Below are 144179 nucleotides of genomic sequence, written 5' to 3'. Positions count from 1 at the left end.
GGCCATTGGGATGTTTCATGCTCCGGACTGCCAGAGATAAAGGAAGTGCTTTCTGTTGTTTATTTGTGCATCTGTGAGATTTTGTGTGGTTATGTCATCAGTCTGCATGACGGATTAGATAACTAGATCTCTAAACAACAAAATAAAACAAACACAAATCACATTCAATGCCAAACAAACTTGCATTTCTTCTAACCAAATGCTGCTTTAATTATCATTTCAGAGTTCTTTGGGAAGAACATACTCCATGTTAATCTAACTTTTGGAGAACATTGGTACATCTGGATATGAAATGTGTAATTTTCAACATTCCAGTGAACAGATCTGATGGTGTGTATCAAAGCAGCGACCCAAAAGGTTTTCCAAACACCCAGTCAAGATCTCTGTGTTCTTTCTGCCTTCAGGACAAGAACACAGAGAAACCGAACTCACGAACTGAGCAACATCACCTCTCCATTCCTCCTGCTTTATAATCCGTTCACACTGCATAGAATACGGTTGTCAGTCCTGTTTTTGAGAGCTGCGCTTGCATTCACACACAGTTTGACATGTGAGTGATGTTTGCCCGTGCAAAATCCACCACTACAATGTTAGGGGCGATTGCAAGGGTGCTGTTATGTGTCTAAAGTCCGAAAAGAAATGTACATAGTCGGCTTGCCATTGTGACATGTTTGCGATCCTTTACCTCAATAATGTTGGAGTCTGTGAAACCCGGAATTCTCTCGTCCTTACAGACGACCCCTGCATCCTCCTGATGGGTGCAGTCACTGTTCCCCCAGCCGCGAGATACACATTTCTCTATACTGTTTTCAGTTCCTCCACACATGACATTATCCAGCCAGATTTTGCCTGCAGAAACACAACACTTTACCGGCTAGGTCAGCTTACAACAGGACTTTCACATAAAGAAAGCTGACTTTCAGGTATGGGAAAACAAATCTTTGAATAAACAGCACAAACTCATTAATATATGTGTTTCATTGCTGGACAGAACAATGAATTTACATTTACTTATAACCCTCATGTTCTGTTTGACCCAAAGGCCCTTATACTAGCTCAAAAAGCATGCTTGAGTTTGATACTTCATGATATTTCCTAATCTTATGAGAAGTGATAATGAACCAAATATCAGCTTCATCACATGCTTTGAAAAATGTTACAAAGGTCTCAGAGAACCCATAGAAAACCCAAATAAATGCAATGAATGTTCAGATTTTCTGATTTCTTAAAATCCTTCATAAAATAGTTCTAAGCCATGAAACCAAACCAACCAGGTGCAACGTGAATCACAACTTGGCAAACTTTAATTTTAAGCAAAGAATTATTTAAAAACTGGACAAAAAGAAAAAGGTACAAGCACTGATGTCTTAGTTAGTCAAAAAAGCAATTCGCTACAAATTACTAATTACTAATTACTCTACCATTGCTATCAGATTACTGACTTAAGTGAAAAATAATAAAATCACACTTTATTTTTAATTTGCTTTCTAAACCACTTTTCACAGAAAAATCAATATAATGTCTATATTTCCCTCTTGTTCATTGACTCATTTGGGGGCAAACACCCTTCAACTATCACAAAACACAAACAAATGTATACATGATTAAGGTAATTCATGTTTTAAATGTATTCTAAATATAATATTATTTTAGAAATATGTAAAACACAAGTAAAGAAATAAAAAGTCATTAATAGATTATCTGAATTTTAAATGTAAAGGACTACTTAAATGTAATGCACTGTAATGTAATGCTTTATTGCTAAAAATGTAATTCAATTACAATAATTAATGACTTTTAATGAGATGACACCCACCACTGGGTACAAAACTGTGAACTTAAAGGGATAGTTCACCCAAAATTGAAAATTCATTTATTTGCCCTCATGCCATTCCAGATGTGTATGACTTTCTTTTTTTTAGAGGAATATTTCAGCTCTGTTGGTCCATACAATCCACATGAGGACAACAATACTCCAGAGGAGGTAGTTTAATCCATGTCTTCTGAAGAGATATAATAGGTGTGGGTGAGAAACAGATCAACATTTAAGTCCTTTTTCCATCACTTTCACTTTCTCCTTCTTCTGTTTTTGGTGATTCACATTATTTGTACATATCGCCCCCTACTGGGCAGGGAGAAGGATTTATGATAAAAAAAAAAAAGGACTTACTGTAAATATTGATCTGTTTCTCACCCATACCAATCGAATATTTCTAGAGACGTGAATGAATCCTCTGGAGTCGTATGGATTACTTTTATCCTCCCTTTATGTGGATTTTGGTAGCTTCAAAGTTCTGATTCACATTCACTTGCATTGTATGGACCTACAGAGCTGAAATATTCTCCTAAAAATCTTCATTTGTGATCTGCAGAAGAAAGAAAGTCAAACATGCTAGGGATGCTAGGAGGGTGAGTAACTCATGAGAGAATTTTCATTTTTGGGGTGAACTATCCCTTTAACGTATTGTTGAACTACAATCCTATGAGGCATTGTGAACGGTGTAATATTATTACAATATATGGAAATATATTAAACTATTGATTAAATGTTGCTGATTCTAAGTATAATAACAATATATTTTAAGTTAATTGCAAAAAATAAATAATATTAACAAAAATATATGTAGTTTGAGAGTGTAGGGAGACCAACTTGATTGTGTCATGGAAGTGGCCGGTCGATGCAGAGCTTTTTGCCACATTTGTTTGCTGCAATTCACAGAATTTTCTTTGCTCATCGAATTCAAAGTAATGTCTATATTTTCTCTTTGTTCGTTGACTTGTTAGGGGGCGCACACCTTTCTACTGTCACAAAACGCAAACAGATGTATACTGTACATTAACATAACCCATGTTAGTTATAGGTTTATTACAAATATTTTGATATTTACATACAACATACATCAATACTTTGAGAGTGTAGGAAGGCCGATTGATTTACGTCATTCACAGTGCATCATAGGGGTCGATAGTCACTACAGATCTCTTTTGGCATGCTTTGTTTGCCGCAGTTCTCTGATTGGTGGATCGTTACCATTTGGAATGCATTGGTTGTGCACTTCTTTACCATGAGTTTAGCTATTAAACACAATTTATAAAATGAAGCTGGAATAACGTAACAAAATACCAGGCTGTAACAAAATCTTATACCATCGATAAACAACCTCAGGGCTCACGATGGGTCTGGTATCGTTAAAAATGTATTTGCCTATGGAAAAAATGTATGGCATTTTTACTTCCAGAAACCGACTGTTGCACTCTATTCTGTATTTGGATTTGTTTTACTGTATGTTTCGGCAAGGTGTTTTAGTTGGGACCCCACATAGAAACAACCTCACTATATTCAACAACAGTCTCATTTCTGAAAAGTATGTTACTTTGTGTTGGTCCTACAACAGACATCTCCATAATACAATCTCCAAAAATATCTGCATTCAAGTCAGAAGAACATATTAAAAGAATGCAGAGGGGAAATAAAGATTTAATTTAATAATTACCATTATAATTTTGACTTTTATGTACATCATTGGGTCTGAGGCACCAAACATAAAGGACGTCTCAGAACAGAACATGAGGGTTGAGAATCAAGTGCTGATTCTATCAGTCTGAGTTGTTTTTAACTCACCTGTGCCCGCTCCGTATTTGGCACTGTGCGACCAGCTGGTTGCCTCCACGAACCCTAGATGGTGGCATAGAACATGAGCATTGGCCAACGTAAAGTCGTCATCACAGATAGTGCCCCACTCTCCATTGTAAAACACTTCTACTCTCCCTTCGTTGTGCTTGCGGGGATATCCGGCCAGACGAATCTTGATTTTTCCATCTTGAGAGGGTGAGGTGGTCTGGCCTAGACAGGAGGGAAGCCAGACACCCCATAACACCATGGCAACCACCATATCCCGCAATCTGTCTCTCAGCATGGCTTTAGAGCAAGAGAGCGGGAAAAAGCTAAAAAGAAAGAGAATCCTTTAATAAACAAGATTTGAAAATGAGCATGGGGCATGACAATAAAATTAAAAAAATTAATTAATCTTAAATCAAAATATAATTTAGATGTTTAAAATATCTCTGGTTGAGGAATCACTGTCAAAAGAAAGTTTTGAAGCACCCATATGCAAAATTGACTGTCCCAGCAACACAGCACACATAGCACAATCCCAAAATAGTACTGATACTAATTTGTTTTGATAGATATATTGGCATAATTTATATATATAGTAAAACTTGTGAAGTCAAAAGCTGCAGTAGTTAACTGTGCAATTCCACAAGACATTTGAAGAGCTTTGTTTAGCTGTTATCTAAACTTTGTGGGATTTAAACAAATATGTCTGGCCAAACCAACTTGGATCCTACACATCTGGTCTGAACTAAAGCAAAACATTCCTCAACATCTTTAAATAACTTGAATAACTGAAATGACAGAATTATAGAGCTGTGTTGGTAACACTTTACATTAATGTTCCCTTTGTTAAAGGTTCATAAAAGGGTTCATTCATGACTGACCTTGCTGCTGTACTTGCCAAATATTGAGCATTTTAACTTAACCATGTTATAAATGCTTATTAAATATGCCTATTCGTACATATTAATGAAAATCATAATATATGACTATTATAGTGTCAGGTTAAAAGGAGTCATTTTTACATTTGTAACTATAAAGTCTTGACTCACTTGTGTTTTCACTTTCTTTGTCACGTTGACGTCATAACAATGGTGCTACTCCGAGTGTTGTCCCAACTTACCAAGTCCAAGTTAAAGTCCTAAAGTTCTATGTAAAAACACTTTTCAGATATTCATACTCATTCACAGCATATATTATATAATAAAGCCTGATGACCATTAAACCATGCTGAACTTTGTGTACATAGGTCTATAATGTTGGGAATTTCTTGATAAACACTTTGTGCGTGTCCACTTGTTAGCTAGTATTGCATGAAAGTGACCCTTTATGTGCATGCTGTTATAAATGCATATCAATGATTTATAATGCATTTGCAAATGAATTATTAATCATAAATGAGCCTCTTTATATAAACCCTTAACAATGGGAACATTAATGCGAAGTGTTACCACATTTTGTTTTTACATAAAAACAAATTATAATCCACAATAAAGTTTGAGTAAGTTTACTCTCAGTCTTTTAAGAACATTGTATGAGCTAATTACTATAATGTATATATATATATATATATATATATATATATATATATATATATATATATATACAATGTGTGACATTTTATATAACATTTAATACATTTATATCTTTATACATCTTCCAAAAATATTTTAGTTCACAGATTTCAAATAAAAATGATCAAATAAATACATTTGAATCAATGAATTAAAATGATCTTATTAGTGTGCATTACAGCCCTAACTGCAGGGTGTCCCCATCTTACCTGAATCCGAGCGGCAGAAAACTGCAGAGAGATTCAGATGAGAGAAGTGGTCTTGGGCTTTCAGTTCAGATCTCACAGTTTGATCGGTCAGTGGAAGTTCAGCGCATCAGGAGAAATGAAGGGAGAGAGAGAGAGAGAGAGAGAGAGAGAGAGAGAGAGAGAGAGAGAGAGAGAGAGAGAGAGAGCTGGCGGGATGCAGGGGTTGCTCTGGGACTGCGGTGTGTTTGACTGTCTGTCTGATTACTAGAGACAGACGCGGGGCTATTTTGAAGTCAGTGAATGGAAATATCATGGTCATATCCTCACGGATTCTGGCAGCTGTTAGTGTTTTTGCATAATATCTGGATTAGACTAGACTGAGGATGCACGTGCGCAGGGAGAGGGAGAGGGATGGATTTATTCCTCTCATATAATAATTTTATAACATCCTTTCTATTTTACATACATTTTATATACTATATTTTCACAAAAATATAATGCCGTTTAAATCCTGTTCTTAAAGGTGATCTAAATAACATCTGCCTGCCAGACATATCACCTGTGTAGTGGTTTGCAGTGGGTCACCGCCAACAATTCAACTGTCACATAGGAAACAACGCCATCTCTTGGTTATTAGCACATGGTACATAGAAGATGCTCGTTGGAACATTGAAATAATATTGCTGTAATACTGTATATATACACTGAAGGGAAATTGGTACTTTAATTCTCCAAAGTGGCATTCAACCGATAACAAAGTATAGTCAGGACATTACTGATGTAACAAAAAAAAGTTATTTTTTATCAAATATAGACATACTCCATTTGCAGCAGCCATCACTCCAACACCTTATCCTTGAGTAATCATGCTAAATTGATCATTTGGTACAAGAACATCACTTGCCATTATATCAAACACAGCTGAAAGCAATTTAGTTTGTTAAATGAAGCTTAACATTGTCTTCGTGTTTGTTTTTGAGTTGTCACATTATACAATAGACTGGCATGTCTGTCAATATTAAGTCAAACATGGCAAAAAAGAAACAGCTTTCTCTAGAAACTCGTCAGTCAATCATTGTTTTGAGGAATGAAGGCTATGCAATGCTTGAAATTGCCAAAAGCTGAAGATTTAATACAAAGATGTAACTACAGTCTTCAAAGACAAAGCACAACTGACTCTTACAAGGACAGAAAGAGATGTGGAAGACCAGATGTACAACTAAACAAGAGGATAAGTACATCAGAGTCTCTATTTTGAGAAATAGACGCCTCACATGTCCTCAGCTGACAGCTTCATTGAATTCTACCCGCTCAACACCAGTTTCATGTACAACAGTAAAGAGAAGACTCAGGGGTGCAGGTCTTATGGGAAGAATTGCAAAGAAAAAGACACTTTTGAAACAGAAAAACGAAAAGAAAAGGTTAGAGTGTGCAAAGAAACACAGACATTGGACAACAGATAATTGGAAAAGAGGGTTATGGATCTTTTGTGGGATCAGCTAGACTGTAAGGTGCGTGAGAAGTGCCCGACAAGACAGACACATCTATGGTAAGTGCTACAGGAAGTGTGGGGTAAAATGTCACCTGAGTATCTGGACAAACTGACAGATAGAATGACAAGAATCTGCAAAGATGACATTGCTGCACGTGGAGGATTTTTTGATGAGTTTTGAAATTATTTTTCAAATTGTAATAGTAATTGTTCAGGTTATTAATGTTCTGACTATACATTGTGGTCAGTGGAATGCCACTTTGGTGAATAAAAGTACCAATTTCTTTCCATAACAGCAAAATATGTACATTATTCCAAACTTTTGGCTGCCAGTGTGTGTGTGTGTGTGTGTATATATATTTTTATTTTTTTATTTTATTTTATTATTATTTTGTATGTTTCAGGAGGTATTTTACATTTGATTCAATGCTTTAAACTTATGTAAATCCCAAGACAAGCTTTAAAGACATTAAGGTATATTACAATATATAATAGCTATTAATCTCTTCAAGATTTATGTAGTTTATGTAACATCATTATAAGTAGCAGCAACTATGAGAAAATCTCTAAATTTGGTGACGAATTCCCCAAATTGGCAACACTGCTGTGAACGCTCCAAGTAGGTATCTCTAAACGGGGGCGGGAACTCCAAAAGAGGGTGGAGTAACTCCAAATGGGGGAGGAATTATTTCAAAAGGGGGTTGGGTCAACTCCAAAAGTGGGTGACAATTCCACACATGGGTAACCGTACATTTCCACTGGCGCAGAAACATATGGTTAGGGTTAGGTTGGGTGTGTTGTAGGGGGGCAAATATTTTATAGCTTAAATGTCCTCTGTACATGTATAAAACAACATTTTCTGTTTTAATAATTATTGGCATAAGTCTTCTTTTTTAACATAGCCGAAAATGTACCAAATTTGAGTAAAGATTATTCAAATATATGACAAAAATGTAAATTAGACAATACACACTAGCATTCTGGTTTTACCTACAAATTTAAGCCATGTTACCATGCTGTTCTTTAGAATGACTAACAATGCGGTAAAATTATTATGTAAAATGTATGACCAATCAAGATTTTAGGTTAGAATATAAGCATTATTATTGTTCTGTAAATGCCTTGTAAATGGTCACCATTTCTTTAAAGACTGTTGCCATTTAAGCCATTTTTTTATTTCTCTAGTTCATTTTAAATGTCCCAACAGTGTGACAAGTTATTTTTTAAATGTATTAATTTGAATTACTTTGAAATTAAAAAAGCTTCATACATAGTAATTATACAAAATTAGAAAATGCTGTTTTAAAAAGAATTAGATGGAGAATGGCATGTCATACCACAGGGAATGCCAACTTCCCAAAAGTATTTTGTGTCAGCTACGTTAGTCTGTTTACTGTAAGTTGTTTCAGAAATTAAAACCTGACAAACGTACACATACACAAAAATGTCCTCTACTTGAAAACAATGACTGCTTGCCAAATAAGATCAATCTTTAACAAGTTGGACAAGTTGGTGCATTCAATAGGGCAGAATATCAGAAGATACAGACTGGGTTTTGTGATAATAAAGTGGGACACTAAACTTAAATTAAACTTTTTTTTATTTTGATAAACAATAAAAACCAGCATGTATAATGCACATTGTCCAGAACCAAATCAGGAGCTGTCGCTAAACTAATGCTGAAACACTTTTGTGTATTAATGCTTTGGCAATATTTTATGTAAACACAATCATGCCAATAAAGTTCTTTAAATCACATGGCCATAAACTAACGCAAGCGGTGTCCAAGCATTCACACATTCAATTAAAGAGTAAGTCATACATAAAAAATGACAACCTTTACAATGTGTAAATGTTTTAAATAACAGTGCTTAAGATAGAACATGCAAGTCAGTTTTAAAACGGTCTCTTATGTGAATATAAGCGAATATTCAATGAAAATGTTACTTGAATTCAACGTTACTCTACTAAAATTCTTATGCATTTATTATGCATTGATGTTTTGTCAAAATATAATTCGTTTGGAATATTTACTGTGATGTGGGGTCACTGAACTCTCAGTGGGATGGAAAATGAGAATACCACTCTAACTGTTCTACCACTCCAAGTTTAGGAGGGGCCATGAATGGGGCTAGTCCTACTGACACGGGGGCACTGGCCATGCTTCCACCCATAATGTCAGCAAAAGCAAACTGTTGTGAACTTTGGTGAAGTCTGTGAAAATTGTATTTAAAGCCACAGTGTGCGAAACAGCACATTATTTTTGGTGTGAGATGTTGGAATTTACAGTGAAGGGATTGAGTCTGTCCATGTGACTGTACCTCATCACTCCCATCACCTTCCTGCCAGCTAAATTCAGTGCCGTCCCATTTTGCTCTCCATTCCTTCCTTTAATTCAGTCAATCAGCCCATCACACACTCCACTGAGACTCCACTCCTGATTACACTAAAACAGACAGCGGGCAGACCAAATCACTGAGCTATTCACCAGCCACTCGAGAAAGCAACGTGCCACTGATTTTACAGCAGACTGGAAGAAGTAACATTAACCTTCCCTTCTGAATGAATCACTCATGAGGTAAACATCTCTTAAGAATGCAGTGCAATATGTGTGGATTACTGAATGTTCTTTAAATTGTGTAGAGCTTTATCACTTTGATAGCCACAGGAAAAACAATTATAATATATATATAGACTGGGCTGGACTGGGAAGAGAAATCTGCCTGGGATTTTACATGGCAACTGGACCAAAACTTGTTGGGGGGTGTTCACTGTCCTTTTCTGCATATCACAACAACGTTTTGTGGTTCATTCTGCATAACGTGGCGGCTAATTTTTGCTTATCGCGGCCCATTCGGCACGTTTCACGGCCCGTGAAAGTTTTCCCACCAGCCCGCTCAGTTCTCCCGCTGGCCAGACCGGCGGCAAAGTGCATCGGCCGACCGGGAAAGTCAGGTGGTTTTTATTGTCGTTTCAAACATATACAGTTAGTACAGTGCACAGCGAAACGAGACAACGTTCCTCCAGGACCATGGTGCTACATAAAACAATGTAGGACAAACCCAGAACCACATGAGACTACACAGACTAAATACAGGACAGTACATTAAATTACGAACAGTACAATAGGCACAGTAAGGGACAGTGCAGCGCCGACCAGTACACAGTAGTGCAAAAAGATGACAGTTTCTAAAAATGCCAAATGTAAACATAACATACTATGAGATAGTGTTCTATGCACATAGCAGTTATTGAGGTAGCAGACAGTTATAAAGTGGCAGTAATTAAAGTGCAACTCAGGACACGTGTGTGTCAAACCAGTCTCTGAGTATTGAGGAGTCTGATGGCTTGGGGGAAGAAGCTGTTACACAGTCTGGCCGTGAGGGCCCGAATGCTTCGGTACCTCTTGCCAGACGACAGGAGGGTGAAGAGTTGTGTGGGGTCGCCCACAATGCTGATTGCTTTGCGGATGCAGTGTTTTTTGTAAATGTCTTTGATGGAGGGAAGAGAGACCCAGATAATCTTCTCAGCTGTCCTCACTATCCTCTGCAGGGCTTTGTGGTCCGAAACGGTGCAAGTCCCAAACCAGGCTGTGATACAGCTGCTCTCAATAGTCCCTCTATAGAATGTAGTGAGGATTGGGGGTGGGAGATGTGCTTTCCTCAGCCTTTGAAGAAAGTAGTGATGCTACTGGGCTTTCTTGGTAATAGAGCTGGTGTTAAGGGACCAGGTGAGGTTCTCTGCCAGGTGAACACCAAGGAATTTGGTGCTCTTGATGATCTCCACAGAGGAGCCGTCAATGTTCAGCAGAGAGTGGTCACTCTGTGCTCTCCTAAAGTCAACAACCATCTCTTTTGTTTTGTCGACAGTCAGAGACAGGTTGTTGACTCTACACCAGTCTGTTAGCCGCTGCACCTCCTCTCTGTATGCTGACTCTTTGTTCTTGCTGATGAGACCCACCACGGTCGTGTCATCGGCGAACTTGATGATGTGATTGGAGCTGTGCATTGCTGCACAGTCATGAGTCAACAGAGTGAAAAACAGTGGACTGAGCACACAGCCCTGGGGGGCCCCAGTGCTCAGTGTGGTGGTGGTGGAGATGCTGTTCCCGATCCGCACTGACTGAGGACTCCCAGTCAGGAAGTCCAGGATCCAGTTGCAGAGGGAGGCCCAGCAGGTTCAGCTTTCCAATCAGGTGCTGGGGAATGATTGTGTTGAATGCTGAGCTGAAGTCTATGAACAGCATTCGAATGTAAGAGTCCTTTTTATCTAGGTGGGTGAGGGCCAGATAGAGGGTGGTGGCAATGGCATCATCTGTTGAACGGTTTGGACGATTCGCAAACTGCAGTGGGTCTAGTGAGGGGGGCAGCTGGGTCTTAATGTGCCTCATGACGAGCCTCTCGAAGCACTTCATGATGATGGGTGTGAGTGCGATGGGATGGTAGTCGTTGAGGCAGGACACTGAAGAATTCTTTGGCATGGGGACGATGGTGGTGGCCTTGAAGCACGTTGGAACGATGGCAATGCTCAGAGAGATGTTGAAGATGTCGGTAAGAACATCTGCCAGCTGGTCTGCACATCCTCTGAGCACTCTGCCAGGAATGTTGTCTGGTCCAGCAGACTTCCGTGGGTTGACTCTACATAGAGTTTTCCTCACATCAGCCGTGGTAAGACAGAGAACCTGGTTGTTGGGAGGAGGGGTGGTCTTCCTTGCCACCACGTCGTTCTGCATCTTTGTCACAGGCAACTGATGTTGTCCTGTAGTTGGTGATGGCCTGGATGCCCTGCCACATGCGCCACGTGTCACCGCTGTCCTGGAAGTGACCAAAGCGCGCTTTGCCTCTCTGATTACCTGGGATAGTTTGGCCCTCGCTGTTCTTAGGGCTGCCTTGTCACCTGCTCTGAAGGTGGAGTCTCGGGTCCTCAGCAGCACGCGCACCTCCGCAGTCATCCACGGCTTCTGGTTGGAGCATGTGGTGATGGTCTTGGAGAAAGTGACATCATCAATGCACTTGCTGATGTAGCTGGTCACTGATGTTGTGTATTCCTCCAAGTTGGTAGAGTCGCCATATGTTGCAGCCTCCCTGAACATTTGCATTTCATTGTCTTGAAGAGCAGAGATGGCTCCTGCTGGCCAGGTTTTCACCTGCTTCTGAAGCGGTTTTGTGCGTCTGACAAGTGGTCTGTATGCTGGAATAAGCATAACAGAGATGTGGTCTGAGTAGCCGAGGTGGGGGCGGGGCTTCACCCGGTACGCGCCTGGGATGTTTGTGTTAACAAGATCAAGCACGTTCGCCCCTCTCGTTGCAAAGTCCACATACTGATGGAATTTAGGGAGCACTGTCTTGAGATTCGCATGGTTGAAATCTCCGGCAACAATAAACAGTCCGTCAGGGTGAGCATTCTGAAGTTCGCTCATAGCCCCATACATTCACAGAGCGCTTCCTTAGCGTTAGCACTGGGGGGAATGTAATCTCCAGTTATGATAACAGTGGTGAATTCCCGTGGTAAATAAAACAGTCATCTAACAGTCACAAGCTCCACCAGCGTTGAGCAGTAACTAGAGACTAGTATAGAGTTCTTGCACCATTCCATGTTGATGTAAACACACAAGCCACCACCGCAAGTCTTACCGCACAGAGCTGCATTTCTGTCGGCACGAAACGAGGCGAGCCCATCTAGCTGAATCCAGAACTCTGTCTCTGAGCTACGTCTCCATGAAAACAAAGACGCAGCAGTCTCTAAACTCACGTTGCGTAGCCTGCTGTAGTCAGATATAGTCCAGTTTATTGTCCAGGGAGCAAACATTTGAGAGCAGGATAGATGGGAGAGCTGGCCGGCTAGGGTTTGTTTTTAGCCTAGCATGGACCAATGCTCTCTTGCCGTGCTTCCGCTTCCTCGCACACCGCTTACGATGTCCTCTCCCCCAGCCACCGGCATCAGGCAACGCCGAGGACTGGAGGCCTGGACTCTGCAGCAAGCCGAGTTCACGTAGCGCCTCCTGCAGGTCATCATGCAGCTTGGTTGTTGCATGAATCCTATATTTGAGCAGTGTCTGTTCGATGGTAAACACAAACACTGGTTGCTCCGATGTCCATGTGCTGCAAAAGTCGGGTTATTTTACAAAAATAGCATTATTTTGGATCCAGAGTGGCCGCTGCGTGCTACCGCACCGCCATCTTGGATCTAAGGTTACCAGTCCAGCCCCTGTATATAGAATGTAGAAAATACACTTAGATGTCTGTTTGATTGATTATGGTTTCCTGAGCTTTACTGTTTTAAAATGTGTTGTTTTTTCTGTACTAACAGTTAAGTATAAGTGTGCTTCTTCAACTTCAGGAACTTCTAGCACTGTAGATTTAAAGAAAGTAAAGATTTAAAATTTAAATTTTTCTTTGGATCTAATATAAATAGTGTTATATGCTATATACATCCAATTAGAGGCAGATACCGTTAATACTAATATACAGAAAAGGGGCAACACTGCAGCAAGTTTATTGTGTTTATTTAGAGTCCCACAAACACCCTACCCCAACCCCTAAACCTAACCTTAACCTTCTCTGCTTGTTGAATTACAGTATGCATTCTACATGTATTTTATACTTATAAGCCACACATTAACATAGAGTACTGAGTACCTATGTATTTTGCATCATACTAGCTATTAATATATTTTGCTTTTAGCTAAGAAAATCATTGTAATTATAAAAGCAAATATAAAGGGGCTATAAAGGATGAATAAGATATCAGCCAACAAAAGGCTAAATAAATACTTTATAATGCCAAACAAGTCCATAACAAGTCTCTTACAAGTGTAATTATTAGTCATGAATTACTGTCTAAAGCCTGATCCATAAACTAAAGAGTTACCTTTTTAATTTATTATTGTAAGTAGTATTAAAGGAAAAAGAGTTGAGACAGGAAACAGTATAGGAAAAAGTGTGACAACAGATCGGAAACAAACCCAGGTAGTCTGCACAAGAAATGCACATCCACTCAATCAAACCCTTGGACATGAAATGGCCTGAAGTTGAAGAAACACTCAGAATCTTCTGAATTGCCACTTGATTTGATACTGACTAGCAATACGTACAAGCAGTAGCGGTTTTAACCACCACACAAACCATGCAATTGTGTGGGGCCCCAGACGTCGGGGGGCCCTGCCCCGGTAGCAAAACTCAGCAACTGAACTGAAACTAAAAACTGCTGCGTAGCGGTATACAACAGTTAATTCCGGTCCTCAAATCTGATTGGACGAGAGATGTTCCATGAGCACTGATGATCTGACAGCATCAGCACTCCGACGCTTCACAGTGTGTGTATCACTCCGCTTGTGTTCATGCTGTTCTAAACTAAAGTTTAAGCATAGTGCATATGTGTTAGGAGTTACAGTCTTTATTTTTGAAATTACATATGTTAGCCAGCAGGTGGTGGTAAAAGATCATTTTTGTGTGTAATATGAGCAGTTGGTGAAGTAAAGTGAAGTTATTCTTTACATAGAACAGCACTCCGCGATCGATCGTATTACCACTACATTACTTAAGCTAGGACATTGTTTTAAACGGCTTAAAATGAACAATTTCAGGATTAAGGCTCATTGCAGCTGAGAGACAATAGACTGTTTGATTACAGAACTTGAGGCACTTACCGAGTTGCCACATTGGATACACACTGTTTAAAATGGCAGAGGACATAGCTGTTTCTATTGTGAATAACTCTTGCGCGGCTACTACGCAATAGGGAGAAATACTCCCGCTTGGATGCTATTTTTCCACTGAGAAAGCTGACCTTCATAACGCTGACAGCATCTCTGCTTGGGAGTGGCAACAAGTGATCGCACATGCTCCGTCTCTCTCTTTCTGTCTATTGACTTGCACACACTTCAGCTATTACAAAATGCGGACAGATGAATACATAAACTTAATTCTTGTTTTAAACGTGCTCTACATATAACATATTATTTGAGAAATATGTGTAACCCAAGTAAAGTAATTAAAAGTAATTAATTTAATTGAAAGTCAGTGACAGTAATCTGATCACAAATTTAAAATGTAATGTGCTACACTACTTTATGTACTAAAAATAATAAGATTACAGTTGGTAATTACTTTGTAATTAGATTACTCCCAACAATGATTATAACATTACTCATGTTGATCATACAATAACTTAAAAAATACATATAATAAACCACCTACTGTAGTAATACAATAGTAATCACCAAGAACACCCTAGTGATCACATGGCAACATGCTAAAAAACACTCAGTAACCACAAAGCAACACCATTAGCATCGTGACAGTGAGATTTGCCCACACAACCATCTCTAGCATTACCTCCAGAAAATATAAAAATCTAGCTATGTCTTGAGTTGTTTAGGCTACTGCTTGTCTTTTTGTCTTTGCTCCATACCACAATTACACTGCTCAAACATCAGAAGGAATAATTCACTAAACGACTCAAATGAGGTGTTACAATCATTTCCATTAAAGTGTTAATGAACACTCAACATCAGAGGTCAAAAATATCTGTAGAGGTTTGTACACAAAAAAGAAACAGTGAATGACAGCTGCCAATGACAGCTCCCTTGCTGCAGTCTTGCACTTCCCTCAGCAGTGAAGGGAATGAAGACAAGCCGATCAGAGAGGCCGCCGGCTCCCCACCGATGACTCGTTTGCACTTAAATTATGGGTTCTGGCAAGATGACTTCCTGCAGAGTGACACCGCTGTTTCTGTACAGCAGCAGTCAACACTTCATGTTGAGATGAATGAAGGGGAGAGAGACCACAGTATGGCTTGTCAAGCTGTTTTAAAAACGTTTGAGGCAGCACCAGAGGACACATTTGCAGAGGCGTAGGTACTGCAGTGTGAGATTACCTCACCTCAAGGCCTCTCAACAGATGTCAATCAAGTCAAACTGCCACAATGCATCTTTCAAGAGAAGGCAAAAATGAAAGACTGCATTCTGGTAAAGCCTAGCATAATAAAAATACAACAACAAAAATCATAGAGCCTACACTAACAAAAAAGTACCATACAGTACCATTTGAAGTACCATGCAAATACCTTAATGTATGAATTTGGCAATCATTCAGTACTATGTTACCATCGGATGGCAATTGTGTTTAGATCTCCAAAAAAGCAACGATAAATGGAGGCATGAACCGCTGCAGTGAAGCGAGACGGCTGGATATGTGCAGTATTAACAACTGAAGCACACATCTTATCTCTGGTAGGTGAAGGACATCTTTGCCAACTAATAGGAAGTTTTATAGGAAGAGTTTAGCTGGCTAGTTAAGACAGAGTATTTCTTTACATTTACATTTCATCATTATAAGAGGCTTTTATCCAGAGTGACTTACAAATTAGGATCATACCAAGCAATATGTCACACCAACAATATTTGCAGTTTTGCACTGCCAAGATTTCAAATTAGCTGGAGTAGTATGGAAGCTACCGCAGAGGAAAGACACACACAACATTTTTTAATCATAATAAAAAAGGTAAAGTACCATGTCTGCAAGTCACGTGCTTACAGTGTTAACAGCATCATTAATAATAGCAGAAGCGATTCAATATTCCCAACCTTGCCGCACCGAGGAAATAATTGTGTCCATCTCAACTACGATACACTTTCATTGCCTCTCTGCCGAAGACGCTCTGTATCAACAACATGTCACTTCAGGTAAACTTTTGATATCCTTTGAGAATATTTATTTGACTCGCTGTCCTTTTCTGCATATCGCGGTGCCGTTTTGTGGTCTGTTCTGCATAACACGGGGGCACATTTTAGCTTATCGCGGCACATTCTGTCCGTTTTGCAGCCGACCCACTGGCCCACTCGGTTCTCTCGATGGCCACTCTTCCCCTGAACGGCCCCAAAGTGCGTCAGCCCGGTGGGAAAATACCCGGTATGCCAGATTACCAGACCAGACCTGGTTACCAGACATGCTCATATTTTTTATCAAGAAAAATCACATTGGATCATAATTAATTTTTTCTAGAAATACCTTTGATATTAGATGACCTATGAAATTTTTTATTGTTTTCCTGTAAAAATATCAAAAAATCCTTAAAACCATGTCCTTGTTTTAGAACCAACACTACACAAGATATTTAGGATTTTCAGAGAATGTATTTTTAACTTGTGTATTTTGTCTTACTGTACTGGCAGAGTTTTTATAGTCAAAACAACTGAAAAAATTTACCAGTGCTGAAAAAGTAATCCAAAGTATTTAGAATATGTTACTGACCTTGAGTAATCTAACTAAATACGTTACAAATTACAATTTACAGCACGTATTCTGTAATCTGTAGTGGAATACATTTCAAAAGTAATCCTGTCAAAACCTGCTGTACTTAACTAGATGTAACAGAAGCTGTCGTTGGTCAGTGCACATTGATTGCACTGTTTCATGCCGTTTACACATTATTAAGCCATCAAAGATGTCTGGCTTGTCTCGGCTTAGAAAAGCAACCGACCAACTGGAGCGTCAGAATCCTAGGCCCTCTGTCTCCATCAGATCTGTATAGACTGAACACGCAGCACAAAGTGAGTTTGTTGATTGTCACCATTGTTGCGATTTGTCTTGATGTGTGTATCATTGACGACTAAAGAGCTATATCCCTTAGAGAAAGTATGTGCTCAATTTGTTACAACACCATTGCATTTACCCATTTTCATTACTAACAAATTATATTTCCACAGTAAATGCAAGCTTCAATTTAAACTTTGACATCTAATCCATACACTTTAAGTGATGTCTCAATGAGATACACTCTGAAAATTCTCCAGAGTCACAACTGCTCTCTTGAACAATGCTACACTGACTGGAGATAAGTATTTCATTATTAACCAAAGTGTCTAACCAAAGTAAACACTAATCACCATAATGGTGACTTCAAATGAAACACTAAACAGAGACAAACCTCTTTTAATTCGCAATAAAGAACTTTTGCACACATATCAAAAACAAAATAACGTTGTAAAGGTATTAATGGAAAGGAGGAGGCGAGAACCGGCTAGACAATATAAATAATACTTTACTAAAGAACTGAAACAAAAAGACAAACACACAAAGGTGTCAGACAGCTGCCCGTAAATTTCAATCGCACTGCAGCTTCCAGTTGGCCTTTATCCCTCTGAGGCTTGATTAGCTTGATTAGGGGCTGGGTGTGCAGGATCACGACCCAGCACCACCCTCCGCCCTGTCACAAACGTCTTGGTTACTGTTGTAACCTCCGTTCCCTGATGGAGGAAACGAAATGTGTTTAGTTGTAGTGACACTAGGGGTCGAACTTTGGAGTCACAAACACCTCTGATATTTGAGAAAATGCCAATGAGAATTGGCGAGTGGAATTTCCATGCCACTCCCCCGGACATACAAGGAGCTGGAATGCAACCACTCATTCAGGTTTCGCACTGAGAGCTGAGACAAGGTCCCGGCCATTTCAGAGGGTAGTTCAGTGTTGTGGCAAGAGGTACACAATGTCTCGTTCCCTTCATCAGGGAACCATCGTTACTCGACGTTGTGTCGATGCAGTGACACTAGGGGTCCATATGGAAAATTCCACAACTACTGAACTGTGTTACGTGGAATGGCAGTGCAAGATGGGCAGAGCTTTGTGTGCCTTGTAGCCAGTGCACCAGGCCGTCACGTAACTACCCTCAATGCACTCGTAGGCGTCAAACGGTCCCCTGCACCTCGGGGACAAGTCGACTGCTCAAAGAGGCCTCTGCCCAAGGAAGACGCTGTTTACCAATGGGGAAACCCTTTTGTGGAAAATACATCACATGGGGTTATCAACGGGATAAACAACGTATGCCCTTGAGGCGTGCAGCGAAATTATAAAAAAAAGGTAAACAAGGATTCTCCGCCAGGTCCTCCACCAAGGGAAGGAGTGGTGCTCTTACCAGCTCCTGTGCAGCTGGTCTCCAACTTCCTGGACTGCCTGTCTTGGGGGCGCTTTGAAGCCTTTCTTGGGTTCTTGGTGACCGGCCATGAGACGGGTGGCGTCTGCTTTCTGCAGGTGGCTCCACGCCGAGGCCGGTTTACTAGGGCAGACTGTGGCGGAGCAGACGGGGTGTGGGATCTTGAGTCACGCCAGGGCAGGATGTGTTGTATGGTCCCAGTCTGCTTTTTGACTGCTGAGGATTGCTGGGTGAAATCCTCTATGGTGTCGCTGAATAGGTCAAACTGGGAGACAGGGGTGTCATGGAATCGTACCTTGTCAGCCTCCCTTGACTCGACCAGGTTGAGCCAAACTCGCCCAGAGATGAGCTGGCGGTCCCATCGCAGAACTCATTGGGGCAAATGAGCGTTCTGGGGAATGGGAGGTCCGCGAGGAGTTTCCCAGCAGAGTGGCTCACATTGAAATCCCCAAATAGCTCCCAGTGCTAACCAAAGCGGCCTCGAATCTGTAGGTAGAAGGAATGCAGTGGGGAGCCACGACCGCAACGTTGCCATAATCAGGCTCTCGCAGTGAGAACATGACCCGTCAAAGAACGCTGTCCACGTGTGGGTATCGTCCAACACTTGAGGCAGTGATAGTTGCCGTGGGAATTGGAGAGGTAACGATCGCAACCAGGAAAATATTTCCATTTCCAATATTGTTTACAATATTTTGTAAACCTTTTTGTCTGGCACTTTACTTGGCATGTGAAATATTTGTACTGTAGCATAATAATAATAAAAAAAAGGTAACACTCTGCAGTGGTTCCCCTAGGATTTTTTTCAGCAGCAGTGCTGTTGTGCATGACACTTATTTATGTGCATCAGCGGAGGAATAGCTTAAAATGACCTTAGAATCATTATAGATGGTTTATTCATGCTCAACTTGTCGAGTGTGTTTACTGGATGCTTTGGGGCTCTGAAGGGCTCTTGGGGTTAAATGTTCAAAAACATCTGAAAATGTAAAACAATCTCCACAAACTCTCATGGGATTACCTTTATCAATTTTTACCTCAAGTTTTATTCCAATGGAATGATTTTTAAACTAGACTAATTATGGTCCTCCGCTTCACTTGTTTCCCAGCAAGACGAGATGCATTCATGTGATGAATTACATTTATGTTGTTGTTCTTGGCAGGTACCTTTAACAAAAACTTTAACAAGTAGTTAAAGGGCAGTTCATTCAAAACTAAATTTCTGTCATCATTACTCAACCTCATATCTGGATGAATTTATCTATTCTGTGAAGCACAAAATGAGACGAAAGGCAGAATGTTAGTTCCAGTCACCGTGTACTGTCACTGCATTTTTTTTTCTCCACACAATGAAAGTGAATGGTGACTGAAACTAAACTAACATTCTCCCTAACATCTCCTTTTGAGTTCCACGGTAGAAAGAAATCATAAACGTTTGCAAGTGATGAAACAATTACTGTAACTGAGAGAGAACATAAAGAATAAAGTGTCCACATCCAATTAGTCCTATAAGGAGTGTGTCACTGTCAGAGAAATATGCCTGACATTCAACAAGGATTCAGTTAATACGCAAAAGAACGTAAGGCCATGTTTCTGTTTTTAATGTTTCATGTTTGATGTTTTTAAATTCAATGCGTACAGCCCATTTACTATACCAACTTCTTTTGAATGTGCTTTCTTTTTTTTTTTTTGTTTTGCTGGTGCTTGACAGGGAATGATACCGTAATTTCCGGACTATAAGCCGCAACTTTTTTCCCACGCTTTGAACCTCGCAGCTTATACAATGACGCGGCTAATATATGGATTTTTCCCCCTTTCAAATTTTATATATAAAAAAAAAACATTCTGTGACGTGCTCAGTTTTTTGGCGGCGTGAAGCTTTCATTAGACCAATTGAAATTGCCGAACGGGTTAAGGTCAAATTTTTGTTTACTGTTTAGATTAAATCGAGCGCGCTCAAACTTCCCATCATTCTGATTACGGTAGTAATTTTGTCACCCTCACCATGGCAAAGACATGGAGAAACGCATATGATGCTGCTTTCAAGTTGAAGGCGATTGATCTGGCTGTTGGAAAAGGAAATAGAGCTGCTGAACGGGAGCTTGGTCTTAATGAGTCGATGATAAGACGTTGGAATCAACAGCGTAAGGAATTGACTCAGTGCAAAAAGACAACTAAATCTGAGGCTATTCAACTCCGACACCGAAGGAGATGACTTCAGTGGTTTCAGTGCACAGGACGAGGAAGATAGTGACCAATGACTTTATTGGTAGGCTACTGTTTACTGCAAATGTTTTATTACAAGCCGTGTGTGGCAGCGGGGGCGTGGTCAAGCGTCCGTCCGGGAGAGAAAAGCTGTAAGGGCGCTTACACCTGCGCTAAATTATGTCTAACACCGGTGTCTAATTTCAAGTGCCCTGCTTCACGTGTCCTTCTTGGGAAAACTGGAAAACTGTCACACGGGCACCAGTGTGACAGTTTTCAGCAGGGCACTTGACGTTCCAGGTAAGGCTTTTAATGGCCACAGCAATGTTTACAATAAATTTTATAAAGTTTCTCAATTCTTCTATGCACCAACACTAGACTGACGTGTGTCACTCTCTCAGCTCTGTGGCTGCTGCCTTTTTATGCCGCTCTCCCCATGATTACTGAAATTAGACACCGGTGTTAGACATAATTTAGCTCAGCTGTAAGCGCCCTTACCGCTTTTCTCTCCCGGACGGGCGCTTGACAACACCCCCGCTGCCACACCGTGTTTCGTTAAAGCCTATTTATTTTTGTTACAAGCCGTGTTTCGTTAAAGCCTATTTATTTTTGTTACAAGCCGTGTTTCGTTAAAGCCTGAGTAAAGTTCATTTGTTTCAATGTACCGGTAGGCACCTGCGGCTTATAGACAGGTGCGGCTTATTTATGTTCAAAATAATATTTTATTTAAAAATCAGTGGGTGCGGCTTATATTCAGGTGCGCTCAATAGTCCGGAAATTACGGTACATATTATAGGATGCAGACGACACAAAAACTGAAGAAACTCAGAACGAAATTGCACTTGATTCAGCCCATTCGCGCTTTCCGCTCACGCAACTTTGTCCAAACCCACTTGCGCCTAAGCTTGGATGTATCCTTGCATGTAAATACCAAAACTTCAAGGCCATGCTCACTGACTTTGCACTTATGATGTATTGCATAGCGCTGCGCTTAAAGGTGCACAAATTTTTCCTCATTAAAATAGTTTTACACATTAAGAAATGAATAGCATTTTTGAAACATCTGTATATAATCATGATCACACTCATGAGATGAATACTTCATTCTAGGGCTCCAGACTAACATTTGAGAGTAGTATTACAGTTGGTGGCACCCACACCTCATATAGTAGCACCGATCAGGGGGTGGGTGTCTGGGGCCTATAAAATGAAAAATGTAAAGACAAAAGCAAAACCAAAACAAAAGTGATATTGTTATAATATTACAAAGTAAGTGCAATTACCAATAATATTGCATATGTTGTCCCACTGAAATGCTCATTCAACTGGAAGGTATTGATTATGAGTTGATCTGCAGATGTACTGGTGTTCACAACAAAGGTTATAACATTTATAAAAATGAAAAGTTAACACCTAATTTATATAGGGCTAAATTATTCTGACATTGTGACTGAATTGGGACTCTATTCGTTGATTTTGTTGATTCAAGTTCATTCATCTCTTGAAATTTGAAGGCACGCAATACCAGTTGTTTTTAACAATCAGAGAGCATTAGAAGAGACCAGATTTTACACAAAAGGAAAACTAGCTTTGTCCATAATTCCCAAAGTTCCAGGCTTTAAAGTCCAACTGAAGACCCACTGAGACCTAAGTATAGAGATTTATTATAAATGTACTTGTTTACCCCTTTATTGTGTATTTGAGAAAGCTGTTGGTAGTCTTGATTTTTAGGCATATTTTGATGATTGAATTTTTGCAACTTCAGAAAACAATTGGAAGTCTTTAGCCCCATTCACACATGCAACCAGGTAAATTACAGGAAAATCATTGGGTTGTCTTCACTGGTAAATGTTCCACATGTGCTGTTCACACATACCATCAGGATGGAATTGTATAGGTAATGATACAACTCATTACAGGAAATTGCAAGAGCAAAATTTACCAGTATTTTCAGAAAGGTTGTGTGTGTGCAGTACATTTTCTGGAATAGGCTGTATATTTGCTAATGGGAAAATCTTGATTTAAAGGAATATTCCAGGTAAAGCAAGTTTAGCTCAATCAACAGCATTTGTGGCATAATGTTGATTACATAATAAGCAATGACTCGTCCCTACTTTTCTCTACAAAAAAGCAAAAATGGAGGTTCCAGTGAGGCACTGACAATAGAAGTGAATGGGGCCAATTTTTTAAGGGTTTAAAGGCAGAAATGTGAAGCTTATAATTTTAAAAAAGCACTAACAATAATTCTTCTGTTAAAACTTGTGTATTATTTGAGCTGTAAAATGGTTTAAATCGTCTTTTACAACAGTTTTAGGGTTTACAGCATAACATCGTCATGGCAGCAAAGTTGTAAAATTGGCTATAATTTAGCACAAAATTTTTTATTGAGCAATTTTCTAACACTAAAATCATGTCAACATGAATAATGTTTAATTCTTGAGGCTATGAGTATTTTAACGTTTACTGACTGGCCCCATTCACTTCCATTGTAAGAGCCTCACTATAACCGCAATGTATGCTTTTTTTATTTTTTAAGAAAAGAAGGGACAAGTTGAAATTAAATTGTGTGCCAATCAACACTATGCACAAATGCTGTCAGTTGAGCTTAACTTGTATTGAACCCTGAATATTCCCTTAAAGTATGTGTTAAATGATTCTGATTTACTGTCTTCAGTTTACTTAATTTACTATTAAATTAGTATTAAATATAAAATATTCATATTTCTCTGTGTATTATTGTACTGATTTTACAAACATTCACCCTGCATGACAAACGTTATATGGCCCCTAGATAGAGCTATAGTCTACGGATTGATTCATGTAATGCTCTCTCGCTCTCTCTCTCTCTCTCTCTCCGCTTCCACTTTCTCTGTCTTAATGGTTTTGGCAGAGATAATGTGAGAATTAAAGATAATCTGTGTTTATGCCCATGAGACAATTGCATTGTATTCCTGTTTATTATTCTCTGTGCCACAACATGCATACATTGGAGTCTAACTCAATTACACAAGATATTATTATTCTACACATACATACTGTTCAAGTTCCACACACAAAAATAACTTTCAAGATCAAAACATGATGTTGACTTCCCATTTTATTTAATGGATTTTTAAACATCAGTACCCATAATCCTTCATTATATTACATTGTGATCATATCCTTTGATGGGAATTCATGTTCGAGAAGTTGATCTTGTCCAAATGTGTGTAGTGTCTCTTTAAAAGGCAGAGCCATGTGGCTACACCTCCACTCCCTTTCTTGTTCCATAGATGATCTCACTGTGGCATCCCTTAGACAAATGATGTGAGTCTCCATGTGGCATCTCTCTCTCTCGCTCTCTCTCTCTCTCCACACCCCCCCTCCAAACCAAGTCTCTATCTCCCACTCCACAGCTCTTTTCTTCAACAGTGGTACTGCAGCTGAGGAAACTTGATAGCACTCTGTCTCCCTCTCTTCTCCTCTTTTCTTTCTCTTTCTCATCTTTTTCTGTCTATCTCTCTCATTCTCCAGCAGCGATGTAGTCCTCTCAAACTTTGGCAGATCTTTGGCGATGAAGCCTTGATAGACATCCATGACTGCTGGACCTCAATGGATTAATTCCTTGCTTCTATTTGAGGTCTTCATGTCTTTTCAGAGTCACCTCTCTCTTTGATTCTTTCATCTTGTGTTTCCTTTGTATTTGGACCATGGCCATGAAGGAGACCGTACTCCCTATCAGTGAGGTTACCAGTCCGTACCCGGAGGTCGTGGAACTCAATGTTGGCGGCCAGGTGTACGTCACCAAACGTTCCACCTTGATCAGTGTACCTGACACCACCCTCTACACCATGTTCACCCGCCACACCCCACAGGAACTTCCCCGCGACAACCGAGGACGCTTCTTCATCGACCGCGATGGTTTCTTGTTCCGATACGTGCTGGACTTCCTTAGAGACCGCCAGCTAGTGCTACCAGAACACTTTCCAGAGCGGGAACGTCTACAGCGGGAAGCCGAACACTTCCAGTTGGGGGAGCTGCTTAGAATTCTCGGCCCACGTGTCGCCAAACAAGGATCACTTAACGATGAGGGCTGCCAAAGTGATATCGAGGAAAGTTCCCAGAGTAGCGAGTTGGTGACTCGAATGGGAAACAGCGCCACCAACTACGCGATTTCCTCTTTCGCCCTAGAAAAGAGGTCAGGGTTTATTACCATTGGTTATCGGGGATCATATACGATGGTTAGGGATAACCAAACCGACACAAAGTTCCGTCGTGTGGCGCGGATCATGGTGTGTGGTCGTATCGCTCTGGCGAAAGAGGTGTTCGGGGACACGTTGAATGAAAGTCGAGATCCGGACCGTCCGCCGGAGAAATACACCTCACGCTTCTACCTAAAGTTTACCTACCTGGAGCAAGCATTTGACAGGTTGAGCGAAGCTGGGTTCCAGATGGTGGCCTGCAACTCGACTGGAACGGCCGCATTTGTTAACCAGTACAGAGATGACAAGATCTGGAGTAGCTACACAGAGTACATCTTCTTCAGTAAGTAGCTCTTGCATTTCCTTCTCTGCTTATTAATTTCCCTGTAGTTCCCAGCCTTTTCCCCAAGGGATTAGTTTCACGAACAGTGTTAAAATTCACACAGTTTTTTGTCATGATTTTTATTTTTTGAAGAAAATGTCCTTTACATTTTGTCAATATTTCATATTCATTGTTTTTAGTAACTTTTACTCTGACTAAAATTGCATATAATTTTAGTCAACAAAAATAACATTTTAGTTGACAATAATGTGCAATATGACAAAAACATGGATCAAACTGTTCAGACCAAGCTTTAACCAAATATTCAAACATTTTGAAAAATATTATAAACTACTTACAATTATGTAAATGTGGATCAAACATATTAAAAATGAATTCCTCACATTTAGACAGTTTAGGCGAGAGTTCGTCCGATAGTGGATTTTGTCAATAACGATAACTAAGGTGGTGGAAAAGGCAATAAAGATAAATCAGCTGATAGTTTTTAAAATTGTTTTATTTGATAAATGGTAAAAGCATTTCTTAGTCTTTTCTTACAGTGATGGGCACAGACGAAGGGGCTGCAAGAATACAAAATGGGTCAAATCCCAGATCTCAATCATAATATATAAAAATAATACATTTGAAACAAGCCCAAAATAAACCGGGGACTCTTATTTTTAAATGTATGTGCTTTCAGCTTACAAAAGGGAAACAAAACATGCACGCTTACAATCGTTTACACTGTATTACAATAGAATCACTATAAAGTAAGCATTGTCATTTGTCTGAGGAGTAATAATTGTAGATCATCAGCGATCACTTGTCCATAAAACAGTCCATAAACAGGGGTGGTGGCAGAGTTTTGGCTCCATTACAATGTTCTACATGTAAATATTCACCAAATTAAGCATCTTTGTAACCTATATATTTACCAGATGAAGGGATTTCACCTCAGAGGAACACAGAAAAATTAAGAAAAAATTAAATACTGGCAACTATCAGCATCAATTTTCAAAAAGCATATAGTGGCAGGATTTTTCCATAAGAACGATATATGTTGACCTCTAGTTTAGGATATCGCATTACGCGTAGCACATTTTTAAGGAAACTGCATATTCAACATACACTACGTAAAATACGCATTCTGACTAGAGCGTAACTTAGTTCAAGTTCACCTGTTCACTGGTTTCATTATCAGTGTGTAATATTACATTTCTGTTGTGGATATAGCTGATTAATATCACACATATTGGATGTGTTTGAGTAAATTAATTGATTTATTATTTAAGGTGAAATATATTACATACTTGATTATTTGATCAGTTCTTTCTAGATTTAAAAAAATCTATTTTTTTGCATAATTTTCGTCAACAGTAAGTTCAGTTACACTAGTTTGATTATCGTCATTATGCATGTTTTCCTTTTTGTCTTTGTTATCGTTGACAAAATGAAGAAACGCTTCATCAACAAAAAATTGTCAGTAATATCATTGACGAGTTAGCACTGTTCACGACACTATGTACTTCATTAGAACGTACACATTTTTAAAGCAATAAATTGTGTAATTGTTTTTCTTTCTCGTGCAAAATTGCAGAGACAACTATAAGTATGCCATTGGTGGGTTGATATTTCCCAAAAAGTGTAAAAACTTGCTCTGATGCTCTTTCAAAACATTGATCTGGTCAAGCATCCCAACCAGCCCGGAAACGTAATTTATTATTCTTTACATTTCAGTAATGAATGTAATTTTTCCCACAGCTAGGAAAGACTCCCTGTCTTGTTAGTACAGATTTGTTGATAACAGCTACAAGTCATATTCATTTTACCTAAAATTAAGTATGCTTGGCGACCCCTAAGAGTAATCTTGAGACCCCTAGATCTACCCCCTCTCTCTCTCTCTCTCTGTCTTTCAGTTTTTATTCTCTTCAGCTGTTCTTCTCTAATCCCATGTCGCTCTGGTGCTGTCATTCAATTGAAGTTCCAAGAGGTCCGGTTCTCTATATTTCCTTCCCAGCAAAGGTCCAGATAATAACTTACATGGTGTCAGTAGTAAGTATAGCAATAAAATGACATAAGAAATGCTAATTTATTAAAACATTTATTAAAAATGTCTAAGTTGGCAGCAATTATACTTTGTATAAGAAGAAAATATCATAAAGTAAAAAAAAATTAAAGGTTCAGACCAGTCTGACCATCTGGCACCAACCATCATCCATGTGATTATCTATTCAGCCAATCATGTGGCAGCAGTGCAGTGCATAAAATCATGCAGATATGGGTCAGGAGCTTCAGAATGTGGAAAAAATGTGATCTCAGTGATTTGGAGCGTGGCAAGATTGTTGGTTTCCATACAGGCTGTTTTGAGTGTTTTTGTATCTGCTGATCTCCTGGGATTTTCACACACAACAGTCTCTAGAATTTTCTCAGAATGGTGCCAAAAACAAAACAAAAAACATCCAGTGGCAGTTCTGCAGATTGAAAAGCCTTGTTGATCTACGGTAAGTCTACTGTTACTCAGATAATCTCTTTGTACAATTGTGGTGAGAAGAATAGCATCTCGGTATGCTATTCAGAGAATGGCGGTTGGCGCTATTTTGGCGGCGAGGGGAACCTAACAATATTAGACAGTTGGTTTTAATCATGTGGGTGATCGATTTATATATATATATATATATACTTAAAGAAAAAAAAAGTCATAAAGTCAAAACAGTCTCTTCAAAACTGGGTAAGGATTAGGATATTGGGGCACCAGAGACAAAGCCAATAGTGGGGTTTGGGGGATCTTCTACCAAAATATAATATTTCAATGAGTACATCAATTGAGTGCACTCTGATATGAATATTAAAAGATAAAATCAACTATTCATTTTGAAGCTGATTGACAACAGTCCAGTATTTGTGTTTGAAAATTTTTACCAAGGGGTATTGTAGGACTTACAAGGAAAGATACTCTATAGTGGTTCAGGTGTACCCTGGAGAGAACAGTTTGAAAACATAAAAGTCTGAATTTAGCTAAAGTTAAGTAGGCTTATAAATGGTCAGACTAGGACAATTGAACAAGGACAATTGCATCTATGTGAACTTCTGCAGTTAATCCAGGATGACTTCATTTACATTTATGCATTTGGCAGACACTTCTATCCAAAGCGACTTATAGTGCACTTGTTACAGGGAAAATCCCCCCAGAGCAACCTGGATTTAAGTGCCTTGCTCAAGGACACAATGGTGGTGGCTGTGGGGATCGAACCAGCAACCTTCTGATTACCAGTTATGTGCTTTAGCCCACTACGCCACCACCACTAGTGACTTCAAAGTAATTAATCACTCGTTTAAACACTGACCCATAACACTTACTTAGTTTAGTAATTTTAAACCGTGACTTTCACTATACATAAGTAATATTGGCATTATATTCATGATGTTAGTCAGAGGGGAACTGGCCCCCACAGTGAGTCTGGTTTCTCCCAAGGTTATTTTTCTCCAGTAATCTACATCTTATGGAGTTTTGTGTCCCAGCTTGCTCACTGGGTTTAAAAATACAATTATTATTGAATTACTTATTTTACAAACTACACAATGATGACTCATAGACATCATAGACATTACAGTTTTATCTTCTGTTAATGCTGATCTTCTGTAAAGCTGCTTTGAAACGATGTGTGTTGTGAAAGGTGCTATACAAATAAAAATGACTTGACTATGAGATAATGGAAATGTTCAGAGAAGTCCACTATGATACTAGTAATATCACATTTTTGGATGTTGTTTCTTGTCATCTATGCCAGAGATGATGACATCTTTGATGAATGTTAAAGAAATATATCTGTTTGTGAAAGGCTCAAAACATGCTAATTTTAGTTAAAGTTTAAAGGTGCTATGGAAGCACCTTGTCCTGTTACAAACCTGGTTTAGCTGAAAGGTCAGATTCATTTCAGACACATGAAGTTCAATTCACTTTGCTGTGTGTTTTACCGAAAGATGCTTGTATCCATATTACTGCTCAGTGTATTTCCCATTATGGTCTACTACCGATGCCATGATGTCTCACGGTCCTGATGGAACCAACACACGCACACACACACACACACAGTCCTCTTCAATATGTTCAGACTTTGATGCTGTAATTCACTGCAGTACATGTAAATGCGTGTCATAAGTGGGACAGTGTGTGCCTCAGGCCTGACATACTGAATAGTATACTACACACCAGAATGACTCACACCAGTTCTTTCCAATCATAAAGAAGCCTTGATATCAATGCTTCCTCATTAACCATCAAAAAAGATTGACTATTCATAGTTATCAGTTCAAACCTGCCCCAATGCAACTTGACACAATATATAGCTTTTTTGAATTATAACCTTAGTTTCCGCACACTGCCCAGTGCAGTGACTGCGAGTTAAGGTGTCAGCCATAATTCATTGCAGTGTGCAGTCTCTGACTGAGCTGATGTGAATGTGGTCATCCAAACTGCAAGTTTGATTTCATTGATTTGTGATTGACAGGAAGCCATGTCTTACAAACTGTTTGAAACATTTCAGCATGTTTCAGTGGGTTTGCGTGTGCCTGTGTGTTTAAGCTGAGATAAGGTATAGCTGCGTGGACCAGTAGAGAATTGTGGAAACATGCTAATAATAAAAGAAGGGCTGTCTAGGACATGGGTTCTCAACGGTTACCATTCCCTCAGGAGGCATTCAAAGGATGCAAGAGGGTGCTGAGAGCAAATTAGTAGAGAGGGGGGCGTTAGGTTACAAATGGGGGGCATTTATCAGTCATAATAATCAAATCTATCGTCAAGTTCCTCTTTGCATTAAAACGTTTATCTAGACTTGGAGTGTATCAGATGGTTCTCAATTATACGGGTTGGTAAGCATTTGTACCGCAGTTCATCTGATTTTGAAGTCTAGCGTCACATATGAAATATCTGCTTTAGCAGCATCAAATACACAGACGGAGGCACAACCTCGGCTAATGCAACTATATGGCTCTGTAGATGGATACGGCTCAATGTACAGAACTGCATGAGCGCAAAGCTCTTCAAGCTCGAGCTCTTAAACTTCAGCTCATTAAATTTGTCATAGGCTACATTAGGGGGCGGCTGGGATAAGGGAATGAAGTAGGGGGGCGTTAATCAGAAAAATGTTGAGAACCACTGGTCTAGGAGGAAAAAAATCTCACTTTGGTAGACTTAAGCAAGGTAATGGAACTTCAAGAGCTAATCCAACTGCTGCATGTCGCAGATAATGAGGCTGTGTGTGCGTGTGTGTGTGTGTGTGGGGGGGGTAGTTACATCCCTGTCTCTGCATATCAGCCCTCCCAGCTTGATATGCAGAGACAGGGATGTAACAACCATAGACTAATATTCCAAAATAGTGGTCAAGCAAGATTGTTTCATAACAAAATCTTGAATATTTGCTTTGTTTGTTTGAGCATCTCAACCAGCCTAACATAGCAACAGTGGTTTAAGCAATTTCTTGTGTGTGGGCCAGGGACTACTTTTTTTAATGACTAATGTCAGACAGAGGAAGTATTCGGGAATCCTGTTTGAAAATGGTCATTATTTTTAAATTCATTTCTGTGATGCAGAAATTGTGACACTTCACCTTTACAAGCAATATTGAGAAAACAAATGACAGAGAAAAAAAAATAAAAAATAACAAGTTACCAGTAATAAATAGTAAGAATAACTTTTTTTAAAGTGATACCAAAATGTCCTTCCTTTCAAAAATATAAATTCAGGTCATGTCATGTTTTCATTCATGTTACAAATTTAATTTATGTGCAAAATCAGTATATTGCAGTATATAGGAATAAAGAACCTTTTCCATCCCATGTGTTTAAGAGAACAAAATTGTCATATCTGGGAAAAATGGCACAAAATAGAAATGAAAATGGATGTTGAAGCCACTGTTGCTCTTATCAAATATCAAAACTACTGAAGAACTACACCAGAGGTTGTCAACTGGTTTTGCTTTGGGACCCAGATTTTACATTGGACATCAAGTGGCGAGCCAGCACAGAATAAAAGGGATTTAATGTAGCCTGGGACTCATTTTCTTTTATCTTAAATAGTTTTATTCATGGTTTTCAAGAATAATATCAAGTGCCATTATTTTTGTTGTTGATGTCAATCAGACCAATCGAGTTTTCTCTCCCCCTCTTAAAAGTTGATGCACCTTCTTATTTATATGAGCCTATTATAATCATTTTTCATTCAAACAGAACACATATTACACAGGAGGAAAACTTTGTCATAATCTGTCCAAAAGTCTTGGTGGTCCAGATTTATTGCCCTTTTTAAACTTGCCCTTACACTTACAGTGCAATGCCATATAAGCACAGGTAAGACCATAGATGGCTTCTCATTACTGTAGTTAAGTCATTCTAGGTAGTCTTTCTTAAACCTTGTGCAACCTTCAGGACACGTTTGTCTTTTTCACATTTTGTTCGATAATTTTGGCTGTGTTAATGCCAGTGGCACAAATTTTGCCAAAGGTGTGTATTTTTGGGGGAATTTTGATATTTCAACCTCAGTTCCTGTTATACATCTATAAAATACACTGTGTACACTAAATAGTTACAGGACAAAAATGTCCAAACTGAAACCCATTAAAACTGCAATATTTGATCTCAGCGCCATTAAAGCAGAAAATCCTGAATTCTATGATATTATGAATTCATTCCGGAGCCCTGGCTTCAAACTTTTAATGTTTAATATTTTCCACCAGATGGTGGTAATTTTTCTCATGTTAGTCTGTGGAGCAAATGCAAGCTGAACAAATGAAGCCAACTGAATAAATGATGCAGCTTAAATTGTGTGGGTGTGTTGGTATGGTTGTCAGAGTGTGTGTTGTATGTGTATACATATTTGTGTGTGTGTGTGTGTGTGTGTGTGTGTGTGTGTGTGTGTGTGTGTGTGTGTGTATCACTTTGTGGGGACCAAATGTCCCCATATGGATAGTAAAACCCAAAATTTGTGACCTTGTAGCGACATTTTGTCAGTCCCCATGAGGAAAACAGCTTATAAATCATACAAAATTATGTGTTTTGAAAATGTAAAAAGCAGAAAGTTTTCTGTGAGGGTTAGGTTTAGGGGTAGGATTAGGTTTAGGGGATAGAATATAAAGTTTGTACAGTAAAAAAACCATTATGTCTATGGAAAGTCCCCATAAAACATGGAAAGTCAACATGTCATTTATTGGGTTAAAACCCTGAAAATTATGGAATGATATTAATCTCATTATTATTAATGAATGCACACACAATTATTCATGTACTAGATACATTTTGTGTATGTATTTTACTAACCACAAACAAATGCCATTTGATTTGAATCTGTGGAATTCGGGATTGAATGATTGTGCAGCGATTTGTACAAATACAGACATGTTTGCAAATAAACATGGTCTGTTCTACATTAATAAATCAAAAATTGATAACGAACAAGCCAGTGCTATTCATTAACGTGAACACGATTCGTAAATGGGTGTCACTATACAATGAAACAAATGCTTTTCAACCGGTGTCTGTAGAATTAAGAATTACATAAATGTGCAGCAATTTGTACAAATAAAGTCATGTTTGTGAGTATAAATGTTCTGCTTTGTATTAAAGTGTGACAATTTCCGCGTGCAAAAAGGAATCCGTGCATTTGTGGATCAGGCGACACGCGTGCATTTATTGATTCCTTGTTCGAGTCGATCCTGTTCGGTTCATTTGGATTTTGAGACTTGTTTTCAGCACTTTCAGCATTGAGGATCCACACGCAACTGAAAGGCAAGGCAGGCAGCTACCACTAGATGGCAGTCGCAGAGAATTACCGAGTTGGCCTGCCCTGGTTTGAGAACAGATGATAATGGACATTTTGGCATTCTCCCGAAGAACCTTTAAAACATGGATAATACCATTTTAAACCAACAAGCTGGTTGGGTAAGTAACACTAATCTTTTTTTCTTTTTTTTCTTTTATTGCATACTGAAAAGAAGAAAAAAAAAAGTAACTTCCTAAAGACTAGCAAGTTAAAAACAATGTACATTTGATATATTTGACATATTAATTACATTTTATAAATATTCATTTGATGAGATATTAACAAAAACATGTTGGCATGAGCAAAAATATCATGCTGTAAAATCATTATGAACGAATTCTCCTAAAAGTGGGCTCACTTGAACAAGGCATCTGGCTGTTTTGGGGGCAAACCCCGCACATCATTCACTGACACTTGTGGATCGATTACTCACAGTCAACACATGTACTCTCTACCTTCCATGTGTAGATCCCACACACTACCTTTTGACATTTGTCACAAGTGTCCTTAGTTTTGTTTTTCTTGCAGTTTCTCCACGTACAGAAAACATCAGACGAGCCACGCCAACATTCTGTCCTCCCTGATCAGCTCGCACTCTAATCAATAATATAACATACATAATGAAGAGCCAACATGTTTTTGTTAATATCTCATCAAATGAATATTTATAAAATGTAATTAATATGTCAAATATATCAAATGTACATTGTTTTTAACTTGCTAGTCTTTAGGAAGTTACTTTTTTTTTCTTCTTTTCAGTATGCAATAAAAGAAAAAAAAGAAAAAAGATTAGTGTTACTTACCCAACCAGCTTGTTGGTTTAAAATGGTATTATCCATATAGCGGCAGCCAGTAACCGCTAAGAGGCTGAGTAGAGGGAATAAAAGTTGACGCGTTTCCACTGCAGATCCAGATGGTTTATTGTAACATTGAAACAAACATGATGGATGTTGACAGTAAAGTAAGCAAAAGGCAATGAAGTGAAATTAAGCTAAATGAAATGAAAACGGTCAACAGAAAGTGAGCGTCCCAGCAACTCACCCCCTTCCTACAAACTAACCACAAGCAAACTAACAGGTAATATGCACCTACAACAAGTGACGTAACAAACTGAAAGTAAAAATTTCAAAATAAAAGACATCAACCCAAACCTGGCACCTACACTCCAGCCCCTGATTATTACACCCCAAAACTGTAATAATCAAAACAATTACAACACAATCATGCAAATTATACATCACTGCATAATTATTTGCATACATAGAAATCGCTAAATCTTATTTCATAAATAATGTATACACAAATGTGTGTAAATGTCCAATTCTTCAATGTGCGAACAGTGTCCGTAATCAACTGAAGTAAACATGTCAATCAAACAGTCTTTAGTCAAAGTCTTCGGTAAGTCATTTGAGAGCTCTCATAAGTCAGTCAGTCAATTAGTCAGTCAATTAGTCAGTCGGTCATAGAATAGTTAGAAGTCCTCCGTTTCAAGAAGAAGGCAAACTTTAGTAATGGGTCTGGTCAAGCAGGAACTCTTGGTCTTGATTCTTACTTGACGTGTCAATCCCCTTTTATCCTGTGTGATCTGAATAATCTTGCCCATAATCCATGAGCTCCTTGGGGCAGTATCATCCACTACAAGCACAATATCTCCCACTTGAAAATTGCATTTCTTTACCAGCCACTTCTGGCGTTCTTGTAGTTGAAGTAGGTACTCCCCGATCCATCTCTTCCAAAATAGATCCGCCATATATTGGATCTGTCGCCAACGTCGTCGTGAATATAGATCATCCTTTTTAAACAGTCCAGGTGGTAAAGACGGCTGTGTTTTCAAGAGGAGAAGATGGTTAGGAGTTAGGGCTTCCAAATCATTAACATCCAGAGATGCTCTGGATATTGGACGATTATTAAGGATTGATTCAACTTCACAAAGGAGTGTGTAAAGACACTCCTCGTCTAAACTTTGTCCTCTAAGGATAGAATTTAAAATCTTCCTTACTGATCTTATAATCCGTTCCCAAATTCCGCCAAAGTGTGAACCAGCCGGGGGATTGAAGTTCCACTTAATTCCTTTTTGAAGCAGAAATGAATTGATCTGATTATGATTCCAGTTTTTTATAGCCTCCTGCAGTTCACGTTGGGCACCAACAAAGTTTGTGCCATTGTCTGAACGAATCTCGACAACTTGTCCTCGACGTGCAGTAAATCTTCTTAATGCATGGATGAAAGAGTCTGTATCAAGTGAATTTGCTATTTCAAGGTGAACAGCTCTTACAGTCAAACATGTGAATATCACTCCATAACGTTTTACAACGCTCCTTCCCCGTTTTACTTCAAAGGGACCGAAGCAGTCCACTCCAACATGCGTAAATGGTGGTTTGTCAGGTGTGACTCTATCTTGTGGCAAATCTGCCATCTGCTGATGACCCGGGATTCCATGAAGACGTCTGCAGACCACACACTTGGACAAAATTCTTCTTATAGCTGTGCTAGCACCAGGGATCCAATATCTCTGTCGCAAATTAGCCAAAATATAATTCCGTCCACAATGTCCAATGTCATGATGAATTTGCCGCAGAATTAAATCTGAAATATGTAGATCCTTGGCCAGTATTACCGGATGCTTAACTTCTTCAGGCATCATAGCCTTGTCCAGACGCCCTCCAACTCTGATGACATCGGAGTGAAGCACAGGGTTAAGTCTATATAGTTCACTATTCCGTTTTACCAATCCATCTTTCCGCAGACTAGCCAGTTCTTCAGAATATCTCTTCCTTTGGCAAAGACGGATAATCTCCAATTCAGCTCTTTCCAGCTCATCTGAAGACAACAATTTAGCAGGCACATTGGATCTGAATTTTCGTATCTCTTTCTTAACAACAGTCTCTCGTTGCAACTTGTCCATATCAGAGTAAGCAGTCATCAACCTTTTCCTTTCCTTGCTGAGATCAATTAGGATATTCCTGAATCGAAGGATCCAAGCTACACCTTTTTTCAATCGCATCCATGAAGAGTAGTAATTAAAGTATGGCATAAACTCATACTCTTGTTGAACTTGCACAGCATTCACCAGAACACTCTTTTTCACTTCTGGGTCACAAGACGACATCTCACCTAAATCAGAAGGATCCATGGGCCACAACTCTTGTGGTTGAACAAGAAATGGAGGACCAGAAATCCATATCTGGTTCTTTAAGAATGAATCAACCTGTAGACCTCTGGATGCTAGGTCAGCTGGATTGTTTGAAGAATTCACATACCTCCATTGTCTGATTTCAGAAACACTTCGAATTTCAGCAACTCGGTTGGCTACAAAGCATTTGAATCTAGAAGTCTCATTTTGGATGTACTTGAGGACAGAGGTGCTGTCGGTCCAAAATACAGAATCCTGAAATTTCATCTTCAGCTCTCTCTTCCATAACTTGTCCATGCGACCAGCAAGTGTGGCAGCAGTGAGCTCCAGACGAGGGATAGTGATAGGTTTTAAAGGTGTCACTCTTGCCTTACTCATTAAAAGAAAGGAATGGGCACGTAGTTGATCAATATGAAGTAGTAAATACGACACCATGCCATAACCCTGCTCACTGGCGTCCGAAAAGTGATGCAATTGGGCAGATATAGCTTCTCCAAAGTTTTCAGGCTTTAAACACCTACGGACCTTGAATTTCTCCAATTCATGAAGTTTCTCCAACCAACTCGTCCATCGCTGAATGTACACTGTTGGAATAGTGCTGTCCCATCCAATTTTTTCTCGACACAGATCTTGAAGTATAATTTTGGCACGTAGAATCACAGGAGACAGAAAGCCAAGCGGGTCATAGATGGAACTAATGATAGAAAGAATTCCTCTTCGAGTAAGAGGTCTATCCTTGATGGTCACCTTGAATTTGAAGACATCAGACCCAGCACACCACTGCACACCCAATGCTCTTCCCAAAGGTAGCATATCATGTTCCAAATCCAAGTTCTTAACTTTCTTATCTCTGTCTTCCTCAGGGATGGCATTTAACACAGTGCGGCTGTTACTTATCCATTTGGTTAATCGGAATCCACATTTAGTGCACATTTCTGTGAGCTTCTGATACAATAGAACAGCTTCTGAATCTGTAGGCACAGATACAAGACAGTCATCTACATAGAAGTTATTAAGGACAATGTCCACGGTCTTGGCATCATACAGATCCTTATGGTCCTCTGCACATTTTCTCAATGCATAGCTAGAGCAACTTGGAGATAACGTAGCTCCAAACAAATGCACAACCATTCTGTATTCTTCCAGATTCACATCAATGTTTCCTCCAGGCCACCAAAGAAACCTCAAGAGATCACAATCATAAGGATTTACCTTAACCTGATGAAACATCAATTCTATGTCAGCCATCATGGCAACATACTCCATTCTGAATCGCACAAGAACACTCACCAGCGGACTTGTTAAATCTGGACCTTGCAAAAGATGCTCATTCAATGATGTTCCTTGATATGATGCTCCGCAATCAAATACCACTCTTATCTTTTGCTTTTTAGGATGATACACACCATGGTGAGGTATGTACCATAAACGTCCATCAAGTCGTTCCAGTTCAGCTGTGGGAACCTTTTCAGCATGGCCTTTGGCGATGACACTCTCCATAAAGGTAGTATAGTCAGCATGAAAGGAAGCATTTCTTTGAAGTCTTCTTTGAAGATTCAGAGCACGTTGTTCCACGATTGCTCTATTCCTTGGCATAACTACCCTTTTGTTTTTAAGTGGAAGACCAATAGAATAATGCCCATTGGTCAGTCTTGCTGACTGTGAAACAAAATCCATGAATTGATGATCTTCCTTTGACAATCCTTGCAGTTCCTCTTCGACACATTCAGGAAAGTCACTCTTAAACTGTTGCTCCAATAACTCATCCAGTTTCATAACTGTGATCCTATTAACAGTCATGTGAGAATGTTCCTTAACAGCATACTCTTTCTGTCGCTTGATTGGTCCATTAACTGCCCATCCAAACATGGTCTTAATGGCGTATGGGCCACTGTCTTGACAGCGAATAATCTGCCATGGCTCCAAAGCCTCTGGCATATTAGCACCAATCAACAACTCCACATCAGCATCAATTGAAGGCAAACATAGATGACTTAAATGAGGCCAACAAGCAAGATCGCTTTTGTGTGGCGATGTTGGTTTTACTTACAGGCATGGTCTTCTGAGTGTATACCTCTGGTAAAGCACAGTAATGCTCTTGATTCAATCCTGACACTTCAAGATCCTTCAGAACATAACAGCAAATGGATTTGTCCTGACTCATGGTTCTCATTAGAATGTTAACTTTCTTTACCGAGAGATTGAGCTTGGACATCAAACTCTCTGTGCAGAAAGATGCAGAGCTTCCAGAGTCCAGAAAAGCATAGGTGGTCACAACTTTGCTTCCTTTCTTTGATTTCACACATACAGGAACGATAGACAATGCACAATTCTCTTTACCAGCCCCAGTAAGGGCACTAGACTGCAGCGAGACCAAAGCACTTCCCACTGTTGACTTGGACTCATCTTTATACTGAATGTCCTTATTCTCTGATGGAAAAATATGAAGACGACTTGGGTGTTTGAGTTGACATATCATACATATGCTTCTCTCTTTACAATCACGGCTGAAATGTCCTGTACATAAGCAACCGAAACAAATCCCCTTTTTCTTCAGAAAATTCATCTTTTCTGCATGAGATCTTTCAACAAGCCTTTTACAGAAGTCCAATGCATGTGCTCCTTCACAGAAGAGACAGGTTTTTTTCACAGCCTTCCCACTACAATCCTTTGCACCAGTTGCAGTGACTGTGGTGGCAAAACTACTTCTAGGTTTAAAATGAGGCAATTTGGTATTCAGGTTTCTACCTCCACTAGGCAGAACATCTTGAATGCTTCCAAATACCGGATCTGTGACTATTTTCACCTGTCTTTCTATGAAGTCCACAATATCAGAAAAGCAAGCTGGATGGTTACGTCTTTCCTGTAAATCATATGCTACAATCCTCCATCTTTCTTTGAGCTTATAAGGAAGTTTTGCAAGAACAATTTGCATATTAGAGGCAAGATTTAACTCATTCATGTAACAAATATTCTGCATAGCATTGCAGCAACTCCTAAGAAATAAGCTGTAGTCTTGTAGAGCCTTAGCATCCTCAGATCTTATAATTTGCCATGAGAGTGCTCTTTTCATGTAAGCTGAGGCTATCCTTACCTCATTACCGAAATGCTCCTTAAGCAAGGCCTTAGCATTTATATACCCTTGCGAAGGAATCATCAATTGACAGCTTCGAACAAGCTCCTTAGGTTGCCCTCTAGTGTACTGCTCCAAGAAATGCAAGCAATCTGCATGGCTACTTGCTTTCTTTTCAACCACCTCTTCGAATGTTCGTATAAAGTTGTGATAACGCAATGGATCTCCATCAAAGAATGGGACCTCCCTTGGTGGAAGTGAAGATAAGTTGTGTTGCTGAACTAATAGGGCAACAATTTCATTTTGCTTGTCAATAAGCTTAATGATATTTCCTCCTTCCAAACCATCCTGTAAACTCGATCTATGTGCACCCTGCAGTCCAGGACCATGTCCACCATCATGACTGATGCTGGGTAACGTAGAATGTGTCAACCTTGTGTTAGAATTTACAATCTGTTGTTGACCTGACGGAGTTGGAAAACGCATTGGATTATCTGGTGCGGCTTGAGCCCGTGTATAAGATACAGGTGGCTGTAGTGGCATTGAATGTGAACTTGAAGGTAAAAATGGTTCCACATTAGGGTTAAGAGAACTGGTTCCAGTATTTCTCACCCAAAATGCACTGGCATCAGAAGAATTCATACAATCACTTTGTTCTGATCTCACGTTGCTATACACTTTCATCTTGGCCATGGATACAGCAATTTTAGTGTCCAGTTCCAGTTGTTCTTTTCTCCTCCTCAAATCCTCCTCTTTCTTCTCCAATATATGTTTCCGTGATAACATTTTCTGATGTGCCAACAAGGCTTCCATTTCGACCTTAACCTTAAGATGAGCAGATACAATGGAAGATCGACTGGTTCGAGATCCATGAGTTGTTGTCGTAGAGACACTATCAGTTGGCTGTATTTGATTCTGCACATCCCCTTCATCCATATCATAGTTCTGATATTTACTTGGAATATTCATATTATGAGACGATGAAACTGGTTCAGCTGAAGATGGAATATTAGAATCACAACTCAGTTGAGGTTCAGCTAAATTATCCATTGCTCTTGAATCATGAATGGCAGAAAGTGATGGGCAAAGATTTGCATAACGCAGAGTAGAATTTGATTCTGTTATTTGAGCATTTTGCCTCAGATTCTTAGCTTCATTCAACCATCGTTCAACATCTTCCACAAATCCATCATTGTGCTTAGAAACTGTATCAAACCACTCGTTTTGTTTGTTTTGTTCATCAGGAGGAAGAAAGGGAAGCACTTCTTTGTGCAACACAAAAGCATCATCTTTCAAACATTTCAAAGATCCCACCATTGAAGACACTTGCAAAGCATTTTCCTCACATTCCATTAGATCTTTCATTGATAAAATCAAGCTCTTCATTTGATTCACCTTAGCCTTGCGATCCTTTTGCAATGCCTCAATTTTAAGCACCAAGGCTTTTGCTGTAAGCTTGGGCTCTCTTTTGCTACTCACAGCAGCGTGCGCAGCCTCATCTGCATCCATTTCTCACACAACGCAATCCTAGTAATCCAAACAGCACCGTATTCAACGCCCAGATCAAGCCAACAATTTCATGAATGGGCGCAGCACACTTTATTCCACAACCGCATTCCATCCAATAAGCGGCACACAAACACTGCACGGCCGGCGACAACAGCGTCTTCTCATCCAATATAAAATATGCTGCAGCCAAACATAACAAAACCGCTCACATACCTCTTCTGCCGTCAGGATACAGAAGCGCGATCTCAATTCAGTGTGCGCGTCAGCATTTCACATGCGTTGTGCGAAGAAATCCTTTCCAATCCACGATGCAAAATCCAACAGTAGCCCGTTTCTGTTGACTAAATATAGCGGCAGCCAGTAACCGCTAAGAGGCTGAGTAGAGGGAATAAAAGTTGACGCGTTTCCACTGCAGATCCAGATGGTTTATTGTAACATTGAAACAAACATGATGGATGTTGACAGTAAAGTAAGCAAAAGGCAATGAAGTGAAATTAAGCTAAATGAAATGAAAACGGTCAACAGAAAGTGAGCGTCCCAGCAACTCACCCCCTTCCTACAAACTAACCACACGCAAACTAACAGGTAATATGCACATACAACAAGTGACGTAACACACTGAAAGTAAAAATTTCAAAATAAAAGACATCAACCCAAACCTGGCACCTACAATCCATGTTTTAAAGGTTCTTCGGGAGAATGCCAAAATGTCCATTATCACCTGTTCTCAAACCAGGGCAGGCCAACTCGGTAATTCTCTGCGACTGCCATCTAGTGGTAGCTGCCTGCCTTGCCTTTCAGTTGCGTGTGGATCCTCAATGCTGAAAGTGCTGAAAACAAGTCTCAAAATCCAAATGAACCGAACAGGATCGACTCGAACAAGGAATCAATAAATGCACGCGTGTCGCCTGATCCACAAATGCACGGATTCCTTTTTGCACGCGGAAATTATCACACTTTAATACAAAGCAGAACATTTATACTCACAAACATGACTTTATTTGTACAAATTGCTGCACATTTATGTAATTCTTAATTCTACAGACACCGGTTGAAAAGCATTTGTTTCATTGTATAGTGACACCCATTTACGAATCGTGTTCACGTTAATGAATAGCACTGGCTTGTTCGTTAGTTGTGTGTGTGTATGTGTGGGTGGAATGCTGTAAACTGCGAAAAGGAAGTCTCAAAATCCAAATGAACCGAACACGATCGATTCGAACAAGATGTCAATAAATGCACGTGTGTCTTCTGATCCACAAATGCACGGATTCATTTTTGCATGAGCAATTTTTTATTTATTAATGTAGAACAGACCATGTTTATTTGCAAACATGTCTGTATTTGTACAAATCGCTGCACAATCATTCAATCCCGAATTCCACAGATTCAAATCAAATGGCATTTGTTTGTGGTTAGTAAAATACATACACAAAATGTATCTAGTACATGAATAATTGTGTGTGCATTCATTAATAATAATGAGATTAATATCATTCCATAGAAAATGAATACATATTTGGTAGTTATGATCAGGGCTGATGTTGGTTAAAAAAATAAATAATTGAAAGTGGAAAATAACATTAATATATAACATTATTGTGGCTGTTTTTTGATCCAGACATTTTTGTCCTCTAAGGACCTCTGTGTAACTTTTTTAAATTTATGCACACGGTATTTGTATTTTTTTTTTTTATCACTTTTTCTCCCCAATTTGATATGCCCAATTCCCACTTGTGGCACGGTTATGTCTCAATCCGTGTGGCAGAGGACGAGTCTCAGTTGTCTCCGCATCTTATCGCGTGGCTCGCTGTGCATGAGACCGCAGAGACTCGCAGCATGTGGAGGTTCATGCTACTCTCCGCGATCCACGCACAACTTACCACACACCACATTGAACGCAAGAACCACTAATCGTGACCACGAGGAGGTTACCCCATGTCACTCTACCCTCCTTAGCAACCTGGCCAATTTGGTTGCTTAGGAGACCTGACTGGAGTCACTCAGCACACCCTGGATTCAAACTCACAACTCTAGAGGTGGTAGTCAACATCAATAATTGCTGAGCTGCTAGCTCAGTGTTTCTTAAACTTATAATTAATTAAAATATTTGTTATGAAAATAAATCTTAGCCTAAACATTTAGTAGCTTTAACTACAACTATACACATTTGCAATAAAAAATGAAGTAAATTACATTCTACCTATTAGATTATGTAATATGAAACTTTACATTTTTTGTCAAAATATCAGTTACTGTTACTACTGTAAAATCATGATACATTTTGTAATGATGTGTAATTTGAAAACCCCTATATTTTGGCACATAGCAGTGTTGCTCATTTCCTCAGTGCTGTTTAGCATGTCAGGGCTGTATACTGTTGTCTACTGTTTTCTTCCATAGTGCTCTAAACTACAACATTGTCATTAGAATTAAAATGGGTCACATCAGTTTTGTAGTCTGTGCCACCAAATTGCCAATGCCCCTCGATACAGAGCAGAGACAGTAAATTCCATAGGAATATATTTGTTAAATGTGTTTCCATAATTGTTTTGCATGTCTTATCCAAAAAATACAAATCACAATCCACCCTAAGCGAGTGTACATTTTAAGTTTATTCTGGAGCATTTATCTGTATCTTCGTATTTCCATCCAGCGTTTTTTAATACAATATCCACAAATTTGCATTAAAATTTGTGGAAGGAAACGCTTTCCGAAGTTCTGAACTCCTAGTGGCCATAGTTGGAACTACAGTCATGCACAGAACAGCACTGCACAAGGCATGAGCAAACATTATGAATGAAACATTTGAATGGAAGTGACATGAAAGGCACAGTTAGTCTGATTTTCAGAACAGTAGTAATTACTTTAAAATATGCTTAACCCCACCCAGACCATAAACCTAACCCTTAAGGGGGTTGCGCACCGGACACTTTAGGCAGAATACACACAGCATCCTAAAACTGAAACCATTGTATGCTATGAATGTATGCCAGCTTTGACTTCGGATGTTGCTCACAATTCTGCTGTGCCATTCACAGTTTTTCATTAAATTACATTATTTACCCAATTTTGTTTCGAGGGACATAGATTACTGACTTAAAACTCAGCAAGATGATTGTGTATAGGCAAGTTTGTGGTTTGACAGCTTGAACAAATCCTATTCAAGGCTCTATATAGAGAAACTCCATAACAAACATTGCCCTTTCTAATCTTTCAGTTTGCACAGTTGCTCTGTTTTTTCCACATACACGATACACAAGATACAGCTCTACAGATGGATTAATCTCATTGTGAATTCAGAACATTAACATTCTTCACAATGTCTGACAGTTGCATATTTATTACAACTCTAATGTCGCTCATAAAACAGCCAAAAAATGGATTTATCCGACAGCCCACCAACGCAGCAATGAATATAATGATGTAACTTCAATACAAGAATCGTATTGTGCTGCAAATTACGAAATAATTTGTCTCTATAATACAAGTGGGACACATAGGTTTTTGTACATGATATTTCTTAATTGCCTCTCTATAGTGTTCTGAAGATCTGTAGTTATATAGAATATAATACATACACAATATACTTGAATTTAGCTCGACCATATTTATCGTGCTCTGCTGGTGCATTACGATTCTGAGAAAGTATAGGCTACTTCTAGCTAGGGCCGGGTATTGAGTTCGATGCATTTTAGGCACCGACTGAATTGCCTCTAAACAATCGAGTATCGAAAAATTTCTTGTCGTTCGGTAAAAATTTCGATACCTAAGGGGTTAATCTCGTCAATGTCAGTGCTAAGCATGTAGCATGCTAGATGTGCCCAAATCTAAAAGTGCCGGTGATTGGCTGTGTGTTGGTATCAAGGAAAAACACTAGTTTACGCCGGTTACTCCCAGAGACGCGGCTCACACGTGAGGCTGTAGTGTGTATGCGTCTCAACCCCCATAGATGTGAAAGATGTGGAAAAGATCAAAAGTGTGGCTACATTTCACCAGACTCAATGCCAACAGCACGCAATGCAAAACTTGCGACAAGATAATTGCTGCCAAGACCGGCAACACGACAAATCTGATGAAGCACTTGACTTCATCAGAATAAACTTAAAAGTTGCTCCGTCTTTGACTGCAAGAAGGCCGAGCTGGTGCATTCATCCTCTAAGCGTCCTGCCACAGAGCTTCCTTCAACGAGTCCTCCTCCAAAACTACTTATGAATGCAGCAGTGCTATGACTGGGATACCGACAGGTAAGGTTAACGTTTAGCAAACAAACCAACAAACAATATCGGCTAACTTGTAGTGGTACATGCTTGTGGGTATGTTAATTAACGTTTCTGTGCGTGGTGACATAGTCCTAAAAACCGAGACCTACGTAACGTAAGATGTTGTTTGGATGTATGGCTATAGATAGATAGCAATACTCACATTAAACTAGTTATCTTGTTAAACCATACTTATCCTTAGGTTTGGCTGAATTAACAGTTTAGCTTTGATGAGTCTTTGAGTCTGTAAAAAAAGTCAACAAACTGAAAAAATATATGAGGTAATGTGTAATGTTTGTAATCTTGTTAAAATGGATTTCATAAAATTGGTAACAGAAAAAGTATTGTTTAGGAACCGGTATCAAAGTCAACGTATCGGTATCGATATATAAATTTTTTGAACCATACCCAGCCTTACTTATAGCTAACAATTGTGTAGTGTATTACTGATTTGGCTCAATATTGTTTGCTCTACTGTAGCTTTTTGTGATTTTTGTTCTCACTTCAGGTTTGTGCTGATAACATGAATATATTCGACAGACCGTATATGTTTAAAGAATGAAACATGACTGCCACTACTGATAATCTCTCTTCTGCACTGCCTAATGCCATGTGATGCCACATGTTGTTGTTTTTTGGTCATGCATACTCAAAGGTGATTCAATCTCATATCTGTTTTGTGTTAGAAGTAAATCCATTTGCCATCATATTTTTGAATTTCAGCTGCTTTTCAGTGAGCAGAAAACAATCGAGTGCACAGAGTTTAAAAATAGCATTAACCAGTAGGCTATTAACTCAATAATGGTAGTCTAGTTATTTATAATGTATACTGTAGATATGTGTGAAATTGTGGTAATTTGCATCACAACATTTTTAAAATATTCTATACCCTACCTTTTAAAACCAGAGGTACGGCATCATAGCGAGTTATTACTGCATATGTTGGTAAGTTGCTGGAGAAATCTATTGTCTGGTTGCTTAACATGTGACAGCAGAGTTGTAATAAATATGCAACTGTCAAACATTTGGAAGAATGTTACTGTTCTGAATTAAATATGAGATTAATCCATTCGTAGACCTGTATTGTGTTGAACTCTTTTTCTGATGGGTTTGATTGGGCCAGGACAGATGACAGTGCAGGTTGACCAATCGCGTTTCAGACCCACCCACATGTCCGGAAAAATATTCAAGCTGTATATTCATATTATATCCATTTTTTCTTGCTTTTTTAACAAAGCGAATACAAAATAACAACCCTGTTTTTAGTTTTTTTTGTATGTTGTTGTCTATTTCTTTTGAAAGGAAAAAAATTAATTCAAAGCATAATTGATTTACATGTTTTCTTTTTTTTATTATTTCAAAACACGCAACGTACCAAACTGGAATGATGTTTGATAATTTTTCAATATGAATTTTCTGGCACTGAGGGTATGTCCCTCTCTCTCTGTCTCTCTCTCCCTCTTTTTCAATTCATGACCACACCCCTCATGTCCAGTAAGTTTGTGATACAGAAACAGGAGCAAGGGAGCTCAAACACATGGCGAGAGAAGGTGAGAAAGAGTGTGTGTACATGTTGAGGGTGAGGAGGTGAAACGGGTACCGGCGGGCCCTTCTCTTGCAGGGCTGTTGACAGGCTTGTCGTTCAAGCTTAGTGTGATGTGTTTCAGCCCCACAGGAATCTACACACCGCTGCCCCCTTATCTAATCTCTTAACACCCTGTCTACACCAGATGTGAGCGATGTTGTCACGTCACAATGCCTTGAGGCAGTCTACACAGGACGTGTCAAAGTGAACGTTCTAAACAGTTTATTTGTCTTGTTGGCAAAAGTTGCGCTAGCATCTGCAGCACAGAATACAACAGAAAATCCGTTTACTGTCAGCGCCACAAGACGCAACGTGACAGAGGCATCCAGTGTAGACCGCATCATTGATTATAATGGAAACTATTTGCTTTTTTCCTATTGTGCCGTGTTATTTGCGTATGGTTTAGACAGGGAGTAAGACTCGGAGGAAGATTCCGGACATGCCTCAGCATGCCAGAGGGTCTTACAGTTGGATAGTTGCAAGTTAGAGGACCTCCCGACTGTTATACAAGAGACTGACACTTGTCATCCAAGGAGAGTCACACGCACTTATTAGTGGCGTTTGTTAAGGCAAGCATCACTATTACTATCACACATAAATCATGCTGCTTGTTGAGGAGAGGCATTCCATTACTTTTCTTAACAATCACACTTGTGAATTTCCCCTGCCGGTTAATAAAACAGGTAAAAAAATTGAAGGACAGACCCGAGCCAAGGTTTAGAAACTGAGAACTGGGTGTAGTTCAGAACTGATTCCATTCTTTAAAAAAAAAACAGAACTATTATTTTCATGACTTTTGATTTCGTTATTTATTTTTATGTCAAGCTGCGAGCACGCATGCAACAATCCGTTTTGATGGATGAAGAAGTGCATCATCAAAGGAACTCATAGTACACTTCTTTTTGTTACATGTTCAATGTAAGCATGGTACTTGCACTCCTTACACTTCAAAATGGCGTATAGTGCAGAAGTATGCAGTTTTGGACGCACCTTCCATGTGACCAGTTTAGTCCAATTCTGGAACAAATGACTCTGAACCAATTCTTTTGAATCTAAAGTGAGAAAAATACAGCACTACCAGTGTAGTCCGAATCCCAAACAAATGACTCTTATTTGTAAAAACAACATAATAATGTATGTATTAACACATTTCTCTATTTTTCTTAAAACCATGAATCAAAAGGCATTGCTTTCAGATGCAATGAACATAAATTGAGTTACCGGTCACATGTTTTAGAGTTCATCTTTATACATTATTGCTTTGTTGATTGTCACCGTTAATGTGTGTGTGTGTGTGTGTGTGTGTGTGTGTGTGTGTGTGTGTGTGTGTGTGTGTGTGTGTGAAATGTTGAGCTCTGTGTGCATCTCATTTAAACAAATGGACATAATATATTGTACTCTTAAGATAATAATGTAGCCTGTAGTGTTTATAAGAAAGAACTCTCATCAAACATGCGGATGACGCAATAGCAAATGTGCTGAACAATCTTTAGTTGCCTTGACAAGACTGTCTGTATTAGATGAACAAAACCAATTCTTGGCTACTCATTCGTTTCAGTTGGATGTCTAAATTTTAAAGCTGGGTTTATTCATTTATTTTAGGAAAAGCTGTTTATGTAAAGCATTCACAATTAGTCAAAAAGACATTTTCAAAGGCGTTAAACTCTGAAAGGGGACCAAAAGCTCATAAAGCGAAATTGTAAAATTCCTTATGTTATCCATCTTAAATTGTGAACGAGTGCTACCTGAGGTGATATAATGATCTGGAGGACATCAAAATAGTTTCACGTTCACTGTTATATTGAAGATATTGTCTGTGGGACCTTAATTTTGACGGTTTATAAGTATAGAGTTCAGATTAGCTGAAGGGCTGAATTTGATCATGCATGCATGCTCTTGTCAGTATGTGTGTGATTGGGTGTGTTGTGAATGAACATACGCGTGTGTGTGTGTGTGTGTGTGTGTCCACACATCCTCATGTGTTGTTATCACTACTGTTTTATGTGAGTGTGTGGGGGTTCTCACTCCATCTAAGGCCAAACCAAACCTCTGACTGCGAAGCCACAATGGTCTTAACTCACTCAGAGGACACAAATAAATATCTGTCATCTGTCTGACGTGGATCTCTTAGCGTCCTCCAAACTTCAGACTGAAAGAGCTGGAGTTAGTCAGTCAGCTCATAAACTCCAACGCCGACCGCTGCTCTTGAGCAAAGTAAACAAGCTCACAAGAAAATTGCTTGGTCTGTTTTCATCTGTTTTATTACCGCCAAACTCTGCAGTCTGACAAAACAAACAGAAATGTAAAATTACAGGCCGATTGGTGTGTATTTATTAAAAAAAATGGGTGGGGTGCTGAGTTTCCTTTCAAAGTTAACTGACCTCCATGGGGCTTTTTTAATATAGTTACTGTATGACTAAAACAGCATTAGCTGGATATCTAAGCAAATGTTTCACATTTATAAGCACATTTTAAAAAATTCAACTAAAGAAAATGCAAATCATTGTACATTCCAATGCATCCATCATGCATTATCATGAAGGAGCCCAGCATGTTATGATGAAGCAGCTGTGTGACCTCCTTGCTTCAGGGAGAGTCCGATATTTGTGGTATTGGAGCAACTGCACATCTTTTTATTAAATGCTGCCAGGAGACTGCAGCATCAGTGTAATATGTCATTTTCTGGGAGCGCCCGCGCTCAAAACCGTTCTGGCGGAGTGTGAGGACCCACTTTGACAACCAGCTGTTGTGAGTTGGAGAGAAAATATGCACAAATGGTCGAAACATAGCATCGTTTTGCAAATAAACTGTTTCCATCTCCTTGATGCGCATTTTTACATATGCAAAACTCTAGAAAATCCACCTCTCTCTTGTGTGTAAACCTTTAGGGAATTTTTTTGAGTTTCTGCACATATAACTCTATTAAGGTTTTCTTAAGCACAAATTTTACATTTACATAGAAATAGAAACCCAGCAACTACATATTGCCATGATTTTAGAGGACAGCAGTAATGTCTTACAATAAGATGAACTCGATCGATTTTTACTGAAATCAATGCCAGGTCAGTATTTTGTTGTAACACAACACATTTCCAGACCCAGTACTGTTAAAAAACAACAACCACACTTGATTGTAAGATAATAGCATAAATTGTTGTTTCACATTGACGTCACCATTATCATTGTGAAAATAACTACCTTAAAGAGCTTTTCATACCTGACATGTCCTTTAAACATGACTGATAAACTGTATATAATAAATATAATATATATATAATAGATTTATAATTTTTTTTGCCAATATGTGAACAGCTTGTAACACAACTTAAAAAATTAGCTCTAGGTTGCCTATTAAAGCCTACAGACTGATTTTCATGTGAAGGGAGTGAATTGCTTTTGCCGGGAAAATCCAAAGAATGTGACGTTTATGCGCGCTCCCTAGAGCCTTGCCTCAGACAGTAGTAGCTTCTCTTTAGCTATTCAACAGCGACAACAAATTGCAACATTAGGTAATGTTATCTTAGAGAGGGAATCCAGCACAACACCGACTCCTACACAAAGCCAAAAAAATACAGGATTTACTTAATCCTGTCTGGCTAATCGGGAACGTGTTCGTGGTCGAGCAAAAACAGAGTGAACATCTGCAGGGCATTTGATTCCTGGAGGGACTTTTGGACCCTGAATTGGCATTCTTCTTATTGGACAAGTAAGCTTACAGTACATAACTGCAAAGCTTGTGAAATATATTATTTTGATAATATGGTGAGTGCTAGCATTAAGCGCAGTGCTATGCCCAAAGTTAATGGGGATAATGAGGCTTTTTGTTAAAAATCTAGTAGCTCGTCTGGTGTCTCACCATTCACCTACACATGATGGGTTTAACTTTCTAGAGATCATTGCAGAAAGTGTGGGTGCAATTGCAAAGCTTAAAGTCAATGACACATTTTTGATTTCCTTTCTCCCAAAGGTTTGAAATTAACACCCAAATGCGGAGTTTTCAAGCGCAATGGTTGGTAATTTTGCTGATGTATCAGCCACTGTGGAGAGTGATCTGTAAGACTTCTCGGAGTGATATATGACAAGAAATTAAACACAAAGACGTTCGTTTGACGAAACATGTTTGATTATATTTTGAAGAACAGACGAAAGAAAAGCCATCGATGCATGTCTGATTTAAAATATGTGCACAGTGAGCTCTTCTGTTCACGAGTGCAATGAATGCGCTTCTCCAAGGCATGTACATGCATAGAGTTCAGGGACTCATTTGCCAATAACTATTGATCTTAGCAGTTAAGCGCATTTCTACGAGCAATTTTACACATTTTTGTTATATTTTATGTGTGCCCAGGTTGGGAAATAGCACCCACAAAGTCAATCCAGTTCGCAAGCTCCTCATCTGAATGTAGGTAGTTCATGCATAAGTCATTTTGCTGCAACAGGTGGGTGACCTGTAAGACGTCTCGGAGTGACACATGACAAGAAATGCTGTTAGTCACAAAGACACGCACTTGAAGTAACTTTAATATTTTATCATATAAGAACAGACTAAAGAAAAGCCGTCAACGGTCATGTCTGATTCGCTGTTTGCAAATATCGTAATTTTTTACATATCACCCAGCCCAAAAGGAAAGGGAACTTTTTCTTGAACAATTGTTAAATTAAGTAATTTTATGGAGACACGCACAAACACAATACTCATATTGCAACATGTTGCCAATTAATTGTTGCATATTTGTTTGTTTTTGAGTAGTCTATGGGCATAATACTCATTTTATTTTATTGAAAAACTTTTTTAAATGATTAGTTTGTGCATAAAAAAATTGGCTCCTTAGTGAAAAAAGGTTCCTGACCCCTGGAATAAAATTAATTATAAGAATTGAAAATGACGTTCTTTTGTGCATTAACTGTGTCCTTGATGATTGTCTGGAACACACCCCTTTTATATGCATGAAAAATGTGATTCTCATCAGAGTTTGGATGCAGGCTCTGTTAAATTACAGAGAATGTAAGTATTATTAATAATTTTCATCTACTGACACACAAAACATGGCTAGTATTAACATTGATTGTATCGGCACGCCTTCACCTCTAGCGGTCAATTTTGATTTAGAAAAATTATATACATTTATTGAAACATGAAAAATGAAACCAAAAATTATTTCTAAATTGAAATCACACTTCAATCGAAACAAAAATACTACCAATACTACCTACCAATTCCAAACATTTTACTCCAACTTCTTCCACTGGCCCGTTTTGCAGTGAATTAAAAATCACTCTATGACAACAGGTGGAAAAATACCACTAAATAAAATTAAGCTGAATAAAAAAAGCCTGGGCAGCTCAGCGAAAATGTATGCTGACTACCACCCCTGGAGTCGCGAGTTCGAATCCATGGCGTGCTGAGTGACTCCAGTCAGGTCTCCTAAGCAACATAAATTGTCCCGGTTGCTAGGGAGGGTAGAGTCACATGGGGTAACCTCCTCTTGGTAGCTATAATGTGTGGTTCTCGCTCTCGGTGGGGCACATGGTGAGTTGAGTAATGCGCTCAACAAGCCACGTGATAAGATGTGTGGATTGATGCGGAGGCAACTGAGATTCGGCCTCCGCCACTATGCCACCACAAAGACTTAGAGCGCGTTGGGAATTGGGCATTCCAAATTGGGGAGAAAAATTATAATAAAAATAATTACAAAATAAACCATGACCCATAGATCATAAACAAATCTCATACATGTTTGTTTCATAAAGTGGCTACAACAGTGATTTTCAGGGACATAATTTGATGCTCCACTATATTTTGGACATTACATTTTTTACCACCATCTGGTGGAATCTCCAAACTGCAAAAGCAAGAATTGAGTTTAAATTTTGCGCTGTCTTTCAAACGTTTTGTGCTACTTCATTAACATACAATACACCCACAGTTTGCACGCATACACCCACAATAGCTTAAACACTCCCACCTGGCGCCACTTGCGCTGGTATGAACATTTCTATTAGAATTGGCGGTCTTGCAAAAATTTGATAAAATGTTGAGCACGTCCGATGCAGCCTGATATCTTGTAAAATTCAGCAAGTGTATGCTGATTTATCTTTAGCCAAAATCTGTATACGTTTGAAAATTACATTTGAAAACACTGCCTCCAGAGGCTAAAGCGGTAAGTGTATATAGAGCATATAATCAAGTGTGACATCCATTTATATCCAGGAGAACAGAACAGGGTGTAAAACTGTGAAGAGAAATGCTTATTTTATTTATTACCCAATCAAAACCCAAATCTAAAGCTAACCATTAGTAGAGACAAATGCAATGTAAGGGATAAAAATGCAAACTCCTTATTATGCTCATGAATGTTTATACAAACATGATTACTTTGGCAGCCATATCACCCTGCAGCTCTTGCCTGGTTGTCCACTAAAGCTAAGCAGGGTTGAGCCTGGCCAGTACCTGGATGGGAGATCTCCTGGGGAAAACCAAGGTTGCTGCTGGCAGCAGGGGGTGCTCACCCTATGGTCTGTGTGGGTCCTAATGCCCCAGTATAGTGATGGGGAATCTATACTGTAAAAAGGCAACGTCCTTTGGATGAGATGTTAAACTGAGGTCCTGACTCTCATTAGAAATCCCAGCACACTTCTTGTAAAGAGTAGGGGTGTAACCCTGGTGTCCTGGCCAAATTCCCGCCATTGGCCCCCATCAATCATGGCCTCGTATTAATCTCCATCCCTGAATTGGCTACATCACGCTACTCTCTCCTCCCCACCAATAGCTGGTGTGGGGTGGGTGTTCTGGTGCCCTATGCTATGTAAAGCGCTATATAAATGTAAGGAATTATTAATTACTTCCTCGATTGAACTGTGGTCTCCCATGAAACTGACGCAATGCACTACCAGTCGTGCCACGAGGGAAAATAATTGTTGTTGAGCCGTTCCAAATATGTCCGATGGGAGATAGGGCATGTCAGTGAGCCAGCATACTGTTACCGATCCTAGGGTACTGGAACTTTCGGAAACAGCAAGCCGACTTCCCGTGATTGGTTCACAAAATAAGACATTCAATAAGTAAATTATGGCTTAGAGAGCTTTTCACTACATTCAGTTAATTATTACTTACAGTTTTATTCATGCTTTACTAGTGCATTATTGTGCACACTTAATATAAGGCGTGACAAATTGGTTTTTACTTAAAACAGTTTTAGATTAAAAAAAAATAAGCTATGAACAAGTAGCTAATGGTGGCAACCAAAACAGGAACAGCAGTAAACCTTGGAAACCAAAGCACCTAAATAGTACTGTGAACATCACAGTATTACTGTTAATCTGTAAATTTAGTGAGATGACTGTAATGCAAACACATAATAATTGTGATTCTATGGTACAGTGCTGCTACATCACTGTAATTTCCTGCTCATGTTCATTGTGCCAAAAATATACTGTTGTCTTTTAATTTGTAGAACTAATTCTGTATGAATGACGGATGTACAGAAACCAGTAGCCAGAAATATAGGCCTACTTTAAATTCACAATGTTTTTTGTTACAGTGAGGAAAATATCTATGCATACAGAGGTGGTTAGATCAATACCTGTCTGTGTTACAGAGGAATGCAAGGAGAATGGGCAGGTCAAGGTCAGGTTTATAGACCTTCATGAATATTTATACAATTTGATTCACATATTCAGCAGATATTAACAGGAGTTACCAGGTGTAAGCATTTTTTTTACAGTGACTGGGACACACAGACATATCCAGTGAAACCAGAGATGGATAGAACAAACAGAGTGTTTCAGATAAACCACAACACACTGATTATCTCAAACATTGACAATGTGTCACTGTACTTGCATGACAGCGGCAGAACAAACATCAGACCATAGACATTTGACACATTTGGCAATTGTGAATAAGGAATAAAATGTTGGTCTCTTTCTCATTTTAATCTAATCCTAAAAAAATATATTTTACGTTTAACAGCACTTACAAAAATACCAGTTCTCACAATGTCTGTCTTGATTTATAGGCATAATGTAATTAGACAGAGAAACCAGCCATGGCTCCATTACGGTCTCTCGTTCATCTTTGTCACCGCACAGAGTTGTTCTGGTTTGTAAACATTGATGCCGCTTTGTCATTGTGTTTCAATGGTTTGAATGTTTTTGTCACTTCACATAAACAAACTGCTGCTGGGAATGAGAGATTACAGACACTTAATTACTTGAGCATTAATTTATACTGTGAAAATGACTGAAGAAAAGAAACTAAAGCCCAACAGCAAAGAGAAGCATAGTTGCATCTATTCATCATAAGGATGAAACTGGTCATATCATTTGTTTTTGCCTAGATTTATTGGTTATTTGGTTCCAGCTCATGTTTTTTGGCTGAAAACAGACTTTCAGTAAAGTTTTCACATTTTAATACTTTTTAACACAATTCTCTGAACTAGAAAGTGCAGATACTGTGAGAAAACCCACTTAAAAAGCTCTCTCTATCTCCATTTCTAACCCTTGGGGTGTATAAGAATGAAAACCTGAAAACCACACTGTAACTCTGAGTTATGATGATATTTCTGCAGAATAATGCTACCAGGTGCATACATGTTGACCAATCATTACAAACAATGAACAATTTGTTTGACTAATACTGTTAAATATGTATAAAAAAAATTATAATTATGAGAGCTAAATTTATACATCAAGGTACATATGAGTGTGCTATAATGCATAATCCACCGTCTTTCTCTCAATCTGTACAGTCAGAAAGAAGAAAGAGAAAGAAATTATGAGGATGAAATTTTTCAATGAAATGGATCACATGTTGGGCTAGAGACCCATGGTTGCCTCGTTTTCTACAAATATCAACAGCGCTGGTAAATTCTGTGTTTGTTTCAATTATACAGTTACACTTTACAATAAGATTCCATTCGTTAACATTAGTGTCACGGTTCATAAATCCTGTCTCTTCCTCGTCTCGTGCTCTGTTGTTTACGTGTGTGTGTGTGGATGTGTGTGGGCGTGACTGCTCGTTTACGTGTTCAGCGATCAGCTGTAATCACTTCCCTTCACCAGCTGCAACCCATTTCGTCATCCTTAAATACTCACCACTTTTTCATCTCTTTGTCAGATCATTGTTTTGTGATGTCCGGTTGTGTTGATCCCTCTAAGCTCCAGTCCTGTTCCCTCGTTGTTCCTGTTCCTGTTCCTGTTCCTGTTCCTGTTCCTGTTCCTGTTCCTGTGGATGTTATGTGGATTCGTCTTGTTTGTTCAGCACTCCTCACCACGCTTCTCACCGGATTCATCTGACCATTGGAGTTCCTGTGCCACTAAACCGTCACCCCGAACTTTTCCCCATCTTCACATTTTGACTGTTAATAAACTTATTGTCACTTGCAACTTGCTTCCTAGCTTCATTCGTTACAATTAGTTGATGAATTAGGTATTATGAACTAACAATTAACAATATATATTTTGACAGCATTTATTAAACTTTATAAAGGTTAGTTAATAAAAGTACAAATTGATAATTATTTCATTTCACGTGCAATAACTAACAAATACAATCTGATTAGCCTATTATTAGTTTTCTTGAAAATTAAACATGATATGTTTATAGTGTGTCAAACCATGAAAACGAACTCAAGTTTCTGGGCTGTGTATATCATCGACCCAATGATTCACTCACCACATCAGACAGTGGACCGAGTGACTCAACTCAGAGTCTGAGTTGCCATTACTGGCCAGCCTTTTGAAACAGTGCCAGAGGATTCCAACCCACCACCCGATACACCAAGGACCTGGAGGCGAACTCAAGAACGTACTCAAAAAAAGAAGCAGTTGTCTGAGGTTAAAGCCCTTTTTGAAGATTTTCTTGATCAGCAGCGTGAGCAAGCAGAGCAAGATCAACAAGCCTTTCAGTCCATCCCACCGTCATCTCTCAAGCTGTTAATTGCTTTGAGCATTGTGCTAAAGCTAAAGAAAGGCATGCTAATGCTTCTGAGGTAATGGCTGTTTTAAGGCACCCAGCGAGTTTATACAACCAGCACGGATGCTCCAATCAACCAGTGTCCCATCACTCCTGCAACCAAGCAAGCCCATCTTTGAATAGTGCTTTTAACATGTCATTCAGCACATACCTTAACTTGGATTAAGCTAGTCAGATGTTTTTGCTTATTCCATGTTTTCTAAATGTTATATACTCTTCTCAGTTGAAGGTTCAGAAACCTTTTGGCTATTCAACAAAAGAATTTAGATTTTTTTTCCCTCAAATTTGTCAAGTTTGCCTCCAGAGAATGTCTTTGGTTCGGGCTCTTAAAAATCCCTAAAAGTACCTCTTTCGTTCGATCACAAATAACAGTTTTTTTTTTTTTTTTAGTTTTATTCAACAAAAGTAACAATGTGCTAAAATGAGAGTATTGCTAATAAAAAAAATTTACAACTTGACATTGCAACTGTTTTTTTTTTTTCTAAAATATTCTAGAACATGTCTTTTCTTTGGAAAAGCCTAGTGGTTATCTGATATTACTGCATGTTACCTTAAATGTTCTGCTTTTACAACAAAACTTTACAAATTGTCTTGTCTTCATATTCCCACAATCCTTAGCTCATGACATCTAGTTACTTCATACATACTTGAAAGGCAATTTATTGTGTGCAAAACATTGCTTGCTCTGTTAAAGGATGTTGGATGGTCTTTTCAAGGTTAAGCTTACCTGATCAGATCTAAAGCTGCAAAAACAGCTGCGTCATGGGTGCTTTCAGGAGTGCTGACACAAATGTCTCGTATGATGCACCTGTCATCCACAAGTACCTGGAGAACAATGGATGGCCACCCTTTGCGATTAATGTAATCGCGGTAGCCATCCATCAAGGGAAGAATAGGGATGTGCGCAAGGTGCACCAAGGAATTCTGGTATGCAATTTCATTGGCCTCCTCTACATTTGGCAGCCTGATATAAAGGCGCATCAATTTGTCTTTAATAGCTGTGCACACAGCATATCCACATCAATGGACTTACGTTTTACTAACCCCAAAAGTTTTTCCTACTACTTTCAGCTTACAGCTTATACAGGGCAATGGCGATCCTCTTTCGAGTCGTAACCTTTACGCACATCATTTTATCTGCAAAAGGCCAGTTGAATGGTAACGAGCAAGAGACAGCAAATTTTGCTTACATTTTTTACGCATTTTTCAATTTGTCAATAAAAGAATAGCGCAAAAAGTGGACGGAAATGAGGTTAGAGAGGCAATAATACTGGAAAATACTCAAAATATCCTTAAAAACTGTTTCAAAAATATAATCACAAGACAATATGCAGGAAAACATGATTTTCTTGTGATAAAATGGCTTACATTTTCTTTGTAGTTATATCCAATTTCACAACTTCGCTGCCGTGACAATGGTACACAGCAAATCCTGTAATCCTGGTAACGAGAATTTAAACGCCCTGTTTTTGCAAAACAACACCCCTTGCGGTAATATCCCTGTATACATGGTTTTTAATGATTTATTGCTTTATGTAAATTGTGTGTATTTTCAATGTTACATTTCTTTCTCGTATATCAGCTCAATATTCACAGTCATTTGTAGGTTGTTTTGATCTCTACAGTACATTTAATAAAAGGCAAATGCTGGTTGTAATTAGCAGGACAGAGATAAGAAGGTCCATCTCTCATTTAGTCCAATCGCTAAATGGAAAAAAGTATCTCGGAAGCAATACATTTGCACAGATGAAGTCATTTGGGAAAGAAATGAGCCCCATTCAGAGAAAAGGACGGTCTTCACCTGCCATTTAGCAGTAATCATGTGTCCACTCCACCAAACATTCACAATTCCTCCAGTGTTCAGGACATAATACTTTCTCAAAATGATAATTAAATGTCATTCAAGTGAAATGATAAGTTTCTGCTGCAAACCTCAGAACATGAGGAACAAAAGAACATGTCCTCTTAGTAGATACAGCCATTCCACCACTCATTTTGTGAAAACCACTGGCCACAGTCTCTATCTCTGTAAGTGAAGAAGAACATGGCAGTTTAAACACATGTAATGCTTTCAATATACTGTATTTTGTTGATAGATAGATCGTATGTTCTTGCAAAAATAAAGAACAGGAGAATCTGCTGCTCCTGCCGTGTGTTACTGACTCAACTGAACACAGATTTATTTATTACTTTTTATTACTTATGTTGTGATAGGAAATAGCGAAAAATGAATGGAGAGAAATTAATGTTGCCAACAAAAAAATGTAAATCTGATAGGTTAATCGACAAATACGGCTGTCAGAGGTGATAATGAGCAACCTTTTATAAATCTAGTTTAAAACGTGTGTCAAGTTTGTAGAGATGGGATCTTTGACCATGTTGATTTCTGAAAAACATTTATAGCATTTTTTACAAATAAATATTTAATGACTTTAAAGATGCTTTGTGGGGTAACCATCTAGTAAAAGGTATAGAGTGAGTGTTACGAACCCTTTTCGGTCTAGGGGAATTAGGGTGCAACATTTATAAACACTGTGCAGGTACTGGAAAGCAATCTCATCAACAAACTTAATAGAAGGTAGAAAAAAATCAATATTTATTATAAATATTGATGGGAGAACATATATCCCATAATAAAGTATTTAACACAAGGAAAAGGGGAAAATGAAAAGAACTTGGAACGTGCCAAATCAAATAAATAAATAAAACAATAACCAATCTTACTAAAAGAAAAGTAATACCCCTAATCTAACTCAACAATTAAACTTCACAAAACAAACCATATCAAAAAAAAATAAAATCTACAGAACTAAATAACCTACTCTCACTATAACAAAAATACAAGGGATGGCACGCGTCACTAACCTAGTGTTCTAACACAATTGAAAACCTCAGTGTGGCACATGTATATCACGTGATATCTTACCTGTTCTTTTCTTTTCCCCGTTTAGTAACATCAGTTAATTTAACACGAAGAAAGAAAACAGAGAAAAGGGAACGAATGGGCCATCACATTAAGGATCAAAGAACACAGACTTCACCATAAACATTTACCGATTAACAAATATGATACAGGGCAAACAGTCTCAACAAACGCACATGCAGGCATCAAACAAAGAATGAATCGGGCGCTTTCCACGAAGGCGCTCCTTTTTGAACTCGCATAGTCCACCCTCATTGGTGGAGACACGCGATGTCATCAACAAGCATCTCCAAGACTGACAGGAAAACGGGCCAATTAAATACCACGCCCGCTTGCTGAAAACGAAAGTAAGAGGCAAGAAAACAGAGAGGGAAAAAGAGAAAACAAAAACAAGAATACTCCAAAACACAAGTCAAATTTATGACATGGGACGTAACAGTGAGAGAGAGAGAGAGAGAGAGAGAGAGAGAGAGAGAGACTTTTTTAAGGTCTCTTTATTACAAAAGGTTAAAACAATAAGACTTCACATATACACTGGTTTACTCCCTATTTATATTTGAACATATACAGGTCGTTTATCAACTTATAACAGCTAAACTCTATATTGATACAGGATTTTATTAATTCCTTTAGTACTGACATAACATCAGTTGAACCCTTTTCACTCAGTTTACTTTTTCTAGACAACCATATAGCCATCTTCGCTTGCTCAAATAAACTGTTTAGTAAAACATGACTATCCATTCTACTTCTGCTATACTTGGGCCTATAAATAAACCTTGCAGGTGTAAAAACGTCCCCCAGTGTTTGAAACCACTCTTCTAATTTATAAAATAATGGTTGTAATCTTGCACAATAAAGAAATAGATGAAACTCCACAAAAAGGACAACTCTCCCCGACCTGTTGATCAAGGTGTGCTCTGTGTCTGTTTGTGGCTATTATACCATGCACAATCCTCCATTGCAGGTCTCCAGTTCTTTTCTCAATGGGAGGTTTGTACAAGGTCCTCCAGCAGCCTTTAGGGGAAGCGCTTGACACAAAGATCTCCTGCCATTTAGACTCTCTCACACTCTGAATTTGAAGAAGATGTGACACCTTTACACACAGTACATAAATAGCTTTCTTTCCAGCATTTCCAAAAAAATCCCAGCTGAGGTGTCTTAAAAGAAAGCAAACCATTCTCCATTTCTTGCCAATTTCTAATATCAGGTGAGAAGATTAGATCTGGGAAGACAGAAGCCTCTTCCTCTCCAAAAAGGTGTCTCTGAAGACAGTCTGTATTCTGGTGGTAAAAACTCATACATTTGAGTCAACGGTCTCTCTACAACCCGAACTGATCTTATGTCCAGTTTTGAAGACAAATTCTCAGCAGAAATCCATCCTTCCTCAGAAACAATATTTGCAGTCCACAATGCTTTTCTCAGGGATACTGAATTAAAAAGATCTAAATCCAGTGCAGAATTAAAAAACAGTGGTTCTTCTCTCAGCCATAGTCCCTTCACACCATTTTGCTCCCGAGAAAAACTGAAAAATGTCCATGATTTTAACATTTATCCATAAACAAATGTCAGACCTGACAGGTCTAGTTTTTCAGTATCCATAAGAAACAAGTGCCGGTCAAATCCCATGTTGCCCGCTCTCTTCAGGAGGGCACAGGCTATCCCAGCCCAGCTTACATCCTCCCCATATAGGGGTCTCTGAGCCACCTGGAGTCTAAAAGCTATGACTCTGGATCTGATGTTGATTAGTCCCTGTCCTCCTTCCTGTATTGGCAGATAGAGCACTGGTGCCTTCAACCAGTGCTGACCAGACCAGCAGAAGTCCACCAGGTGCTGTTGAATTCTTCTAACTCCTCTGGAGGCTCTAGAACCATAATTTTGTGCCACAGAGATGATGCAAACAGGTTGTTACAGACCAGGATTCTCCCCCTGTAGGACAGCTGGGGATGCATCCATTTCCAGTGAGACAACCAAGCACACACTTTTTCCACTAGACCCTCCCAATATTTTTTTCTAAAATAGAAAAAAGGGACACAGGGACAATCCCCCTGGAGCAACCTGGAGTTAAGTGTCTTGCTCATGGACACAATGGTTGTGGCTGTGGGGATCGAACCAGCAACCCTCGACCTTCTGATTACCAGTTATGTCCTTTAGCCCACTATGCCAACACCATATTCATCTGTCCCTAAAAATACCCCTAGATATTTAAAACCTGCTCTCCCCCACTGCAAACCACCAGGTAGTGATGGACTAATAAAGTCTTGACCACACCACAGACATCACTTTTTTGCCAATTAACTTTCCCATAACAATCCAAAGGCTTTTCTAGACATTGAACATCACTATAATTTCTAATTAAACAGTGACATCATCTGCATATGCCGAGAGCTTGATAAGGTACTTAAAATCCAAAGTGTTGAGATGTAAACCTGTTAGCTGTCTTTTCAACCTAAACAGCAAATGCTCAATGGCTATACTGTTAAATTGTCCTGAAATAGGACAACCTTGCTATTTTAATCATACATGTGGCCCCAGCATACAACAGTTTTATTTTGGAAATAAAATTGTCCCCAAAACCAAAAGCCTTTAAGGAATCAAAAAGAAAAGTATGATCAACTCTGTCAAAAGCCTTTTCCTGGTCTAATGACAGAAAACCTATATTGGTATTGTTAAAAGCGGCATTGTTAAATGTCTATTATGGATCTATTTTTTATACAATATGACTGATCTTTATGTATAATTGTATGCAATACACCATTTACCCTATTGGCCAGACATTTAGAAAATATTTTGTAATCAGAGCCTAAAATTGCTACAGGTCTCCAGTTCTTCAAGAGAGTTAGGTCACCTTTTTTGGGGAGTAGCGTTAAAACTACCTGCTGACAACTCAAAGAAAGAATTCCTTCCTTGATGCATTTTTGGAGTACCTCAAAATAATCATGTCCAATAACATTACAAAACTCTTTTAAAATTTGCCAGGTAATCCATCCAATCCTGGTGTACGTCCTGTTCAGTCTCTAAAGATTGTTTGTGTTCTGCTGTTAACACAGGAATATCTTGTACCAGTTGATTTCTACACTGTTCAACTGGGTTGTCAGCAGCATATAAACTAGAATAGCAATCCACAGCAAGTGTGCGCATCACTACTGGGTCTGAATGTTTATGTCAATTGTCATCTTTTATTATGAACATCTGTTTTTCTTGTCCTTCTTTTCATTCCAAGTTAAAGAAATAAGAAGAAGGTCCATCCATGTCTCTTATTTAAAAAAAAAACTGCTTCTTACAAGAACTCCTTTAACTTTTTCATTTAAAAACGAGTTCAGCTGATTTTTTTCCCAGTCCACAGTTCTTGTAGATTCCCAGCAAAAGTTTAATAAAGTTTAATATTCTCACAAAAATGTCTTCCAAAGGTTTAACAAAAAAATGCCAGTAATAACTTGTATGCTTTCTTTCAGTCAAAGAACACTCAATAGTGATAAGTTTATGATCAGAAAGAGTTGTTGGGACGATAGCTGTATTAACAATCTTATTTTTTAAATTGTATGATATATAAAACCTGTCCAAACGTGCTCCAGAAATGCTGCCATTGCTAACTTTCATCCATGTATACTGCCGTATTGATAAATTAAGATTTTTTTATTATATTAGCTAAACAAATAGCTGACTGTGCATGAGGTTCTTCTCCATTCCTATATTGTATAAATCTATAGTGCAGTTCCAATCTCCTCCTAATACAATAAAATCACCATTCTGCTGTTGTTTTAAAATGTGCTCTAGCTTGGAAAATAGCTGTACTCTGTCTGCTCCTATATTAGGGGCATAAATGTTCACAAACAGAAAATAAAAATTTCCAATTTCAGCCCTTACAATCAATAATCTCCCAGGTACCACTTCATTTTGTAATAAAATCTTTGTTTTAAGAGCAGGGGAAAAAAGCACAGCTACTCCTGCACTTAAGTTAGTCCCATGACTAAGAATGCTCTTTCCTTCCCACCATAAGCCCAGTCAATCTATTTATTTCGACTGCTATGGGTTTCTTGCAAAAAAAACAACAACACCAAGATCTTTCAAACTTATAATTTCTGATAATAAACCAAATTTTCTCCCATCCCTAATTCCATTTACATTAATTGATCCCACCTGCAAGATCTCCATAAGAAAAGGGAAAAGGAAGAAAAAATAGAGAAAAAGAAAAGTTGTAAACCATTAAGATTATTTAGTTTTTCCCCTCGCTTTCCCTGTCTTTTTACCTTGTCTGAGAACTGTGATATGCTTTTTAAGACAAAACAATTCTGTTGTGAGAGCTCGCCGTAGCTACTCACTTTCCTAGACCTTATCACAGAAGAAATACATTTATCAATATCAGGGAAGTAATTACCTATTTCAACACCAACTTTTCATTTAGTTTTATCAAGAAATGTATTGATTTGATCAACAGTATACAGATCTTTATCAGTTCCCCTTGAGCCATCTGAGCACTGATCATCATCTCTTAATCCATCATCAGTAAACTGGGATAAACAGTCCATCTCATCATCCATATTTTCCTCTAAGCCTTTAGCCTGTGCCACATCATTAACTTCACACACATATTCCACACCACTCTGTGTCTCACTCTTATCAACATCGTCTAAATCATTCCCACGTTTATCAGATATAGAACTGCATCCAAATTGCTCCACACTCTCAGCATTTACATTAAACTCACTCACCTCTTGCACCTTGCCCTCCTCTTTAGTCCCTTCATCCTGCCCATAATTTCTCTGTTCTTCACTTTCTTTTGTTTGTTGGTTGGTATTAATTACTTCATCACAAGATGTAGACGCACGCTGGTCATCTTTATGTGGACACATGAAGTGTTTATGGCCCAAGTCTCCACATTCAAAACACTTCAGGCTGTCAGTGCTGACGTAAACCATTTACGAATTCTTGTAAAGTTCTTCTAAAGACTTCTAAAGTTCGCTCCTGTAAAATTAGAAACATAAAGACTTGGCATCTAATAGAAAGAACGTGCTTGAGCGTGCTGTTTTTACATCCCTGGGGAATCTTTCTGACAGGGCTTGTGATCTTTCCAAACCTCAGCAGTTCTTTTGTGATGTCTCATCAGAAATAAACGATGGAACATTTGAAATTATGATTTTGCTGGTGCGGATAGAGGGGTTACCATAACAAATGATTCCTTCACCCATATTCTGCTCACAGTCAACTGATTTACCAGGGAGTCTGATTTTAAAAACACAACGACAGCTTTGTTCATCCGTGAGGCCGAAATTATGTTCTCAAAACCGACCTGTTCTCCTATAACTAGGAGCAGCTCTTCCACTGTCACTCAGAGCTCTGGTACACACTTGCACCCATTACGGACTGACATAGTTGGCGTTCCTTGCACAAGAACAGATGCCATACCGGCGTCTGAAAACCGCGCAAGTGAAACAAAAACCTCCTTGTCTGTTGTATGTAAGACTGTTCAGCGAGGGGAAAAAAGAAAGATAATTTGGAAAAAGTTAAAGATTATTTGTAAGCAAAAGCTTATCAAAAACTCTCACCGCCACGCTCCACTCACTCACCACTCACACGCATGTGCTCAGAGAGAGAGAGAGAGAGAGAGAGAGAGAGTGTTGTAGTACTCGGTCTTGTCTTGGTCTCAGACAAAGAGGACTTGAAATTTTATTTCAAGACCAGTCAAGACCACAACTGTGGGGATATCACTAAATTGCCTGTGCATTTTTGTCATTACTGTGATTGGATATAAAACTTCCTGCTTCAAATGCAAGCCATCAGTTGACTAATTTCTCATTTGATTTTTTTTTTACTATTAACAGCTGTCACCCCTCCCCACCCCTTCACATGCACTCAAAGAAAGTGAATGCGGGAGAAAGTGAATGCGGGAGACAGGAGAAGAAACTGTGGCTGTTTGAGAGATGTCAGACAAATCTTCTGTAATACAATTTGGCAACCTAAACCAGTGTTTCCCAACCACTGTGCCCACTAGTGTGCCGTGAAAGGTTGTCAGGTGTGCCATGGAAAATGATCAAATTCCCCAAAATTAATAAGTACTTGTTTTTTTTTTTTTTCAGTATTTTAGTGAAGGCATAGAGATGGTAGAAGAGTTTTAACATTGCCAGTTCAGTATATTTTCCATTATAAAGTATTTTATGCAAGCAGTTTAAACATTTTGTCTATTATAACATTAATGTTCTAACAAACTCTAGTCCTCTGTCAAATGCAACTCCTCACATGTCCACAAAATGATGCTTCATCATCAAACTGGTAGTAAAAACATTCAGTCAATGAATGAATAGAATACAACAGGTGTACTGTTTTACTCAAAACCAAAATCTGTTTATTTATGCACTGCATAGAGTTACAGATGTTATGAACAGATGTGGCTTACTTGTCTTGTTTCTCTCATGAAACATAAAAAGAATATGAAAAACTGTTACATCTCTAGTGCCTGTCAGATCCAACCTCTGTCAGTGCGACTTATGTTTTTTCTCTCTCTATCAACAACACAATTTTGACCCGGTGCGACTTATAGTCAGGTGCAAATTTATTTCTGGAAAATACAGTAAATAAGTACAAAATGTATTTGTATTACATGTATTTCTAAGATCTAATCTCTAATAAAATGCAAGTCAAAACAAGACATCATAGTCGTATCATTTACAGTTTGTTCCATCGTGTTAAGCGAGGTGGATAAAACTGAAAAGCATAAATCATGGCCATCTGTGCCAACCCAAATATCTCATCAGAAATAAACGCTTCTCTCCTCTGGGGTTTGTAAGAGAAAATGTGAGTTTACAGAGAGTGTGGACATTTTTATGGGTGTGATTATAGTGAAAAAATGAATGTACACAATATTTACACAGTTTTCATGGCAATTATTTCTAAGATACGGTTTGATGCAGACATATGGTTCTTCTCTGTACAGGTTATGAAACTGTGGCTCATCAATAATTATTAGTGTATGAAAGTACATTTAATTATAGAAAGTACACTTACCAATGAGATTGTGTTTGTCCGTGCATGCGTGTGCATGTGCCCTGTCTGTCACTCTCTCGACGTTGTGTCAATGTAGTGACACTAGGGGTTCTCTCTTGACAGCCACAATCACGTTTGCTTTATTCAGAAAAGGCCAATGAAAATTGCAGAGTGGAATTTGCATGCCGCTCTCTGCCCCGGACATACGGATATAAAAGGGGCTACCATGCACCACTCATTCAGACTTCACGTGTATGAGTTCGTCCCGTCACCTTGCTGTCTGCTGAATTAAGGTACATATCAGTGTCACTATATACTCTTTTACACCTGTGGAGCACCCAGGGGAAGCACAACACTTGTCACTCGCATGGTCAAGTGTTGTGCTTCCCCTGGGTGCTCCACAGGTGTAAAAGAGTATATTCTAAAAGAGTATATTTTCTCTAAAAGAGCTTGCACAAATGATTGGCGTCTTTTTAAAGATGTCCTTTCGCCTTTGTGCTATTGGGTGTGGCCGTTACCTCTCTACACTGGTTAGCCACGAAATCTGTCTTGAGTGTTTGTTTCACCAGCACGCTGAGGCAGCTTTTGTGCAGGGGTCAGATTCTCACTGTGAGAACATGCCCATGAGAACGTTGTGTTCGCGGCTCTCTTCCTTTTTTGTGATGCAGAGAGCCACCGCGGCTGCTTCCTGACCCAGTCCGTCCTGGGTTGAAACTCAGACAGCGGGAATGGCGAGCACCTCAGCGGTGGTGGATGTGGATATTGGAGCCAATTTTTTGCGATTCATGGCCGCACCCCAGTGCCCTTCTTCCCAGAAGTTCACGAGGACCTCAAAAAAGTAATGGAAGGCACCTTTCTCTGCCCGTACACACTTCCGCCCCTGGGTCAGCATGAGGTGAGTACCCTTGCAACATCGCCAGGTCAATCAATACTCAGCCTTTCCGGTCCTCGTGACAGCCTGGCGCTAAAAGTCTTTCCGGTCAATGAGCGGGGTGCGAGTATCTCGCGTTCCCTTGTTCTCTGTCGAAAGAAAGCTGGCAAACAGGTTAGTGCGGCGGTTATTGGGGCCGCTCGGCTGCCCCAGCCGCTGACCACCATTGACGGTCTCAGATGCAGAGGGAATTCAGATTCGTCCTCCGCCACCCGGATTGAGAAGAGTCACTATACCACCATGATGACTTAGATTGCATTGGGAATTGAGCATTCCAAATTGGGGAGAAAAAAAACCCAAAACAAGCAGCACAGTGTTGCACACTGAAGTTTTATGTGTTGGGTTAAGGGTTCATAAAAATTCCTAACACTATGTATGAACAACCATATTAAGGCTTGTTATAGTAAAAGATCTGGGGATGTATGTATAAAGCCACTTAGAGTAAAACTTTAGTCTAAAGTGTGTCAAAATTCTAAGAATGATGTAATGTTACTCTTATTCCTAGACTTAAGTGTGTGATTAAAGGTTTTTTTATTTTTCATTTACTGAATACATTGAAACTCATTGTGAACTAAGCATTAGTCAAATTTGATGGGTAGCATGCCTAAGCTTCCAAAGGGCCGCAACAACCAATAATCAACAATTAATATAATTATTATTTAAATATATTTGCACTAGCACTGCATTCTCCATCAGTGATGGCACTTTATAGTAGTGAAAATGTGATTCGATGGGGAAAAAAAACATTTGAAAAATGGTACAGAGCTGCATCTGAAAAGAGCCCAACCCAAGCACTATAGAAAACATTTAATAAGCGCATAGTTTTGTGTGGTGCTTTGAAATATTCCTTCTGCAGTTGAATGTCCTTGAGATAAGTTTAACCGCAGCTCATAATTTACATTTTACTGATTTATTCTTATTTGTAAATACTATAAACTTAAAGTCATGCAAGTTTCAAATCTCAGTTTGCAAAACAACATGTAAAACAGCAAGCAAGTCATTATTGCTTCATTTATGCCAAAAATTTAATAATAATAATAATAATAAATTAAACAAATTCATGGAGTGAAGTAACCAAACGGAGTGCCACAATTAAAATATTATTGATATGTTGAATGGCAAATGTATCACTAAATTGAACTGTGTTTAACTGAAATCTTATTTGTAACTATAATGGGATTATAACTTAGTTTAAGAAGTTCTGAACATATTTTTCAAATTGTAATAGTAATTTTTCACGTTATTAATGTTCTGACTATACATTGTGGTCAGTTGAATGCCACTTTGATGAATAACAGTACCAATTTCTTTCCATAAGGGCAAAATCTGAACATTATTCCAAACATTTTACCGCCAGTGTACATTGCAAGATTTTGCTTGCAAGATGTGGAATGATGTTTTAAAATACAGAACATTTAATTTGGCTTTCTCATTTGATTAATCAAAGAATTAAGCCACAGAAAATAATCTATTAATATAATATTGTTTTATAATGTGTTGTATTAAATAATGAGTGATTTAATGATGTCACACCAGCTGGGACAGATTAGCATTATCGGCTTACTATTGGCCGATTCAGTGTTTGAGGGTGGCAATTTTGGGTCGAAATCACTGCAGCCTTATTTCACAACATTTAAGTCTCACCTCCGTCAACACTTAAGAATCAGTCTTAGACGTTGCTGAAAGTTGCTTTTAGCATCTTTATAAAAAAAGCTCCTACTCTTACACAAGTCCTTCTCTTTGCTAAGAATGTTTTTACTCTTAAGTCAAAGCTCTTGACTAATCTTAGGAGCATTTCTGAGAAGTTTTGTGCATACGGCCTCTGATATTTTATTGCATGAATCCTTTTTCATTTTCACAATGGCAACTAGATTAAGCGCAATCTACAGTAGTTGCCATTTCCAGTGGAACAGGAGTCTGATTGGCTGTTTTTATTCTAGTCATAATGATTATATCATAACCTGCACCAATCTATTGCATTATCACATCCGAAACATATTTCTTTCATTTTTGTATCAGTCCTGAAGGTCATTCACTTCCTGTAGTTCTCATGCCCTGCTGTTGGCCTCCCAGTTGATGGCTAGACTTCCTCTAATCCTGTGTTTCCCTGCGGGATTACGCTTGTATTGAAATCCCTATCAGATTTTGCCTCGCTTCAATCCTTTTCCATTCCTTCTGCAGAAATGCTCTGTGCATTTCAATTATATATCAACGTTGTGCTCAGATTTTCTTTTTTCTTCTTCTTCTTTCTTTCTCTCTCCAATAATCCATTCTCCCCAGGCAAAGGTCAGGGTGTGTTCAGAGCTGCTGAGAAATGCTAAACAGACACACATGGATGGGTAGAATTCCTCGACTCCTTCAACATCAACATCTCAAAATCATTTTGCCATCTCTGGAATGGAATGCATGTGAGGGACCCCCAGTTTAGTGTTTAATAAATTAAAGCAGTTTGAAGAAAAAAAAAAAAAAAGCCCTGATGAACATTTCTCATGTAAACTATAGACAGTGGCGTTACATGGATGCAATGATTTAGTGGGCATGTTGACCTTTATGGTGGGCAATGTTGGAGGTATGGTAGTATTTGGGTAATTCACTAAACAGTTGTGCCACTTTTGCGAGTGGTATTTCAGCGCGTATACATAAGTCTTATTCACTAACCACCTGCAATCTATTTTAGCAGGAGCAATCTTGGAGTGTCTTGAGTATTTAAATGAAGTCATTCCTTTCCACGCAAACATACATCCTTTCTAGATAAATTAGGCTCATTGTAAGTGTTTCATTCACAAAAATTGCACACCACAATTTAAATCATGCTATTATTGCCAAATAAATCCTGCCGGTGAAGCTAATTTTCTTTAAAATAAATGTTTGTGCACATTTTCTTTCGATCATATCAGCAGTAATTCATCAAATATTATGAAATGATGGAGAAGAGCATTATAAAATGTCAGATATCCAGATACAATTCAATTAATTCTCATTGAGTTCTCCAACAGAGTCTCATGACCAGATGTCACTGGGGGACTTTTTCCCTGCACCACTAAAATGTCACTCTGGAGCGGTATTCAACTAATTGACACAATGCTAAATTAAATTATTTGAAAGTACTATCATCATTCACTAATTTCTTTATTTATATGCTTATTTGATGCCTTGTGATCACTCTGTGTGAAGAACAGATCCAACTATAATTGCCAGGTGGGTGGGAAGACAAACCTTCAGCCCACACGAAGACATGCCTCCGACCATAGATATTTGAAATTTTGATAATTTGCTCTTTTTTAGTGATATCAATCAACATGAAATACCAATTCACCTTATTCCAAAGAAAAACAATACAAAATACAAAATAAAATAACTTACTAGTAATTAGTGTTGGATATAATCTGATTACAAAGTAATTAGGTTGCACATGTTTATGTTTAAATAAATATTATTTGTGTACAGTATAATATGTTTCAAATTTGAATGAACACATGTGTAACTCTGTTTGTGTTTCTGTGACAGCTGAAAGATGCACGACACTGAACAAGGAAGAAATATAGGCATTTTGAATTTGTTGAACGGAAAAACAATGTTCTCCATCTGTCGCTCACTTTGACGTTGTGTCGAGTGAAGCGACACTAGAGGATTCTTTGAAGGCTTCGGTTACCTCTGAACTTGAGAAAAGGCCAATGAGAAATTGGCAGACATAATTAGCATGTTCCTACCCCGGACATACCGGTATAAAAAGAAGGTTTCATTCATCTGTCCATTTAGATTTCTTCTTCGGAGCTGAGCGGTTTTGCGATCACCGAGCTGAGATCACTCTGTTCCACTCACCTCTGTGGAGCTTATGCTGTTGGATCCTACAGTGCATATCAGCGGCATTCTCCTTATAAAGGAGTTTATTTTCTCTAAAAGAGAAAATACACGGCTGGCGTTAAACATCCTTTTCAGGATGCATCCGCGCCCAGACTTCTGCAACCTCAACGTCTGGATCCTGGACGGAATGCGAAAGATCTAAGTGGCCTACCACCTGCTGTCGTAGACACGATAAACCAAGCCAGAGCTCCCTCTACCAGGCAACTTTACACCGTAAAGTGGCGCTTGTTTGCAAATTGGTGTTCTTCCCGATCTGATGCGCAGTCGGGTCAGTGCTCTCATTTCTGCAAGAGAGGCTGAAGGGGAGGCTGTGCCCCTCCACCTTGAAGGTTTGTGTAGCCGCCACATCAGCTCACCATGACGCAGTGGACAGTAAGTCCCTAGGTAAACACGATCTGATTATCAGGTTCCTTAGAGGCACCCAGAGGCTGAACCCTCCCAGGCCATGCCTGTTCCCCTCATGGGATCTCTCCGTGGTCCTTTCAGGCCTTCAGAGACCCCCTTCGAGCCTCTAGAATCAGTCCAGCTCAAAGCCCTATCCTTGAAGATGGCCCTCCTTATCGTGCTCGCTTCCATCAAGAGGGTTGGGGACCTGCAAGCATTCTCTGTCAGCGACTCTTGCCTGGAGTTCAATCTAGCAGACACCCATGTTGTCCTAAGACCGAGACCGGGCTACGTGCCCAAGGTTCCAACGACCCCCTTCAGGGACAAAGTAGTGAATCTGCAAGCGGTGCCCGGGTGGAGGCAGACCCAGCCTTTTCGTTGCTGTGTCCGGTGCGTGCTTTGCATGCCTATGTGGACCGCATGCAGAGCTTTAGATGTTCTGAGCAGCTCTTTGTCTGCTTTGATGGACAGTGGAAAGAGTACACTGTCTCCAAACAGAGGCTTTCCCACTGGGTTGTTGACGCCATCACTTTGACCTATCACACCCAGGCCGTGCCCGCCCCCTTGCAGGTTCGAGCACACTCGACGAGAAGTGTGGCATCGTCGTGGTCACTGGCCAATGGTACCTCCCTAACAGACATCTGCAGAGCATCAGGCGTGGCAACACCCAATACCTTTACAAGATTTTACAATCTCATTGTTGAGTCGGTCTCGTCCTGTGTTCTCTCAGGTCCGAGCACGTTGAACTCGGGAATGTGGAATGACTGACATCTGCACATAGTACCTTTCCCCTCCCTTGAGGTGATCTCGTGCGCTCTTTTCCCCCAGGAGAGTCCACTAGATTCACGCTTCCTGGATGTTCTTCCTCCCTAGCCCTCTGGTCCATGAATTCAGCGGAGGAATTCTCTGACCAGACCCACAACGGGTACTAAAATTACTCTGTACTGGAATAGGTGCTCCACAGGATGAGCCCTTGTGGATTAATCCCCTTGTGTGTATTTTCCGCGGTAAGGTCCCCCTACGGATGGACCTGCATCTTTCTTGGGCAGTCCCTGCTACCCCCCAGTCGGCGTGATTGTAGCAACTTCTCCCTCTCAGCAGGTAGGATCTACCACCACGCCACTTCCACATGTGGCCTGAAAACCTATGTGACGTATTTTGCCACTTTTTACCTCCCCCAGCCTGGGTAGTTGGTGGTCTCCGCGGGGTCTGTAGGATATTTGTTATGCGACATTTAGGAGGGAACTTTAAATTGACCTCATTCTCAAACCATTATTTAAGGATATTTGGTATGCTAAATTTAGAAGGGAATTTAGGGTCTCGAAATATGTGAGCTATGAACTAAATAAAACTGTCCTTATTGTACCTTATTAGGTAATGAAATGTATAATGGAATTAGTCGCGTTTGACAACCATTATAAATTAGATAAATGACAAATAACTAGATTATTTGTCTTTATAGATTCTCCACCATTAAAATTGTAATACAACGTTTAGTTGTATCCGCTCACAATTTCCACTGTAAGGAATTTGCTTTAATGAGTGAATTGTGATGAATTAAATTATTGGTGTGATATTATTCTCATGGCTTATTGAAAATAATATCACATGTATTTAGGCACAGCTTTGAAGTGAAATCTTTTAGAAACAGGGATTATTTATCAAAATATACCTCAGTACATTTACATTTATGCATTTGGCAGACACTTTTATCCAAAGCGACTTACAGTGCACTTATTACAGGGACAATCCCCCCAGAGAAAACTGGAGTTAAGTGCCTTGCTCAAGGGCACAATGGTGGTGGCTGTGGTTATTGAACCAGCGACCTTCTGATTAACAGTTATGTGCTTTAGACCACTACACCGCCACCACTCCAGAGTTAGTAAACACATCATTAAAAGGGAAACATGAATAATCAATCATTACTCATTATATTTAATCATGAACATTTGGATCGGTTAATAGAATCAACTGGAGGTAGCTGAATTAACATTACAATCAATTTATCTGTTCGTCCAGCGAACACTCAGTATTGATTGTCTATCAATTCTCAGAAAGGATATTTTTTGTGGCCACACAAAAATAACGCTTTCTTAGCATGGAGCTGAGATTGAATCATTACCTTTACGTTGATTTACAAGCAGACCAGAATCAGCTCGCAAGAATGTACACAAAATTGTATTTAACTAAAATACGAACACATAACTAATCTAAACAAAAACATACACATAAATCACTCATACATGGGAAAGGGAAGAATGAAAATAAAATGAAACCGGCACAGAATAGGGGAAATGCAGTTTGAAAAGAGTCATTTTGACCATCTGAGAGAACTATCAAGCTCTTAATTTAAAAGTTTAGTATAAGACATGAAAAGGGGTTTGAATGAAGAAATTAGGATGAACTCTGGTGTTCATTGACTCTATGGTCCAGGTAGTTGCACATGGCTTGAGGTGTTGAGGCCTGCCAGCCTGCAACCTCATGGTCAGCACGACCATGCAGCAGGGGGTCAGCGGACAGATCCAGGGGAAAAATCCAGGGGACAAGAGAAAGAAAAAGGCTGGATGTGTCCTTTTAACTTCTGCTGGAGGTCCCTACTCTCAAGTCTGGCTTGACCAATGAGAAAGGTGCAATTCACAAGCGTGAAATGTTCCTTTGTTTGGAAGCTGACTCATTTGTATGATTGGGGCATAAGTTGATAATGTGTGCCCCTTTATGCTCTGATTAATATAGCAAGCATACAATGCATGCTGTCAGAATTATATATAATTTATAAAATAATTTTACATTAGCTGGCAGTCCTGTCATAAGTCGTGCATAAAACAGTATGCAGTACAAAAAAACACATTACAAGACAGTAATGATCCTATACACAATGTCTTGGGGATATACATGTTCATTTATGGACAGTTTGTCTATAATTTAGTGAATAAAAGTCAGTTGTTCTGGGCTTTGAGTCCATTTCTTATGGGGGACAGGATTGAACCACGCTTTCTGCATTCCTTTGGTGATATCGATCAGTGGGGGATCAGACATAACGGAGTCGGCTTGGGCCTACTTGGATCTTTGCTTGTTACAGTCTGAGACATCTGTTGGCTTATTCATTAAATAATGAATAAATGTGTGTCTGATTGGTCCAGGTGCTACAGGGTCTTTTCCCCCTGAAAGAATAGGAGTTGAAAAAGAACACCTTCCCCGATGCATGTGATAGCGTTAAGATGGCCCCAGCCGCTTTAACTCTATGTGAGATGCATAGAGAGAGAAAAGGCTCCCATGCTTGGCACATCGCTTTGTTCCCCCCTTCTGGATGCCGGGAACCTAAAATGTTTATGATGATTTTATTGGGCATTGGGGAAGGTTACATGCAGTCTGATGCAGCCTGTTGCTTTGGCACACAACTGCCTGCCCGCACCTGCATCAGCAGCGCACGTACACGGTTCAGCGCATGGCGTGACTGAATAGGGACACTATTGTCGCTTCACTCGATACAACGTTGAAGTGAGCGACAGAGCGACTGTTGTAACCTCCGTTCCTTGATGGAGGGAACGAGACGTTGTGTCCCCATGGCCACGACGCTGAACCGAGCCACTGCAATGGCCGAACCTTATTCTCGGCTCCTCAGTGCAAAACCTGAATGAACAGAGGCATGATTCCATCCCTTTATACCCATATGTCCAGTGAAGGGACATGCAAATTCTGTCTGCCAAATTCTCATTGGCCTTTTCTCAAGTCCCCTAGTGTTGCTTCACTCGACACAACATCTCGTTCCCTCCATCAGGGTATAGAAGTTACAACAGTAACCTAGATGTTTCTAAACCTCAGTAATTCAAGTAAGAGCAACTCTGTCAGTGCGCTTCTGTTTAACCGTAATGTTTTATTACACAAATACATTAGTTCCATTATACTATCTAATTAATATTTTATTTAAAAATGTATTAACATGTAATAGGCAGGTAAATTTAGTGTTCATTTGTGTTACATTACATCATAAATAATTTGTTACATTACATTATATTATAGATTTATTTTTAGCACTAACCCCACCCTTACGCCTAAACCAACATGATTGGCCATATTTTCCACCTCACTGAACAAGCAGCACCTCCCATCAGACCATTTTGCATCAGCTCAATTGTATTCACCTTTCCCTGTGGTTTAACTGGAAACTTGTTACATATGCAACATGGGAGACCCAGGTTCGGATCCAGCATTGAAACTAGGAAGTAAATGCATTTGCATAATCAGTGAAAAGAATGATTTAGAGGTTGAATATTCCCCCTCTAACATTAAATTTTTACTCCACTGATGGTTAGGAGTAGGTTTGGGGTTTGGGTTGGGCATTACATTCTATTAAACATGCATTCCTCTTCATTGTATTACAGACTGTATAGCTGAAAGAAACTTGTTTTAATAACGCCTGCTTATTTGCCCAACAACACTTACCGCTTTGGCCACAGGGGGCAGTGTTTTGCATTTTGGTACGCACAGACGATTGTAGCTAAATACATTTCAACTTACTGTTTCTGATTACACTGTGAAATCACTGTGCCTAAACCAAACCAATTCTCAACTATGTAAAAGAAAAAGTATTCCAAGTGACTCATGCTGCATTCAAAGTCCTCTGTAGTCACACTCGGATGGCAGGTTCTTTGAGTATTTTCAGTTAGTGTGTAGTGTAAAAATACAATTCTACTGTGGTAAGAGTAACTCTGTCCATTACAAGAGCTATATTAGTTGTAGTCAGTTGCATCTCTGTTTGATTTTAATCCAGTTCCTGTCTCTACCAGAGCTAATTGATCTTTATTTGATTGGGGCGGGTTGAGGGATAATCATGTGCCCCTCTGCCAACAGCATTGTGACAGCTGGGGGAATAATTAACATTTCCAACAGCCATTATCCAACATTAATTGATGTGCTTTCACACACTTTACAAACACAGCATGCATTTTGCTTCGGTGTCAGTTTTAATACTATTATTGTTGATTTCTATTTTTGCCCTTGGAAAGAGACATACATGACAGGAAATCCCTACAAATATATAACCCTACTTGGTTTATATTTTTGTTGAATTGAGCTGGGTAACTCAACAGTGAAATCTTCCTGGTTCAAATTGCTCTACATACATTGCACTTATGTCCAGTGATGGAAAGTAGCTTCACTACAAATAGCAAAGCTTTTAGCTAAACTACATTTTTGAGTAGCGAGGTGGTAGCTTTTTAAATCAAGTAGCTATCAAGTAGCTTTTTAGAAGCAAAGCTATATTTTTATTAGTTTGTGGCGTAGCTTTGATAAATGCTACACAGCTACATCATGCCATGCAAGGGCGAGTTTAGCCCCTTTTTAGGGGTGCTTCAGCACCCCTAAAAAGGAGCTCAGCACCCCTAAAACTTGGAGTAAGAAATGTTGTTATTCTAAAATTTTTGTTCGTCTTTGACAAGGTTAAATAATGTCCAAAACATACTCCGTAGTTTGTGGTTTAAAATGTATGTGTTAAGGATGAAAATGAAAACACCCCCGCTTAGCAAATGGTGTCATCCTCTTCTCTTCTTCTACTTCTCCTCTGTACCTGCACCGCTCAGCACGACCGTCATCCAGCGCGAAACACACGCAGAGTGAGAACCCGTTATGTAGTGTTGTGAATCAACTAAGTTGCTCCAAAGCTGTGTCTCACACTTCTTTCCTTTTACCTAGAGTTGTTCCGATTCCGAAACCATATCGGGAGTACTGGAGTCAGTATCCTGAATCACCATGGTACACCTATAATAAGTGTTTATTTTCTGACTATTTTAGTCCAGCGGGTCTCCGCCGCTGTGGAGTAGCACAGGACCTGGGTGACTCGTCCATAGTCATAAACAGAGAGAAGTAGCGCCGGTTACAATGTTCTTCCGCAAGACGCATGCAGTTCTGTTTATTAACTGCTAGAGCGTGAAACAAAAACAGCAGCGCAACAAATAAACTGCGTACCTGTGTAGTGCGTACGTGTGTCTCTGTTGTTAAAGTTTATTGTTAATTTGATACTAATTTTAACAATCGGGAGTCATGTAAACATTACATCACGTGCGTCTTTTCTGGTCAGTCGTCATGGAAACATGAAGCCCTGGCGTTTGGACCAGAGTAAAACACACATATCACTGTATACCACCAGTATGTGTGAAAACACTCACTGTGGCTTTTTAAATGAATTGTTATTCATTCCTAGATTTATATCTGTTATTTTTTAGTTGTGGCTGACTATCAAACTAGACAATAAAAGAAAGTTTAATGTTTTTCTTTTGCTGTATTTATTCATTCCTCACACACAGAGGATTTAACCTGAACCAGGCTTAACTCCTGAACTCCTTGCATTACTCTCTCTCTCTCTCTCTCTCTCTCTCTCTCTCTCTCTCTCGTGTGTGTGTGTGTGTGTGTGTGTGTGTGTGTGTGTGTGTGTGTGTGTGTGTGTGTGTGTGTGTGTGTGTGTGTGTGTGTGTGGCCTGCCAGTGAGCAATGGACATAGGACAGTTCTTTAAAAGAAAAAAGACAGATTCAGGTGAGAGTCTAGGGACAGTCCATAATGACCTCTGTCTTGTTTTTTTTTTTTTTTTTTGTTCTTCTGAAAAGTGTTAAGCTAAAGTAACAGATAATGCAAACCAGCTATCTGTTGTTGTATCAAATTACTTATGTAGGCAATCCCCTGCTTTTATTTTTTTAATTTATTTCAAACCTACAATGGAGAATACAGCTTCTCTTGTGAAAGGAATTTGTGATTTAAAAAAGTTTCTAAGCCCAATAATAATAATAATAATAATAAAGACATTTAAAATGGCACGCCTCTGTGTGCCTTTTGATCATATCCTTAGAATCTGTAAATGGTCTCCATAAAATTTTGTGACATGACAAACTGACCTCAAATCTCCTGCCTACAATATATTTGTGTATGACTGTCAGTGCCAAGGGAAAGAGAGGGAGATGGAGAAGGAGAAAGGGAAAGGGAGAGCATGCAGGAAGAACCAGGTGAGGAAACAACAACAATAAATTGACATATAGTGAATAGTGGCAAGCAAAACAGTAACTACTCATACTCCTATAATAACTTATTGGCATTAAGTAGCCTATATTACATTTACTTTTTGTAACATTATTTTACACCACATTTTTTCATAATAAAGGAGGAGGAAAACAACAGGGAGAGTCCCTAAGGGATGAGAGGGAACTGACTAGTGAAAGAAATGAAGAGACAGAGGGAGTGCAACATAGAGACCACCAAGCCAAAGCAGCAGAGACTGAAGAGAGCAGTTCAGACTTAGGGGATAAGGACACTGGTCCTAAACAGTTAAAGCTGTCTCAATACCCTCATACTCAGTTTGGCACACAAAAATGAGCCTGTCAAGAACCATTTTTTGTAAATAATTTACAGAAGATGAATTACATTTTGTTGTCCAAGTACCTGTTACTTTGTTCAATGACAATAAAGTTGAATCTAATCTAACCAATCTGATGACTGTTGATACAAAAGGAAGCACATGGTGTTAACGGTCAGGAAAACCAGCTGACTGAAGAAGGTTTTGTGTTTGTTACAGGGGGCTGTCTGTGTGAACTCTCACAATTAAGCTGGTGCTCTGAAAAGGTCTAAAAAAAAAAAGAAAAGAAAATCTGGATTTTGGAGTTAGTTGAACCAATGTTAAAATGATAAAGTTATTTTTCAATAGACATATTTTTTGTTTTTGTGTGAAAAGAGGGTGGGTGGTGGCAGTGGGGCTCATTGGGTGCTCAGCACCCTTAAAGCTCTGACCCTAGAATCGCCCCTGAATGTACACAGTGTTTACTATCGGCAGTTTTGAATCAGAACTAAAAATATCCGGTTCACAAATAAATCGCTCATTTGAGTCAGTTCTATGCAATATATTGTTTACACATGATAGCAAAGAGGTCTGAATCGGTTCTCGATTCTGTCTGAATGACTCAGAAAGCTCATGTGTTCAGGTTATATTAGACAAAGCCTTTTTTTAATGTCCAAGTTGAATTCTCTGCTGGAGAAAAGAAAGATACTGTCACACACCAAAGATGAGATAGTCACAATGTCGGGGAAAAAACTGCTTTATTGGCAGAATGGCAAAAGTACAAAGGGGCAAATCCAGAGAAGCGTAGTAATGGGGAGCGTAAGGTCGAAGCCGGGAGATCAGAACAAAACAAAGGGGCAAATCCAAAGAAGCGTAGTAAAGGGAAGCGTAAGGTCGAAGCCGGGAGATCAGAATACACAGAGACAAAACAAGAGAGTAGTTTAAACAGGGGAAGCTAGCGAAACACTAGAGCTGGCAAAGCGAAGGGGAAACTAAACAATAACCAACAACTGTGGGGAGAAAGGGCAGGGTATAAATAGAGGAATATAACAGTGCAGGTGAAACAAATATTCCGGTGATTGGGAGCAAGTGTGAGAGCTAGAGGGGGCGGGGTGAACTTGGGGATTGGCGTTCATTACAGATACCGCTGTTTGCAGTGGATATTTATCTACAAACAATGGAAACCAAACCTCATACGTCAAACTTGTTTTTTTTCTGACTTTTACTGCTGTCAGTGGTACCTTTTTTCTCAAGATATTTCAATTTATATTTCGAAGTTGGAAAACGATATAAATAATTATAATGTAACAATAACTTGTTAAAGTGAACATCACTTTTATCAGCACTTTTATTAGCTATACAATGAAAAACAGTTTATAACATATTGTGTGTTTTATTAACTAAAAATAATTACAAAGTATTACCCATTTTACTAGTAATAAAAAGAACATAAATCAAACCTAAGTCAACCCTATTAAGTTACCATCTCATGGTTCCCCTTCTGTCGCTCTCTCCACGTTGTGTCAGAGAAGCGACACTAGGGGTCTCTCTTGAGTGCCGATATTCACCTCTGAACTATGAAAAAAGGCCAATGAGAGTTGGCAACCAGTATTTGCATGTCCCGCCCCCGGACATACGGGTATTTAAGCGGCGCAAATACGGGAGTTCATTCAGAAAATTTCTTCGGAGCCGATGGTCGTGTCTGCAAACTGCTGCGTGTACACACCGAGTTCCTGCTATCCCTCTGCTGCATGCTTCTACGGATTCTATGGCGCACAACAGTGGCTTTCTCCTGTTTGCACAGCTGTGCACTTCCTGCCCCTGAGCGCTTCGACAGCGCAGATAATAAAGATCTCTCACGAGTTCTTTCTTTCATAAAAGAGTGATTTTATTTAAAAGAGTAATTTCCTCTAAAAGAGCAAAACACAGCGGCGTTGAACGTCCTTTTAAGGACGCCTCTTTTTCAAGATGCCTTTCTGCCCCTGTGTTGTTCCTGGATGCGGTAGAGTGCTCTCCGCTTCCGACGGCCACAGGCGTTGTCTCGTGTGTCTGGGCAGCGATCACACCAAGGCTGCGTTTGTGGATGGTTCATGTTCTCACTGCGAGAACATGACCATGACAACGTTGCGGTCGCGGCTCGCTTACAACTGTAAGCACTTTTGCGAGATTCTATAATCTCCGAGTTGAGTCAGTATCGTCCCGTGTTTTCTCAGGTCCGAGCCCGTAGAACTCGGTAGCACGCTGACGATCTGACCGGGTGAACTGCTTGCGCCTAGTGCCCTTTCCCCCTAACCAAGGGAAAACAGTGCGCCTCTGTTCCCAGGAGATCCCATTTTTTGGGCCCTGGTTGACTCCTCCCTAGCCCTCGTGGGTCGCAGTTCTGCGGAGGAACTCACCGACCCAAACCACTGCGGGTACCACAAGCTACTCTGTACTGGTATAGGTGCTCCACAGGTAAGGCCTCCTGTTCGGACTCCCCCTGTGTGTAATACCACGGTACTGTCCCCTCACGAGTTGACTCCGTGTTTCCCTTAGGCAGTTACAGCTGCCTCGGTCACCGTGCTGTATGCTTCCCCCCTCTACGAGGCTGGATCTACCACCGCACCAACTTTTCCACATAGGTCCTAAGTTAGGCCATGTGATGTATTTGCCACTAAAGTTTGTCTCCCCTCCCAGGTAGGTGTGGCCTCCGCAGGGTCTTCTCCGCCCTGAATAAGGGCTAAGACCCCCTTCCCTCAATGCATGTAAGGGCCCCGGCCGTAGCTGCTCTATGCGAGAAACATAGAGAGAAGAGAGGCCCAGCCAGGCTGGCCCATTCCCAGGTTGGTGGCCATCACCTTGTTCCCCCCTCCAGGGTAACGATAAGGATTCTGATGGCTTGAATGGGGCATTGGTGAAGGGTACGTGCAGCCTGATACAGTTGGTCGTCCTGCACGTAAGGATACCTGCTCGCTCCTGTATCAGCAGTTCACGTACACGGCTCAGCACATGGCACTTTTATAAGTGGACCCCTAGTGTCGCTTCTCTGACACAACGTGGAGAGAGCGACAGAAGGGGAACATCTAGGTTACGTATGTAACCTCCGTTCCCCGATGGAGGGAACGAGACGTTGTGTCAGAGAAGCGACACTAGGGGTCTCTCTTGAGCGCCGATATTCACCTCTGAACTATGAAAAAAGGCCAATGAGAGTTGGCAACCAGTATTTGCATGTCCCGCCCCCGGACATACGGGTATTTAAGCGGCGCAAATACGGGAGTTCATTCAGGATTTTTCTGAGGAGCCGGAAATGGTCCGGCTACAACAGTGGCTCGGCTCAGCGACGTGGCTGGGGAGACACAACGTCTCGTTCCCTCCATCGGGGAACGGAGGTTACATACGTATCCTAGACGTTCTATTAGTGTACTGTACACCATATCAGCAAGAAACTGTCTAACCCAGTCATACAAGTTGTTAGTTCATATGGGACTATGATCTCAACAGACCATAAAAGTTGTATTTTTTTATTTTTTTTTATTTTATTAAATCTTTTAGTCACAGGACTTGCAGGAACGAGGACCCAAACGCAGTGTGAAACGCAATGAGTGAAATAAATTATTTTATTAAACAAACGAAAAACAAACAGTAAACACAAAACTCGCACGAGGGAGAAAACTGGTAAGAAAACCAAAGGGACAATACATGATAACAAACTGATAACTGATGAAAAAGATAACAAACCAGAGAGAGGAGTAGCACATGATCACCATTCAACAGATATGGGAACAAAAATGATCCGACAAACACAAGAGGAAAGGGAGCACAATATATAGGCCTACAGACAATGCACATGAGGAAATAGGTGAAGACAATCAACATAAGGAGGACTAAGCTGGGGTGAGGCCAGAGGGAACAAAATGGCCGAGTTGGGAGAGCACATGGCAAACATGAACATTAGACTAAGCCCTGTGCTCATACATAACAAACTCAAACAGCCAAAAAAATTACAAAGACAGAAGGGCAGACAGAGAAGAATCATGACATTAGAGGTACGTGCATTTTTTATGTATTGTTCGGTGTTCTCCACTTTACTCTGTACATTTTCCTGCTTTAATGTGCTTAACCGATCACATTCCTAACACGAGTATATGTTAATCGTTTCGCCTCTAATCAGAAGCTTCTAGTATGCAGAAATACATCTAGACACATAATTACTGGATAAGATCCCTTCATAAGCTTCAACTGGTCCAGAATTCAGCTGCCCGCATCATAACTCGAACCCCCTCTATTCACCACATCACTCCTGTTCTTCAACAGCTTCACTGGCTCCCGGTCCAGTTCCGTATTCAATTCAAAATCCTTCTGTTAACATTCAAGGCCATCCACAAACTTGCCCCCCCATATCTGTCTGATCTTCTCCATGGTCCAACATCCACCCGCTCCCTTAGATCCTCTTCCTTCATACACCTGTCTGTCCCCCCCGCCCGTCTCACCACTATGGGGAGCAGAGCATTTAGCCGCTCTGCTCCTCGTCTCTGGAACTCATTACCACACCAACTTAGAAACATCGATTCATTTTTCCACTTCAAATCGCAACTCAAAACACATCTGTTCAAAAATACCTATCTCACATGATATCAATTGCTCTACCTCTTTTTTTGATGTTGTTGTTTATTTAATTTTGGTGCTTTTAAATGTCTTATGTATCCCTGTACGGTGTCCTTGAGTGCCGAGAAAGGCGCCTTTGAATAAAATGTATTATTATTATTAAGATGAATAGAAAATGAATGCAGAGTTTTTATACAAAAATGTGCAAAGGAAATTCTTCAAATGGATATGGGTTTGTAGAAGTACTAGTATAAATATGAAAAATAACATGTATAAGTAGTGATTTTTAAATGCATATACTGTACATTTTATGGTGCACTAAGCTGGATTGCAATATACTGCACATTATATATATATATTTGCTTATCACTTGCAGCCCTGGACATATGCAATATACATTCTGCCATCTTTGCTCATGTTTAATATCTTATCCAATATAGGATATCGTCGCTGTCTGATGAAAAACACGTATCTCCACTTTTGGCAATTTTTACATTTTAAAACAGACGGAAAGTGCCAAATGACCTCTTCCTACTGTTTGAATAGTGCATCAAAATGACCAATGAAAAGTTTAATCAGGCTATCTTTTTAACAATGCAGATAGCATTGGCCTTGAAAAGTGTCCATCAAGAGTTTTGAATGTTTTAAAGAGCATCAAATAATTTACCTCAGCTGTGTGGCTGAAGTGTAGTGAAGAGATTGTTACATGCAATGGCTCTGTGATTTCTCTGACAACCAAAGCCATTCATGCATACACAATGTCAGGTGGCTTTAAAAAGTAGACCATACCAGCCATATACAGTTGCCAGATTTCCATCTTCGTGAAGCTGCAAGTGAAGGCTAATTCTGACTTTATGCGTTGGAACCACATCTTGAAACTGAACTGTCCACTCAACAACTGGTCTAGAAACCCTTAGTCATAAAACTGATTTAGACATAAAATAGTAAGTGAATGCTCAGATTATATTAATAAATTAGATTAGATTAATATATTCAAAATAGTTTTTCCATGCTCTTGAAAAACAAATGTTTTGGAGATACATGCTTTTCGTCAGATAGCGACATTATTCAGTGTATAATAATGTTGGAATGACCCCAAGGTTGGTCAGCGTAAAATAGTGTAAAAATACATTTTAATGTTAATGAGCTGTGGGTTTAGCTTCCAGAGTTTTATGCAGCCTGATTTCAAATGATGATTTTAGCAAAATGATATTACCTGGTTCATTACACATATTGCAGCAATTCAGAGGTGAAGTGTAAAGCGAGTTAAACTCTCTCCCAAACAAATGAGGTTTTAAGATTAATGCTCTATTGAGTTTTAAATCAACAAAACCTATCTCCCTACCCTTAACCTTAAACCTAAACAATAGTGCCATAAAAGCAAACGTGGCATGAAAAACAATTGCTGAAGTGACAACGTCATTTGTGGCGCTTCTATGACACGTTCGGTTCAAATGTTGACTCGCATGCTTCAGGACTCCACATCATTATTTTTTCCCAAATTTGGAATGCCCAATTCCCAGTGCACTCTAAGTCCTCATGGTGGTGTAGTGACTCTCCTCAATCCGGGTGGCCTCTGCGTATGAGACGTCAATCCGCACATCTTATCACTTGGCTTGTTGAGCGCATTACTGCGGAGACAAAGCACATGTGGAGGCTTGACGCTATTCACCGCGGCATCCACGCAGAACTCACCACATGCCCCACCAAGAGTGTGAACAACATTACAGTGACCACGAGGAGGTTACCCCATGTGACTCTGCCCTCCCTAGCAACCGGGCCAATTTGGTTGCTTAGGAGACCTGGCTGGAGTCACTCAGCACACTCTGGATTTGAATTCGTGACTCCAGGGGTGGTAGTCAGCATCTTTACTCGCTGAGCTACCCAGTCCCCCCCTTCACATCATTCTTAAACAAGCTTGTAAATGTAGTTGATTATGTTATGGTAATGTTAAAACGTATTACCATACAAGTCAAGCGCGAGAGTAAAAGTGTTTTAAGGTCATAAGATATCATTGTGTGAGGAACAGGTTGAAAAGTAAGAATCTGTGGTTTGATAATCTGCCGTTTTACTTGTGATTTGTGTGAAAGGGAATAAAAGTAATTTCATCTGGAAACTGCTGCAATAAGTATGCCATTAAATGCAAAAATGCATAGGTATAGTCATGTGATTCTGTGAGATCAGGTTATTTTGTGCCTTTTTGATCAATGTCCCATGTGCTGCAAAAAAGGTGTGTCTCTCTGAGATCAGTGTTGTAGCTAATGGCCAAGTGCCCCGTTCCCGGATCTACCAAATGATCTATGTCTTGGAGAGAGACTGATGAACACTTTGTTTCCTGCTGAACCTCCATATTCACATTTAATCACCAATTAGCAGCTCCTCTGCATCACATTAGGTGACTTGCTGAAGCATGCAATTACAGCTGGCTCCCGATTCACTGCAAAAACGTATTCTTTCATCATTACAATCTAATAGAGAGATAATAGAGAAGAGATTAGATTTTGTAAGTTGAGATTGTTGTGTTCAGGTTATATTAAACAAAAATTAAACACGTTTTTAATGTCCAAGTTTAACTCCCAACTGGGGAAAAAACAACAAAACACACACACACACACACACACACACACACACACACGCATGCACGCACACACACATTATAGCTGTTCTTAGCTGGTTTAAGCTAATGCTCTGCTGGTTAAGCTGTTTAAAAAAGAAAGTGCTAAGGGGTAAATCTGATCCATCTTTTAATAATTTATAGATTTCTTTTTGTTTTTTATATATATATATATATATAATTTGTTAATTTATCTGGTTTATTTCAAAGGGTGAAAAAATTTCATTAAAATATGTTAACTTGCTAGAGCTCTGAAACAACTTTCCTTTGTGGCGACATGAACTCACTAAATCACTAGCAACTCCATAGTAATGTGCTACAAACACGGAGAACAACATAGCAACAGCATAGCAACAACCTGACAACCACCCAGAACACACTAGCAATCACATATTGTAGCAATGTGCTAAAACACAGAGCAGAGCACCTTGGCAACTGCATAATCTGCACCACCAATCATCCGGAACACCCTAGTAACCACACAACAGCAAAAAGCACTGAGAGAACCTTAGCAACCACATAGAACACCCTAGTTTTGCATTCACATCTTCTTCAGAAAAACATATTATTCTCCTCTTACTATCTTTTTGGATAAATGTGTTTTTCAAATGTTTTTGTTAGATATTTTCATGAACACATCTTGTCATTATATACACATTTTACCTTGTTTAAATGTAAAAGGTAACTGCACTGATTGACTTGAAACTTGATTTGAACAGGTCTCCAGGAAAGGCGGGACATTGATCACACATAAGTTCAGTGTTATTTCACAACGTTCATAATGTTTAAACCAAAACGTATCAAATTCATTTAAAGCCAAAACACAGATTAAAACTTACGAGTGTTTCCTTCTCTTCCCTAGCGGAGACGGCACAACACGTGTTGTTTTGGCGCACGCTTCCTTGTGAGTTTGATTCAGATTTATGATTCAGAAAACAAATAATTAAGACCACTTTTGGAAGCTTGTTGATATATTAAAAGGAATCAAATTGAAAAGATTTGACTCAAATGATTCTTTCTTGAAACAGACATCACTATCGGCAATCCACATTCAATTTACACATAAAGCTGTTATTTTTAGCTGTGTTCAGTCGCAAATGTAACAAAAGTGTTGGGAGAAATTTATCAGAGTAGAAGTATTCATTTTCTCTTTAAAATGTAGTAAAAGTGAAAGTCAACAGAAAGATGTAGACTCAAATAAAGAACAACTATTCAAAAACTGTACATAAGTACATTAACAAAGTATTTGAATTTCAATAATATACACCTCTGTGACTGAATAGTCATTAATAAACCCCATCTATTACCACACAATCTGTAATAATCTTATTTTGTATTAATAATATACATGTGAAACATGGAAAATGTGTAACAATGTTATAAATAATTGACGGATGAGTTTTTTATTGGTTGGAAATTAACTTGGTCTGCTGCTGCTGCTGGTGCTACATCACTAAAAGAGTCCAGGTAGAACATGCAAACCATTTTTCTCATGGAATATTATGTTTCACTTGGAAATGCATTTTGGAAATTAAATGGGATGTGAATACAGTTTCATGTTGACTTTAATGTAAGTGCTACTGATTTTGAGTAATAGAAGTTTGAACACAATGAAATAGAATTTTCTTTTCCGCCTGAAATTTTTTTTGCATACAGATGCCTGCAGATGACTATAACTTGTAGCTATTAGCTTGAGAACACAATGGGATCACAGCATGAATCCTTACCTAGTCCAGGTTCAAATGTTATAACAATATCATAAAAAAATGAATATTTTACACATGTTTTTCTAAGGGTACACCCAGGCGTTTTACAAAAGTGCCTTTTGGATACTCCAAAAGGTCACTTTGGAAACCTAGGACAAAAAGGCTGCAACTTTTGAACGCTTCAACGTACAGTCATAATTGTGGGCTCTAATGAAAGATGACACTTAGAGCTATCATATTCCATATCCAGATCCACTATTAGTTTTGCTGACACAGAGTAACTGATGCATAAACACATTAGAGTTCCTTTTCCCTTCTTGAAACTAAATGTTGTGCATATAAAAGAGTCAAAACTAGTGCTATGGTGGACAATTTGTTTATATAAAAAATACACAACAAACTATTTACATTAATTTTTACATAAAGTATTTACAAACCATTATAAAATTGTACATGTTTCTAGCAACATGCCAGTCATTGTAGCAGTCACATTTGTGTACAAAGCACATAGGCACAACACAGGAGAGTACTTCACTGGTGTCTTTGCATGACACTGCCTGCACTTCAGACGACCAGCGGTGCAAGATTTGGTGATGTGCAACAGCCTGTGATGTGCTCTTACGTGGAGCAGGAGATACGGGTCTGGCTGTGGATTGAGACCCCAACTCTGCCATGCTCCTCAGCAAGGGTCTCTCTGAAAGCCCTCCTCTCTTGATGAGGTGCTGTCCTGCTGCTCCACTTTATGTGGCCGCTTGCTGAGTGGGGAGAATAAATAAATGTAATTTACAAAGCTAGACACAACTTTTCCATCTTTTCTGTATTCTATATATATATATATATATATATATATATATATATATATATATATATATATATATTAGTTTTTCTTTTCGAGTGTGTAAAAATGTATTATTGTATGTATATTTACTGTAAATACTGTATACTTTGCCAATGTACTATGGAACAAAGAGATGGGCCTACACCTCCCCATGAATTCAGCACTGTAACAAATAGATGGCCCTACACCTCCCCCACCTCCCCGCATTGTAACAAATAGACTCTCAAACACAACATATATTCTTATTTTCAACTTATATTTATTGATTTATTTACTATATATATATATATATATATATATATATATATATTTTACAGTAAATATACAAAACATCTATATATCATGTCAATAGATCTGAAACAAACAATGAACTAAAAACACGCACAAACGGTTCAAACACTCACTGAGGAAACACAGGACAAAGGGTAATTACAAAATGTGTATTCATTATTCAAACTAAAGCTTATTTATGCGGAATATACAGTAATATATGTTATAAACACAAGAAAACACTTACTTGTCCAGAGCCGTGTCAGTGATGGTTGAAATAGAATATAACGAAAGTTGTGCTGGGAATAAATGTTGGGAAATGTATTTCGTTTTTCTTTTCTGAGTTTTTTTCTCTTTGTCTCAAATCTTAAGACACCTTGATATTGTAGTGTAACCACACACTTCTGAATGGGGAAAGCAACCTAGAAGGTTTTAAAAAAAGAGTTCTAATACTAACCCTTCATTTATGGACAGATGGTGACTTTTATGATTTATTGCAGAATACACAAAGACAGTATTCCAGGAGCTCAGCATTTCATAACTTCAGGGATTCTGACATTCGGCTCTAGAGGTTTCTATTGTTTTATCAGCTAATTTTCTCCCCTTTGTCCACCAGGGCCTGCCTGCAAGTCAACATCCCCCAAACTGGAATGCGAGGAGCCCAAGTCAGAGAAACTGCTGGATAAGGCGAGCGAGAGCGGGGCCTCCCTGAACGAGCTCTCCACCTCCAGCTCCGAGACCCACTCCGAGGCCACTTCGCCCCAGGACGGGGGACCCATCCTGGTGTCTTGTGGTGAGGTTGTTGGGGGCTCCCTGGCCCCGTGTGGTGCCCTGCACTCTGTCTCTCGACCTCCAAGCACACTCACTCTGGGCCGACCGCCAAAGAAAGGTTCCTCCGTGCAGTGGATGGAGCTACCGGATAAAAGGCGGAACAGCGAGCTTTTCCAGTCCCTCACCAGCGGGGTGGGACCACGGGAAGGTGGAGGCAGTGGTCTAACCAGAAGGAAGACTCTGGAGAGGCCTAGTGCAGAGGAGGAAATTAAACAGTGCATCCGAGAATTTAAAAAGATCAAGATCCCCCCGGCATTCCCAGAGCGCAAACGGCAGTGGCAGTCAGAACTACTTCAGAAATATGGCCTTTAAAGGAAACTCAGGATAGAATAACTGTGTTTTAAACTACCCATTTTATTCACAATCGCACACAATTTATTGCTATAGTTGTTCATAGTTTCCTCAATTCTGAAATTCCAAAAATAGAATTCCTCAAAGGCCTTGATATACTTTGAGAAACAGAACCATACAACCAACCATTGGAAACATTTTGAAAGAAGGAAATTGGGATTAGAACTAATGAAACACATTGAACTTTGCTACATTTTGTTGGCATGGAATTACAAGGATCGACAGCACCATTGCTTTACCATTCATTTCTTTAGAACTTGAAAAAACAATTAAAAGTGACAAAATAAATGTTTTTGATGAAAGTGAGATTCAACAGCCATTCCAAAAGAGCCATCTAATTAAACCATTGTATTGTTCAGAAAGTATGTAGAATCTATTAATTACTGAACTGACAGACATTGTGTCATCTTTCTTTGGTGGCCTAGGCAAAGTGGAAAAGAAATTAATCATGTGTGGTCATGTCACTTGAATCAGAGTCTATATGGTTTATGTGAAATTCTGGTCTTACAAATATATACAGTATATAAAGGTCTTTTTAACAACACAAACAGATCTGCTGATATACTTTTTGCTGAGAATCATGAAGACTGAATGGAAAGTAATTTCCTTAGAATTATACCATGAATAAGTTATTCAGGATCTACTATCTTACAAGGTTGAGCACAATTCAGAAATTAATTGAGTCAATTTGAATTGAGGAATCAAACAGGATGCAGAATTGTATAAGGCAATTTAAGCACATAGAATTAAACTGGTCTTTCTAGCAAGTCAGTCACCCGTCTTTGTAATGCTTTCAGGAGGCTATTTCCAGTCATGACTGTGCAGCTCCTATATACTTGAATGGAGAAACTATTAAATCTCAAAAAAGGTTGGTCAAGATTACGATCATAGAATATCTTTCAAATCTGCAGTAAAATCTGCCAAAACTGGTATCATAAAATGCGCTTTACCTCATATAACACTGAAAAATGCAATTTTCCCAGCTTGTATAGCTAATGCGCATCCGCATTCTCAAGTTGATTGATAGGCGATGTCTGTATCTAAAAGGTAATTGGCTCTTTTGCCTGTAAGGCAGGACTTCCTTTCTATATATGTTGACCGTTGGGCATTCCAATTTCTCCCATTCATTTTATTAGAAGTGACATGTCTCTGCTAAATATTCTCCGGGAAAGCGTGTTACAGTTGACTGACAATCCTTAGTCATTCGTATTGCATCAATAAATATGGAATTAGTAAATTAAGTGTCGGATAGGAATCTAGCTAATATGATATGCCTGTATTGTATTTATTTGAAATACTGTTTGTTGACTGGTTGGTCACTATGGGAATAAAAGTAATACCTGTTCTTGTGATTTTTGCCATCTCATACAAATTATTACATTTAATATACCATGGTGCAACAACACATTGTTTCACATTGGTCTAATTTACTTCATGTATTATGTATATACAGTAATCAATAGAATTTGATTTTTATGTCAATATTTATTTATATAAAGTTCACTGAAAACAATGTGGTGGCCATTTTAGGGTGCTGTAAGACTATGATAATTGTTTCGACAGCATTGAACTTATTCGAAATATATCAATCAGAAAAAAATATTGTCTACATATCAGGGAATAAATAGGCAAAATTAGTCAGAATTAATGATGTAATTATTTATGTTTTGTTGGACTAATGATATTTCTCTATTGTGTGTCTCAATTTAAATTCAAATGTAAATTCTACATTCTGAGAGGTGTGGCCAATACAGTATAAATTATAATTTAACATCATGAGGGCACAACAAATTTAAATTCAACATCCTGCATAAATGATTAGCTTTATAATTCCAAGTTTTATAGGTTAAGTAAAATGAATACATTTGTACTTTAGTGATTTGTTCTCTGATGTATTGTGTAACAAAGTTTGTAATGGGGTTGAAGGAGGAAGTGGGAGACGGCGAATCCAAATTATATATTTTTATAACAAAAAATTGGCTTTTCAGCACGTCAATCACTCTTTGCAGTGCACACAGCTTAAAACAGTCTCGAATCAACATGCAAATTCAACATCCTGATGCATGTGGCAAATTCAATTAAAATTCCAATTTAACATACTGAGGGATGTGACCAATTAAAATCCTGGGGTGTGGCCAATTCAGTTCAAATTTAAAATTCAAATTTAAGATTGTTCTTAGAATTCTTAAATTCTTAATGCTATGTAATAATGAGAACAGATTAATTTGAACAATACCATTTTCTTTCATTACAACCCCTGTTGAACGATCTGAATGATTTTAAATGACTTGTTTGAGACTTGACATTGTTGGTTTAATTTGACAGGCTATCATGAAAATAATCTCAACATTATTATATTTCTTTTCCATGTAAGTTTTCTCTGGATGATGCTTAAATTGTCCAGTGTCCAAAGTGGTTTTGTGTGTGCTTATGTCCATACTGTACGTGTACACACACTCTCGTCTTTTATGTGATTTTCTGTAAAGGTGGTTGTGAAGAACATTTTTGAATTTCCAGGTGATTTGGAACCAAAAGAAAAACTTTGGGAAATTTGTTGTGACAAATCTTTTATAAAGAAATCTTATTGTTGGGTCCAGGACTGGATTAAAGACTGGGTGATGATCATGCCCTTGGATGCATTTCCCATACAATGAAGTAACTTACTGAGTATTCTCCAGAGATGAAAAAAAAACACTTACTCGCCAGTTCTCCGATACGCCGTTGCTCGGTCCTCGGCCACTCCTCCACTCTCTAACGGATGACAGCCACGCCTCCCCGGGCGGATCGGAGGCAGTCCTCCTGCCCCTGGCAGACGGAACACCCCGCCGTGTTCTCGGTGAACAGAAGGGGTCTCCCCCAACCCTGGCGGCAGTTCTCCCGCTCCAGGCGGTCGGCAGCGAGCCCCTCCCTGCTCGCGGTCGGCAGTCTCAGAACCCGCCGCGTTTCAGCGGCTGGTAGGGGACTCCTCCACCCCTGGCAGTGGCCCTGACCGCTCCAGGCGGTCGGTTAGGAGCCCCTTCTCCCCTCGTGGTTGGCGGCCATTCCTCCGCTTCCAGTCAGCCTGGCTCCTCCGTCCCCCGGCAGATGGGTGGATGGTAGTGGCGAGAACTCTACTACAGCGTATCACTCCTCCTTCCCGTGTCTTTGGCACCAGTGTAAAGGGATTCATGGAAAGTAGGAGGCGAGAACCGGCTTGACAATATAAATAATATTTTTATGAAAAACGTAAACAATAGACACAAACACATGACGGTCAGCTGCCCGTAAACGATCTCTCCCTGTTGCACCACCATCCGCAGTTGGCCTTTATCCCTCACGGAGGCTTAATTAGCCTGATAAGGGACCGGGTGTGTATAATGACGACCCGGCCCCGCCCTCCGCCCTGTCACAATGGGAAAACCATATATTATACGCTGTCTATATGCAATTTGGAACAAAGACAGCTTTGTTTGTGTTCACTGGAATAGACAGTCCCCACAACAAAATTCTGTATATTTGGTAGTGGGGTTTCAATGTTCCACACACTCCGATGACATCATTATAGGATTATCGCTTGGCATATTGCTTTTTCCAACCATTTAATGCATATAGCTTTCTTCCTTCAAGAACCATGAACCAAGAACCATCAGAGCACCAAATACCCTCAGATGGTGGGTAATCCCAGGGAGTTTTACTTTTGGGAAAACCTGTACCATCAAATTATACCCCAGATCTTCAGAGATCTTTTAACTAGATCTCACAATAAATATCATAAATATGCATATAACGTATTAGGTTAATATCCTATTGCACAATAAAATGTTCTTAAATTAGTAGTTTTATATCTCCAAGTTTTATAGGTGAAATAATATGAGTACATTTGTACATAAGGGATTTCTCCTCCGATGTATTGTGTAACAAATTTCATAATAGCGTTGCAAAGAGGATGCGGGAGACGGCGAATCCAACAAAAATTTTATTTATTTTATAACACAAAATGGGCCTTTACTCAATAATCAATCATTTCAGTGCATACAGCTTAACACATTCTCTGGGTGTGCTTGATAGCTCTCTCTCTCTGTCTCACTGGTGTCCTGCTCCTTTTAAATCCATCGCCACCTCTAACTACAATGACAAATAGCTGTTAGACACAATCATTGCCAGGTGATTATCCTTATCGTTCTCATCTCCTGATCTCACTCTTCATTCACAAGCTGGCACTGAACCATTCCCCCCTCCTGAAGAGGAAGTCCGCAACAGCCCGCTGCGTCCAGTAGACCACCTCGAATTTAAAAGGTTGAAGAGCCAGATAGCAACGGGTGATCTACTGGAGTGGGGCGTGGTCCAAACAGAGGGTGAAAGCCCGTCCCAGGAGGTAGTATCGAAGGGTGATTACCACCCACTTTATGGCCTGACACTCCTTCTCAACAGTGCTGTACAATGCCTCTCTTGGCGAAAACTGTTTCACCTCATTTTTGGTCTTGGGTCTTGGACAGTCCACAGCTGCAGCTGACTTATCAATTTGGGGACCCACCTGACCGTGACAAAGTGGAACCCCATATACTGTACATCCACCTGTCCAATTGCGCACTTCTTGGGGTTTGCCATGAATCCCACCCGTCGCAAGACCACCCCCAGATGCTGCAATTCCTGTAACCGAGTTCCTCTTTTATACAACCGGGCTGACTTTCTTGAGCCTGTAGCAAATTCTCCTGTGATAGTTGCCCCAATGTGTGGAGTTTTGCTCTCAGGTCTGAACGTATTGAATTTAGTTTTTGCTCCCAATTTTCACTCACTACGTCAAAGACACTGCAAGGCTTATGCCCATACAATAATTCAAATAGGGAAAACCCCGTGGAGGCTTGCGGGACATCTCGAACTGTGAATAACAGGAGTTCAAGCCACTTATCCCAATTCCAAGCATCTTTGTGCAGGAACTTACGAATCATGTTTTTCAGGGTTTTATTAAACTAAGCCATCCGTTTGTGGGTGGTACATCTCATCTGAATCGATTTAATACCCCACTGGAATCCTCACTCAGGAGACATTCTGAAGAGCGCCTCCGCAACACTAAATGCTGAAATGTTGTGTAGAGGCACTGCTTCCAGATATCACATTGTGTATTTGACCAGAACCAACACAAAGTGATGCCCGCATGCCATCTGCTCTAATGGCCCGATGAGGATAATACAATTTCTTTTAAAGGGGGCCTCGATCAAAGGAAGTGGGTTCAAAGGCACTCTTGGGATGGCCGGCGTATTCACCAGCTGACATTCACAGCATGCCACACACCAACTGCGAACAACCCCTTCGAATGCCCAATTCCAATAAAAACTGGCCATTAGACAGTTCAGTGTCTTTTCCTGTCTTAAGTGACCAGCAATCGGATTATAATGAGCCATCTGGAATAACATTTCCCAATGGCTCTTCATTATCAACAACTAGGTTGTATATTATTTTGTGTGACCATCCTGCAGCACTCGATACAACTGGTAATTTTTTATATAAAAGTACGGATATGCGAGTGCAATGTCTGGCTGAAGTCATTAAACATCAATCACTCTCACTTGGTCGAAGGCGTGCCTAAAAGTCTCGTCTCACGTCTAATCTAGAGGGAAATCCCCAGCAAGGAATCTAAGGGCTGGGGAAGCCGAGACGTCCATTTAAATGGCCATTTGGAGCAATGCCGGTTTCCCTCTTGGAAGTCGAGCGATAAACTGCTCCAGTGCCACCAGGCCAATCACAGCTCCGACATCGCATCGCTCAGACAGCAACCGGCGGGCGTCCCAGAGCTGTTGGGCAATAGCAAATGGTGGCCGTGTTCACCAATGATCAGCGAACGGAAGCATTGGTGCTGCTGCTCAGGTGTCCGGCTGATCCGTTGCAGGATGGCGTACACCAGGAGGTTGTCCATTGGTAACTGCTGTGCCACGAGATGGCTTCCCCGGACAACAGTGGTATTAACCAGTCGTCCGTTTGCAGGAGAGGGGGTTGTATGGGATTTTGAATGTTAAAATAGGGGTCCCCTGGAAAAAAGGTTGGGAACCACTGGCTTTAACCATTTATGAAACACTCCGATAAAGGAAAGCCGTTTAAGGAATTTGCATGACTTTACAGGTTTTAGGCTTACTAAGCATAGTCGTAAGATTGTGCATGTGAACAGGTTTTTTTTTTTTTTATAGAAATAGCATTGGGCCAGTATTTTAATCCACATCCAGAAAACTGTTCCAAAAAATTGTTTATGACAAAGTGTTAAGACTGTGGAACGATCTTTCCATCTGCTTTAGGCTGAGTTTCAAATGTCAGTGAGCATTCACAGTGCATTTCCATCTCCAAAAGGACGTGAATTTGAGAAATGAGTAGATGATTGCCCAGCAATATGATGTGTACAGTGATTTGTGTTTAAAGCACAACATTCTGTAAATGCCGTTTTGAGATGTAACATTTGACATTTGAGACCTCTCAATCCAGGACACTGGTTTGAAAAGCACAAAGTGACTCCTAGAAATGTGTTTAATGGGTTTAAATCAGGACTTTGTGTTAGTCTACTGTTGATTCTGAAATGTCCAAAAATGTGTTAAGATATTGGTTGTTAGCTGTTGATTTGCCTCAGTGTTCTGTAATAAAAGTGTCACGTTATAATGAAGGATTAATGTGTTTTTTTTTTAGCCCAAATTTAATCCAGACTGATATTTGTTGCTTTTATATTTTTTTCAACTCTAGTTTGAAATCTATTTCTGTCTAAATTTCTACTGAGGACAATACCAAACATGTTCCACAATTTTCCTTTACAAATGTCCTTTACAAAAAAAACTTTATATTGAATATAATGTCTATTTTATAAAAGTTATAACCTTACATTATATATATATATATATATATATATATATTGTTAAAATGTATATATATACAGCTGAAGTCATAAGTTTATATACATCATAGCCAAATACATTTAAACATGTTTTTTCACAATTCCTGACATTTAATCATAGAAAGCATCCCCTGCCTTAGGTCAGTTAGGATCACTATTTCATTTTAAGAATGTAAAATGTCAGAATAATTGTAGAGAGAATTATTTCTTTCAGATTGTATTTCTTTCATCATATTCCCAGTGGGTCAGAAGTTTCATACACTTTGTTAGTATTTGGTAGCATTGCCTTTAAATTGTTAAACTTGGCTCAAATGTTTTGGGTAGCCTTCCACAAGTTTCTCACAATAAGTTGCTGGAATTTTAGCCCATTCCGCCAGACAGAAGTTTCAGGTTTGTAGACCTTGTAGCAGCCAATAATGTAATAACTACCATTAATGTAATAACTGCCAATAATGTAACTTACTACAATATGGGCAAAAAGTTATTATGCTATTGGTTCAGAAATGTTATTACATTTTTGGTAATTTACATTAACGGTAGTTATTACATTATTGGCTGAGCAGGCCACCTTGCTCACACATGCTTTTTCAGTTCTGCCCACAAATCGGATTGAGGTCAGTGCTTTGTGATGGCTACTCCAATACCTTGACTTTGTTGTCCTTAAGACATTTTGCCACAAATTTGGAGGTATGCTTGGGGTCATTGTTCATTTGGAAGACACATTTGCGACCAAGTTTTAACTTCCTAACTGATGTCTTGAGATGTTGCTTCAATACATCCACATAATTTTCCTTCCTCATAATACCATCTATTTTGTGAAGTGCACCAGTCCCTCCTGCAGCAAAGCACCCACACATCATGATGCTGCCACCCCCATGCTTCATGGTTGGGATGAATTTATTTGATTTGCAAGCCTCACCATTTTTCCTCAAAACATAACAATGGCCATTATGACCAAACAGTTACATTTTTGTTTCATCAGACCAGAAGACATTTCTCCAAAAAGTAAGATCTTTGTCCCCATGTGCATTTGTAAACTGTAGTCTGGCTTCTTATAGCAGTTTTGGAGCATTGAATTCTTCCTTGCTGAGCAGCCTTTCAGGTTATATCGATATAGGACTTGTTTTACTGTGGATATAGATACTTGTCTACCTGTTTCCTCCAGCATCTTCACAAGGTCCTTTGCTGTTGTTCTGGAATTGATTTGCACTTTTCGCATCAAACTACATTCATCTCTAGGAGACAGAATGCGTCTCCTTCCTGAGCGGTATGATGGCTGCATGGTCCCATGGTGGTTATACTTGCGTACTATTGTTTGAGCAGATGAATGTAGTACCTTCAGGTGTACGAAAATTGCTCCCAAGGATGAACCAGACTTCTGGAGGTCCAAAAAAGTCTTGAAATAATTTTCTGGAATTTTCCAAGTTCCTTAAAGGCACAGTTAACTTAGTGTATGTAAACTTCTGACCCACTGGAATTGTGATGTAGTCAATTAAAATGAAACAATCTGTCTGTAAGCAGTTGTTGGAAAAATGACTCATGTCATGCACAAAGTAGATGTCCTGAATGACTTTCCAAAACTATAATTTGCTAATATGAAATCTGTGGAGTGGTTTTAATGAATTCAACCTAAGTGTATGCCAACTTCTGACTTCAACTTTATACTATACTTAAAAATAATGTATCTTTAAAAGGAACATTAATTATGTCCTGACAGAAGGATTTCTTTTTAAATACAGCTCTTTTATAAGGTTTCACAAATGTACTCCTACTTGTCATCGCCATTAGATGTTTATGAAAATATTTATAAAATCAGGCAGTATTCATATTTTACTAGCTGCTATGAGGTCAGCAAGATAATATAGGCTCTGGTGAGTTTTTCTTATTATTTTACATACATTGTGTGTACTTATATTTTCTGTCACAAATTGTAAATACATTGTTTGATTGATTGATTTAATTATTTTGTTCCAATACTCAAAAATAGGTGAGCTGTCTGTTGCATGATATAGGCTACTAAGTCAGGAAAATTAAATGGAAAAAAAAAAATCCCTACAGTTGAATTACAAATTTCAGATACATTTTAATTTTACTGTAATTTTATATGATCATTTAGCAAGATGTTCTATAGCAGCACAGCCGAGTTGCCATCAGCTGATAGTCAAGCTGGTAAAACACCAGCGTGGACCAGGTTATGACCAATTTGAATCATCAGCTACGATGTTTCAAAACACAGTTGAAGCTAGTTTTCACTGGATTTTTCAAAATGATATCTTATTCATCTGAAGTAGAGACTTCATTTACATTGAGTCTTAACTTTGGCATCAAAGGCTTTTTACTTCATCTGCATGTAATCATTTCAGACATTTGAAATTATGCTCATAATGGAGTAGCTCATAGTTTTAGTCTTGTAATCAGTGAAGCAGATCTCACAAAGATTATTTAAACCAGTCAAAATGATGTTCACCTTCAATGTGAGATACAGTTTATGATTTATAAACTAGAAATCTGTGATTTCCTTCTAAATCTCTCTGCTTTAGTGATTTTTCAGTGTAAGTGGTAAATATCATTAAATCTGACAAAAGCAAACTAAACTATTTGCCATTTTGCCATGTATGTCATCTGTAGATTGGCAATTGACATGAAGTTTAATGCTATAATGAATAGAAAATTATTTTAAACAAAATAATCCTATTAATGTTATTATGTTTTTATGACCTTATATTAATTGAGAAACTGCATGGAATATTTGTACATTTAAAAAATAAATTGTCACATTGCAGGACCATTTCAAATAAACTAGTGAAGACAAAAAGGTAAGAATGAAGGACAAACTTAAAAGAAATGGTGACCAGTTACAGGACCTTATACATGCATGTGAATTTCAACAAGAAGCTGGTTAGTTTTGGCAGTCACCACCTGCTGATGGATCCTGTAACTACACTATGTGTTTGTCTAAATAATATTTTTCACAAGCAACAGATGAATCACAAATATTTAATATTTTAGTAGATGTAATTACAGTGTAAGATATTTGGTAGCTCTTTTAAGTGTGAAAATGACTTCTATTTTTACCTGTCTGCTGCCATTGACATCACAGCTTTTTCCAGATTTCACTGTGAGATCATTCTGATGCATTCTTGTGGTGCCATCAACCAATCGGAGTTGTAAGGTAATTTTCCCGCAGCTCTAGAGCTGGGGTTCCCAAAAAAATTTTGTCAGCTGAACCCCAATGTGCTAAATTTTTGCCTCAAGTTTCCGCAGAATTTTGAAGTAATGGTACCATGTAAAATACTATTAATTTTAAATATTTGCCTATTCATATTATATTTTAATGAGCCTTTATTAAAAATACTGTTCTTTTCCTATAATAATTAAACATATGATACAAAACCAGGGGTGTGGCATTATAACCTGGGTAACCTATAATCCATCAAAGTTTTACAAATTTTAGTAAATGACGGAAATATTTTGATGCAACCTCTTCACTATCTCTCGAACCCCCTGTTGTCGCCTCCCAAACCCCCAGGGTTCATAAACTCCATTTGAGGAACAATGCTCAAGAGTGTTTAGATTCCGGAGATGAATGCACCAGCCAAGCAACTGCCATTGAGGTGAACTGGAATGCTAATAGATGCAATCTCTAGATATATTAACTCATTGAACACGACAGAGAGTTACATTTCACAGGCATCACTCAAAGGAAAAACAAAGTAGCTTACATGTCTTCAAATCCATTCAAATTAAATAATAGTAATAATAATAATAATAATAATTATAATAATAATACTCTTTGCTTTCAAAGAACAAAAAAATTCAGATGTTTGACAAATGGAACTGTTTTAAAGGAGAAACAGGCTGGTATAAATGCTATGTCATGTGGATATAAAAAAGACGATTTAGAGGTCTGTCATTGTGTAGAGTCTGGAATTTCATAGTGAATGATGGTGAAACAATTATTGGAAAGAATGAGCACCTCTGCTTCCATTAAATGTGGACCATCGAGAAAAGGAATATTATGTTCAGTATGTGAGTTAGAGCTGTGACGTGACACACATCAGTATATCCTATTTCTTGAATATAACCCATATTCGAGCACACACCCACATCAATTTAAATGCATCATACAGTGTTTAAAATGCTGCCACTCAACTCTCTCTCTGTGCAAGAACAGATATGTTGATATTTTCCAAACCAGCAACTCTCAAGTGGTTTTGTTTCAGGACCCAGATATTACATTGGACATCAAGTTGCAACCCAACACAGTGCCAAAACTGTACCAAAATATACAAAAAACAATGTCATTAAAGTCAAACATGTACAAGAACTGAATGAGCCCACAATATGCAGAATTATTAAGATGAATAGGAAAATTGGCCAATTTGGTTACTAAATGTCTTTTGAATTTTGATGCATTGCATCTTTTCATTATCATTTTGTCTTGTTTTCCAGGAAAAAATATAAAAAAGAGATAAACTTACTTGAGAAGCAAAATGACTCTTTTCTTCTTTTCAGAGAAAATGAAGTTCATGGAACTACTTTATTACGCGACAAATCAGAATCTGCTGTTGCTGGTTCAAACCAAATGATGCGTCCAAGCATTCATTAGTAATTCAAAACTGTCACTTCAGAAATAGTATCATGGCTTGTGTTCTAACAAGTTACTGGATAAACAAGATGTGTTTGTGTGTGTGTGTGTGAGAGAGAGAGAGAGAGAGAGAGAGAGAGACGGAGTATGCTTTCACCTGTTGCCACACCCAAGCAGAGATGCTGTCAGCTTTCTCAGTGGAAAAATAGTGGTCCAAGCAGGGGTAATTCTACCTATTTCACAGTTTCCGGTGCGCAAGAGTCGTTCACTATAGACACCGCAAAGTCCTCCATTTTAAACAGTGTATCCACTCCAATTTGGAAATTCTGGTAAGAGGCAAGCACCTTCAGTTTGTGTAATTATTCAGTCTGTTGTGTCTCTTAGCTGTGATGAGCATTAATGCTGAAGTTGTTTGTTTAAAGCCGTTTAAAGCTATTTCTTAGCTTTAGTAGTAATACAAGCAATCATATTGTGCTGTATGTAAACACTGGCTGAAGCAGCTTCACTTTTCTTCACCTAACTGGCTTATATTACACATAAAAATGATCTTTTGAAGAATTGCACGAACACAAGCGGAGTGATACACACACAGTGAAGCGTCAGAGTGCTGATGGTGTCAGACCATCAGTGCTCATGGAATGTGTCTTGTCCAATCAGATTCGAGGACTGGAACTAACTGTTTTATAACTAAATGTTTATATATATATATATATATATATATATATATATATATATATATATATATATATATATTACATAATAAGTTAATTGTCTGGAAAAAACTAATGTAAAGATTAATTAGGCAAGGGTAAGATATCGACGAACAAAGGCCTAATAAATTCCTTATAATTCCAAACTAATCCATAACTAGTCCTTTACAAGTTAAATTATTAATAATTAATTACTGTCTAATATCTGATCCTTAACATAAAGTGTTACCAACCCTATATTAATGGAGTACAGTATGGTTTAATGATCATCAGGTTTTATGATATATGCTGTGAATGAGCATGAACAGATGAAAAGTGTTTTTGCAGATGACTTTAGGTAACTATGACTAGTTAAATTGGGACAACACTTGGAGTAGCACCATTCTTATGACATCAACGTGACAAAGAAAGTGAAACACAAGTGAGTCAATAAATTAGAGTCATGCATATAAACACAAAGCAGACTGATGCAAAATGACATCATCCCTCCTTTTAATCTCACTATAATAGTCTATTATTGTTACATTGTGACGTAGATAATTAATTAGGCCATTTTAAGTTTTTTATTTATATAACTATGAATAAGTGCATTAATTAAGTATTTATAACAAGTTAATGCTCACTATTCTCACTTTTTGGAGATGTTGTAATAAAGCATTTATAAATGAATATAGCATTTTCTCCTCCATTTTAAAAGTTGATAAACCTATGTGTTTTTCTATCCTATGTATGCACGGTTATAAGGTTCATTGCAATTTATTATATGCATAGAAATGTTTTTACCTGCACTCCACAATCCTTTCAGAACAGAGTTGAGACCCAAGAGGTCACGAACCACCAGGTTTGAACCACTGCTGTAAAGTATGAGAATTGCATGTGACTGTGTAGTAGATAAAGCCTTGTATATATAAGCAAAAAAAAAAATGATGGTCTGAGCTGCCTTACAGCTACTATTGTCCATGAAAACCTTTTGGGGAATGCTCCTCAAGACACGGTTCTCTGATTTTCATGAATTGTCCTTAAAAGGCCTTGAATATTGTATCAGTTTTTTCAAGGAATGTTCAGAACCACCTTGAGCACCTGCCACATTTGAGCAATGTACAAAAACATTGTGAAGATGAGAGTTTGTGTGTGTCCCAGTGAGAAATGATCGTTCAGTGCTGTGTTTTTTAATTGCAGTATTTGTTATGCTCAAGGACAAGAGATGTCACTCCTCTGCTATTTAACATGGGGCCTGGGAATACAGTGCAATGCAAGCTTTTCAATCAAGATATGAATTGGCAGATTTTAAGCTCGCAGCATGCTAGCACATAGTCATGGATTCATCTCTGTCGAGGACCTTTGTTGGGTTGGATGGGAACGGCTTCCAAGCGATTGTCATCTGTGTTTAGCAGAGATGATTTTGCTGATAGAGCTATGATTGGAATGCCAATGGAGATGCTGAAAAATCATCAATAGCTTCCGAAGTATCTGATGGGCTGCTGTCCTCCCTCCTGATGCTCCAGGAAGGAAGACGAATGCACATATGTCCTTAAAGTAAACACAGAATTTAAAGCTACCTCTGATTGCAGCTGCAGTGGAACACATCAACCATGCATATATGCATCTGCTAGAAGGAGATACTTCAATTGGTCTTCCTGATTAGTGCATTTATATCATACACATTTGCATATGGTAATGCATGACTTAATGATGCACATATGCTTTGTCTTGCTTATTTGACTGCACTTCATTGAAACAAACCCCTTTTATTGCAGTCAGCACTGTAATGAGTACAATTTATAGTGTTTGCAACATTCTATCCTAAATAACAGAGCTAAATCACTCTCAGACTGGGGAACAGCAATTAAAAATAAAAAAACCCACTACCGGTTTAGTTTTAAATGAATGAGCAGTACTTCAGTCAAATATCACAGAATGCTTAGGCTTTTCCATACTTGGATTGATTGCTTGGTTCAACCCTGATTTCAATTTGTTCTCTCCCCTTTGAAAGCCTCCAAACCACAGTGCATTTGCATCATCATGTATATCAGCATGTATAAAAGTGACCACAATAATGTCAGGAGGTGGTCTCTTTGGATTGACCACCAAACCTTTATACGTACAGAACAGATGCAATGCAAGAAATGCAAATAATGCGAGTTGCTCTCCGAGGGCTGTTTATTTGAAGTAAAGCATATATGAGGAATATTTTACTCTATAAGTGTGACTGGGAGATTGCAAATAAACATCATTATTAACGGTTCACTTGTGCGGGTTAGGAGGGATTGCTTTTAAACCACTTGCAAAAGAACCATAACACTGTCCACATTTTTCAGCGGTCTCTGCTGTGACTCACTGATGCAATATCTCAGATCTAAAACTATTTTTACTTAGAATGGTTTGTGTGGTTACTCTTTGACAGCATATAAGTGTACCTAAATATAACTGTAGCCCAATAATTTGAATTGTGTCAAATTATGTATGTCTTATCTATTAAAAATTCACAAAGCACAGAGTAGTGAATGGTTTGATATGGAGGTGAAAACATGGTAACTGTGTCCTCTAACACACTGCACATCTTGTAAAGGGGGTTGACTTTTGAAAAAAAACAACCTCAGCAGTTTTGAGTATTCTGCACCAGTAAGCAATAAAACCCAGGCAGAAAAAACATACGTCTCTGCCTGAATTGATATCGCCCTGCTCATCAAAACTTTAATCAAGAGCTCTTCAGATGTGAGAGTCAGAACTGTTATTCTAAAATCATGCCAGTATGTTTTATAGGCTGGGTTTATACCTGGATGCTTATTAAAGGACATTCAAATGTAAGGGTCTTTTTGACTATTATAGACCATGTCAGTTTGCTCCGGGGTCCTCTATATGTATAAATACACTCTTAGCATTTACAATATACAGTTGTTCTCTTTGAGGAAAAAAATTATGACATTATCTCCTGTTCAGGGGCATAGCAAAATATTTATCCAATTAAAAAATCTCTAAAACCAGAGTGCCCCCTCCCCCTAATACCACTTGATTTTAACTAGCAGTAGCAAGTAGTAAAACATAAGCTCTGTTTGGAATAGCATACTAGCATAGCCAACTACTATTTCTGCAGTATATAGATACAGTGTGGAAGAAATAGTTAGGTAGTTATAGTTAAATAGTTATACACACTACAAAGATTTGGGAGTGACAACCGCATTTAAATGTGAATCCCCTAAATCATCGCTCCATGTGTGTATGGAATAAAGGACTGACTCCAGCAATTGCGATGATTGACAGGTTTAGCAACACTGCAGCGTCTCACATCTGTAAAACATGAATGCCACCAGTTAAAACCCATTTTTGTTTGCTGTATTTGAGCAAAGACATTATCCATCACATATGTATTATCACACAACAATGTTTATTTAGCTGTCATCGACAGAATTGCTGTATTTTGTTTATGCATGTATAAATGTCTGTTGTTTAACAGCGCGTGATCTGGACTGTAATGTTTGTGTTACCCTGAGACCGCAGAGATGATGAGAGAAACTACAGAAGAGAAAGAAAGACTGGAAAATAAGTGTGATTTACACTAGGACAAGACAGACATGACATTAACAACCACTAGGAGTCACGTCATTAACAACTAGTTGTTCAGTTCAGTTCCGGACACACTGAAAATGCAGTTGTCACTACCTGAATTTTTCGGGAGTTAATTTGTTTGCAGAATATGGTTGTCACTCCCGTATTTTACTAAACTGTGTATTTACAGAACAGGATTAAGCACTAAAAGATTAACTGACAACTGAATTTAGTTTCAGTGTGTATGTTTCACTTCCTGTGACTTTAGTTGCAGTGTGTATGTTTCACTTCCTGTGGTTTTTTCTGAAAGGGCCGTGGCATCATCGTCCAATGTCTGTTGTGCGTTTCATTATCTGTCTTTTTTGTGAGTGCACGGTTTCGGTTGTATTCCCCTGTCTTATTTCATGTCTGGAGTATGGTGTCTGGGTCCTGACTTCCTGTCTGGTTCAGTTTCAGTCTTTGTCGGGATCTGGACATTCATGCTCCATGTCTGTCTGTTATTGATATGGGTGCATCGCGCTTATGTCTTCTTGGCAGCATGCACTCGTGTCAGTAGTTTATGTCTGTCTTTTGCGGACATGGGTGCGCTTTGTGTCAACCTCTCATTGTACTGCGTGCCCGGGTCGTGAGCTGTCTTCAAGTTGTACTGAGGTTCAGTCACTCCAGTCTAAGATTTCAGGTTTGTGTGTGGCCAAACTCTCGCACAGGTGTCCTGTCTTGATTTTGTGCATGTTGCGTGCATCACGTGGCATTTGCCATATGATGTACACTCAGGTTTCGATTAGTGTGAGAATGCGTGGCATTGGTTTGTTTGGCATTGCTACTCAATCTCTCGTACTATTTGTCGGTTGACATTGGCGTTTATTGCCTTATTGTCTTGGCGAGGTGCGCTCATGCCATTCAGATCTTGTGAGATCTCGTGGCTTTGTTTTATTCCTGTATCGCCGCATGTCTCTCTGTCTTACTTCATACCATGCCTCCTTGTTTGCCCATTATTAGTTTATTAGTCACACCTGCCCTGTCTTGCTAACCTGTTTATTTCCCTCCCTATTTTAATCTCTTCATGTTTGCTGTCCAGTGCCAGTTTGTCTTGATTCCAGTCTTGTGTGTCTTTTGATCTAGTCGGTCCTCGGTCACGGTCTATGTGTTTTTTGGTCAAATTCGTTGTCAGTCCTGTTCCCCTACCTTTTTCCTGTTCGGTCCGGTCAGTCCTGTGCCCCGTTTACCTTCTTCCCCAGCCCAGATTACGTCCTTTGTTGTTTTTCCCCTACAGGGTTGTTTATGTTTGTTTTTCCCCCTTGTGGGAGTTTTGGTTTGATTTTTGCCCTTTTGTTTGTATTAATAAATTCATTTATTTATCTCTGCGTTTTGGGCCCTGAGCCTTTCTTATTCCTTATTCCTGGCCTTAGAGTAGTATTCTACTGTAGTGTGTTATTCCGAACATAGCTACTGTTTACCTAGGCTGTAACAATGAAGGCTATTAGCTTCAGTTCAAGATGTTCCGCCACAACTTCCTGATTCATTGAAACAAGCATCTTTTTAAAATTCAAATAATTTCAGCCTGAGCTAATGAAAAGTACTAATCTACCGTTACAAAAAAATCTAGTATTTCCGCAAAATTGCTGCAGACTTGCCACAAATTCACCACTCATTATTTTCACATGAAAATTAGCTTGCCTGAAGTTTTCCGCAAAGCTCATTTGCATGTGAAAATTATTGAGTGGCAAATTTGTAGCAAGTTTGCAGCAAATCTAGATTTTTTTTAAGGGTAATGAAAAGTACATTAAAAATTAAAGATAACATTAGGTTCTTCCTTACACATATTGTACCAGTTCTGAGGTGAAATGTGCACTTTGTGGCACTAAAAGCAAGAAAAAATTTCTCCCAAACAAATACGTTTTTTAGGATTATTACTGTATTGAGTTTAAAATTATCCTCCTACATCCTACCCTAAACCTTACATCTAAACGTAAATGAGCGTGTCATAAAAAGTAAATATTAAATGAAAAACACAATTGCTGAAGCAACCACGTTATTTTGTGGTGCCTCTACAACACTTTTGGCTGACGTGTCGACTCACGTGCCCTTTAAGACTCATACCCTGGTTCTTTACATCACATGCTACCTGACAATTTCGGGATTTGCGAACAAGCATGTAAATGTAGTTGGCTATGCAATTCAAATGTTAAAATGTATCGCCTTACACATTGTCCTAACCAGACACGTTACAAGATTCCAGGGACAATCAGTTTGTCTGTCCACACAGACGTGACGTGACACAGTGATATTCATACACTAAACTGATGATAAACATTAAAGTGGGAAATGAGAACTGTCAGTTGGAACAGTTTGCTTTTTGAACCTAAATGATTTTCTCACTGAAGCTGCTTATGGACATATGCTTTCTACAGCAAACCAGAGGGAATAAATACACAATCACACATACACACAGGGCAAAGTTACTTGAATCGCATCCAAATTCAGTACCATTGTTTATGTTCACCCGGTACTCCTATTGTTATTGACTCAATCTCTGTGTGACAGGGAAGCGGAGAGAAAATCAGCACCTCTAGTGTTTAGTTGCGATAGGTACTGGGGTAAGGGAACCAAGTGGGGTGCATTCATCAAAAAAAGGTTGAGAACCACTGCACTGCATGCATAAGGACACATTAGCATTTACACTGTAAATCTGATGTGACTATATGTGGTCCTTGACTTTTAAAGGTGGTTTAAGTAATCAGATCACAAGATCCATTTAGTCAAAGTGTGTTGAGTACATTGTGGACAGATGAGCAAATTCCCAAAAAGCTTTTATATGCTACATTTCCATGATTTTTTTTTCTGTGATAGACAAGTTCTCAAAAATTCAGCTGATGATGTGGCTATAAAGGTTATGCTACACTTAGTGTGGACTTTTAAACTCTGAAGGCTGAACTGAGAACTATCTATGTGCGTGTGTAGTGGAATACAAAGTGCCCTCTTCATTATTTTTAGCACAGTTAACATTCATGATACAGGTTTCCAGGTTAAAGGCTTATGTAATACCATTTACCTTAAAATGTCAATAAGAAACCAATACTGTAGCATTTTAATACACAGCTCTGAAATACTCTGTACTCTGATTTGTCATTCACACTAAATAGTGGCAAGATATTTATGAATAATGACTGCACAAAGTGATAATAGACTGGTCATCCGGGTATTGTAATCTCTACAAGAAAGCTATAAAATAAAATAATTATAATAAAAATAAAAATAAACTCAAATCAATATGTAAACAGTCATGTAATAAGTGAGATGATGAGCAGTCATTGGTCATTTTCACAAAATAAACACCAACTGGTGCATCAGAACTCAGACGCACACCAAAGGTGTAATTCAGCTGTTTCTGGAGCGTCTCTTTCTAGCATTTTAACAATATCAATGCAAATCTTTATTTAATATACATTTAATAAATGTACACTTTATTAAACAATACTAAATGTGGCATATATATTAATCATTGAAAAGAGTTGAACCTATAAATTTAACAAAGTGGAGTGGCTAAATCTCAGATCATCATTTTAGGTCATTTAAATTAATTTAACTGAAAGTGGTGACGGCCGAGTGGGTGAGCATACTCTGTAATTATTATATCCATTTCCCCCTATTCACCACAATTTGCGGGCCATTTTTGAGCATGATATGTGAGAGGCCATGGAATTATTATATCAACCAGTTAGAGATATGAGCATCCTCCTCACATTCACCATTTACATACTAATTTAATGTTTCGTAATACATATTTGGTTTAACCTTGCACTGTAGATTCTGTTCCTTTCCGCATTTTTTGAGAAGGCACTCCTCCTTTACCTCCTTGGAAAAAACTGTGAATGTGCCATTTGTTCGGAGGTCCATGTGGATTACACTTTTTCATCTGTAGAGCAAATGTGATTTAGTTTCAGCTTCAATTTGAGCCTTGGGGAGTTGAATAAGTTTGTTAAAGTCAGAGAAAGAGTGGGGATATAGAGAAATTGCTAATTTAATATTTCTTTATTTTTTGCACTGAGCAAGATGTCAAACTCCACAACACTCGATTATGACATCACACATTGTAAATGAAGTCCACTGCCGGAATCCTTCAGTCATCCAACAAGAGTGTTTACCAGTATTTAGCCCAGCTATTTGATCAACCAGTCAGCAATCATGCTTATGTAACTAATTATTGCCTGGATGTTGCTCCCCTGGATGGTCTTTTCTTTCAGCTGATTGTTCAGGGAAAATGAAGAGACAGCTGATTAACTTCGCTCTACACTGCCGCACAGCTCCAATCCATTATTTTACCATGGCAGCCCTGTTTCTGTGTAAGGAAGTGGACCTGCAAAGGGCAATCAACCTGATATTCATAAAGCTATGGTCTATAACAGCGGACACCAATTAGTGGACCACGGTCCGAGTCCGGACCCCGGCATGGTTCCATCCAGATTGCAATATAACAACAATAGTTTTCCTATCTTAATATTTCTACAGTTTAGTGAGCACTGCTTCAAAACTACGGAGCTATACACACCACAAGGACACAGGGGCGATCAGCGCTATATCATCTTTTATCATCAAGTGCCAAACATGCTTCTTTTCCTACTCTGTACATGTTGCCACTCTCCCTCGTGATGTACACGAGGCGTTGCATAAAGCATGATTAGGCTACGTTGAGTTCCAGGTGCGGTTATTTTAACAACAGCAGTGGAGACACTGTGAGCAGCAATGTAGATGGAGACGGGCATCTTTCACTAAAACACACCGCAGAAAATGAGAATAAAGCAAAGTGAAATTATGTCTTATATCTTATATCTTCAGCAGGTTTGTGAGGACATGTTAACATGATGAGGACATAATTTTCCGTCAAAATTTAGCTTTATTAATTAGCATGTTACGTGCCTTTCATAACAAACTTTTTTTTTGTTTTAAGTTTGTGAAAAGTAATCACAGATGTCATCATCTCTTATTATTAGTTATAATGAATAGAAATGATTAGTTAGCCTGGCTAGTACATATTCACTGTACTAATGTATGTTGTGATTACTAAACTCTTTTTGCCAGTAATTGAAAAATGCGCTTACTATATACAATAAAAAAAAAAAAACGTGTTTTGTTCTGTAACTACATGTCCTGGATGCTGTGCTCTCCATTTTATGATGTAGTGTCTATTGAATGCTCTGTAGATCTGAAAGCATTCTATGATTTTGAGCACAGATTAAAAGGTTTTGAGATGATTGTTTGATTTTGCCAGAAGAGTCATTGCTTTGGTGAATGTAGTTGGAAAAATCGGTGTTATGTTTACAGTTTTTCCCAATTTTTTATACACTAAAATTGGAGCTTGAAACGCAATCACCAAAACCTGAAACTCATGTACAAAATCCCTAAACCAAGTCGGCACAATTGCAAGCACAATTCCTGCTTTACACTTTTTGGCAAAACACTACACACAGTTATCTACATTAGGCACAAAATTAAACATTTAAATCTCTTTAGTCCTTTTGGAAAGCAATGCAAATCACAATGCCAAGCTCTATACACTAATTGGCAACACCCACTCCTCACAGGAGTAAACACTAGTTGCTTAAAGGAAAATGGAGGTCAAAGGTGAAGCAAGAGCTAAAGGTGAAGGAGTGAGAGTAAGAGGAGGAGGAGGAGGAGGATGAGGAAGGACAGTTGTCTCAGATGATATCAGGGCCACATTTGTTGACCATGTGCTCAACCATAAATTGAGTATGAGGGAAGCTGGGCAGAGAGTTCAGGCCAACCTGAGCCTATCAACCTTCTATCAACCTTACATTCAGAAATGAGAACCGGTAAGTTACCTACCATCTACACTATGCTCTTTATGTATGTAAAATGTAGTATACTGCAGTCCGACATATCAGTGGGCCTATGTTACTCAGTGATTGTTGGCCAATGTTACAGTAATGTAATTTCATATTGAAAGAAAAGAGATTATTTTAGCTTACTGTAACTAATCATATCATATCTGTGGATCTTCAGCAGAACTGAGAGATGGCCAGGCCATGGTGGAAGACACCGGTTGTTCACACCAGAACAGGAGACTGCTATTGTGAACATGGTGGTGGCAAACAATACCATTAGACTACGAGAAGTCCAGAACCACATATTTGCAGACAACATAATATTCAATAACATTCACCATGTAGGGTTGTCTACATTGGACCGTGTATTACAGCGCAACCAAATCTGGATGAAACAGGTCTACAGGTTGCCATTTGAATGAAACTCAGAGAGGGTTAAAGAACAGCGCTATGACTATGTGCAAGTACTGTACTGTGAATTTTTTATCATATCAGCACTGTATAGACACATTACAGTACTGTAATCCACTGTATTGTGCCTCACCATATTGACTGCTCTAGGTCTATTTCACATATTGCCTTGTCTGTTTCAGAGAGACTTGGAGCTGGATGATGCTGCAATTCAGCACATTTATATTTACATTGATGAGGCTGGCTTCAACCTAGGTAAAAGAAGGGGACAGGGATGGAACATTATTGGCAACTGTGCCATTGTGAATGTCACAGGACAGCATGGAGGAAATATCCCCATGTGTGCAGCCGTTAGCCAGCAAGGTATCCTCCATCACCATGCCAACCTTGGTCCCTACAACACCAAACTTCTTATCGCATTCCAGGACACATTACATTGCATCCTCATTCCAGCCAAGCAGAGGGGTGGACCAGAGCTTTGGTGCTCTGCCTAATGCTATGGTCAGCAACTGGTTCATCAACCACACATAATTTATTGTTCTATACCTCCCACCATATTCCCCATTCTTAAACCCAATTAAAGATTTTTTTAGGTATGGCGATGGAAGTTGTATGACCGCCATCCTCTCGCATGCATGCCTCTTCTCCAGGCAATGGAGGATGCATGTGATGAAGTTGATGTGGGGGCTTTCGGCGGCTGGATCCATCACTCCAGAAGATTCTTTCCCCACTGTTTAGCCAGGGAGAGCATCACATGTGATGTAGATGAGGTGCAGACCAAAATAGGAGGCAGGATGCAGCCTAATTTATTTTTTCTTACATTTGCATGTTGTTGTTTTTTGTGTGTTTTAAAAGTTTTGAAAGAATGAGCCACTTTAATTTTTAATTTTTACACAGAAAACCCTTTGTCTCAAAAAAGTTTTTCCTGGTTTTCTCTTGTTGGGTATGGAAAGTGTTACATTCAAAACACAAGTGTTCAAAAATACAGCATTTTGGAAACAAGTGAAAATAATTTTGAAAAACCTTTTGGAAAAAGATGATAGTTAAGAATGAACCATTTTGGATAGTTATGAATAGTAGTGTTTCCTTTTGCTTGAGTTTTGCAATTTGTGTTTGTGGTTTTCTGTTTAGAGTTTTGGAACAATGGGCCAAAGATTCAGTAAAAGTGTAAACAATTGGGAAAAACTGTCAAGTTGTGAGAAAATGGGTGAAGATTTCAAGAAATGTGTTTTAGCAATTCAGAAAAAACATTATTTAATACCCATGGTCTATAAAATCAGATTGAATGCATTTTTGTTGTGAAACAGAAACACGCTCATATATTGAACAGATGCAGAGATATGTCAAACCTGGACTGTTGTGTCCTCTTCACTTGATTCATGGCGATGATGGGGTTGGTGTGAAAAGACTCATAGTGTCGTTTTACATCCAATCGATCGATTTTTAAAAATATGCACTACATATGCACTAATAACTACAAATGAGAATATTGTGTTATCACAGTGTTCCCACACTGATGTCCATGGGAAAAAAGGAAATAGTAGGGTACAACAGGGCTAAATCCCAAAGTATTGATTTAGATTTTGATGCGAACACTTAATGTCTGCATACACTCAAATGCGAGCCTGTCAATGTATACGCCATATGACTGTGTGCACATTTATAGGTGCATGAGCGCTACGACTGCTATGAGACACTGTACTATTTCTCTTCAGTACAGATGACAGGAGTTTAGAGCCATAAAGATGAATTTTTAGTCCTTAAGACTTGAGTTATACACTTGCAGGTATCTCCAGTCCTCCTAACACACACGCTCTTGATGTGCAAATCCATTATTGTTGTTTCTACCATAGTCTCCTGTTGTTTAGGGGCGATTATGTTTCCTCTAGTGCTTCTTAGTGACAACAATAGCTAAAATGTCAGTGTTGCCACCTTGTGGACACAGTAATTAATGCAAATAATTCCAGGGTCCTCGCTCCCTGGGATGTCCGTCTCAGGGGCGCTTAGGAGCCTTCCGGGTCCTCGTGCCGGCATGAGAGACGGGGGCATCAGCTTTCTGTGGGGGGCTCTATACTGGGGCTGAGAACTGGGATTGTGTTGAGGCGGAGCTGCCTGGGCTTTCACCACCGCAGGGGGACGCCCTCGGCGAGCAGACGGGGTGCGGAATCTTGAGCCGTGCTGGGGCATGAAGTGCTGGATGGCCTCCATCTGCTTCTTCACCACCGAGAACTGTTGGGCGAAGTCCTCAACGGTGTCGCTTAAAAGTCCAATCTGGGAGATGGGCATGTTGAGAAAGTGGGCTTTGTCAGCTTCCCTCATCTCGACCAGATTCAGCCACAGGAGGTGTTCGTGGACCACAAAGGTGGACATTGCCTGCCCGAGTGCTTGCGCTGTGACCTTCATCGCTAGAGTGGCTTTCCCGCGGAAGAAGGAAAGCCATGACCGCAACATTGCCATGGTCATATTCTTGCAATGAGAACATGAATCAGCCACAAATCCTTCCTCAGTGTGATCGCTGCCCAGACACGTGAGGCAGTACCCGTGGCCATCGGAAGCAGAGAGATAACGACCGTATCCATGAATCACACAAAGACGGAAAGGCGTCTTTATAAAGTGCCCAGGGGCGAAATATGCTTATATCCAAAAGCATATGCTTTTTAAGAGATGAATGGAACAGCAGTAGTATTCAGCTCGCTGATAGCGCAACCGCTTGGCTCCGAAGAAAAAATCTGAATGGAATTGTATTCCAGCTCCTATTGTACTTGTATATCATGCAAGTGGCATGCAAATTCCACTCGCCAATTCTCATTTGCCTTTTCTCAAAGAATGGGAGGTGTTCGGGGCTCTCAAGAGCGACCCTTAGTGTCACTACATCGACACAAAGTCGAGTGAGTGACAGAAGTGACAATTACTTTAGTATCCATATTGTAACAAGGTTTTAGTAATAGTAACCATATAATAATATCTATGGTTCATTTTGAGGTTTTATATGTGGCTTATACTAACACATATTTAAAGGGTAAACAAATCGGCCTAATCATTTTCTGTTAAGGCCCATAAATATATACAAAATGTAAGTAATAATAAAGTTACTAATTTAATTTATTTTTATTTATTTAATTGAATAAAGGTATTGGTATTTGTATCAATATTGGTGATGTTGTCTAAAATTACTTGGTATCGGATCGAAAAGAAAATAAGTGGTATCGCCCATCTCTAATTTACGTGCTCAGTGCCAGCACTAAAAGCAAAACAAGAGGTTCTCTGCCAACGCTATGTACTGTATGTGGATTTCAAAATGCCACGAATCATGTGAATGCAACTTCACAATTGCTGTATTATGACTAATATTCTGGAGGGTGAGAGTTTAAGAGATTTAATGCCCATTGCAATGAATACTCAACTATTCCTTGTGTGGCCCAGTGTCCTTCTTCGTGCATTGTATCTTTTGTTTTCACTATACTCTGTGCATAATTTAAATACATTTAAACCAGCTGATCACACTTCAGGACACTTTGGGTTGTCAGTAAAGGATTAAAGTTGATGCACAGAGTCATGTGACAAAAAACTATGGTGCCGATCTCAGTGAAGTTGGTCTTTTGGATAAACGCTAAAAACTACATCTGGTAAGTAAACTCATTAAGATTTTACATTGAAACCTGTTTGAGTCAAAATATGAGAGTTTTTAGTTTCATCCAATATGTCATTTAAAAAAATGGCACACTATTAAACACAATGACCACTGACGTGGATTACAGCTATATTTTTCCCTTAGAACTCTTATTTTCACTGTGTGCTATCACATTTAGAATCAATGGGTTCATCCAAAAACTGAAGAAATTTTGCTTTTAGATGCTGTATTTGGAGTAGGAACTTTTCTGAGACCAGTGCAGACAGACAGCACACTGGAAGTTAAGTCATTCACTAAATAGGGAGCATCCTATAGATTTCCTAGGCAGCCAGGTGCATTCACTCCTAACATCTGACTAAAAGTTCAATTTCAGGGCACCTCAGACAGACTGATGAACTCGTAAAATGTAAAATGGATCGCCGGATTGACTTATACTCAGTGACATGGAAATAATGCATTGACTTCTGAACCCACTTTTGCAATACTTTACCTGTCTGCCACAATAATGTAGGTCTTATGTATTTGAATGTCTGAATTATTATATTAATTCAATATGTACTTTACATAAATTCAATTGAAGTTTCTCAGAAAAAAATTATATATGCCATCAATTTTATGTATTAATCAGCAAATTATGCAGTTAATTAATAAAAAAAAATCTATTAATTGGGAGCCCTAATTCAAATGCTGTCTTAATAGGCAGCTCACTAGGTTTTGGAACAAAATTACTTAAAAAAATAAAGTAGAAGTAAAAGTGATAATGTTAAAAATTACTCGAGAAAGTAAGAGAAAGAAAGTATCCAATAAAAAGAATACTCTAGTAGTGAGTAATTAGTTACTTTAACATATAACGTAATGGATGTTCCCCTTCTGTAACTCTCTCGACGTTGTGTCGGAGAAGCGACACTAGGAGTCTCTCTTGAGCGCCGAAATATGCCTCTGACTTATGAAAAAAGGCCAATGAGAAGTTGGCAAACAGTATTTGCATACCCTGCCCCCGGACATACGGGTATTTAAGTGGGCAAATACGGTGAGTTCATTCAGAAAATTTCTTCGGAGCCGATGGTAGTGCATGCAGTCTGCTGCGAGTCACACACACCAGTTCCTGCTTTTTCCTCTGATGATCTGCATGCTGTTGGATTGACGGTGCATAACAGCGGCTTTCTCCTTCTTGCACTGCTGTGCATTTTTGCCCCTGGGCGCTTCGACAGTGCAGACAACTCGAAAGAGTTATTCTAAAAAGAGTGATTTTATTTAAAAGAGTAATTTCCTCTAAAAGAGCAAAACACAGGGGCGTTGAACGTCCTTTTCAGAACGCGTCTTTATAAAGTTGTTTTGTTCCTGGATGCGGTAGAGTGCTCTCTGCTTCAGACGGCCACAAGCATTGTCTCGTGTGTCTGGGCAGCGATCACACCGAGGCTGCGTTTGTGGATGGTTCATGCTCTCACTGCGCGAGCATGACCATGGCAACGTTGCGGTCACGGCTTGCTTTCAACAGAAACAGTGGCTTGCTTTCTGTTGCTTTCAATAGAAAGCAAGCCACTCCAGCCTCCCCCCGCATTGCTCCTTCTTCCCACGGGATTGAGGACGATGCGGCTGGCGCTGGAAGCAATCTGGGGATGGCCTAGTATCGCTTCTCCGACACAACGTCAAGAGAGCGACAGAAGGGGAACGTCTAGGTTACATATGTAACCTAGACATTGGAGGGAACGAGACTTTGTGTCCTTACCACCACGTCGCTGAGCCAAGCCACTGTTGTGGCCAGACCATTTCCGGCTCCTCAGAAAAATCCTGAATGAACTCACCGTATTTGCCCGCTTAAATACCCATATGTCCGGGGGAGGGGTATGCAAATAACTGTCTGCCAACTTCTCATTGGCCTTTTTTCATAAATCAGAGGCATATTTCGGTGCTCAAGAGAGACACCTAGTGTCGCTTCTCCGACACAATGTCTCGTTCCCTCCATCGGGGAATGGAGGTTACATACGTAACCTAGATGTTTATCCTCCTATTTTCCATACATGATACAAATGTAACATGCATTATAGAATTATTAATAATAATAATAATAATAGTACTATTAATATCTCAGCTCTGTTGGTCCATACAATGCAAGTGAATGGTGACCAGAACTTTGAAGTTCCATAAGTACATAGAGGCAGCATAAAAGTAACTTATATGACTCCAGTGATTTTCAGAAGCACTATGATAGGTGAGAAGCAGATAAATATCTATAACTTTATAATATATAATGTCCATTTTTTACTATTTATTCTCCTCTATGTGTTCACCAAAAACACAAGAAGAATGGGAAAGTGGAGATTTATTAGTAAAAAATATTTAAATATTGATCTGTTTCTCACCCACACATATCATATACCTTCTGAAAACAGACTGAACCAGTGTCATTTAAATTCCTTTTATGCTGCCTTTATGTGCTTTCTGAGCTTCAATGTTTTGGTACCCATTCACTTGCATTATAGTATAAACTAACAGAGCTGAGATATTCTTCTAAAAATCTTTGTGTTCAGCAGCAGAAGGAAAAACAATTCTGAGATGGCATAAGGGTGCATAAATGATGCAAGAATTTTCAGTTTTGGGCAAATGATTCCTTGTGAAATGAAGGCATTGTGTAGAGTGAAGAAAAGTTTGTTTTGCATGCTTGCTGCTATAGTTGTCACGGTCTCGGTGAGTCTGCTGGTTTGTTTCAGTTTGTGGTTACATGTTCTCTCTATTCGTTCAGGTGTCGCTGGCTTGTGTAATCAGCATTACCATGGGATCCTTGATTGTTTCTATGGTAATGCTGATCATTCCAGCTTGTTGCGAGCGAGCAGCACCTGATCGCCAATAATTCATTGGCTATATCTACCTCACTCTGTTTTGTGCTCGGTGCTCAATTGTTGTTAGAGTCCTGTTACTTAGCACTCTCTCCCTCTGCCCTAGTATATCCTGTATCGTGTTCTGTGTATCAGTTGCCAGTCTGCACTGTGTGCTCTGGTATTGTGGTTACCTTATAGTCTCTCTGCACTGCTAAGCAGAAGGTTGTTGGTTTGATCCCCAGAGCCACCACCATTGTGTCCTTGAGCAAACTTAATTCCAGGTTGCTCCAGGGGGATTGTCCCTGTGGTAAGGGCACTGTAAGTCACTTTGGATAAAAGTGTCTGCCAAATGCATAAATGTAAATGTTCTCCTGAGTTCCCCTTCACTGCACTGGATCTGCTCCACACACGACCACTGCGCACACAAGCCTACAAACAGACTACTCTACAGAGGATTCCTCCAGGATCTATGTTACACTTCCACTACCCACACAAGCCTACGAGCACACCATCCATCTCCAGCTTCAGTCGGTGCACCTCTCGATGCTTTACCAGCCTAGCTGTGTTTGTTAAATAAACTGTTAAATAAAAATTATACTCCACACTTGGATCTTTTGCGGATTTATCCGGTGTACCTGTGGCATATCATGTTCTGGGGGCAGTGTTCAGTCGGTCTCGTGCCTAGACCCTACCTCCTCATCGCCCATACGATTGCGCGTCGGATCCAGATCCAGATCAGGAAGGGCGATGAGTGGAAGACAGTCTGTAACACACATAGGGGGCATTTTGAATATTCGGTCATGCCATTCAGATTGGTCAACACCCCCGCTGTCCTCCAGGGGTTCGTGAATTATGTGCTTCAGGACATGGTTGATCGATTTGTTTTTGTTTATTTAGACAATATCCTTAACATCTCTCAGAATATCAAGGACCATGTCCAGCTTGTCAATAAGGTACTCCAGCGACTGCTAGAGAATATGGAATTTTTGTATTTAATCATTCAGTAAATCTTTGATCATTTAATTTAATATGTATGCAATATGCAATGATCTAAAAATTACAATGTGCAATCAATGTATTATGATAAGCTGCATTATCAATGTTATTCAGTATGTTACATATTTAATCATTCTTTTATTTGTTTAATACTCTGATTTACTCTGATTATTTAGATACAGATTGAAAGTGCAGAAAACAGCTTAGCTTGCAGTCGCTCTCTGCTGAAGGGCTTTGTGTCAAAGGAAAATGAATTGATGTAATGCATAAAGTGGAAGACCTTGGAGACGGGATGCCTGTGCAAAGCAAATGAGTAAGAAGGTTTAGATAAGGAACACCACCTGTAGCAAGCAGCTTGGATTTTCTAGAAAAAATATAGCCTCTTTTTTTCAAACTTTGTAGGGCACAAACTGAGGTGGGCATGTGGATATTGAAAATATAATTTAATGAGCAGTACTGGTGCAGATAATGGCAAGACTTTTCATGACCGTGGTGGACCATTTTTCAATGGTGGCTCAGTTTGTTCCCCTCCCCAAATTACCATCAGCATTGGAGACAGCGGTCTCAGCATTCATGGCCTCCAGGTTGATGTGGTTTCTAACAGGGGACCACAGTTTGTTTCACAGTTTTGGGCAGAATTCTGCTGACAGCTGGGGGCTACTGTGAGTCTATCCTCTGGGTTCCATTCTCAGACTAAAGGGCATGTGGAGCGGCGAATCAAGAACTCGAATATACCCTGTGTTGCATCGCTTCCCGTAATCTATCTTTGTGTAGCTCTTATTTGGCATGGGTCTAGTATGCCTTCAATTCCACTTTGAAATCATCTATGGGGCTATCGCCTTTCCTGTGTTGTCTAGGTTACCAGCCCCCTCTGTTCACTGCTCAAGAACCTGACGCTCAGGTCCCATCCACACATACCTTTATCTAACTGTGCCGTTGCACCTGGTGGACATCTAGAAAAGCCCACTTCTGGACTGGTGCTTGTATTAAGAAGCCGGCAGATCACCGGTCTAAACCTCCAGCTTACTTCTGTGTGCAGAAGGTCTGGTTGTCTATTAAATACATTCCTCTCTATCGCCCCTCTCATAAGCTAAGGCCCAAATTCATCAGGCCTATTCCCATTACTAAGGTCATTATCCTGGTGATGGTCAGTCTCAAATTGCCCCCTTTTCTTAGTCATGTCCACCCCTTGTTCCATGTTTCTCGTGTCACACACGTTGTCCGGTCTAGTCTTCATCCTTTCATGCCTGTCCCACCCCACCTCGTCTGGTAGAGGAGGCCCCAGCTTATTCTGTTAAACGGTACTTGGCGTCAGAAGCAGGGGCAGAGGGGTTCAGTACCTGGTAGACTGGGAGTGTTATAGTCCTGAGGAGAGATGCTGGGTCCCGGTCTGGAACATTCTGGACCACACCCTCATCGATCGGTTCCATCTTCATCATGGTAAATATTCCGGGTATGCCAAGTGATCTTAAAGTAACACCTTAACCTAACCAATAAGAGAAGAGAGACAAGATGGCACTGGTGTATGTGGCACACTGTCTATCTGGGGCTTTGCTTGTCTTTGTTTTGACTAAATCTTTCTTTAAAAAAAAAAACGGGAAAACGGGAAAAGCATGGAGGTATTTCCCTCAAACTGAAGTTTTATCTGATGTCCAGCAAGCTGTTTTCAAAATGTCCATTGCAACTTGGTGTGGTCAGGAGCCACAGGCGGAGTGTCTCTCAACGTTCAATGGAGGGACTGTGTGGTTGGATCCGAATTCCTTTGGTGTTTTGCTTAGAGATATTCCACTGCATATTCGAGATGGTGGAGTGGATCCTCAGAACCTACACCGGAAATCGCAGCAAACCAGCAAGGCAGTACAGACTAAAATGGCATTGTTGAATGCCCACTCGCTGGGGAACAAAACATTTATTTTGAACGACTTCATTATTACCAACGACCTGAACATCTTGTTTGTGATGGAAACCTGGTTAAAGGTAGGAGACTTGTCCCCTTTGGAGGATCTTCTACCGCAGGGCTATTCACATTTTAACACCACTCAGCTAACTGGATGGGGTGGAGGACTTATGACTATTTATAAAAGCAAAACTCAATGTTGGCCACTGTCCTTTGATGTTTATTATAGCTTAGGGTTAATGAGTTCACTTGCTCTCTCAGAAGGCAATGCCGGCAAGCTGCGAGAAGATGGAAAAATTGCACTTCCACTATGATGCGCTTAGAGAATCTCAAAAGGTGTTAAAAGACACCAAACACAAATACTACTCTGATATTATTACTCATAATAGGAACAAGCCTAAAACCTTATGCGCTATAGTAAATTCCGTAATTAACATGCTTGACTCACTTCTAGCTTCTCTAAAAAACATCAAAACATTGATGGTATCACATTTTCTATAGTTAAATGAGGATAAAACAGAGGTTATCATATTTGGTCAAGTTAGCGATGTAGTCAGTCTGTGCCTAAAATGAACTACCCTGTCGGGATATATGAAAACAAATGTTACAAATTTTAGATTTTTATAGGATCTAAAAATGGATAAACAAATAAATTTGTTTTTAAGATCCAGTTTTTATGAGTTACGTCTTTTAGCATAAAACAAAGACATTTTTATCTGCTCTGGACTTTGAAAAAGTAATACATGTGTTAATTTTATCCAGGCTAAATTACTGTAAATCTCTCTATTATGGAATCGATGCCAAAGCATTAGCATGCTTGCAAAGGGTCCAAAATGCAGCTGCCAGGCTTTTGAGACACTTCAAGAAACATGAACATATTACACAGGTGTAAATTTCCTTACAGTGGACTACTGTTCATCTTTACTTTACTGTTCATTACTATATTTAGAATCAAATATAGGGGGACCTGGGTAGCTCAGCAAGTAAAGACGCTGACTACCACACCTTGAGTCACAAGTTCGAATCCAGGGCGTGCTGAGTGACTGGCTTCCTAAGCAACCAATTGGCCCAGTTGCTAGGGAGGGTTAACCACCTCGTGGTCACTATAATGTGGTTCGCACTCCCAAGGGGCACATGGTGAGTTGTGCGTGGATGCCGTGGAGAATAGCGAGAGCCTCCACACATGCAAGGTCTCTGTGGTAACACGCTCAACAAGCCACATGATAAGATGTGCAGATTGATTGTGTCAGATGCGGAGGAAACTGAGATTCATCATCTGCCACCCAGATTGAGGCACTACGCCACCACGAGGACTTAGAGCACTTTGGGAATTGGCCATGCCAAATTCGGGAGAAAAAGTTGAGTGCATACGTTCCATCAACAGAAAATAAGATAAACAGAACTTGCTTTGTATTCCCAGATCTAGATTCCTCTGTTCATCAGATCAGCTAAATCACTCTGTTTTTAAATCCATGTTAAGAATGCACTTTCTCTCTCTTACTGATAATACTGTATGACTTATGATATTGTATAATGTATACTTTACACCATATGAACGCTCCTTGTATTTGTCTTATTGTGTTTGTTAATGTTTTATATGGATGTCTTATTGTAAAGCACATTGGTTAACAACAGTTGTTTAAATTATACTATATGAATAAATACAAAGAAAAGAAAGAAAGCTGTAATTTATATTCAGGTACAGTTAGAATGTTAGACATATGGTGGGGCAACATGAGAAGATCTTACAGACCATCTCTAGGTGAATAACATCATAAAGACACTGATAGAAAATCATCAATCAAGACGTGAATATTTTTCTGAAAAAAATAAAATAAAATTAAGAACAAAAGCCGTTCACTGAAGTGGCTTATGAACAGCATGGCATGATGGATGTATTTCAGTCTCGCCCCATTTCATCACAGTTTTGTATCAGTCTACATAATTTCTTCATGCTTTGTGCCTTGAGAAAATCCCTTGCCTCTGAACTGCGGGACATCCACCATGTGTAATCGAATCGAGAGACACAGCAAGAATCAAACATCTGTTGTTTCATCTTCTCGTTTCCTATGGTGTCTTGAGTAATGACTTTACTGCTATTGTTCTCTTTCAGAGCACCTTACACCCTCAAACCATTTCCCTGCTCCTGTGGAGGACATGACTAAACATACCTAACCACACAGACAACAAGAAGCATCATACCCATGGTCATTTGAGCACGATCGTATGTTCAAACATCACCTTCTCCCTCCGATTTTTTAATGTTGAGTTTTCAACTCATTTTGGTCGGGGTATCACATATACTGTTTTTCTAAGGATTACTATTAGGGCCAAAGCACTGAACCCAGATAGCAAAAAATATCCGCACGGCTTCTTTTTGCCACCGTCCCTAAGCTGTCGGCTATAGGTGCGTCCCACTGGCGGGGACGAAACGTTTGCCGCTGAATTCGTCACTCCCATTTCTTGCGAGATGCCGCCGGCGATCAGACGGTGGCAAGCCGCTTTGAAATACAAGGATTTCTACTCTCAAAATCGACCAGCCATGTTGGCTATTATTATTTTTTGCTCCAAAGCATATCTGTTTCCGGTTTACTTGCGCGTCGCCCAAAATGTCTGTTTTTACTCGATGTCTCCAGAATCTTCCGAAAATACGCGTCAGCGATGTTCATCGCATTGTTGATGCCTGGTCCCCTGCTCCGACAAGCAAGAGGGACAAGGGCTTTAAACTCTACATATCGAGTTATCTGCACAAGGGTAAGTATTTTAATCTAATGTGGTGTGCCGGCAGATAGCGGCTAAGCTAGTTCGCCACGTGTACCTTTTTTATGTAAGGTTAATATAGAAGCTTGTTTTTTCTTAGTTTTAAAGCAGACTGTTTGTTAATTTTTGTGATAATTGTAATATAAATTATATTAACTTGCTCTCCTCTCAGTTTCTAATAAAGATCAGGGCACAGGTGAAGTCACTGTCAGGGCATTGTGCTACAGGTCCATGAGGAAAACAGATAAACCTCACAGTTTGAGTGTATGGTGAAGCTAGAATTGATAAGACCGCAGTTACAGGCTTGTTACTTTAATAGCCCGATGTTCCTGGGGATTCGGCTAAGGTTATTCATGTTTAATGTAACTCAAATCAAATGAAAACAGTTATTGTAGGCAGGTAAGTTTCCCTAGCTGGTCCCCTCCGGGTAAAATGAGTTCTTATTCAAGTTTTCAACTCAGTCATTCATTTAAGATGCAATCTTGTCTTATAAGTATTAGGCTATCATGATTATACAGTGAGCAAGCTATATAAATAAGTATTTAAAATAATAAAAGTGTAGAGCAACAACCGAGGGTGTAAGGTAAAGGCTGAATATTGTAGATTTATTACAATATGTTGCATGTTTGAAAATACCTGTGGATATGCAGGAGCACACACTCTACAAAGGCCTGACTGGAGATATGCATGATCTATCCGTCCTTCAGGTGAGTAGGGATACAACAATAGCAAATTTCACTGTACAGTATGATATATCAACCAAAATCTGTATACAAATATTTCATTATTTTCTTTTTCCTCCCCTTTTACAAACAAATATTCTGCTTCAAAGAAAAAAAATGAAATTGATGTTATCATAAGGGTTCTTCATTATGAACTTGTATGCCATGCATAACATACTGTGGATAGAAATTACAGGGAAAGTTACTGGTATGATAATTGTGGTTATATTATATTACTATTATATTTAGTGTATTGCTAATCAATATATTGTTACTTCCCAGGTGACAGCTGGCTCACTTCAAGAGCAGGTGAAGCAAGTTGGGACAATGTTGAAGACATTTGCTCAGCACTGGGCAATCGGGTACAACTTGCAAACAACACCTGTGGTTGTTGGTTTAATTCCCACTGGGGCCACCTCTACATGTAGTAGACCTAGATATAAATGTCATAGTTTAGTAGTTGAAGGACCAGGACTGACTACTTTATTCTTTTATTCTGGGAATCCCTGTAGGTGCAGATCAAACCCTAATGCTGCGACGTCTTGGAGTTTGGCGATGTTGTGCGTAGCATGGACAACAAAATGCTATGCTGCAACATTTCAGTGCCAATGTGTCTGTTGGAGAGTTATCCCTGCCAGGGGATCTGTTACTCCCCCCTAGACACCCAGGAAGATTTGGCGTTGCTTGACAACAGTTTGAGGCAGGATAAAGAGCTCCAGCAACGATTTGTAAGTGTGCCGATTTCGTTTATAACGCCATAGGGTAATCTAAAAAGTACAATTAAGATTGTACACTGCATATTCTACAGTCTGAATCCACAGCCTGTCACATTTTAAATGTATGAGAAGCTTCAGAGAAATGTAATTTGTAACATGTTTTTTTTGTATTTTCAGCTTCGGTTTTTGGCAATCAAATGTGGGAGGGACCTAAAGACAACCGTGCGGCGAATGCTTCAGAGTATCTTCTCTAATCACCTTTCCATCAATACAACCTGGACTGGTATAGGGGATAAAGCATGTTTTAGAGACATGTTCCTGAAGACCATTGTTCAAAGTAAGTTGGATATTTTTTTTATATTTAAGTAGATGTGTATGACCTTATGCCATTCAAATGGAATGACAGATCTTTATTTTCTACAGGAGCCATCCGGAAGAACCCGGCAACCCAGGATGCCATTGATGAGGCGATCCAGGTTAACGTTACGCGTTACCTGAAAGGAGCATCTGAACATGAAGGTGGAAAAAGGCGCCGCACAGCTGAGAGGGACCCACAGCCGACCCCTTAAACCTAGGCTGACTACTGACACCCCAGCATCACTGACAACTGGAACCCTTTCTTTATCCTGCAGTCAGTAACATCAAGACCCCTAAAAAAGCCTGCTAAAAGTGTCAGACTACAATCACCCAATCCACACTGTTCACTGTGGAAATTGCTTCTTTTTTTTTTTTCTTCTTTTCTCTCGTGACCCTGCTTTGAGGGCAGCTCCTTCGATGAATATGGCATGGTTTGTCCTTTTATACAGGCGCACGAGGAATCACTGCAGATATGCCAATTTGCACTGCCTCATTCTGGAGGTCGGGGAAAACCGGTGATTCTTAGCCCACTACGCCACGCAGTCCCCAACCTCTCCAGACATTCTGATTGGCTGTGTTCTCTACAGCCAGATTTTCTGCTGTTAATTATATTTATTCCCACTTGTTGTCATGTGTAAGTTGAATGTCAAAATGTATATTATACCTGTTATCCTGCACATTCCTTGATACCAAAGATCTCAATTATTTCATATACAATTTGCTGCTTATTTCATTGTTACAGTGCTTAACTATTCTATTTTTAAATATAGCTTGTAAATCCTAGATTATACATCTAATACTTGATATTTGCACATTATCTGGTATCAAATATTCTACTTACCGTGACTTTAGTACGGTTTAGCTTATTTCATTCCGTCAGTGCTTAACGATTCTATTATAGTTTGTAAATCCTATTTCATACCTCTGATACTTGATATTGCACATTAACTAAAAAACAATTTTTTTTTTAACAAAATTTAATTGGAATCCTGCATGTTCTTTAGTGTGTGTGTGTGTGTGTGTGTGTGTGTATATATATAATGTTTGTATTTTTCTGTTATTTATATTTCAGTGATCTGACATCTTGTTTCAATGACAGTTACTGTACTTTGAAATGTGGAATTAAAACGCCAAATGGAAATTTGTCTGGTTTGAGCAATCATTATTCTTGATAAACTGCATGCTATAAATATATATATATATATATATATATATATATATATATATATATATATATATATATATACAATAAGCGCGACAGATCGCTCGGAAAAAGCGTTTGCCTCCGACGGTCCGCCTTCGATATAACGGTGGCGGAACGGCGGATAGCCAGCGGGCCGGCCGCAGAATGAAGGCGGTAGGAAGGCAGCTGCCGCTTTTAAAAAGCGGCCGCCGCCGGCGGTGCGCCGTCAAACGTGTTTGCGATATCGACATTCTGCCGCTTCTACTGCCGCTGGAGCACCACCAGCGGCCCGCAGACTTATTGCTATCTGGGAAAGTGTGAAGGCCCTAGGGTTCTCCTAAGGATTATTTTTATTCATTTCAAGGTTTTGGGTGCTTGAAAACTTTTGAAAAACTGAAATTTTCCACACACATCAGAATCATCAGCCATTAGGCCTGGGCAAATTTTCACACACGGAAGTCAGCCATTTTGGATTTGAAAATTGCAGTCTCTGAACTTTTAAATACTCCTCCTAGGGGATTCATGTGATGGGCCCTAAATGTGGACAATATTATTCCAAGACATGGAAATGTTAAATTGTTAACTGATTTTTTGATATATTGAACAGTGTTGCCATGGCGAGGCAATAAATTAAACACAAAAAAGGCAATCAGGAAGTGTCTTATATCTTATGTGTGCATTGTGCGATTTAGATAAAAATTGAGCTGTATGTTTGGTCTTGGGGGCTGATCATATGGACGTGGCCATTGTGGGTCACGATCCTAGTGCCACCAACTGTCGGCTGGATTTGTGGCACTTATAACAGACCCCAGAAATAGCTCTCTTATGTTTACCTGAATTGCTTAAAAATTGTTTACAGTAATGTCAAGACATTGCTGATGTCAAATTATGAAGGTAATCTTGATATCCTAAATAGTGTTGCCATGGCAATGCATTAAATTCCTTTTTTCATTTATATTTGAGATTGTGGCATGCTTAAAATGTCATGAAATTTGACACATACATCAGAGTTGTTGGCCATTAGGCCTGAGCAAAAGTTAACATATGGGTGTGGAGGGGGGCTATATAGCACCACATTTTGACTAAAGTGGTTGGCCGGTTTCACCTACAGTCACCAAACTTAGTACATATATTATTCTTTTCAAGCCAGACAACTTTCAAAATAACAATCATTAGCTCTGCCCACCAGGAAGTCAGCCATTTTGGATTGAATTAGAATTTTTTGCGGAAATTGCTTGCCTTGAACTTTTAAATAATCCTTCTTGAGGATTCATGTGACTGAAACAAATTTAGGCTACATAATGCCAAGACATTGAATATGCTAAATTGGGAATGGATTTTTGATATATTGAAAGGTGATGCCACGGCGAGGCATACAAGTAATGGTACAAAATGGGGAACAGGAAGTGTTTTTTATCTTTTTCATGCGTTTTGTGATTGAGAAATTGATATATGTTTGGTAAAGGGGGCTGATCACATGGATGTGGCTATTGTGGGTCAAGATCATAGCATCACCAATTGGCAGCAGGAAGTGTGACACAACAGACTTTAAAATAGTCCTGTTATATTTACCTAAATTGCTTCAAAATTGTTTAGGCTTATGTCAGGACACCGTTGATGTAAAATTCTGAAGGGATTCTTGATTTCTTAAATAGTGTTGCCATGGCAACACATTAAATGTTATTATTATTTTCTTTGTCTATTCACGTGTTTTTGAGGCACTAGTCTTGCTTAAAATGCCATGACACTTGACACCCACATCAGAGTTGTCGGCCATTAGGCCAGGGCAAAATTTAACAAATGAGTGTGGAGGAGGGGATCTATAGCGCCACCTTTTGACTAAAGTGGTGTGGTCAGTTACTAAGAAGTGGAGTGGAGTGGAGTATGGAGTGGTGGTGGCGTAGTGGCTAAAGCACAGGGCTCTTATTCAGAAGGTCACAGGTTCTAACCCCACAATCACCACCATTGTGTCCTTGAGCAAGGCACTTAACTCCAGGTTGTTCCGGGGGGATTGTCCCTGTAATAATTGCACTGTAAGTCGCTTTGGATAAAAGCGTCTGCCAAATGTGTAAATGTAGTACATATATTGTTCTCATTAAGTCAGAAAACTTACAAAAGACTTTTAAATAGTCCTGTAATTTTTATCTGTAACACTTCTTGATATCTTACATGATATTATCATAGCCACAAGTCAAATAACAGTACCGTAATTTCCGGACTATAAGCCGCAACTTTTTTCCCACGCTTAGACACCGGTGTAAGACATAATTTAGCTCAGGTGTAAGCGCCCTTACTGCTTTTCTCTCCCGGACGGGCGCTTGACCACGCCCCCGCTGCCACACCGTGTTTCGTTAAAGCCTGAGTAAAGTTTATTTGTTTCAATGTACCGGTAGGCACCTGCGGCTTATAGACAGGTGCGGCTTATTTATGTTCAAAATAATATTTTATTTAAAAATCAGTGGGTGCGGCTTATATTCAGGTGCGCTCAATAGTCCGGAAATTACGGTATTCTTTTTTTGGACCGTTCAAGGGTATTTCAACACTTGCCATAATTGCAAATTGATTACATTTTCCACACTTATCAAAGTTGTTAACCATTATATCTGAGCAGAAGATAAGACATGGTGTCTTACTTGTTTACTCAACCAAATGCATGTGTCCATCATGCATTGTTTTCCAAAAGCCATCTGGTGCAAATGGACCCAAGGTGCTTGGACCCATCATTGCAGCTAGCATCTATATTTCTTATTGTTATACTTCCAGTCAAAATGTGCACTTCATAAATCAATGACAGCTTGAACTAAATAATGCTAGCAAGTGATCATGGTATATTCTGGATAATCCACAGCTAGGTAGGTGTGCTATAAATTATTTTAATGCAGTTAAACTTGTGCACTTAAGTTGTGCTTTGCCTCCACGTTGCACATAAAAATTATTTATTGCACACTTAGTCTTGGATTATCCCTTACCAGTGGTGTAGTCTAGCGCAAACACTATGAAGGTAAATCAGTAGCTTGCATATTTGAGAACTTGTACAATAAATATTTTAACTTGTAACACTTACAGCACTGATGTGAAATGTTGAATGTTGAATGTTGCAATCTGTGCTCACAGATAATAATTCAAAGCTTGTGTTCTGAATTCACAATTGCAGACAAATAGTCACAAATGTGTAAAATGACATTCCCATAAATACAACTACAGACACAAACTTGTATTACACATTCGCTTTTGTACTTTAATTAATTTTCTCAGTACAACCACAAATCTTCACTTACGGCCTCTCAAATCTGGCACTGCAACTTTAAATCATTACGCCTTGATTTTTGCAACTATTTGTGTGAAAAACCTGTAGAAAAACTCCTGATGCCAGAGTGCAAGACCAGTGTTTGGGGAGGAGTCAATGAACTTGTTTTATTGGTTGATGCCTAGCGAATGAAATGGGACATTTTTGTATGCGATGACATCACACCACAGCGCCTTTGTTGGGGCAAAGCAGAGCCGGTGTTATGGATCAACTGGGATTCGTGTTAACTGGGGATGTGAGCATGCATGTGAATAAATTCACTTGCCTTTTCAGCAGATTCTTTCGATGTGAATTGCCAAGGAGCAAAGAAAAGATGTTTTGCACATTATAACATTTCATTATTTACCCGCTTTGTTTCATTGATGTCTGTTCTAAGGATTTTGACAAAGTTTAAGAGACATTGGTTTGAATGAGAACTGGAATTATACTTGTCAGAGCAAGTAAATCATAAGTACAATTATTTTATTTGCAAAATTAAAACATCATAGGCTGAAATGTTTCAATAATTGGCCTATACACTTATATTACATTTATTTATGAAAAAGAATAAATTGATACAATTATTGATCTCTTTTCATAGGTTCTGTTGGTCTAATGGTAGTCTGCTAACTATGTATATGGACCTGGGTTCAAATCCCCTGTGAATATCTGTATTTTTATTTACATTGTTATAACAGGAGTAGTAGTGGTGGTGTAGTGGGCTAAAGCACATAACTGTTAATCAGAAGGTTGCTGGTTCGATCCCCACAGCCACCACCATTGTGCCCTTGAGCAAGGCACTTAACTCCAGGTTGCTCCAGGGGGATTGTCCCTGTAATAAGTGCACTGTAAGTTGTTTTGGATAAAAGTGTCTGCCAAATATAAATAACAGCATCCTTTACTTTTCAAAGGTTATGTGCATGACAATGTAATGCTACCCATGACACTGCCAAAAGATGATCTTTCAGAACGTCTAGGTTACTGTTGTAACCTCCGTTCCCTGATCTGCTTTTACTCTATGCGAGAAACATAGAGGGAGAAAAGGCACGGCCTGCTCCCATGCTTGGCACGTCCCTTGGCACGTCGTTCAGACGTGCAGTCTGATGCAGCCTGTTGCCTTGGCATGCAACTGCCTGCCTGCCTGCCTGCCTGCACCGTACACAGTTCAGTGCATGGTGTGATTGAATAGGGACTCCCTTGTGTCGCTTCACTCAACACAAAGTCTAGGTTACTGTTGTAACCTCCATTCCCTGATGGAGGGAACAAGACGCTGTGTCCCCCCAGCCATGACGCTGAACCGAGCCACTGTAACGGCTGAACCTTATTCTCAGCTTCTCAGTGCAAAACCTGAATGAACAGATGCATGTTTCCCTCCCTTTATACCCGTATGTCCGGGGAAAGGACAAGCAAAATCTGTCTGCCAAATTCTCATTGGCCTTTTCTCAAGTTCAGAGGTAACCGAGGCCTTCAAGAAAGTCCCCTAGTGTTGCTTCACTCGACACAACGTCGCAGTGAGCGATAGATTGGGAACAGCAATTTATTTTTTTTATTTTTTTTTGTGGAGAGCAAGTACAAATACCAAATTGACCAATGGGTGAGAATAAATGAGAATGAACTCTTGAGAAAGCATGATACATTTCTTCAATAACGTAATAAATCTGATTGTTTGGCAAAATCTTAAATTGGTTTGACAATTTTAAAAAGCCTCTTAACAATGTATGGAAAATGCAGTTTGTTTTTCTCTGTAATTCAAGCATTCTCAGAAAATTCAATAGATTATACTCTAATTGCTGGCTGCCAGATTCAGTAACAATTTTGATTGATTGATTTAAAACTATTTTATAATTTTTTTGTCTGTATTTGTGTTTTACAAAATTGTTTTCATTATATCTGTTACAAAATACTTCAGAATCTTCAGCAAATCTACAAATACATCCTATGTAACCTGGATTTGAACCTAGGTCACTGAATGTACTACCAGTAAGCCTAACCACTGAACTAGTGTCCCAGCTCTAATAGCTCTGTCACTCTGTTGATTTGCCAGTTAATCAAGTCATTATTCTTTAAAAAGAAATAAAATTGAAAGTATATTATTGACACATATCAGCCTATGATGCTTTAATATTGCAAACAAAATAATTCCACTTGCGATTTAATTCTCTGACACATGTAATCGCCAGTTTCCATTCAAACCAATGTCTCATGTTAACATGGGTGGCATTCATTGGCTATGCATCAACCAATAAAACGACTTCATTGACCTCTCCCCCTCGCCCGCTGAACACTGGTCTTGCTCTAGCAAGTGTGTTTTCTACAGATTTTTTGCAAAAGTAGTTGCAAAAGTCAATGCTTGAAGATTTAAAGTTGCAGTGCCAGATTTGAGAGGTTGTAAGTGCCGATTCTTGGTTGTACTGCGACAATGTATTAAAGTACACAAGTTAATGTGTAATACAAGTAGTTGTATTTGTGTGAATGTCATTTTGCACCTTTGTGACTACTTGTCTGCAAATGTGAATTCAAAACACAAGCTTTGAATTGTCTGTGAATGCAGATTGCAACATTCAACTTCAGATTTGTATTTTACATCAGTGCTATGAGTGTAAATTTTAACTTACAAGTGCACATATTTATTTTACAAGTTCTCAAATCCCAAATATGCAAGCTCTTGAATTTGGCTACAGATTTACTTTCATAAACACAAGCATACGCCACATTCCCACCTCTCTTTCTAAGGATTCTGCAGATGCTCACCTAAAATGAGTGATGATATGGCCGGCAGAACAGCAAGTAGGCGTATGACCCGAAACTTTTCAATATACTGAGGTGATTCCGCAGCACCTTTGAGTGATATATTTATTTTAAGATGTGAACAGAGTTTCTCTCTAAACCCGCACGGAGTAGATGGAAAGCTGGAAGCCATGGGTGAGATAGACAGTCCAACTCAGCTGAGCAACCAATCAGAACATTCATTTAAGACATTTCTTGGGTCTAGTGAAATGCTGATGCGCCAGCAGCACAGGAGTCAATATAATTTGCTACTTCACAAGAAAATATTAATGCTTTTAAAAACGTATGCTAATAATCTTTGTGAAAATAATGTCTGTCACTGCACCCGTGTTAGTTTTAAATGCTCTTCCCAGATGTTAGACCAGTTAACTGATTTACCCCGTAAGTATATCAAATGTAATTTTTTTTCCTGGAACTATTAACTAATTGTTTTTCATTTTGGTTCGTTCTGAGCAAAAACTGTACTCTTCTGAACTCTGGTTTAGATGTTCCTCAGCCTCCTTTCCAAAAGTTTTCCAGTTAGAACAAAACAAAAAAAGAACTGGTAATAACGTTAATATCTGCTTCTCATTCAAAAACCTGACAGCATCAAATCTGTATTAATGCATCATATCTAATAATAATTCACTAAAGACTTGGATTAGCTGTGCATGTATATGTAGTAATTGTTAAAAAGGTCTTGATTCACAGAATGCTTCATCCACAATGTACAATTTAGGCAAAGAAATGTGTCATGCAGCAGTTTCCTTCAAGATCAAAGCACATGTTTCATTTTTTTCAGGCAACATGAAGTTGTGTAGTTCCAAAAATGTACAGTGATAAACCCTGTGGCCTGTGGGTTCATGAAAAAATTATCTGAATGAAAATTAACTGGTTATAACCAGTTAGCAGCATTTAAAAATAATGTTTTCAATAAAAATCTTATTTTTTTATCTTCCCTGAGGTCTACTGATAATGTCAGTAAAGTCTTTTGCACCAGAACTGTCATAGTTTAATAATAAATTATAATTTCCACCCTGTCCCTGGTCCTCTGATTGAAACGTTCAGTTTTGGCCTCAGCATCTCCTTTAAAATGGTAAATGGCCACTGTTCTGATTGGCCAACATTGTGCCACCCTTCCAATACAGCCATATTTGAAACTCAATCGGAAGAAAATTAACAACAAGCTCCACTATATTATAAAACTACATTTCAGTGTATACACATAACGTACACCCAACACATTGCATCCGAATATATTAAATTGTTTACTCAAGCACATCAGCACTATAAACTATCAAACAGTCATGACATTTGAAATATTCATGAATGAAACTGTTTACTCATGATTTTGCAGTCAAGTCCAAGTGTTTTTAACTGCCATATTCTTCTTCAAGAACAGTTCCTTTGCAACACTTCCAGTTTCTTTGCAATCGTATTATCTGGTTCACAAGCAATCCACCCTGATATTAGCCGCACATACGCAGACCATAGCACAATGAACAAGACACACACACATTTGTGCACTAAGACACAGATCCTGAAACGCATCCAAATGGTCAAAGATGTCCAGCTAGTGCTTGTTTACATACACCAATAATTAAAAATAATGCACGAACAGGAAGCAGAGCAGCTTAATGAAACTGAATGGCATGTCCGTTTCTGAATTGTAACTTGACACTGCATCATTTAAAAGATCAAAGACATTGACATTGTTGACATTGTTGTAATGCATGTTATGTACAAAAAAAATAAAGATAGCCAGATGGGTTCCCTTGGTTGTTTTTAGCGATGACACATGTTGTGGAGCAATGTTTCGTGACGTCACGGACACACAGTTTTCAAAACGAGATGTTTCAAACATGTGGGAACTATAAATGCTCTTTTTAGACTGGGAAGGAAATTGTGAGTTCTGAAATTTACAGAATGTCTTATATGTCTCAATATCAAGGGAAATTAAATTTTCCATTTCATGACTCGTTTAAAAAAGTTTTATAGTAGACATGATGTCTGACATAATAATAGGGAGCAGTGACATAAAATGGTCACCCCCCCAGTTTCATTATGCCCCCTCATATTATGTCACTGACCCCCTACTCTTACCATTCTAGGTCTGAAACTAGGTCCAAGCACTTAACCCTGAGGCATCCAGGTACAGTAGGTAGTTGGTGTGACCTGGAGACCGCTCCATGCAGGACAAATTCACTGCATGTCATTCATATCTCCCTGCTATCACTTACATTAGCATTTCAAGAACTCTGTATGACCTTAATTATTATGTAAAGTAATCAAGAGGCGTTAACATTGGATTCAGCATGTCTGCCATTTCTGACACAGCTTTGTGTTGATTCTTGTGAAGCTCTCTAGCTGAGCCAAACACAGACTCCCTTAGTCTTGAGCATCATTGACTGGCTTCATTAACTGGAGCTAAGATGTAGCTTGCGGCACACTGTGTTTTGAAAAGAGAATCTCTGGTTTGCTATGCTAAGGCTCCGAAGCTTTGAAGGAGAAGCACTATTGAAGACAAAGAGCTGGTATAGATCTGTTGCTTTTTACATCTGGGAGTTTGAAGTTTCTCACAGTAATTAGTTAATGATCTCTAAAACAAAGCAGGTGTGAGGAATTTTAATCATTTTAAGGGCAATTGAGGCTGTATCTGTTGATCTACATTGAGTCAATACTTTGAAAACAAACCAATGAGGTGACATCTCAATCAAATGTTTAGTGTCCTGTTCACAGAAACATCGATTTTATTGCTGGAGGTCATCGAGTGGCTGTATTGTTGGTGCTCGCTCCTATCATGCTGGATGCCCTAATATTATTGGTGGGCTGCACAAATGGCCTCAGCTTTTGAAAATCTGGTCACTGATCACTCTCTGGAAGCAGGGGAAGAGTTTGTATATAAATTGCAGCATGGCAAAATGTATCATATAAGCAAAATGAAGTGGATTTTCATTTAGGCATCATGAAAGTAATCCACATGACTCCAGTTGATCAATTAATCTGAAGCAAATCGATAGGTTTGTGTAAAAAAAAAAAAAAATAGATAATTAATACTTTATTAACTTAAAAAAAATAACTTTCTGTCAGCAGTCTGACATATCTGTGACGTAAGCGGTATGGCGTGTTCATGCAAGAAATTGGAAGCACATGCTTCGTATACAACAGATTTTAGGTTGTTTCAAACAGTAATAAGAAGCAACGATTTAAAGTTAAAAGCATTTTAATTTTTTATTTGTTTCTTACACCAACCTATCGGTTTGCTTCAGAAGACATTAATTGATCGTCTGGAGTCATGTGGATTATTTTTATGTTGCCTAAACATGCCTTTTGTACCATCAAACAGTCAGCAGCCTGATGACATTCATTTACTTGCACTGTATGGATGAACTGAGCTGAAATCTGCTTATAAAAATCTTCACTTCGGTTCTGCTGAAGAAGGAAATTCATGCACATCTAGGATGGCATAAAGGTAAGTAAATCATGAGATAATTACATTTTTGGGTGAACTAACCCTTTAATATAACTTGCTTCTGACTAGTATGGAATATTTGTATTTAGTCATTCAGTTAATCCATTTTAATGATTAAATTAACATGTATGCAATATCCAATGATCTAAAAATGACAATTTGTAATCAACATATTATGATAAGCTGCATTATCACTGTTGTGTAATATGTTACATATTTAATAATTATTTTATTGATTTAATACTCTGATTTATTCTGATTATTTAGATGCAGTTTGAAAGTGCAGAACTATGGAAAACAGCTTAGTTTGCAGTCTCTCTCTGTGTAAGGCCTTTCTGTGTCAAGGGAAAATGAGTTGATGTGAGAACAGTGCATGATGTGATGCAGACAGTGAGAGTCCATGGGAAACAGGATGAGAAGGGATGCATTTGTCAAGCGAATGAGTAGGGAGTTTTAAGGATAAGGAAAACCACCTTTGGCAGTGCTTCATCTCACAGGAATGTTTTGAGTGTGACCAATAAACTGAAATAATACGGGAAATCATTTAATATACTAATCAAATTAATGCATAAAGTATTAATTGTTAGTCAATATAGAATATGTAACTATATAAGGTAATTATAGTGTGTTGCATGCATATACTGTAAGATAATTATGCTTTTAGGCACCATCAAAGTAAAAATGAAGTTATGAAATCATGCAGAATGTCTGGCTAGAGGGATTTTGCAATTAGAGGGGCAAAAGATTTCATTGGATAATATTGTTAGATGATAGTATGGGAAGATTTTTGGATAATCTTTATTGGATGAAAAGAGAACAGAAACTGTATAAAAAGGCATGTTCTAAAATGTTACTTCAGATGCTCCATGGACCACCTCAGCATTGTTACTCTGTAATAAAAGTCTAATTTTGGAATCAGAACTCAGCGCCTCAGAAATCTTTGTCTTGATTGTCCTTTGATGGCTGTTGTGGGGAATCTGCTACAACACTAGCAAATAGCATACTAGGGTTGTAATTGTTCAAATTTCTCATGGTTCGGTTTGTATCATGGTTTTAGGGCCATGGTTTTGGTACGGTTCAGAAAAAAAAACATACATATATTACTGCCAAATCCAAAGTAAAAATACTCTATTTGGTAACAAACACTTCAACAGGTTTGCCCTGAAAAAAAAAAAAAAATTGTTTTAAAGTAAACATAGTTTTACTATGGTATTTGTAGTAAAAACATAGTTACCAAAAATCATCATGGTTACTCTCATGTTTACAATATATAGTATAATCATGGTTACTATGGAAACTACAGTATTACTGTTGTAAAACCATGGTTAATTGTATCAAAACCATGAGTTCTGCAAAGAACACTATGGTCACAGCTATCATGATTACTACAATATTATTGTATTAAAACCATGGTTAATTTTCACTGGGTCTTTAACTAAAAAACCCTTTTCTCTAATTAATAAATCTACATTTTAACTTAATACCTGCACTGTTGCACTATATGCATCTAAATAAAATGCATTTTAAACTCTACTGCACATTTATTCAATATTCGGTAGCTGTACATCACTACAGAAGGATCTTTGCTATTAAAATGGATACCAGGGATGTTGTGATGCAGCTAGTGTGTTTTAATCATAAACAAAAATCACACATCTTCGTTAGCGGAGTAGGGAAACATATCGTTGGCAATGAACATCCCAATCGGTTTAGTTTTTGTTTTATGCCTGTCCGAATCAGCACTGTGTGCTTGCTTAAAAATTAAAAGGAGTGTGTGCAGTTTTGGCTCATCTGAGGATCTTTCGGTGTAATTACCAAAATACAGCACTCGTGTTGAGCAATTGTCTGCAAACAGTGCCTGTTTTGTTAACGTTTTATGACCATCACTTTTGAAATTGACTGCAAAAAGAAAATGTTTCCAGGAGGGCCTCTCTATCATAGGCTAATTTTCTCTTTACTTGCCATTTTCAACTACACACATACAATGATGTCATCATGTTGACCCCCATGAAACACAGGTGGAGCGTATCCATCTACAGATCAATTCAGTGGAGGTTGTAACTGTTCGTATCTATTTGATGCTTTATTTTCTTCGCAATACCTTGTGCTCCAGATGCATCAAAAAGTTGAGGTGAACCGCGGAGCCAATGCTTCCCGAATTGTGGGTGGCGGACCGTACGGTGTGTTTTTTTTACCAAGAACCGTTACACCACTATAGAATATTTATTTGTTCTTTTTGGTCATTTCATGACTTACTAACTGGCAATATAACTGTAGTACCACAGGCCTGAAATATCATTACCATTATATGACCAATTCAAAACGTTGTCTTTATGTCCTCCTAATGTTGCAAGCTTACCTAGAATGGTCCAGTTTCGTAATATATGTAATATTTTGGTAATTCCATTATGGGGCCCATAATTTCATTGCCATTAAATTACTGTAACGAGGAGGGCATTGCCGGGCCGTGATGGTGAACCATCAAGGCTCTGCCACGTCCTTGTCACAATTACTAATTCACAAAGTCATCTTTACGTCCTCCTAATGTCCCAAGCTTACCCAGAATGGTCCAGTTACGTAATGTATGCTTAATATTTGCATTTACATTTATGCATTTGGCAGACGCTTTTATCCAAAGTGACTTACAGTGCACTTATTACAGGGACAATCCCCCTGGAGCAACTTGGATTAAGTATCTTGCTCAAGGACACAATGGTGGTGGTTGTGGGGATCGAACCAGCGACCTTCTGATTACCAGTGATGCGCTTTAGTCCACTACGCCACCACCACATATTTCCACATGTGTAATATAATTACTACATCACCGTCCAATTCCACTTTTTTTACGTTCCCCTATGTGATCCAAAAAAAAAACAAAATAAATATGCAACAAAATAAACAAGTCTAGTCACAACTCAGGAAAATTGATTTTCTATGACAGATTTGTGTTCTTGCAGTTTAATCATTGCTATAATTACATTTTTGTATAATTTATTTGGATGATTGAGTGCACATTAAAGGAATAGTTCACCCAAAAATGTATGTATTTGCTGATAATTAACTCTCAGGCCATCTCTATCAAACTGGTCATGGAGACTGTGTTAGGATCCTTGTGCAGGAAGTTTATTAAAAGAGACACAAGCAAACAATTCAAAACAGCAGTCAGAGAGACTTAGTTGTAAAGCAGGAAGATAAATACAATAAACCAAATAGATGGTCCAACCAGGCAAACAAAACAAAGGGCAATCCAAAAAGCAGTAAATCCAGAAAAACCATGGTCATAACATGAATCAAGAAACAATGGCAATGGAAAAAAACGCTTGGTAAGGCAGGGTAAACTAGCAATAATTTGTAATGAACAATGGAACTGCATGGCTATATATACATGTTGTAAAAAGGAAATGAGCAGTGAAGAAATGGGTGAATATCAGTATTCAGGAGAGGGCTCCCTCTGGAGGTTGGTAGTATGGGTAACAACCTCAGATATTACAGAACCCCCTCCCCCTCTACGAACAACTCCTGGTGTTCTTCTGCTGGGACGTCCCCTTGGTCGTGGTGCTGGACGATTAGGATGGGCTTGGTGGAACGTTTGGTTCAGGGACGGGTCCAGTATGTCCTTGGCGGCTACCCATAAATTCTGGTGCTCCATCGACCTCCAATGGAGGCGGAGGCTCGGGATTCGTGATTCCAGGACCAGACGCCGGGTGGACCGGTTTCAGCAAGGACACATGGAATGAAGCACAGATGTGGTAGTTAGCAGGAAGCTCTAATCAGTAAGTAACTGGGTTTATTTGACGGATAATTCTGAATGGACCCACATACCTTGGACTGAGCTTCCTGCAGTGTAGCCGCAGCTTGAGATCCCTTGTGCATAATCAGACCCTCTGTCCAGGCTGATGGTTGGGGTGAGGGCGCCTCCACCGGTCAGCCTGAAAGCATTACGCTCGGACAGCTCGCTGTAGCCGGACATGTGCGCTGTACCACACCCTCTTGCTCAGCCTAATCCAATCGTCCACCGCTGGCACTGTAGATGATTCTCCTGACGAAGGAAACATCAGGGTTGGTAGCCCAGCAAGGATTGGAAGGGGGTTAGCCCCATAGAGGTATGAGTGAGGGAATTCTTTGCGTATTTGGTCCAGGGCAAGACGTTGCTCCGCTTCTCCTGTTCACTGCTACAGCAGCTCCGAAGATATCTGCCAATCTCCTGGTTTAAACATTCCACCTGTCCGTTGGCTTGGGGGTGATAGCCTGAGGTGAGACTCACATTGATATCTTCGATACATGGACTGTTAACCTCGATCGGACATGATGACTTAATGGTAATCCATAGATTCTGAATGCTTGGTGGAATAGAGCATTAGCAGTTTCCATAGCCATGGGTAAACACTTGAGAAGGATAAGTCCTGTGCTCAGTGAAGTGTGGACCCATTGGATAGTTCTCAGACATAGAGCTTGTGGTACAAAGTGCTTGTTTGGGGGGCAGTCAGGAAGCGCGTCACAATTTTGTTAAAATTATTATTACTATTTTTAAATCATTTTTTATTTTATTTTATAATGTTTTGGACTGTTTTGGTTTGTGAACGGCACTTGGTCTGTGCTCTGTGCAAGTTTCTATTGTAAACAAGGAACCTCTTACTGCCTCCTCCTCCACGTGATGCATGGCCTTACAAATGAGCATCACAGAGACTCACTGAAGCAAATATTTGTAGTTAAAAAGTATGTAAGTATTGTTTGTTTCTCAAAATAATCAATCATTTGCATTCAGAACAACTTTATTTGTCAACTGGAGTCGTGTGGATTATTTTGATGCACCCTACATATGCATTTTGGACCATCAAAATAACTGAGTACATTCACTTGCATTGTTTAGAGGAGGCCTGAAATGAAACCATAAAAGTCTTAAATTCTGTTTTGATGAAGAAAAAAACTCATCTTGGATGGCCTGAGGGTGAGTAACATTATCAGCAAATAAAAATTTTTGGGTGACCTGTTCCTTTAAATCTTACAAAATGTGTCATTATAAAACAAAATATTAACATGCTAATTCGTATTTCATGCATCATTTGCATGAATCATTTTGCAAAACAATCATTTTGTATCTGTTTGCTTTACTGTCTCTGATTATTAATTATTTGTACATTAAATATTCTGAATCCTCTGCACAATATAAGAGCCTGCATGTCAAATTCAAGTCAAATAAAAAATACAAATAAAAAAACACCAGTGATTTGAATTAGATCTGTTGGGAGACATCCACAAAATGTGCATAATTGCAATGTGATTTGTTGACCAAAATGTGGTATTTAAAATGTATAAAACGTCTCCAGTCGCAACATAGAAAAACCAAATCTCTCTGAAGATGGAATGTGTTGCTTTTCACAAAGTCAAAACAGAACCGTTTGTTTTTCTGTGGTAAAACCACTGATCTATAATATAGAAATGGATTGCTCATGATGTCACAACAGTGAAGCTATAGCACCACTATCTTTGTATTCCCTAACATTCTGTACTTCCTATTGTTTTTAATGGGAAATCATCTGTTTTTGGTGAGTAATTTTTTTATCCATCAGTCACTTAAAAAAAAAACGTCTGCATATAGAGCATCACAATGCATTAATCCTATACATTTAATTAGTTATTTATTTGGACTCTCATTTTTTCCTGCTTATTGAAAGTGCGAGCATGTTATGTTACTCGAACATCGTTACTCGTTATGTTACTATGAATCGAAGCAGCATTACCTTCAGACCATACCAGATAGCAAAAAATATCCGCACGGTTTCTTTTTGCCGCCGTCTCTAAGCTGTCGGCTATATGCGTCCCACTGGCGGGGATGAAACGTTTGCCGCCGAATTCCTCACTCCCATTTCCCGCTTCATTTTCTCTGGCGGTTGCCTCCGGCTGATCGACTGCGGGCGGCTGGCGGCAAGCCGCTTTGAAATACAAGGATTTCTACTCTCAAAATCGACCAGCCATGTTGGCTATTATTATTTTTTGCTCCAAAGCCATTAGGGTTTATAACAGAGGCTTGACTCTTGATTCCATGATAAGGTAAGGTTTAGGAAATGACATTTAAATTACTTTGAAACTCTGAAGCGATTATACAGTAATATATGTAAAATATATTGAATTATTTTATGCACTTGAAAATTGTTTACATTTCTTTGATTGCTGCGCATTTGAGACATGCACCAATAAACCAAAAAGAATTCCTTTTGTAAAACTTACTTGGCAATAAATATCTTTATGATTCTGATTAGGTTTTAAATAGATATTTAATTCATGGTATGAACAATTTAGCAGAATAAATTGATGAAGTTAGACTTTTCACCAATGCCTGCACTCTTAAAACGGATGTGTTAAAAACAACACAACCTGTGTTATATCTTAACACACCTGTGTGTCTAGTTAAGGACAACACATTTTGTGTTACTTTTAACACAACCAGTGTGTTATTGTTCTTAACACAGGGAGTGTGTTAAATATTTAACACACTAATGTGTCGTAAATCACACAATTTGTGTCATAGATGTGCTATTTTTGACCAGTTAAAATGAACACAAAACAAAAAAAGCATTTAAAAAAAAAAAAATTTATTAAAAACTTAACTGCTACATTTTCACAAAACAAGCACCACTCACATTTTGTTCACACAATGTAAAGAGCAGCACATTCAGAAAACATTCGTCAGTAATATTGATAAACTGGAAGTATAACCTCTTTAATGTCAATGTCATGTTAGAGAAAATCATTTAGGCCTATACATGTATATCTAAACACTCCTCCTCCCCTTCAGCAGTTATTTCCAAAGTGATAGACACTCCAGAGGAATCACTGATTCGACTACGTTTGCGCTGGTAGCGACGCTGATCATCATGAAGTGTCCTCCGTAGATTCCGAAGTCTCATCTCAATAAATCCACTGTGGGAAATTGGGTCATAGAAATGTTCCTGGATGAAAGGGGGAGGAATTATAAATAAATAGTTGTCTATTTCTGGTCTGAATAGTGCTCCTTGCAAAAAACAGTGTCAATGGGCCAGATGGCATGGTGATTTTTTTTACATTATTTTGTTTTAATTGTGTTTAAATATGAAATCAGGATTACAATGTACGCGACACAAAAGTTTGACGTGTAATACTGTAGGAAAATGCTGAAGCATTATATGGTGAAATTG

The 144179-nt window shown here is 39.0% G+C and overlaps 2 protein-coding genes across 3 annotated transcripts in view; one reads left to right on the top strand and one right to left on the bottom strand.

Annotated features, from left to right (window-relative positions):
- The window catches only part of loxl3a (lysyl oxidase-like 3a), a 40341-nt gene extending 34740 nt beyond the window's left edge, over window positions 1-5601 (bottom strand). The window contains exons 1-3 of one of the 2 annotated variants that reach the window (XM_052154482.1): window positions 5400-5601; window positions 3623-3945; window positions 686-849 (exon numbers count right to left, since the gene is read on the bottom strand). In XM_052154482.1, coding sequence (XP_052010442.1) covers window positions 686-849; window positions 3623-3917 — 459 coding nt within the window. In that variant the 5' untranslated portion in view covers window positions 3918-3945; window positions 5400-5601. The remainder of the gene's footprint in view (window positions 1-685; window positions 850-3622; window positions 3946-5399) is intronic. The other variant, XM_052154480.1, reaches the window with a different exon arrangement.
- A 19089-nt stretch (window positions 5602-24690) lies between these two features.
- LOC127617237 (BTB/POZ domain-containing protein KCTD8-like) lies at window positions 24691-90412 on the top strand. The gene is made up of 2 exons (XM_052089177.1): window positions 24691-25525; window positions 89886-90412. The coding sequence occupies exons 1-2, from the start codon at window positions 24691-24693 to the stop codon at window positions 90410-90412; spliced, it is 1362 nt and encodes a 453-aa protein (XP_051945137.1).
- Window positions 90413-144179: the final 53767 nt, after the last annotated feature.

Source organism: Xyrauchen texanus, chromosome 23, assembly GCF_025860055.1.
Source record: "Xyrauchen texanus isolate HMW12.3.18 chromosome 23, RBS_HiC_50CHRs, whole genome shotgun sequence".
Classification (NCBI taxonomy): Eukaryota; Metazoa; Chordata; class Actinopteri; order Cypriniformes; family Catostomidae; genus Xyrauchen; species Xyrauchen texanus.
The sequence above is the reverse complement of the archived record's forward strand: the minus strand, read 5'-3'. Positions and strand labels throughout refer to the sequence as shown.

Excerpts from the sequence above, each read along its gene's own strand:
- LOC127617237 (XM_052089177.1), top strand. The coding sequence starts at position 24,691 with ATGGCCATGAAGGAGACCGTACTCCCTATCAGTGAGGTTACCAGTCCG. Across the intron at positions 25,526-89,885 it reads CACAGAGTACATCTTCTTCA|GGCCTGCCTGCAAGTCAACA; the intron begins GTAAGTAGCTCT and ends TTTGTCCACCAG.